General features: G+C 45.8%; 9 protein-coding genes and 1 long non-coding RNA gene across 15 annotated transcripts in view; 5 read left to right on the top strand and 5 right to left on the bottom strand.

Moving 5' to 3' along the window:
* Window positions 1-406, top strand: part of LOC135811696 (von Willebrand factor A domain-containing protein 3A-like) — a 37128-nt gene extending 36722 nt beyond the window's left edge. For both annotated transcript variants that reach the window (XM_065324932.1, XM_065324933.1), the window contains exon 40: window positions 1-406. This exon is cut by the window's left edge and continues 120 nt beyond it. The gene's annotated coding sequence lies outside the window, so the exon portion shown is untranslated.
* A 29608-nt stretch (window positions 407-30014) lies between these two features.
* LOC135812560 (ubiquitin carboxyl-terminal hydrolase 10-like) lies at window positions 30015-32294 on the bottom strand. Its single transcript, XM_065325886.1, has 5 exons — window positions 32224-32294; window positions 31596-31791; window positions 30908-31331; window positions 30672-30722; window positions 30015-30422 (listed from the first exon to the last, which is right to left on the bottom strand). The coding sequence occupies exons 1-5, from the start codon at window positions 32271-32273 to the stop codon at window positions 30244-30246; spliced, it is 900 nt and encodes a 299-aa protein (XP_065181958.1). The 5' UTR covers window positions 32274-32294; the 3' UTR covers window positions 30015-30243.
* A 9390-nt stretch (window positions 32295-41684) lies between these two features.
* Window positions 41685-50871, bottom strand: LOC135811693 (small ribosomal subunit protein uS15). Of its 2 annotated transcripts, none has more exons than XM_065324931.1 (7): window positions 50867-50871; window positions 44901-44950; window positions 44735-44813; window positions 44508-44591; window positions 42991-43076; window positions 42568-42668; window positions 41685-41760 (listed from the first exon to the last, which is right to left on the bottom strand). In XM_065324931.1, exons 3-7 carry the CDS (start codon window positions 44802-44804, stop codon window positions 41727-41729), a joined length of 375 nt encoding a protein of 124 aa, XP_065181003.1. In that variant the 5' UTR covers window positions 44805-44813; window positions 44901-44950; window positions 50867-50871; the 3' UTR covers window positions 41685-41726. The 2 variants fall into 2 exon arrangements, with proteins under 2 accessions (XP_065181003.1, XP_065181002.1); XM_065324930.1 differs by lacking the exon at window positions 50867-50871 and adding an exon at window positions 45051-45190 and having other exon boundaries at window positions 44901-44949.
* On the top strand, window positions 45624-135924 carry LOC135811692 (small ribosomal subunit protein uS15-like). Of its 3 annotated transcripts, none has more exons than XM_065324927.1 (7): window positions 45624-45712; window positions 45814-45862; window positions 45950-46028; window positions 46172-46255; window positions 47680-47764; window positions 48087-48187; window positions 135884-135924. In XM_065324927.1, the coding sequence occupies exons 1-7, from the start codon at window positions 45624-45626 to the stop codon at window positions 135907-135909; spliced, it is 513 nt and encodes a 170-aa protein (XP_065180999.1). In that variant the 3' UTR covers window positions 135910-135924. The 3 variants fall into 3 exon arrangements, with proteins under 3 accessions (XP_065180999.1, XP_065180998.1, XP_065181001.1); XM_065324926.1 differs by lacking the exon at window positions 135884-135924 and adding an exon at window positions 48997-49091; XM_065324929.1 differs by lacking the exon at window positions 135884-135924 and adding an exon at window positions 48997-49091 and having other exon boundaries at window positions 46172-46259.
* LOC135812559 (ubiquitin carboxyl-terminal hydrolase 10-A-like) lies at window positions 54037-56677 on the bottom strand. Its single transcript, XM_065325885.1, has 6 exons — window positions 56480-56677; window positions 56160-56251; window positions 55658-55853; window positions 54963-55386; window positions 54713-54763; window positions 54037-54440 (listed from the first exon to the last, which is right to left on the bottom strand). The coding sequence occupies exons 1-6, from the start codon at window positions 56573-56575 to the stop codon at window positions 54262-54264; spliced, it is 1038 nt and encodes a 345-aa protein (XP_065181957.1). The 5' UTR covers window positions 56576-56677; the 3' UTR covers window positions 54037-54261.
* On the top strand, window positions 80892-84314 carry LOC135811686 (uncharacterized). Its single transcript, XM_065324921.1, has 2 exons — window positions 80892-81387; window positions 82456-84314. The coding sequence occupies exons 1-2, from the start codon at window positions 81252-81254 to the stop codon at window positions 83865-83867; spliced, it is 1548 nt and encodes a 515-aa protein (XP_065180993.1). The 5' UTR covers window positions 80892-81251; the 3' UTR covers window positions 83868-84314.
* Window positions 117860-121213, bottom strand: LOC135811685 (uncharacterized). Its single transcript, XM_065324920.1, has 2 exons — window positions 120768-121213; window positions 117860-119371 (listed from the first exon to the last, which is right to left on the bottom strand). Exons 1-2 carry the CDS (start codon window positions 121069-121071, stop codon window positions 118245-118247), a joined length of 1431 nt encoding a protein of 476 aa, XP_065180992.1. The 5' UTR covers window positions 121072-121213; the 3' UTR covers window positions 117860-118244.
* On the top strand, window positions 126295-129813 carry LOC135811694 (uncharacterized). Of its 2 annotated transcripts, XR_010552683.1 has the most exons (3): window positions 126295-126313; window positions 127043-127125; window positions 129131-129813. It is a non-coding gene; the product is annotated as an uncharacterized LOC135811694 (long non-coding RNA). The 2 variants fall into 2 exon arrangements; XR_010552682.1 differs by lacking the exon at window positions 126295-126313 and having other exon boundaries at window positions 126783-127125.
* On the top strand, window positions 130708-133849 carry LOC135811688 (uncharacterized). Its single transcript, XM_065324923.1, has 2 exons — window positions 130708-131084; window positions 132024-133849. Exons 1-2 carry the CDS (start codon window positions 131075-131077, stop codon window positions 133319-133321), a joined length of 1308 nt encoding a protein of 435 aa, XP_065180995.1. The 5' UTR covers window positions 130708-131074; the 3' UTR covers window positions 133322-133849.
* A 3714-nt stretch (window positions 135925-139638) lies between the features above and the next one.
* LOC135811684 (uncharacterized) lies at window positions 139639-142703 on the bottom strand. The gene is made up of 2 exons (XM_065324919.1): window positions 142398-142703; window positions 139639-141697 (listed from the first exon to the last, which is right to left on the bottom strand). The coding sequence occupies exons 1-2, from the start codon at window positions 142477-142479 to the stop codon at window positions 140523-140525; spliced, it is 1257 nt and encodes a 418-aa protein (XP_065180991.1). The 5' UTR covers window positions 142480-142703; the 3' UTR covers window positions 139639-140522.
* Window positions 142704-143530: the final 827 nt, after the last annotated feature.

Below are 143530 nucleotides of genomic sequence, written 5' to 3'. Positions count from 1 at the left end.
CGTCATGGTTGCTGCCAGGTCCCTGGATGTGCTGTGGGATGACTGGGCACAGGGCAGTCCTGTATTATTATTGCTTTCCGAAGTTGCAGTGATGCAGAGGAAGATCTCTGACCCCCCCCCCCCCCCTCACACACATCTTTTTAACAAACTCTGACACAGTCCAGTTTCTGCTCATAACGTTCATAAGCATTTTTAATGCTTAAAACGTAGCATTGATTAACATCAATGCTACGTTTGTACAATCATAGAGATAATTCTGGCAAGCCGAAGAACTTTGTCAGCTGATTGAGTGCTAAAAGTGGGCTACTGTCTACTGATGGTGTTTCATTCGGCAATTTATACAGCCAGTATTACAGCATGTTTGCAATGAGATAGTGATTCTTGAGCGATGATATCAGTAACTGAACTGGACCATCGCATCATGCTTCCACATTAGCGATATTTTTCTTCAGGTCTCGGCTTCATAGCTGGGACTATGGACGCACCAAAGGGAGATCGGGTAGGGTTGCAATGCTTGATCCGATGCATAGGTCGCACAGTACTTCCTGGCATGTTTGACAGTAATTGGTTATTGGCCTCCAGCAGTGCAGTGGACAAAAATAACTACTCTGATATTCTCTGATACCTGGCGACAGGGATTGAGGCTCTCCCTGGGTCTGCCCAGGCTTCTTGGCTTCTCCATCCACTGGAGCAGGCAACTTCACTGTCAGCTCTCGATGAACACGATCGAACATAGCATCATCGACCAGCAACTGGTCGTGTCCCCAGCCAGGCGGGGTACATGGTGTAACCTTGCAACACATGTGACACTTGATCCTGCCGTCGTCCTCAATTGCCAGCGGCAAACAGTCTCTGCAGATCTTGTGCGAACAGTCAAGTAGCTTACCGGGCCTAGTTTCGCCGTATGGGCAACGTGAGCAGGGCGGACGACTTACGGTTGGCTCATGTTGCAGCAAAGCACATGCAGGCAGGGACGCCATGTAGGCTGCTGCCACACGACCCACAGTCCCAGTAGCCGACGCAGTAGCTGCAACGAGTTTATCGCCTTCCTGGTTTGATGGAGATCGGCTAGTAGCGTCCATGATCAAGGCCTTTAGTTGATGATGAGCTACGATAGCACCCTAACTAACACTTCCCTTCCCTTCTAGTCGTAGCGGTAGAACTCTATTGCAAACACTGCAAGTAGCGCAACAACATTGACAGACAACAACTAACTTACTTTCTCATCTCCAAGAAAGTGATGTTGACTGAAATTTATCTTCCAAAGCAGAGCATTTTATTTGAGTACCGCTTGCTCATAGTCATACTCACGCTCATGACAAAAGTCATAGCTAGCTTCGTTGCCGGCGATGAGCCACTGTACGTAGTCGTTCCATTCTTGGCTATGCGCCGGCTATTACTCTACAATAGAGCACAATCAACCACTGTGTAGGCAAGCCAGATGCCCCGCGCGCGGCCCACCCACTCTCACATAGCCCGAGGTCGTGTCAGTATGTAACTGTTCGTCAGCTGCAGCTGAGGGAGAAGTTCAGGCTGGACCTAAGCCAAAAGACCTCTGCTGTTTTAATAATAATAATAGTACAGCACGCATATAGCTCATATGAAAAATCAAATGAGGGTCATGCATCTGTCGACAACGTCGAGCCAGTGCGTTCTGTCTGAGGCAAGTTGCTCCGCTTCCAAAAGAGACATATTGAGAAGTAAAAGGTCATTCCTAATGTTGTCTACCCATCTGGTCACTGGGCGACCTCTGGGCTTCTTTATATCTGTTATATTCATTGCCATGTGAAGGGCTTTGTAGGACACAGCGTCCTTCCCTTCACGAATGACATGTCCAAACCATAATAAGCGCCGGCGTCTACAGACTGCACTTATTGGGCATTGAGCAGTTTTAGCATAAAGAGCATTATTCGAAATTTTATTGGGAAAGATGATTCCAAGTATGTATCTGAGTTTACGGCGGTGCCATACATCAATTTTGCTTTCTAAGGCTTTTGTTAGAGTCCATAGCGCGCAGTTATATAGGAGAACTGGCAAAATGAGACAGTTGAACATGCTTAAGCGGGACTGCTGGGTATGGCGTTTCCATGATACACTGGAAAATGCCCGGTTCGCTGCTATGATACGTGCATCAATGTCCTCCGCTGACCCCAGACGAGAACCCAACAGTTTGACCGACCTCCAGGAGGAATCTGACTTTGTAGCTGTTACAAATTGTGTTTTGCTGATGTTTAGTTTTAAGTTGTCTTCTGCGAAGATGGGTTCGCATTTCTCTACGGTTGCTTCAACTGCTGTCCGGCTGTGGTCATGCACTGTTGTATCATCTGCATACAGGGTGAACTTAGTAGGTAGATTGACTTGTTCTGGGCAGGCTTCTCTGATCCTCTGCATTGCACCTTCTGCGTAGACAATATACATAAGGGGTGACAGGGGGTCCCCCTGCACCACTCCAACATTAGTTGGAAATGACTGACTGAGCTGCTTTCCCAGCTTCACGCAAGCAGAGGTTTCGGAGACTAGTTGCTGAATAGTGCTAACATGTGCACCTGCCGAAGCCAGACGGTCAACAGCAGTCTGCCTGATTATTGTATCAAATGCGCCACTGAAATCTAAAAGCGCCGCTGAGTAACTCCAGTCTCCTAGCAAGGCCCTCTCGCACATCATTCTTGTGAAGAATACTCCGTCCGCAGTTGACCGCCCAGGGCGGAAGCCAGCCTGGCTTTCAGGCACAAAGGAGTCCACGAATGTAGTGCAGCGCTGTGTGAGAATACGGGTCAGGACCTTTCTGATCACCGACAGAAGCATAACTGGTCGGTAACTTTTGGGGAAGCCGGGAGGCTTATTTGGCTTATATATGGGCACGATCAAACCGCGTCTGAGGTCTTCTGGACAATACTTTGCCAGTTGAACAGCGTTGAAGAATGTTGTTAACCAAGTGGTGATTGCATCTTTACCGGCCTGCAGCAAAACAGCGGAAACTCCATCCTGTCCAACAGCACCACCCGGTTTTTGCCGTGAGATTGCTGCTCGAACTTCTTCCTGAGTAAATGGCTCCTCATCAGGTGTTACCTCTCCATCTGCTGGGTGGTCGACTGCAGCAGGGACGTCATCGCGATGGAATACGGACAAGTAATACTTGCGGAATTCATCGAGATTCCATTGGACGTCCGCCATGATTTCACCATCTTTGTTTGCAAGTCTGACAGGTGGCTGGCTGACTGAGGAACGAAGTTGGCGGATGTTACGAATTGCATTGTAGTATGACCGTGCGTCGGGCCGTAATGCATCTGCTTCTGTTGCTTTCTCCTGCCAAAATTGGTCACCCTCCTTTCGTAATATTGATCGTATTTTATGCAGTATTTGATTGCGTTCTCTTGCTAGCTGTTGCCGTCTTTCAGGATCACGTTCCGCATCCTTCTCGATGTGAAGCTCTTTCTGCCGTTGCGACAGCGTAGACACTTCAGTACTCATGCTGCGGACCGACTTGTGTCCAACCTTTGCCCTCCCAAATGCACCTAGAGCTGCACCATGCACAACCGTCACAAAGCCATCCCACAGGTTATCAATAACTTGAGGCGATACTTGGGAGAGCTGGATCTCCGGAAGATTTTTAAGTAGTGCTGACTGATAGAGTTTCCTGGTTATCTCTGTAGGTTGGTTGTATTTGGAGAAGCATCGCTCCTTAGACTTTGGCGCAGGCTTCGCTGGTCCAAATGAGAGACGAAAGTCGGCAATTACCGGATGATGATCCGATCTGGTGCGGAATCCTCCATATGATCTTGCATTGGTCACTGATGTTAGTCCACCAGTCTTCACTGCGATGAAATCAATCATATTCCGCACCGCACGGCCGTCAGAGTATGTCAATCCATCTGCAAACCATGTGGAGCGATGCTGTAATTTGTGCTTGAACAGAGTGTTGCAAAGCACCAGCCCATGCTCACCACACAGGTCTAAGAGTCTATCACCATTGGCATTGTTAGATGTATGTTTGGAGTAAGAACCTACTGGGCCACTTCTCCCTCCGACCGAGCTTCCTACTTTGGCGTTAAAATCTCCAAGTATCCACAGTTCATCTCTCCGTTTCACTTGGCCTGCAATGGAACTCAGGACGGAGTAGAAGCTGTCAGCTTCAGCAGGATATTTTGTAGAGCGCTGCAGGGTTGGAGCATAGCAGCACACGACGGTAACTGTTCTGCTGTCCCTGCGCGGATTTATAGCGAGTCGGATCGAGATGATTCGTTCCGAGTAGAATTTGTACGAGACAATATTATTTTTTAGCCGTTTGTGGATAAGTATTCCAACACCGGCACGACCAGACGACCCTCCAGAGCGATACATGACATGTCCGTTGTCCATTGTGTCAACTCCATTTCCGTCAATCCAGGTCTCAGTCACTCCGAGCACGTCTAGGTCGTATTGTTCAAAGTCCTGAATAATAAGTTGTTTCTTTATTTTACTTCTCAACGAGCGAGCATTGAACGTTCCCGCTCGGCACCGGGGTTTGCCCGAGCCATGTCTCCTAAAAACAGAACAACATCCCTCATCTCTAGCGTCACCGCCGCTCATCAGGCTCAGCACATTGCTGGAAGAACGAGTACTCTCACAAGAGTGAGAGCTGACGGTAGTTCACTCCGCCATCAAACATTGGTACTATAATATTATTTTAAGTATTGGTTAAGTACTCGATACGATTACTAGTACTCCGGTATGTTGTTGGCTGACAGCATGTAGCATTGTGGAGAACAAAGTTTATTAATAGTAGCCGATATTATTGTAGTGCAGGTTGGGGTGCACAGGTGGGATTTCATGGAGCAGCACGATCTCATGCTATGGCAGTCATGAACTCAATAGACCATGATGTAGACTATGCTACGTAACTCGTTGACTTGTACATTGTGTACTTGTAGTTGTAGTACTGTCGTGGACATGGAAATCCGATCGATTGACCGGGGCCGGCGCCCTCAGCGCGTACAGAACATGTCAACAGCGCTTGATCCGATGCGATCAGCGGGCTGCAGCATGTGTGGACTGCTTACCCACGGCTGCATGGCCAGCGCTCTGGGACCGCTAGACGTGCGACCGGATTTCTATGTCCACGACAGTACATACCAGGGAGTAGTAAAGTACTACTCCCTGGTACATACGTCATACTTGTACGTAGATCTACCGCCTAGGGTACGAGCACCATTGGACTTAGCGTGAACGGTACAATGCTTCGAACCAGGGATAGGAGTCGTTATGCTCATTTCCCGAGCGATCATGGTGTGGCAAACATTACTGTAGCTTACCAGCCAACACAACGAGCATTTCGCTCGCGATCTCGACCGGCCTCTGCTTCGCAAAACTTTACCCGGGCTTACGTTCTCTTGTGCACTCTGCCCCTGGGCGACTCAGATCGTTTTAGCTTCAGGGTAATCTTGTCCGGAGCGGACCATAGTCTAGACTGCTTTAGCGAATCTTTTAACCTAAATTTGGCCGTCACAAGGATTCAGCGTATTCTTGCTGTTTTTTTTCTTTTGTTTCGGCTTGTATGGGACCAATTAAGCATGTATATAAGTTTGAACTGAATATGTCCATGCGTTATGGAAATATTCATATGTTCCCAAAAGGGAACGTTGGCCGGATCGCGTGCCAAAATGACCCTGGTTTTTATGAAGGGAAGATGCAATATGAGTCAATGGATTATGTTGTCTTCTAAGTGTTTGTTGAGCAGTGCAAACATGAACAAGCAGTAATGGAGAAGAAAAAATATGTAATAGTCGTCAATGAGTGTCCAGAAATGTTTTTTTAGCGTTTTCGGCTGCTACCGCTCGCGTCTCGTATACACCCTGGCATTCGATCCTCGATCGAAATGCAGTCGAACTCCACACTTAGAACAGTAACATATCGTGGTTTGTCTGCACCATCTACAACATTGTGTTGTCCACATTCTTGTTGTCAAACGCGCTTGTATTGCACATCAACAGCAAGACACTGGTGCTTCTGGGCGGGGTCCGCTATAATACAATAGGACGGCGATCTCGGGATGAAACTGGATGTAGGACATCGGCTTGGGGCTTACCGCTGCTTGAAAAATTGGCACTCTCAGATCCGTTGTAAGAATGTGGAGGCAGACAAAAAGAATTACAAGGAATCTCTCAAGATTGTCGGTCTCCGAGCTAATGTTGGCCTTGTCTGTATCGCGGGTATCGCGCAGTATTTACTCGTCCAATAGTGTTTAGAGATGTACAGGGTGTGTATATCTCGCGATTGGCAAGTGGGTGATGATGTAGTGATCTCATGGCGATCGCGAAGGGATTTGTCCGGTTCAATTTCAGGACGCCTATCATAAACACCAGTCTATTTCACCCAACGCGTTGCTCCAGCGGGTTAGGGTTTTCCCCGGTCGTACTCACTATCAACAGGAAAGGCACCAACATCATTATCCTCTCCATTCGTCACGTGGTAGTTGTCTAGGTCCATATCTCTTGCAAGTTCGATGAAACTCTTATCATCCGTTGAATCATCTGATTACTACTCTATTTCATCGTCCATGTTCAGATCAACGAGAAGTGGTGAGCACACATGCTCTTTCCCTGGGCACAGCAAATTCACTGCATCAGAATCACGGAATCATTAGCACCATGCAGTTGTGAATTTGCAGTGCTCAGAGAAAGAGCAAGTGTGCTCACCACTTCTTTTTCGAGTTCCTGAGCTGCAGGATGCCTTACCCCTATAGCGGTTACCTTCAGATTGCCAGTAATCGGTGGCGCTAGGACTAAGTCCTGAAGTGTGTTGGAGTTCTCTACAATGTCCTTAGCTTCCATTGGAATCACTTTTAAGTCCCTGTCCAGAAAGGACTCTGCTACTGTAAACCTTTCCCTCTGCCGTACCACATTACAGCCAAAGCGATATTTTCTGACAAAAATGCAACCGCGCGGAGGAAAAGATCATTGAAAGTCCAGGAGAACGCCATAAAGCATCCACACTTTGCTGAATATTGTTCAAGTGAATCTTGTTTCACAAAAGAAAACCTACTTCGAGAAGTATATCCCTTTGGAGACTGTTTAGCAATCTTTACTTTGGCAAATGTCAGCCTCGCACAGCATTGCTGTATTCCGCATGCTACTGAATCACAAATATATTTGGTTACCATGGAGACGGTCCAATCACCATCAAAACATCAAAAAGGCTCCATCAGTTATATATCCACGTTTACGGATGTTTCAAACAAGGAATATGCGCTAGATATACTGGTTCCTGAAATCTGGTGAAAATGAGGTATATCTGGGTCTAGGATCAGGCCAACGTTCCCTTTTGGGAACATCGAAGAAAGACGGCGAGTTTCTATGTGCCATGATCAAATTTCCGGTGAATCTTCAGGCCAGTTGGGTGGCCATAGTAGCAGAGTGCACTTCTTACGTGTGGATTACTCTGAGAAAGACTGTTTTTCACACCAGAATTCTCAATTTCTGAAGTACGGCCGAATACCGAAAATTCACGACATTTCGCGTTATATCCCGATACTTGAAAATTTCAAAAGCCTAGCAAATATTCCAAGATTCATGATAATCAGCCTTCTAGATATGTATATAAACAGAAAATGCGGAGGAAAAATGAATTTCCCTTGACCAAATCGCATGGGGAAAGATATGTTCCCTTTTGGGAACATCGGGGGACAGCATCAAGTACTAGACATTGTTCACCAAACTCAAAACTCCAGCCTCCAAATCCGATCCACAGACAAAGGGAATGATCGCGGATTGAAAGATTACCTTTTGCCTTTCCTTTCCTCAAACTGAGAGTGAGAGCATCAACACTCAATCCGGATTCCACTTCCATATGGCACTAACGTGTACGAAAACACTTGCATGCAGACTCCAGCAAGGACGTGGTTACGACTCGTACACTATCGGTGAACATCTACCATTCTAGCAGCTGTAATGGCAGCTTGTTTGGCTGGAAGATGTAGCGGTCGCGGGTTGCAAGCCCATTGCCCTGGGCAGGAGCTGGTGTCAAAATTGTGTTGTATCTGTGCAGGACTACTTTAGTCCTTAGCTTGTCAGGTAAAAATAACTGGTTACCAGTAACTGCTCTGCTGCCAAAGTCTGCTCCATCTCCAGAAACCCTCATTCTGCTCAAAATTCTGTCCACAGAATTCGCCGATACTTAGTTTTCGGTTTGATTTTTATTTTAATTTATTTTATTTAGGTTAGTTTTACTGACTGCGCAACTTACTTTATACTTAATTCGTTGTGTTAACAACGGAAGCTTTTCACTTCCGAAACAACGAACCAACGAATTAGCCCACGTTGCTCGGCTCCACAAGTCTGGCGATCCCTCTGTTCCCAAAAAAATTCCGACCGGTATCACTGCTACCAATACTGTCCAAGATTCTTGAGATGGTCGTGCAGAAATCGTTGGTGAAACATGTCGCACGGATGAGCATTTTGCCAGTGACCCAATTTGCGTTCCGTCATGAGCACTCTACGGAAGATGCTCTAGCCCTACTATCTGACAGAGTCAACATTGGGCGAGACGACGTTCTAGTTGTGGCAACCTGCCTACTAGATATGTAGAAAGGCTTCTATAAAGTCAACCATAGCATTCTTATCCGGGACCTTTTTGACATTGGCTTTACTGGAGGAGCACTGACTTGGTTCAAACATTACCTGTCAAGTCGCCAACAGCAAGTGCGCACTGGTACCGGACTCGGCAGGGTTGTTACATGCACCTGCGGTGTTCCGCAGGGTTCGGTCCTGGGGCCGCTGCTCTTCAGCATATACACTCGAGACGAACCGACTGTTACCTCCCCGACTATGTCAATCCAGTTTGCAGACAATATAGACTTGACTTCCAGCCGCCGCAGTGCTGACCTCGTTTCGTCTGAGCTCACAACAGCCGTCTGTAGCCTAGTTTGCTGGCTAGCCTCTAGTTGGTTTCATCCTCAACGCCACCAAGAGTCAGCTCCTTGTCTTTGAAGGTTCCCATGGCCAGAGTCCCAACTTTGTGGTAAAGTGCGATTGCACGCACGTGCCAAGCGTCACCAGTGCCCGCTACCTTGGCATCATCTTGGATGTACCCAAGTCATGGCAGCCCCAGGTCGATGCGAGCATCACGAAAGCCAATAAGAAAATTGGAACTCTGTGGCAGACACGGAAGTCACACTTGCTAGCCGTGTGCTGTTCTTCAAGGCAGCTATCATGCCGGATCTACTGTATAGGTCCGTTGCCTTTAGCCCAGGACTCACTCAGGCCCAGACCGATCGGCTCCAAGTAGCACAAAACCGTGGGGCAAGAGCATTTTTATGGCCGTCCAGGGTTCTCCTGGAACGCATGGAGGTGTTCAGGATTGGAGAAGTACATCGGCAGAAGGTCCTGGTCTTTGTCTGGCGGTGCATACACGCCAGTGGGAGTCCATCCTTCCAGGAGCTCTTCGTACGCTGCGCGGATTTTAGGACGCGTCTGGATCTCGCCAGGGGGCTCCGTCTGCCAGCTACACGATCCCGCGCCAGACGATCTCGCCCTGCCTCCCGAGGTAGTGCCCTTTGGAACATCCTACCGGATGCAGTCAGAGTACAGAGTACTGTCGTCTATCAGCAGCTTCAAAGCTACCGTCGTACCATATCCTCCTCATGTTAAAATAGAAACTTGCCCTGAGACAGCTTCCTGTCTGTGATTGCCATTGTTTAACATTATTATCTGCCATGGCGACCCCCGTCAGACCTATTATTATTATTAAAAGTAGAAAGGAAAAGGACATATGGAAACGAGACATATGCCGCTTCGAATTGTAGTTAGACCGCTTTGTCAAATCGCCTACTGGTCTCGTCATCGTCCAGTAACAATCGACATTCTTTGTTCCGTTGGGACTCTAGCTTGTGCTCGTTTTCGTTGCGCTTGCCTTCCCCTCTTTGGTCTTTCTTTAACCTTGAACCTTCCAAGTTGGAAGGCTGTCGGTTAGCGCTACGGAGATGTGTTGAAGCTATGTGTGAGGACGTCGAATGCCTCAGTACTCTGTCAGTTTTGTGCCTAGTTGTTGCACTTTCTGACTGTATAGTATCAAGTTACAGTGGTGAAGAGTTACTCTTTTAAACTCGTTTCCATATGTCCTTTTCCTTTCTACATTTATTATTGGCTCAGTACCCGAGTTTCAAATTATTACTATTATTATATTTTTATTATTTGAAACTCGGATGTTGAGCCATAAATAAATGTGGAAAGGAAAAGGACATATGGATACGAGTTAAGAGTAACTCTCCATCACTGTAACTGGATACTATGTACAGTCAGAAAGTGCAATAACTAGGCACAAAACTGACAAGAGTACTGAGACATTCGACGTCCTGACACCTAGCTACAACACATCGTGTCAGTTTTGTACATATGTCCTTTTCCTTTCCACATTTATTTACTCTTCAGTCACGACTTGCCACTGATGAATGCGACAAGAAAATTGATTCTGGTAAACTTTCATTACTTCGTTGTAGTGTGGCGATGACTGCAGAATTTGTTCTCTTTATCGCTATTATAAAATTGTTGTCTCCACGTCGATTATGTACATTATTATTATTGTACTAATGAAAAACAATCCAGAAAGATACTAAGTTTTTCAAAAACTCTCCGTGAAGTCCAAATTTGAAATCAGAAAGATACAAACGAGAGAGCTTGGAAGCTCAGGGCCCTGCGCTATGCTTTGTTGCCTTGCTCATCGTGCATGTTGTTAGAACTGATGGAAATGCTTTTTCCTTTGATTAGCTACATTATTGTATTGCAAAAACGTTTCAATGAGATACTGAAGTAACGTCTTCTGCATAGCTATGGGACCGGCGCTGCCTCTGCCGATCACGGGCGTTCTGGAGTCGACGGGATGTCTGTCCTGACGTTTCCTGGGACCGGCGCTGACTCTGCCGATCACGGGCGTTCTTCTTCTTCTTATTATTATACCGACGGCAACTAACATCCATTCTGATTGCGTTTACTCGTCTCCCTACTTCGTATTTTTTTAAAGAAAATCTCCCCATACAGCAGGGAGTCGTTACATAATATGACTCCCTGCTATAGATCTACATGACTGTATATACGTTATTATTATTATTATTTATTATTATAGACAACACCTCATGGCATGAGAAGAAAATCAGCCAGTACGGGAGATGTGGGTGTTAACCAACCATGGTGAATAAAAGAAGAAAAGAAGAAAAGTAATGGTCAAGACGGAGAAGCATGGGAGGGACAGGTGATGGTGAATTTAGTGAGCAGATTTAAATGCGTCCAGGGTACTGGCATTGCGCGTAGTAGCGGGCAGCGCAAGCCAAGCAGAGTAAGCAACAAAGAGTGGAGAGCGTACAAGGGAGGACGTTTTAGCCAAGGGGAGGGCAACAGAGCATCTTGTCTGGGAGCCATCTGTGATTGGGAACCAGTTATACACGTGATGAGGAGGATATAGAGCTAGTTTAAATTTGTGAGCAAAAGTGCAAATTATTTTTTGACGGTGGGTCGACAGTGGGCAAGCATTTACAAGGACATACAGGGAAGCAGAAGAGTAGAGAACAGTAGACTAAACAGGACTAAACAGGATACGAAGAAGTTTTCTATGGTGGATTTCGAGATGCTCAGCGAGAACCGAGGACAAGCCACACCAGCTAACAGCAGCGTACATGAAAAGAGGCAGGATGTACAGTTTGGAAAAACAAAATTTTACATTTGAAAGGAAGATGGAAACAATGGGGACGTATAACACCTAGGGCAGAGCTTGAACGGCTGCAAAGAGCATCGATATGGAAAGACCAAGAGAGACGATCATCAAGCATTATTCCCAGGTGTTTATGGTTGGAAACAACCTTAATGGGTTCTGGGAAATCAGGATGGTGTAAAAGTGACATGGATGAGATTGGGGGAGGGAACATTATTTCGGTTTTAGTCAGGTTGGGTCTAAGTCGCCATGTTTGCATCCAGCGTAGGACACTGCATATCTGAGCCAACACTCGAGGTACAAGAGCCGCTGAGGACGAGGATGCTGACAGTAGGGTTGTATCATCAGCAAAAAACGAGACACCTGGGTCTATAGAGGGTAAATCATTTACGTATTCTACGAACCAAAGAGGTCCAAGTATGGAGCCTTGGGGAACTCCAGAAGACACTGGTAGAGGATCAGAGTTGATGGAGAGGGCAAAAACAAACTGTGATCGGCTACTCAGATAGGACTCCAGCCAGGACAGAGCAGGGCAAGACACACCAAAGACAATATGTAGCTTGGCAAGGAGGCCACGATGCCAGACAGTATCAAAGGCCTTTGCCAAGTCAAAGAAACAGAGAGCAATATGGTGTCGAGCATCACGAAGGGTGGCAATGTCTTGTACTAGACGAGCTAGTTCGTCAGAGGTTGAGTCGTTGCGCCGAAAGCCAGATTGGGAAGGGCTAAGGCATGGTGAAATGTGGCAATACAACTGGTCGTAAAATACCTTTTCACATACTTTTGAAAGGGAGCAGAGAAGAGATATTGGACGATAGTTTGAGGCTTGTGATCGGGAGCCTTTACACTTGTAGATGGGCGTGACCTTAGCGATCTTCCAAAGATCAGGAAATACGCCGGAGGAGTAGGAAAGTTTGAATATTAGGCACAGTGGGTACGCCAGTGGTGGAGCCAGAACTTTGAGAACTTCATTTGGTAGGGCATCAAGACCAGGGCTTTTGTTGCTTTTTAGTCTTTTTAGATAGCTGCGAACAGATGATGTGGTGGTATGTATAGAGCGCAGATCAGAAGACACAGTCGCAGAACGTTGCAGAGGTGGTATTGGAGAGGAATGGTCGTCTGGAATACCAGCTGATGTGAATTGCGTATTAAGAGTATTAGCTATAGACTTGGGGTCAGTCACCATCGAACCATTGGAAGCTAGTAACGGTGGTATGTCTTGACGTGTACTAGTTGTCCTTTGAGTGCGAACAAAGGTATACAGGTTAGGCCTGGAAGAGGGGCGAGATAGGGTGGTAGTGAGCGAACGTAAATATGCTCGATACTTAGAACGTGACAATGACTTCACCAAATTGCGCTGTTTTTGTATAAAGAAACATTAGCATAGGTGGAGTACTTCTTACTTAAGCTGTAGTAGTCGTATTTGAGTTTAATTGCACCTTGGAGATCTTTGTCGAGCCAAGGGATCTTGGGGTTACGGCTGGACTGACGAGGGTGGTGGCTGCCATGTTTGGGTGTAGCGGGTCAAGCTCCGTATTGTGGCACATAGAAGGAGAGCACGTCATCAAGAACTGTGGTGAACTTCTCCACAGCTTCATCAACAGTAGTGGAGGTGAATAAAAGATGCCAGTCACAGGCAAAAAGTGCAGAGTTGATGATTGACCAAGTGGAGGGTGTAATCTTGCGGAAGGCATGTCGCGGAGGAGTAGAAGTCTGAGAGCAGTTGTAAGAGGTGTTAGCAGTGGCAATGTAGTAAGCTAGCGTTGTAATGACATGCAAATGATCCGATGCAGCAAGCGGGGCAGCATCGTCAACAGAGCGTACAGAGAGGGGGCGGTTCGTAGCAAGCAAGTCCAGACAGGACAGTCTTCCATTCGGACCGACACGGGTGGGGAAATTGACAAGCTGCTGGAGGCCAAAGCTAGAGCACACTTATGATAGCTCCGTACCAGCACGCGAAGTGGTGTCACCACTCCACCAGTCAGAATTGTGGGCATTGTAGTCACCGGTAAGAAAAACATCAAATAAAGAGAGGTCCAAGGAACAGAGCGTGTCGGTAAGTATGTCGCAAAAGGAGGTGATATCAAGAAGGGATTGTGAAGGGGGCGGTAATGACAGCAAATGAGTAGCGGATTGGCCCGGAGACCCGCCGGTGCACCAAGCTCAAGCCATAAGGCCTCGCTTTGGGGAGAATCAAGGTCATGGCGACGGGTGCAATGTGGAAATGTCCCATCACGTATGAGAATGGCCACGCCACCATAGCCACGTAGGTTTGATCTCAGGTTCTTATGTGTAGATCTGTCTTTACGGAAGCATGTGTAGCCTGGAACACTGAATAAAAGTGACGGGCTTAGCAAGGTTTCTGTTCAACATGATGGTGGGCTTGTTGGCATGACATATTGCGTACAATTCCTGAAGTTTGTTTGTTACAGAGCGACAGTTGATAGTTACAATGTTATTATATTTATTATGCTATCGGCCTACATGCGATTCCCGGGCTGGTCGACAGGCGGCCCAGCCAGCCTGCTAGTTGGATCTCGGCCTCGCACACAAATCTACACAAAATGTTACTGCACTGAATGCATTCCCCCGATACACTTCGCATATATACTCATTCTCTTGATGGTACCGTACTCTTGATGGTACGGGACAGGTACGGGACAGCGCCAGGCATGTCGATGGCACAAACAAACAAAAATATTGTGAACAGCTGTCTTTGCTGGTACGGTACAGTACGGGACAGATACGGGATAGCGCCAGGCGTGACACAAACAAACAAACAAACAAACAAACAAATAAACAAACAAACACCAAACGAGAGAGCTTGGAAGCTCAGGGCTCTGCGCTATGCTTTGTTGCCTAGCTCATCGTGCATGTTGTTAGAACTGGTGAAAATGCTTTTTCCTTTGATCAGCTTCATCATTGTATTGCCAAAACGTTTCAATGAGATACTGAAGTAACGTCTTCTGCATAGCTTCGGGACCGGCGCTGACTCTGCCGATCACGGGCGTTCTGCAGTCGATGACGTTTCCTGGGACCGGCGCTGACTCTGCCGATCACGGGCGTTTATCTTCTTCTTCTTATTATACTGGCGGCAACCAACATCCATTCTGATTGCATTTACTCGTCTCCCTACTTCGTATTTCTTTCCAGAAAATCTACCCATACAGCAGGGAGTCGTTTACATGATATGACTCCCTGCTCTACATCTACATGACTGTATAATTATACGTTATAGTTATTATGCTATCCGCCTACATGCAATTCCCGGGCAGGTCTACAGGCGGCCCAGCCAGCCTGCTAATGGGATCTCGGCCTCGCACACAAATCCACACAAAATGTTACTGCACTGAATGCATTCCCCCGATACACTTCGCATATATACTAATGTCTTATTCTCTTGATGGTACCGTACTCTTGATGGTACGGGACAGGTACGGGATAGCGCCAGGCATGTCGATGGCACAAACACACAAAAATATTGTGGCCAGCTGTCTTTGCTGGTACGGTACAGTACGGGACAGATACGGGATAGCGCCAGGCGTGACACAAACAAACAAACAAACAAACACCAAATTAAAGCTGTGTGGACCCTGGCTAGCGCCAGACGTTACTGAAGTAACGTCTTCTGCATAGCTACGGGAATAAAGAGAAATGGAGTGAGAAGAAACACCTATGAAAATGCTAATCCTAGCACTAAGGTAATAACAGGAAAAAATGCGAAAGCACTTGACGAACTTGTAAGGACTACTAGTATACTGTGACACAAGATATGACACCATGGCCAACCAGGGCCAAACAAACAAACAGAACAAGCTGCTACTAAAACAATTTCAAACGAATAATGCTGTCCTTCTGACACACAGATTAGGCTCATGAATACGTTGACAATCAGCTTCTAACACACTCAACTGCAACTTATAACCATGACAAGCACGGCACAAAACAGAAAAAGAAGAATCAGAATAAACCTTGCAGCAATCAGGACGAGATACAAGATGCTTATACTCTGATGATTTCCTACTAGAAAACACACGCTCGCACCCGCTCTTACTCACACAATCATTCTCGCTCTCCCACTCACCGGACTCACTGGCCGAATCCTCCTCAACGACGTCCTGCCTTTGAGCAATCAGGTCCGGTCTCCTCCCGTCCCTCGTCTCACGTTCCTGTTGTGTATTCCGTTGGCTCCGTACTTCCGTACTGAAATAGGTCATGGTGTAATTAGCAGGTGCTCTTCTGGGTCTCGTTGATACTGAGGTAGGTATTGTTGTCGTCTCTGCTGGTGATGCAGCAAGCGAACACAGGACCTAGCGTCCCACTCGGCCAGTCCACCATCGGCCCCCGTGGCCATGACCAAGTCACTCTCTCCACCAGCGGAGGTGGATGTGGCTGTTGCGACGCCACGTGTGTTGCATACAGACACGTTTGCGTCATCATCGCTTGCTGCATCACCAGCAAAGACGACAACAATACCTACCTCAGTATCAACGAGACCCAGAAGAGCAACTGCTAATTACACCATGACCTATTTCAGTACGGAAGTACCCAGCCAACGGAATACACAACAGGAACGTGAGACGAGGGACGGGAGGAGACGGGACCTGGTTGCTCCACGGCAGGACGTCGTTGAGGAGGATTCGGCCAGTGAGTCCGGTGAGTGTGAGAGCGAGAATGATTGTGTAAGAGTGGTTGGAGCGTGTGTTTTCTAGTAGGAAGTCATCAGTGTATAAGCATCTTGTGTCTCGTCATGATTGCTGCAAGTTTTATTCTGATTCTTTTTTTCTGTTTTGTGCCGTGCTCGTCATGGTTATAAGTTGCAGTTGAGTGTGTTAGAATCTGTTTGTCAACGTATTCATAAGCCTAATCTGTGTGTCCAGAAGGACAGCATTATTCGTTTGAAACTGGTCTAGTAGCAGCTTGTTCTGTTTGTTTGGCCCTGGTTGGCCATGGTGTCATATCTTGTGTCACAGTATACTACTTCGAAGTAGCAGTCCTTAAAAGTTCGTCAAGTGCTTTCACAGTTATTCCTGTTATTACCTTAGTGCTAGGATTAGCATTTTCATAGGTGTTTCTTCTCACTCCATTTCTCTTTATTATTATCTTTGTGGATTATTATTATTTTTATTATTATTATTAACCATACGGCGAAACGTACGTCGTGTGAAACAACTTGTCTTAACTTATCTTTGATATTTTTGATCCACCCAAGTTGGGTGGTGTGCTGCTTTGCTGCTTCGAATTGTAGTTAGACCGCTTTGTCAAATCGCCTACTGGTCTCGTCATCGTCCAGTGACAATCGACACTCTTTGTTCCGTTGGGACTGTAGCTTGTGCTCGTTTTCGTTGCGCTTGCCTTCCCCTCTTTGGTCTTTCCATAACCTTGAACCTTCCAAGTTGGAAGGCTGTGGGTTAGCGCTACGGAGATGTGTTGAAGCTAGGTGTCAGGACGTCGAATGTTTCAGTACTCTGTCAGTTTTGTGCCTTGTTGTTGCACTTTCTGACTGTATATAGTATCTAGTTACAGTGATGGAGAGTTACTCTTAACTCGTTTCCATAATGTCCTTTTCCTTTCTACTTTTATTATTGGCTCAATACCCGAGTTTCAAATTATTATTATTATTATTATTCTTTATTTCCACGATGTCCCATGGCCAATAAGGAAGATAATATTATGATTCAAATCAGTCCAGAGTCATATAAAGTCCGTAACTGGCAGGGCAGGGCCTTTTTCAAAACAAAACAAAAAACAAAAACAAAAATCATCCCGATGTTAGCAGCAAGTTTAGTGGCAAGTACTCTCGTTACCAGTTAGTACTTAGTTGTAAGAGTGTTTTATTAGGCGGGTTACAGAACTGTCATTCGCTGGCTTACTTGTAGTTTTGAAAACGCTTTGCTCTTCATTGAGATATCTACCATTCTCTCTTCTTTCTCATTAATTTCTCCCCAACCCTCCTCCCCTGTAACACAATATCATATTCGCTGCCTTGTCATTGTGCATTTTTGCTCGTTTGGATTAGCGAATTCAAATAAAGCATTCAAACAAACAAACAACAAACAACGAACCAACGCATACGGGGATACAAGGGCAAAGAAAGTTTTTTTAAATGTGATAGTCGCACAACTAACATAACAGGTCCGGCTTGCCCGTGGCGGATAGAAAAGTGTGATTTATAATACAATAGTAGCGTGTACAAGTAATCAGCAGCACAAATTTCAATGCCGGATGTACCGATACCGCTGAACCAGGAAATGTCTCATAACACGACGCCAATAAGCATTCGGCCGTGAGCGCAAGCTACTCCTCATACGTACTTGCCTCCTTAGCAGTCTGCATCTCCTTATTGGTCGGGGTTGTCCAGCAGGTACCGACCTGCACTCGGCTGACAAATCTAAGCGACGTAAAATACGTTCGATTTGATTATATGCGGCAACAATTACTTGCCCTGCCGTGGTATTACGTCGCGATGGGTTTTGCTGAACTTGAGGCAAGGCGAGTTGCAGAGAATGCATCCACCGTAACATGGTACGTCGGTTGTTGGTTATGCCAGGCGTAGGAACTTCCACCTGTCTGACCAGATCAATATGGCCCTCAAACTCATCTAATGAATCTTCCTCTTCATTGTCGGCTTCATTACCATCATCACCATCATCTCCTGATTCTTCAGCGCTGTCATCAACATCGTCCTCTTCTTCGTCATCTACTTCAGTACATTCTACTTCTTCGTAGGCACCTACTTCGAGGTCGAAGGCATCTATTTCGCCACCTACTTCGCCATATCCTACGTCTTCGTAGGCACCTGCATCGAGGTCATCTAAGTCGAGGGCATCTACTTCGAGGTCGTCATCATCATCGTCATCTTCTTCTAAATCATTCTCGGCACAGGCGTCACTACCGTTTCCTTCCTCATCAGATGGATCGCAAGCTGAGGGATTGTTATCTGAACTTTTAGCGCCACCGGTGTTATCACTTTCATTACAGTTGTCCCCATCCATCATCCTGTTGCCGGAATTCGTGGACAAGGGACAGTCGGATTTGTCGTCACCATCTGTCCCCTGGCCTTTCAGCTGTGGATTATTATTATTATTGTTGTCTGCCATTGTTGAACCCAACTACACAAAAATGTACAGCGATCGTGAGCAGTTCAACAGACTGAACGAAATCCCTGTTGCTCGAAGTCCAGCCCAATCTCCGCCCTTCATAACATTGTGTATATGGAGTGTATGTGCATGATCCCGTGTGTATAGGGAGTGTGTACAAACTGGACAAGATCGATGCTACACATAATTTCCAGTGATCACCTGTCTGCTTGGACAATCGATTGTTTGTTTTGATGTGTGTCAGTGCGCTGTGCTAACAGGAAAATAACACATGCGTGTACATTGTATGTAGAATAGCAAACAAAATAACTACTGGTCATCAGAAAGGGAGACAGAGACGTGTGGCAGAATCCAGAAGCTCGTGTACGTTGTGTGGCGGCGTCGCTATAATTACGATATCCATATTTAAAAGTCTAACAGCGTTCACATCAATACTCAACTTATTCTTTTGCTCACTGAGCATACAATCTTTCCATTTTTTTTCTTCTGTTTTCTTTTTCAACCTAATCCTCCCTACCCAATATCTCTTTGGTGCGTCCATGGAGCTATGAAGCCGAGACCTCTGGTCGGCGGAGCTCAATGGGCCCCACCGCCACACTCCATTATTCACCCCAGTGTCTGGAGATATGTGGATTTTGTAGAAAGAAAAAAAAACACATGATTGTGCATGTTCGTCTATGGTTATTTAACTATAATTTGTTGAACAGCAAAATATATCAAATTTGGACTTCACGGGGAATTTCAAAGTTTTAGGAAATTAGAGGCTACATGCCACGTACTGCTCTTTTCTCTCCGAAACTCAACACTTGCGAGCCAGATATGAAAGAAAGAAAAAAATCATCAGTCACACCACCGGGACTCGAACCAGGGACCTTGCTTTTCGCGAGCAATGCTCTAATTGCGTTGGAATTTCTTAACTTTTCTATCTTCTGCTCTCATCACCTTTGGTCTCTTTTGGCCCGGTATTGGGTTTTTCACCTCCCCTCATGGCAACGTGAGTGAAATCGAGCCAATTCAATAATAGTCAGAGCGGACTCTAGAAATCTCAGTAATACTATGTTGCATAATAATCTCGATAACAACACCATTCGGCTAAACCATTTTTCGAGCTTTGACCGATCTCACCGTCCTTATCCCTTCAAGAATGCCTGCTGCTACAATTACTTTATTATTGTTTTGATATTGGAGTTCAGATTGAGGTTCTCTCTCTTAATCTTCCTTCCCTTATTTCTTGTCCTTTTTTATATTTTTATATCGCTCTCTTTGTGCTGTCCCTTCCATGGAATTCTCTTTCCGGTGGGATTGGCGTACCGCCTTCGAAAGGAGTGAATAAAGGATAGAAACTAATCTCAACCCGTCAATAAAAGATAACCCTGACATGAATGTACCAAAAAGTTCTGTCCGCAGATAGAGTTACACTGATGGCAATAATGGCATTGATAACAATAGTGTCAACAGCAGCTTCTTCTTCTTCGTCATCTGCTTCGGTATATTCTACTTCTTCGTAGGCGGCTACGTAGTGGTTATTTATGTCGAGGGCATCTACTTCCAGATCATCATCTTCTTCGTCATCTGCTTCGGTACATTCTACTTCATCGTAGGCGGCTACGTAGTGATGATTTATGTCGAGGGCATCTACTTCCAGATCATCAACATCATCATCGTCGTCGTCATCTTCCTCATGGTCATCATCTATCTCATAGTCATTACCTTTTCCTTCCTCATCAGATGGATCGCAAGCGGATTGATTGCTATCTGAACTTCTAGCGATAAAGGTGTTATCACTTTCATTACAGTTGTCCTCATCCATCTTCCTGTTGCCGGAGTTCGTTTGCAAGGGACAGTCGGATTTATCGTCACGATTTGTCCCCTGGCCGTTAGGCTGAAGATTATTTTTATTCTTGTTGTTGTCGGCCATTAACCCAGCTATACAAAACGTTAACCGGTTGTGAGCAGTTCAACAGACTCCAACAAACCCCTCTTGCTCGAAGTCCAGCGAATCTCCGCGCTACATGCATGTGTATAGGGGTTGTGTACAAACTGGACAATACGCGTGTTACACTTTTAGTCCAGCCACCACCTGTCCACTGGTACCGCTTGGACATTGGTTATTTTTGTTTTGTTTTGATGTATTTCAGCTCGTTGCATCAACAGAACAATGGGACAGGAGTGTCGAAGAGAGAACAAAATAGCGACTGGTCAAAAAAAGGAGACAGACAAAATGGTTGAGAGTATGTCGTCGTAGCCCGCTCACTACAAGAAACCTTACAAGCAAAGAATGACGATTAGCCGAATAGGTGCGAAATTTCATAGTCACTTTGCTGGCTGTAATTAGTAGTAGTAGTGCAAATTTAACTCGGATACTGAGCCAATAAATATAATTAAAAGGGAAGAAATCAAATGGAAATTCATTTATGAACCAACTATCCACGGCTGTAACATGGTAATAAGCAGTCAGAAAGTAACAGGGCACAAAACTGACATGTTACTGAGACACTCAACGACCTGTGACCTAGCTCTCACATACCTGCAGTACGCAAACCAACAGCCTTCCAGCTTGAAAGGTTCAAGGTTATGGTAGAACCAATGAGGGGAAGGCGAGCGCAGCGAAAATGTGCACAAGTCTACGTACATGTCAAAGTTCGGTGAAATGATGCTTCCGGTAGTTCTGGGTGGTAGGATTAGCCCTAGAACTACGCGAATCCAAATACATGTAAAATCAATCAACTACCGGAGCCATCACATGATGCATTTCCAAATTTCAAATTGGGATTGCTGTGCAATGGACGTTTAGAATCTCCCCACATCTTGTGACTTTAAAAAAAATATTTTGTTCATGCCACTGGGCTTCTTTATCGAAATTTGGGTACGTTTCCGAAATGCCAGGGGTGCTACCTAGAACTAGCGCGCAGCATCATAATGGCTCTACACAACACAGGCATCGGTACGAGGTCGAATTTCACTTTCTGTAAGGGTCATAATTATACGCCCTATACACTTATGTTAGACCAAAAAGGTTGCATATTTCATGTATGATAATGGCCATGTATGATTCTCTTCCATTCATCAAGGATGAATTTAGTAGCTGGTCCCTAACTCTGAACGCGGAGAAAACAGATTGGATTCACGTAACCCATGATGATGAAACTTTTCGATTCTCTCGCCAGCTCGGGTCACTTCTTGGTGACAAGTAGGATTGTGAGCGCAGAAGGAGGTTAGCATCAACTGGCTATTGTAAAAATGTCCATAGAAACAAGATCAGCGAGAGCTGGAGACTGCAGCTGTATCGGGCCTATGTCAAGCCAAATCTGCTGTACAACTGCGCGGTATGGGGCCTGATGCAAGCTGCATCCGGGGACTTGGACGTCTTTCATTGGAAGCAATAACTGAACCTGATAGGCGTGACATACTCCCACATAGTGTCTAATGAGCAGCTCTACAAGAGATGCACTGAGGACCTGATATCCACAACCGTGGAGAATGCCGCTTTGCGCATTCTTGGCCATGCTCTAAGTCTGCCGGATGATGCACCTGGGAGGTAAGCGATTCGTGAATACTTCACCATTTGCCGAGCGGAAGGAGAGCTCGAGGGCGACCTCGAACCACAGTGCAGGGTGTTCTTCACTGTGAGGTGTCGCCTAGGAACACGCCAGGCCTTTCCAATCAGCACCACCTGGACGCGCTCTCCGTGATGGCCCAGGATCAGGTTGCTTACAGAGGCTTTACTAACGCGGCATTGGGCGCGTGCGGGTGCGGGCATCATCCTCTGGTCGCTTTGGCAATTCAGCTGGTGTGTTTAATGCCGGAAAGCTTCCATGCTGGAGGAGAAGCGAAACGAACCATACAGCATGGTGCTTAGCTTTTGTTCCGTGCCGGCTCGCGTATGCGCTACTGCGTCCTGCCATCCGTAGTCTACGTGGACATCGGCAGCGGGCATTCAAGCCCTACGCCACTTCAGCTGTGCTGGCCGTGTTCAGCTATCACATTCGTGGAAAATTGACTTGAAAATGTCAGTTAGATTCTTGTTCTTGCTGTAGATATGTATACTATCTGACTTCTCCTCGCTAGTTATGAGTATTTTCTCTCTGTTGGTTTTATGTCTTCAATATTATAGTTTCTTTACTTCGTTGTCGTGTAAACTCAAATTGTTGTCGTGTAAAAAAAAGAAAATTAAAATAGGGTTTTTCAACTGCAAGATCATAACGAGAAGCAACTAAACTTCAAAACTACTTGGAAGAATGGGTATGTATGCGACATTTCAGGAAGGTTTTAGTGAGATGTTATGAACACATTTTGGTACATGTAGTGTAAGTTTCTTTCTTTGAGCCAGTAGTTTTCAGTCCGTGTTTTCGTTCAGCGTCGAGATGTCTTCAGGTTCTCCTTCCGGTTTTGAGGGAGCTGATCCTCTGCTGGTGACTGACAAAGAGGTGAGTATTTCCTAACGCTTGACGTGGATCAGATTCAGCGTACAAACGACACAAATAGTCGACGAAATTGACCAACTCACAACTATGAAAGAAACTTTGTGTTTAATGTTTCTCGCCATTTATCGCGAAATATTTCTGGTTGCAAATATGGCATGTGGTGTGTTCTTTATTGTCGCTTCTTTTCCTGACTTTTCCTGACTTCTTCAGTCAGTTTTGAGTCTCACCAGTGTCCCTGCCCTCCCACCCTTCATTTCTGTGCATATTATCATTGCTTTTTATCACTTTTTGCCGTGATGTGCTTGCCATGCCGGCATGATGCCTAATCGCCATTGGGGATATACACCCGGTTTTTTCCTCATAACTGCGTCCGTCCGCGCGAGGGTTTTTTCCCGGCTGGCTCGGTCCAGGAAAATTAATCTGACGGTCCCAAGTAGTTCTGCATCATGGCCTATTTCTGCAATCCACTGGCACGCCTATTCTATCTGAGGTACTCTGTTCTCAGTCCTTGCTTCTATACCTCACTCGTTATCCGGTTCACAAGTTGTACATTGCACTGTTGAGATACCGAATTCAAATAAATTAGGGGTGAAAGTTGGCATTGAGATCCCGAGTTCGAGTACTCTGATTTTCTCCGATCGAATATTCGAGTATTCGAGTATTCTTCATCTCCTAAAAATTGCACACCGAGGGCCTTAAAATCACATGATACACCCCTGATTGAACCGAATGGCAGCCATTTTTCTCTGGTATATTGGTTGCTGGGTCATTTGGGCTCTCTCTACTCTTGAACAAATGTTCACCACACAGTCTGCACATCAATATCTGCCAATTGGCTGCTCTGAAACTGCAGATTTCTGTGGTAAATGCATGTACCACGTAGGAACGAGTACTCTGATTTATTCCGAGTACGAATATTTCTGAAAAAACCGAGCGAGTATTCGAGTATTCGGTATAATTGTTTCACCCCTAAAATAAATCAATACCATACCATACCATCTGGCTGCGGCCAACTACCCAGTCACATCTGGCTGCGGCCAACTACCCTTCACTTTGTGTGTTGTCGCTATTGCTGTCTATGCCTCTGTGTGTGATTATGTGGAGCGAGAACGTGACATAATACTTTCAATTACCGGTACTGGTTGTCCCTAACTCCAGGTAACCAGCGACGTACATAGACGAGATAACTGACAACTCAGGGCCCTCGCTATGCTTGGTCCATCACTAGTTCCGTACACGCCGTATACGAAATCGTGTACGAAATTTATAGTTGATGGTACGGGACAAGTACGGGATACCCAGAGCACGTTTCTAGTCACTTGCTTGCCTATTCTAGCCACATATTTTCCCATCCATAATCTGACTTATTGAGCACCCCCTTATTTGACCAACATAGGTACATTCGGAGTATAAAGCGAAGTAACACCTAACACCTCTAACACCTCTTCGATTTGCTCACCATGGCTATTGCAAGCTTGAAAGACTTATGCGCTGAAGCCCATCATTGGTGCCTTCTTGAGTTCGCGTCACTTCGTAGCACTTATGGTTCATCAACCACTGTGTCCACACGTTCTGTAGTGTGCTCTTGAGGAGCTTGTCGTTTATGCAGGCATCGCGTACATGCAGCTGGGATACAAACCAACCTGGCCTAATAGGACATCAATGAACGGGTGACAATAATAAATCAAAATAAACTCATGAATATGGAGTACGGGTGCATGAGAAAAGTTTACATTCAAACCGATATGGACTGCTATAAACACCGTGTTCATTTAGCCGCATCTATCGCGGAGGTCAGTTTTACTTTTAGTATTATATCAGGTTGCCCTTGTGGATTGTACTTCAAAGTAGTTCCCGTGCAAAGTCAGGTGACTTTGGCGGCGGCAGTACGGAATTAAGGCTGAGAAGGCCCACTACATGGAGTTGTGAGCTTCCTTATCATCCCCAACAGTCAGCGCTTGCTTGCTAGTCGTTCACATTTCTCAAAACAAGTTTCCCCGGAGACAGAAAAGAAAGAAAATTACTTAGTAGAGATACAAATTCCCGGTTCAGCAACAACACTCCTAAATGGCTTCCACGAGTAGACTTTCCTGCGTTCTCTTCACGTGATGGAGGAGGAGAAAGAGTTTGCACGTAGAGGCTTAGAGTAATCAACGAAAGGATCGCCTGGAAACAAGGCATCAACGATAGAACTTTTAGATGCGTGTAGGCTCAGCACATGCGTATCGAGATCAACGTCTTCACAGCTAGCGCTATTGTACTAGCGATAGCGTGTGGAATTGCGTTCGATGCACATCATACATCTTGTGATGTTTTCTTTTTATGATATTGGAACCAAAATTTTTGTCAGCTTTGACCATAGGCATGTTCACTGGGTGGGAAGTATGTGAAGTGGTGTGTGTTTTTTTATGCGTGCGTTCAGGTACAGAACAGTCCTACCAACACACGCACACACACACACACACACACACACACACACACACACACACACACACACATACACACACACACACACACGTTTCATATGGTTGTTGTGGCCATGCTTGGCCATTATTGCTCTCTGAGTACTGTGTTGCAGCTATCATTATCATGTCGTAGTGGAATAGCACTTTGTTATCAGCACTTGATGTGTATTTCTCACTTTCAATCGCACAAGTCACACTTGTAACCTTCAGCACTGTCACTAGGTGTCACTAGGTGTTACTTCTATTTGAGTGTTTATATAAAGGTTCATTTCTGAAGAATTGTTTATTCGCTCAACGAAGATTCCTGACGAGTGTTGAACAAAAACGTTTTCGAATCTTTCTCTATTGTTATCTTCACTATTGCGTAATCTTTCCTTTTTCTTTCTGCACAAGTCAGGCATCGATTGATTCCGTTTATTTAAGTAGTCGCATGTCCACCCAACTGCTTCTCGTTATTGATCTTCTTTGTTTACGACTCGTCGCCGTTACCACTCGGTGGTGGTATCGAACCGAAGGCCACAACCAGGAACGTCAACACACCGGTCTAATCACCATTTGTTATCAACATAGCGAGTCACGACCACTCAAACGATGTTGTATTAACAATACCTCGCGTAGCTTAATTTTTTTCTCCAGATATAACAGAAATCATTTGATTGAGCATATAAAATAAGAATAACACGGACAGGGACTAATATGCCTCGTCTCTAATCATATTCCGAGTCTTCATCATCCGCGTCATAATCACTATCGCGAGAAACATAATCTTTTTCTTCTGTTGACTCGTTTTCGAAGAGTTCGAACTCATCTTCCGTGTTCTCATTTTCCGCATCAGCGTCGTAGTCTGAATCCCCATCGACTTCAGCGACATAGTAAACATCTGTAACAACGCCATTATGGACTTGACGATCTACCAGTTGGTAACGAAACTCTTGCGTACCATTGGACAAAACTACGATTTCGAGGTTGTCTATACTTCAACTTACACTTTTTTTAAATACTTCAAGGAAATACAAATTAACAAGTCAAATGCCATCAAGACCGTAGCTTTAAATAGGTTGTTCCTTTTTTACAAATTACTGGATGATCATGTATGACCCCTTTAGGACTTACTGGTGATTGCTGTATATCCAAGAATCAGTGACTGTGTGCTTTATGGGCAGACAATCTGACTATACACATGAATGCATAAATGTACAAACCCAGCTGGCGCGCAACAGGACGCATTCACACAGCTCATCAGTATGACTAGACGACACAAAGACTGAGCAATACACCTGCTTTGCGCATCACGATGACAAACGTAACAAAATCCTTCTCGAATAACCAATTGACACAATGGTATTTTTATTAGTTGACATCACTCGTGAATAACAAGACTTCACATTACTCAAGGGAGTCTTCATATTATTACTCCTAAAACTAGATGTAGGGAGTCTACACATTACTCCTAGACTCGACGATAGAACAAGACGTAGTGGGTCTTCCCCGGTGAATATTTGGTGAGCTGACTGTCGTCTATACTAAGCCTTTACCACTGCATCGTGGATGCGAATCCATTTGCCAGTGGTGGGATCCTTGGAATCGTTAGAGTAATGACCACTGTCTCCTGTGGCGCCTTTGTGATAGATGACTGCAGAAACGTAAAATTCAAATACACAACGTAGCACCCATTAATGCGGAGGACACAAGAAGTATTTCTGATAGTTTATTAAATTTACTGACTCTCTCAAACGAGCGCACCACCACAAGCCACTACTGACCAACTAATACTAGTTATAGCAAACTTGCAGTGTGAAACGACCTTCAAGCTCTGCGATCGGCTAACATATTACTTTCTCAAGGATGACAAGTCAATCATGCATCATGAGCATATCGGCATCCAGAAAGTTTTGGTTCAGACGTGTGAATTACTTTAGCGCTTCCATGATGCACTCATGGCAGAAATGATGTCCACACGCAACCACGAGCATGGGGTTGCGCAAGACCATTTGGCAGATCGGGCATTGGTAATTCTTGTCCACTGGCGTCTTGAATACATCCTCATCATCTTGGCTATGGTTCTCCATGGGAGAAAGTACAAAACTTCGCCCTGTAGAAACGAGGACAGAAATTGCATAATAAGGCTTCATCTCGAATCGTTCAATCCTAAAAAACGTTCTGCAAACTCGCCAGTACGCCTGCTACAGGCCACTTCACTCCCAGCTCTCTCAGGTATGCCAAGCGCGCACACAATTCACCTACCCTACCGGTGGCAAAGCGCAGAAGGTCACGACAGCGTTGAAGACTGCCTTTTATGACTTTCTGGTCTGAATCTAGCTTCGTGTATAACTTCTGAAGTCACCTACGGAAGGTAGAAACTGCACTGCTCGTGCCCGTCTTCTCTTCCCTGTGCGTCTCGTGGTTGTTTGATCCGATGTATAGTTCGCACAGCACTTCTTTGCATGTTTTACAGTAATTGGTTATTGGTAACGACTCTGATACTGTTATTGAATACCTGGCGACAGGGATTCAGCCTCTCCCTGGGACTGCCCAGGCTTCTTAGCTTCTCCTTCCACTGGAGCAGGCAACGTCACTGTACGTTCTCGATGAACACGATCGAACCTAGCATCATCGATCAGCAACTGGTCGTGTCACCATTCAGGAGAGTTAAAGGGTGTAAACCTCGAACAAACGTGACACTTGATCCTGCTGTGGTCGTCGATTGCCATTGACAAACAGTCTCTGCAGATCTTGTGCAAACAGTGCAGTAGATTACGAGGCCTGGTTTCCCCATCTGGGCAACGTGAGCAGGGGTGACGACATACGGTTGGTTCGTGTTGCAGCAAAGCACATGCAGGCAGGGACCCCATGTAGACTGCTGCCGCACGACCCACAGTCCCAGTTGCCGACACAGTAGTTGCAACGAGTTTATTGCCTTCCCGGTTTGTTGAAAATTGGCTAGTAGCGTCCATGATCAAGGCCTTTAGTTGATGATGAGCTACGATACAGCGGCCTAACTAAATCTTCCCTTCCTTATGTTTGAACTCTATTGCAAATACTACAAGTAGTGCCACAACATTGACAGATACAAACAGGAGACAAGAAATATACTTGCCAAATCCACTCAAATGATGGTGTATGAACTAGTGTTTACGCATTATTTTACGTACGAAGTAACTTTAATCGTTTCTTTCTTTCCTTTTCACGAATTACTGGCTGAGCATCCATGACCACTTCAGGACCTGCTGCTTGCTGTATGTCCATGAGTCAGTGACTGTGTGCTTTATCGGCAGACAATCTGACTATACACAGGAATGTCTAAAATGTAAAAACACAGTGAACACACAGTTAGCGCCCAATACAACGAATTCGTGCAGTTCATCTGTATGACTGAAAGGCACAAAGACTGAGGAATACACCTGCCTTGTGACATTGCACTGCCCCACAAAAATTCAACACCTAGAGCAACCGTAACCAAACTGTTCTCGAATAACAGATAAGGACAAAATGATTTTTTATTAGGTGACATAACTCGTGAATAAAAAGAGACTTTACATTCATCAAGGAAGTCTACACATTACGTATAAAACTAGATATAGGGAGTCTACACAATACTCCTAGACTCGACCATAGAACAAGACGTAAGGGGTCTTCCCCGCCGGATAATTGGTGACCTGACTAGCGTCTAGGGCCTTCACCAGTGCGTCGTCGAAGCGAATCCATTTGCCAATGGTGGGATCCTTGGAATCGTTGGAGTAATGACCACTGTCTCCTGTGGCGCCGTGGTGATAGATGACTGCAGAACAGAAACATCCAAGTGTGCATTGTGCCCCTTAATGTGGAGAATACATGAAATTATTGTGATACTGTATTCGATGGACTGTGCGTTTTTCGTACTAAGAAAGCTGCCATAAGTACATCAACATTTTACACGAGTATCTCTGCCAAGGGGTCGATGCCTATCAGAAGAAACGTCAATACTCTTCTATTCTTTGTTGACTTCTTATAAAACAATTTTTTCATTACCATACTAAACTAACCGATCACTATCTCGTCCGCCCCAGGCCGATGATACTTGATAAAGGCTGATTCACTCACTAGAACTGTGGTAGCTACCATAGTTATGCTCCTACCTCCGAAAGGATGCCAAAATATGCTCCAAATTTTCAACAACCAAATTATGCCAATAATTATTATGCTGGCATAATCCGCCGGTGCTCACCGGCAACACAGCGTATTCATACAGTTCAACTGCATAAAGACGGGTGATTACACCTGCCTTGTACCGTTAACGTTAGAGCCATCACAGTGTATGGCGATACTTCGACACTTAGCGCAATCGTCACAAGATTGTACACAGTAGCGTATAAAGACAAAAAATGATTTTATTTTATTATGACATCACTGGTGGATTGAACGAGATAAGTGTATGTCTTGTAAATGAAGCGAAACGGAAGGAGTCTTCACATTACTCCTACATGCGTAATTAAAACAAGACGGCATTAAACATTAGTCCTAAAACTAGATGCATGCGTCTAAACAGTCCTAAAACTAGATTCATGGAGTCTAAACAACAATGGAGTTTCCACACTACTCCTAGACTCGACTATAGAACAAGACGTAGGGGGTCTTCCCCGCCGGATAGTTGGTGACCTGACTGGCGTCTAGGGCCTTCACCACTGCATCGTCGAAGCGAATCCATTTTCCAGTGGTGGGATCCTTCGAATCGTTTGAATAATGACCACTGTCTCCTGTGGCGCCGTGGTGATAGATGACTGCAGAACAGGAAAATTTAAGTATACATTGTGCCCTTTAATAAGGAGAATACATGAAATTATTGTTGTATACCGTGTTGAATGGACTGACATAATTGTTGCATTTACAATGCAGTTGCGTGATGGCCACCACTTTCTGAATAATGGTTTTCATCCCTCATATTGATTTTTACTACAATTGTGCTCTTTTAATATTATTGTTTTTACCCCAAAGGCAATATTGATTTTTACTACAATTGTCCCACTTACCCGAAATAAGCTCGTACTCCGGCGACACAAGTGGAGATGGCTCAATCATGGCTGGATAACACAAAATTTATAGGAGACAAGGTTATAAACTTCCGAAATGTGAAACTGGAATTCACGAAACTAATAAGAGCACAGTCCTAACTTAAAAATCTCGTTACTTTTGGTGATCATGGTACAATTTCAATCTACTGATAAAACGAAAACGAGACTTATAATTATACAATGAAGATACTCACATCGTTGCAGGGTCAACTTGAATCCGAACTTCACGCGCTTGTGTATTTTCTCTAAACCGCGTGTTGAATCGAACGTGAATCGTTTCAAGTGAACCATGAGGAGGGTGGGAAGCCGCGTGAACGTGGTCTTCCTAACCGCTCCTTTAGCATATTCTTCCAGTTCCACGGCACTTGCTAAGACGTCGAATGCATCCTGAATAGTCTGGATGCGGATGTCGTCGACCCCTAGCGGAAGCGTGACAAATCTTTCTTCGGTGACGGAGACCACGACGCCCTTCTTGTCGGTGATAGTGTTCTTGAGCTCGCCGAAAACCAGGTGTTGAATCGGCGATGGTGCCGTTGCCACAAATTCACCCCATTTTGCCTCGTCGTGCAATTTATTGAGCAAGGAAGAGAGGAATTCCTCGGCATCTTCCTGCTCCCCCTACAGAACAGAAAGACATCGGAAGTGTCGGAAATGTCATTATTATTGTGTGATATCATACCCGCGAATTCCGTTAAATGCAAGTATTACTATTAGGTTTTAACCAAACGGGACACCTTCTGTCTTTTTATTGCCTATCAATGTAAATGACATTTTGACCTAACTAAAATGCTTTTATGCCGAACAGACAGAAAGCATCCCTATGAGTTCATCATGGAGACCGTAAATCAATCTGGATAAAGATGAAAGAGCACCTTAACTTACGTATACTGATAAATATGGGTTCACGATGGGCATTATCTCGTAGAACTGGCATGGTTCGAACGGAGTACCAATCGGCACTTGAGGGCCCTTGACCTTCTTGGGCTTTGCTCGTTTAACTCTCACGCCCTCCCAAGTGCCAAGATCTTCCTTGTCGGCTACTTTTGGTTCTCCATGCGACCAAGTGAAAAACTCCGCCCTGTAGAAAAGAGGACAGAAATTGCATAATATTGAATCGAGCAATACTACAAAATCCTCTTCCTGCCAAACGTCAACAATGCACTTCTTATTTCTCCTGCTGGAGACATATCGAGGAATAACCAACAAACAATCAGCGCTTTTATAGCTACAATGTCAATAGTCATGAATCTAAACTACAATGATCAAACGGTAAGTGTAACAGCATTAGCTCTTTGAGGACGAAGGAAGAATATATCCGTTTTTTAAGGTATAGCTGGATTCCTAAGGAGTAGTGTATCCGTTTTTGAGAAAATTGCGATATCGATATATATTGTAGGTGCTTGAAGTCGATCATATAAAAGTATGCTGTAGGAAGACCTACATGGAAGCGCTCTCGTTGGCAACTTCATTCTCCCTTGTTCATAAAGGGATTAAAAACTAATTGCCTTACAGTGCGTTGATGACGGGTTTATCCGGGCTGCCCGCTGTTGACTGAAGCATGACAATGCCGCGGATAAGGCACACGTTATAAAGACTACAAGATCTACAAAATCACAAGAAGAGAGGACACACGAGTACATGGACAGTATTGTTGAAGAATACTCGAAGACGTAGGGTCGAGCAAATATTTCGTGCGAAGTTAATTTCTCAGCAGCCCTCTTGCGAGTGTGAATCCATCATATAGCATCGCACAAATACCTACATGCGGAGGCAAACTGGAATATAGATTGCAAATGGTTGGCTTCTTTGCTTACCACATGGATGTAGCACATCTGGCCCCTGTTCTTGAGCCCTCGGAACTGGATTTTCGGTTCCTGAGGGCTTATACCGTTGTTGCTGCAGGTCGCCATTCCGAAATTTTAGACAAAACGAACCTAAAATGACTGTCGAAAGTTTTACAAAGAGTGCGCTGAATGCTTGTCGCTTTCCTGTAAACAGACGAAGAACTAATGACACCGGCAACCAGCGTCTCCACAACCCGACTATTTATACATGTTGGTGACCGCTATTCCCTACTGTGGTGCGTATTGGGTAGCGTCTATGTGTATTCGACGGTAAAATAGCATATTGTAAAATGCATAAAACGCGATATCATGCTGCAGTGGATAGTATGAGTAAATAGGTGGCCCTACTGCAGCGTATTGTCGGTAAACTAATATTTTATCTTATATTTATGGACTGGGATGGAGAGGCAAGGATTAATTTATAGAGGAAGAAGAAAAGAATCAAGGAACTAAAATAATGTTACGCTATTAATGTATACAAATAATCTACGTGGAGATAAAAGTTTAATAATAGCAATGAAAAGTATGAATGCCGCAGACATCACCACGCAACATGACAATTTGTTCAAGGTTTGGTTTTGTGTGTTTCCAAAATCGATTTTCACGTTCCGATCATCAGTGGAAATACGGAACTAAAGAGATCCCTTGATCTCTTTAGTTCCGTATTTCCACTGATGATCGGAACGTGAAAATCGATTTTGGAAACACACAAAACCAAACCTTGAACAAATTGTCATGTTGCGTGGTGATGTCTGCGGCATTCATACTTTTCATTGCTATTATTAATGTATAATGTCCACAAAACACCACCAGTTACTAAACAATCAGCTCATGCGATAACATTGCACGACACTGACCGACAGTACTGACTCTTCTACAACTGATTGGCTTACAGCTCTAGCACATCCTGGATGCGCACCGCAACAGCTTTCCAACTTGGAAGGTTCTGAGTTATAGAAATAACATAATGAGGGGAAGGTGAGCGCAACCAAGCAAAACCTGAAAGTCTCAGCTGGTCAGGACGTTGGCGGATGTTCATGCATGTCAACTTAGAACCTTGCAAGTTGGAAGGCTGTTAGAGCGAACGCAAGCCAGAGCGAAACATAAGAGTGAAACTTGTACTGCCAAGCCGAAAGATGAGATTGAAATCAGGGACAGAAGGCCCGAAATCAATGAGTACGAGGGATGGTCTTTAACGAATCAGGACCCTTCTGTATGTGTGTGTGTATGTTTGCGTGTGTGAGAGTGTATGTGTGTGTATGCGTTTGTGTTTGAGTTTGTGCATGTGCAGTTGTTTCACTTCCAAGTTACACGTTTCGCTCTTATGTTTGCGTTCCCTTGCAACCCCTTAATACTTCTTTCACATTTCTCTCACGCTTCTCACTGACTTTGTTTGATTATCACCATGAGACCAGTTTGTACCTCTTCTTGTCCTCGCCATTCATTCATCTATTATAGGGCTAATGTAAGACGCCTCGTGCTTTCCTCTCCTCACTTCTGTAGTTCCAATGTCTCAATGTCTCAATGCTTCACTATTGTAGTTTGCGACAGAGCCAGTTTCATTTCATTATTACTTTTTACTCCCTGATGAAGCCCCAAGGGCGAAAATTTGGAGATTTCATTTCTCTTCAATAAAATTTGCAGCGTCAACGACCTTTGTGTAGTGGTGATGACGGGTCATAATAATTATCATAAAGGGATTAATGACAAATGTCCTTACAGTACACTGATGACGGGTTTATCCGGGTATTCTTCTTTTGACTCACACATGAAAATGCCGCGGATAAGGCACACGTTCAAAATCACCAGAAAAGAGGACATACAAAGTGCTAAAAAACGCGAAAACAGAAGCTGCAAATTGTAGTCGAAGGCGTTTAAGGCTCACCAAGGCCATATATAATTCAAAAAGCGTCAATAACCATTTTGAAACACTTGCTAAGGCCGCAGAGGCCAGAGGGTTTTCAGTCCTAACAGTAGAAGGTAACAGGAGGGTTTGAGAACAAACTTGACCCGGAAGTGACCTTGTCATGTTTTGACAGGCTGTGGTTTGACCCTGTCAATTTGTGGTTTGACCTTGATTACTTTACCGTGACATCCGTCAAATAGTGTTACCAGATCACATGTAACACCCGTGTACTGCGATGTACCTGTGTTACCATAACTTTTGAAGAAAGTGTGACGGTAACTTTGAAAAGTGTGCCGGTAACTTTGAAAAGTGTTTGTTATGCTGTTACAACAATTTTTTTTTGAAACTGTATCAATGAAATGTCTTTTATTTTTATTACAAACTCTGTTTTATCTATATTTGTTAAACTGTGTGCGTGCAGCAAACTCTGTTTTCCCTCTGGAGTATCACGGTGAGCACCACCACCACCACCACCACCGTCACCAAACCTGATACTCCACGAGCAAAGCAATGCATCACCGTTGTAAGCCTGCTCGACTCTGCATGAAGCAACAGGTTAGCCGGCAATGACAAAATGAAGAGAGGTACCACTGCGAAGAAGACGATCACTTGCGCGCTACTCGAAGAGAGGTACATATGTACTCAGGATGTAGCCCTGTGAAGAAGATGATCACCTGCGATACATCTGAAATGAATGAATGATGCGATGCATTAGGTAGCCGTCTAGCGTCGTGTTTGAGTAAAGGTGAAGTGATGTGCGCTCAAGTGCATGGATCTACGCAAACTATTCACGGTCTGCGAGTACTTGTCATGCACGAACTTGTCGGACAGGTAGAACAATGCCGAAGACAAGGTGTCAAGTCTGTCCGTGTAGTTACTTTAAGTGCTTGACTGTGTTGTGCATGTACATGTAAGTGCTTAGAGGTTTTCGGTGGAAGCATACAGAATTGAAAGAGCGTTGGCACTAGTTTGAGAACAAATGTGCGCGGCAGTATTGTCTCAAGCTGTTTGTGGACAATTGCCTCACCTCGTGATGGAGAAAATGCAAGCGCATGCATACCGAGACGATGCCGACGAGGAGTGCTCACCTCGGAGTTTGCAGCGTTATGAACAAACACGCACGGCGGCATCGTCTCAAGCGGCTTGTGGGACAATTATTTGCCCACCTCGTGATGGAGAAAATGCAAACGCATGCATACCGAGACCACGAGCGCTCACCTCGTGACGAAGAAAATGCAGACGCATGCATACCGAGATGATAAGCGAATCGTCTTTTGCCATAGAGTAGGGTGGGAACGACCGTGCACGACGGCGTTGTCTCAAGCCGTTAAGCAGCTGTTGCATGTAGCGCATGCATACCGAGATGATGGGCGGACCGTCGTTTGCCATTGAGTAGGCTATGAACGAACATGCACGGCGGCATTGTCTCAAGCGGTTTGTGGGTAATGCGTCCACCTCATGACGATGAAAATGCAGACGCATGCATACCGAGATGATGAGCGAATCGTATTTTGCCATAGAGTAGGGTGCGAACGAACGTGCACGAAAGCACAAATTGCCACGGCGCCCGCAGCACCTACTCAGCAAGACAGGCAATGCAGACATCTCACTGAATCTACACCCTTAATCCAGAGATCTCGGAGGGCAACAGCAAATTACTCCACAGAGATTTATGATGGAAATGGCCAAGGACCGCGCGTTGCGGACCGTGAATACCAACAGGAGGAGGGTCGAGCAGTATCATGAGTCAGTCAGTGAAGTGGATCTGGGGGAACAGCTCCGGTCACGGGACGAGCAGCTAGCAAATGGGAGAAGAGGGGGCTGTACGTAAACGGAGGATGAGACGGATGATGAGAAGATGGAAGAGGAATTGGATGAAGAAGCGGTCGCTGAAGAGACAGAGGACGAGGCAGATGAGGGTGGTGATGATGATCGTGTGGATGACGAGCGGAACGAGAAAGAGGACGATGGGATGGACGAGGAGGAGTCGGATTGGAAAGAGCGAGATAAGGCTGATGAATGTGTTGATCGTAAGAAGTCGGCGGTGTTTCTACACTTGTTATCTCGTCCTGACTGTCTTGGTGTGTATGATGACTCTCGTTTTTCTGTACTGTGTCGTGCTCGTTATGTTCAGCAGTTGACAGTCCTTGAGGCAGTTTGTATACGTATTCATAAGCCTGTTTTGTGTGAGCAGAAAGGGCAAATTGTTGCACTGAGGTTGTATTCGTAGGTTGGCACTTCGTTCAGTGCCTTCTTACCTTTGGTTACGCAATCTTGTTACCTTTTCGCGTTTCCTCTAGTGGTTTTATTGCACTTATATCATGATGTTCTTTCTAACACCCTTCTATGTAACACAGTACTTAACCTCAGGTTCTTTGGTTGTATCCTTTAGTTCCGTTTTTTCCACTGATGGTAGGAACGAGAAAATCGATTCTGGGTTTCAATAATATTTTTTTTTTTATTGTTATAAAATACACATACATCTCGAACAAGTAGCGTATTGGCGTGATGTCTGCGCCCTTCATCCTATTGATACGAAGTAGCTATCTTATAATACAATCTCCAGTCCAATTTCCACTTCTACCCAAATCGGAATACTTGATCACGTATTAAGTACTACACGGAAATAAAAGAAAACGCTAGGGAATATGGTGCGACTCGCCAGTCAAGTAGAATTTTTCACAATACGGAGTCTTCCTACCGTAGTACAGCCCGTTAGGCTGTGTTTACACGAGGCGTTTCAGCCCGGGCCAGATTTCAACCCGCCATGTACACAAAATGAATGGCGCGTTTACGCGCTTGACCCGGGTCAGGAAAATTGTACGAACGTACTTCTGTGCGTATCCCGCGCCAGGTTTTTGAACATGACTGCATATGCAAATTTCGCGCGAACGGATTCACGTGATCACACTTGACTCTAGAAGTGGACTTTTGGCGGCATATCAGTATTTGACCCGGGTCAACTGTCTTCATGTAAACGCTCACCTATTTTGTCTATCGTACAGACTTTCAACCCGGGCTGAACTCAACCAGGTTTGAAATTTCTCATGTAAACAGAGTGCAGTTCGCCAGGAGAGTATGCTGTATATGACAGACCCACTTGCGCTATGGCCACGGATTTGTAAATTTGGGATATGTTTCTTAATTGCATCACTTCACATATAAGCCCCACGGATGTTTTTTTGCACGATTTCCGCCCACTAAAAATGGCGTCCTTTTTTGCCGAAATTTGAAAATTTGAATCTCTGGCCGTGGTGGATTACTGAAATACTTATCGATATACTGCTCTAAAGCAGGTCACTACCCAACCCAAACTGGGTTCTGTACGGTGAAATCGTGTTCTTTTTCTTTGACTCCTTCCTAGCTTCACTTTCATACCTCGCACCACGATCGAAATTCAAATTGCCTCGCAGAGAACGAAGTTGTGTTCCACGCTCGACCTGACATTGCGCAGATACTAGCACAAGCTTTCATGGCCATTATCAAGTAGTTATCACTTCGGCATCGACTTAGTTGATTTGATTCGCCATAGGTATGTTCTTGACGAAGCGATCTGCGACATTTTTTTGTCAAGACGCGAATTCGTTTCTAAAGACGTGAACATCAAAATTCTGTTGTTTTCCTTCAGCTACGACAAGATATGGACGCACACGTATCTTATCTTGGCGAGGTATGTCGCGTTGGTGGCAGAAAATTCGCCACATGCACACAGAAGACCCGTTATCCCGTTGCATCTTAAAAATCCCAGCTTGAAGCCGTGCATGGGATAAAAATTGATGAAGATGATGCACAAGTACACCCCCCATACATATGTGTATTGTGCCAGAGGGCCATGAAGAGAGCCAGCGAAAAAGCCATGCACTGCGGCGGTGGCTGTGGCCCTCCTGTGAAATGGACACCACATCAACGCTCAGCCTGTTCATTCTGTACTGATCATACAGCAAAGGCCACGGGAAAACGGCATGCAAAGCAACTCACACACTGGCGCGCGGCCGCTCCGCAAACAACACGCACTCAGGACGAACGCGTGAGCACCGCAACCGCCACCCCAACACAACAACCAACACAACAACCCGCCTCACAAGCATCAGCAACACAACTGGAATGTGGTTTGGATGTGCCAAGAGAGACAGTATATGCAACAGGCAGCAGCCAACATGCTGCAACGATTCCACTGAACAAAGAGCGGTTCATTAACGCACACACAGTACAGCAGTGCAACATATGCAGTAACATCGTGGACAACGTAATAGAAGTACCATGCTGCGAAGAGTACTTTTGTGCAGACTGCATGTGTGAATGGTTAGCAACGCACAAGCAATGTCCTGCATGTGCCAACTGTTTGAAGGCATCTGAGCTAAAGACGCCAGGAAAGGTTCCACGCAGGATGATGGATGGTTGGACACTCCGGTGTGACTTCCACAAGCCATCTCTGCAAGGCTGCCCGGTGGTTACTCCGCTGAGAGATCTGCGAAAGCATGTTGCAGCATGCCAGTTCAATCCAGCCACGACGACAGCTCCAATCCGCACCGTTAGACAAAGCTCGACTGTCGAGGACGTGCTGTCCGCATCACCGTCCAAGTTGTGCGGCAACGTAGCTGACCGTCTAACAGGTCACCTGGTGGCAGCAAGGGTGCATGACGGGCGGTTGGAGGTAAGGAGAGCATCATATGGCAAGCCACAGGTCTATCAACGGGCTGTTGTGAGTAATGTGCCGTCTGACCGAGCTGCTGGCACAACTTTGCGCCGCAGATCCTCAGAATTGACGTGACATGCTGAGACAGTGTGCGGTGGTGGGGCTGGAGCCAGAGCACAAGAGGTGGCTGGCTTGCAGAGATTGTCTGCTGCTGAACAGGAGCAGCTTCTGTTAGATGCTGGCATCAAGGCCAAGAAGCCGTCACCCGGCAGTGCACTGGCTATAAAGGCAGACCTCAGCCTCCCGTGGAGTCAGTTGCGGAGGCTACGTCGCTGGCTACACGAATTTGGCGTTGAAATGGAATCCGAGAAGACAGTCCGCACATTGATAGCTTCGAAGCTGCCTTCATACACCGCCAAAGAGCTCCCTATGACAGACAAGGATGGCGGAGTTACGATGATAGCAACTGTGCTCTTCCCTAAATTGGTGGATATTGTCATATTCTTTCTGGACCAGCTGCAGGACAGTAGCCGACTAACATGGCATGGTGGAGCTATTCCTGAGTCAGAGATTTGGATTAAGATTGGCGGAGATCACGGAGGTGGATCGTTCAAGCTAAGCTTTCAGATCGTCAACACCGAGCATCCGAATTCACTCGCAAACATAATACCGTTCTGCATCTTCAACGGCAAAGACACGCCTGCAAACTTGGAGACGGCATTGGGACAATACCGACCCCAGCTTCAGCAGCTTCAGCAGACTTCCTGGAAAGGCAAGACAATGAAGATTTATTTATCCGGGGACTATGAGTTTCAGACTGTCAACTTTGGATTGTCTGGCTCATCTGGACTCCGGCCATGTCTCCATTGTTTATGCACGAAGAAGAGCATGGAGCTTGAGAGTGATGCGAGAGAGGAGGCCGAGAGAGAACCACGCACACTAGCATCTCTAGCAAGCGACCACAGCCAATATGTAGCATCGCAGGCAAAGAAATATAACAATGTGATTCGACCAATTGTTCTGCCTGTGCCAATCCCGAACGTCATCATTCCAGTCTTACACTTGGATCTCGGGATCTACCCCTGGCTGTTCGAAGCTCTGCGGAGCGAGCTCCGAATACTGGACTTGGCACTGGTGGCAAGAAGCCAGGCACTAGACACGGATGGTGCTGCGTACAAGAAGCTGTGCGATGTACATAGCGAACTGACTGCTGAACAGCAGCTCGTCCAGAATTTCAACCAGCAGCTAACTACGACTCAGGAACAGCTTGAATTTGTTGCACTGCACGTACAGCAGCAAGGCGGCATGGACGAGCTTGGTGTTGTCGCCCACTTGCAAGAAGTGTACCAAACAGCAATACAGCAGCGTGACCATCACCAGCAGCGGTCAGCACAGCTTCAGCAGCAAGTAGACGAACTGAGCGGCTGTAAGCAATTCTGTGGCCCATGCGCACTGGAGCCAGTCCTACAGCTTCATGGCATTGAGCGTCAGGTATACCACGGTGGTGCTTTCGTTGGTAACCACATCCACGAAGCCTTGAAACCCACCGTGGTCACTGCCATCACCTCCGCACATCTTTCGTCAGTCCAAACAAGGTGTCCTGACTTGTGTCCTGAGGCCACTAAAATTGCGGATAGATACGTAGCTCTCATAAACAGCTACGCAACGTGTCGAGCCAAGTTCAGCCACTGCAAACCAGTCGATGACGCTGACTTGGGTCAACTCCAACAAGACATCGAGAAATTCCTGGCCCTCTGCAGGAAGGAAGTAGTGTCCAGGAAATTCGGCCACATCACGCCGAAGTTGCACCTATTAGAAGAACACACAGTTTCCCTGATGACACGAGTCCGCGTAGGATTGGGCCTCCTCGCAGAACAAGGTGCAGAGAGTCTCCACTCTTCACTGAATTCTCTGAACTTCAAGTACAAGTCTATTCCTCGAGAACTGCTGCGCCTCCAAACTGTTGCAGCACAGCACCTCCTGACGACGACGAACGAGGCGATAGCACTGCGTCCTGCGCCACGGAAGAGAAAGTCGCAGGAACAGTAGGTCGGCACGAGCTGGACAGCCAAACTGACAGAAGAAGTCCTCGGTAAGTGAGCAAACTAGTGTATAACTGTCTGTTCGCCAGCAGAGAACCTGTCAACATGATTGTGCTTCTTGTCCAAATAATTCTTGTTCACTCGTAGAATTTGAAAAATAGTTTGTCTCTTTTGCTAAACCGAAATATCGCTGATAAACCTAAGTGAATAAGAAAATCGATTAGGTACACTCTGATAAATTCATAACTCGCGCCGAATCTAACATAATCCTGACAAACCGGGCGAAATGACGCCATATTTTTAAGTGGTGCTGCTGAAACACCCGTGGCCCATGTTGTAATTGGTGGAAATAAATAAGCCTGAGGTGAATACGCCCAGGCTTATTTTTCTCATGTAAACAGCCTCTGAGAAGGGAGGTCCATGCAAGTCATGCAAAAGGACACTAACAAGTTTCAAAATGTCATACCCCAATCTGCACTGTGGTTACAGGAGCTTGCAAACATAGCACGCACATCACACGACTCTCACTAAACAACAGCCATCTTTATTAGCTTTCAGTCTTTCGAATGTTATGCTTAAGGCAATTTATGCAACCAAAGCAGAGGCGGTGGATGATTCACTGCAGGCAAACCAGCAAACAGAAATGAGACAAGAGAGTTATTCACACATCAACCATTTAGCTGTGCCAACATGCTAAATAGCAATGAAATTATTTATTGAGGTAACCTGGAAGAAGCAATGGCTTGCTGCTGGCAATTGATTGGGTCTGATTGTAACTCATCCCCGGCAATCTATATCAATGGGTCACCCGGCATTATCGATAGATTTTACAGAACGAAAACGTCAAGTTACGACCACCCCGGAAAAAATGTATCAACTCAATAGATAGAATGGATTTATGGTATAGGGAGTTTACTTGTGTATAAATCTTACTGTAACCTCAATCCTATAGGTCAAGTAAGTACACGCATGTAGGGCAAAATGGGAGCTTCACTGCTTTTTTAAATCTGCAAACAAAACCATGGCACCCAATTTTTCCAGAGAAACATGTGCAGTACAGTCGTGCACCCAAGAACGATGTTTCCAAGGGGTTAGCCTGGGACGTCCTTATTTTTACTCATGGCTGCAGTCGTATAGCACGTTCTTATACAAAATCCGCACCGGAACATTGTGTCCTACAAGCTGCCGTTCTCAAGTTTAGGCTTTGGCGTTCTTCAGCATGCGACTCTACAATGAAATTGTCCACATGGTCTACCATTCTGTAGATAGGCCGGCCAGAGACATGACGATGGCAATGTGAATCGCCATGACGACACTATTTAAAAAGCTAGTAGTAAGTATATGTGAAGTACATTCACACAACATGTGCCAGTGAAGCGACATCCAGATGTGGTAAGACACCGTAAGAATATTAGCAAGGACTTACTACTTCCAGTTGGAGGGAAGAACACGCCTCGTCTTGTAGTAGCGAGCAAGGCGATGGATACGGCTCTCGATGAGAATGAGCCTGAACTTGGAATCCTTATCCTGAAACATGTAACCACACCAAATAGAATCGAAGCAGGATATTGTTCACCCTGGTACATTTACCAAAAGCCACATCATTGTTTTCCAAAGAGATGCATGGAGTGACCGCACAGACTGGTCACAACAAGACATCACCACATTGGATATTCAAATTACTTTGAAACAAAGTGAACTAAAGTGGAAATGTATTCACTGTTCAGGCACTAGTTAACATCTGTTAATTTGGCAAAGACATATAACTTTAAATTCACAACCGCATCACGCAGTGAACCCAAGACTTCGCTAAACCGTAAATACGGTAACGCTGAAAAGTAAAACACACCTTGCGTTGCTTCTCCATATGCTTGCGGACAGAGACAGCCTTCTTGATAAGGTGGTACAAGTCCTCTGGAATGGCAGGGGCCAAACCTAACACAAGGAAAAAATGAATACAAACACGGACAGCTTGCACAAGGAGAAGAAACTAGTCTCTGAGTAACAGCAAACAAGTTCAAGGAACAGAACTTTTCAGCTAGATAATAAAACAGTGTTCAACTGTTCATACTTTGAAATAGATTTGCATCAGGCAGTCTATATTGTATCAAAGGTTTTAAAAATAGCCGAATACAAAGAACATTACACACGAGTAAGGGAACAAAGAAAATATTTTCTTTCTTTCAAGCCAGTAGTTGGCCAAAGATCCTAGGCTAGTGGTCTGGATTTTCATATTCGGAGGCCTCCATCACATCCGGATTCTATTTAGTGAAGGAAGACGTAGAGCTCTAAACCGTCTACAAAGAAAATATTTCTTTCTTTCAAGCAAGTAGTTGGCCAAGGATCCTAGGCTAGTGGTCTGGATTTTCATATTTGGAGGCCTCCATTACTTCCGGATTCTATTTAGTGAAGGCAGATGTAGAACTCTAAACCGTTCACCTTTCAGAAATATAGGCACAGGAGCGTGTCACTTATCCAGCGGTTGCTGGCCCAAGTTTTCCATGCATAGCCTACACTTCACAAAGTGTGTTCATATTGATGGGCAAAGGTTAATAAACACAAGTGTCAGATACGAAAAGAATGCAAACAAACTGTACATGTACATTTGTTACACCTGTATACTAGTCTTCCAGATGTGTCAACACATTGGCGATAATTTAGCTTCAGCCATTCAGAATATTCACTTGACCAACAGGGCCCGGTGCCGAGGGTGTCAGATAACTGACCGCTGATGAGGCCATTACATATGCTTTGAATGGAATGCATGGACTCAAGTGACAGTTTGTATTGAGATTCGAAGACCAAATTTGTATCAAGTGGCAAGCCATGCAAACAGTGTTAGGTTTGGGTTGCAAACCGGCACTCGCGCTCCACTGCTTTGCCACTCCATACAAGGCACCTCAAATCGTGACGTTATCACATTTACATAATACAGCGCTGACAATTGCTCAAGTGAAGTGCTATCATTGTAGTAGCCAATCCAGCATATATTACAGTTCAAGGGATCCAGGGCAATCACTACAAACAGCAACCACAATTCGTTCTGCGTCATACAATCGGGATGTTGCAGACACCTGCTGTGTCCAACCTATACCCTGAGTCATCATTGGAGGGCGATGATGAGGCTGTTGTTAGTAACCATCACTGTACCGCAGTATAGGGTGCCACCATTGCATAGTAATATTTATTGCCCATTTTCAAAATTCGAATTGCTAAAAATGGGTTTCAATATTGCTAATGTCAGCTGCTACTTCTGCCGAGATGTAACGGACGGTGACTAATACCTTTAAAGGAAGACAAACTAACTATTAAATTGAACATGTATGTAGGTAATTCATGAAAATGTAAAAAATATCAATTACATACCCTTAGCCTTCAGGATTCGGAGGATCTTGTTGCCAGTAACAAGTTTGACCTGGGCAATACCATTGCTATCACGCAGCATCACACCTACAAATGCAATAGGTACAGATTGCACAACAATGATCACGTCAATTAGGCATTCTGCTAAAGAGTTCTGTAAAATTGTGAATTGTGTTGAGTAAAATTATGCGTACAAAATCAAATTTCGACTTGTAGTAAATTGTTCTTACCGATTTGGGATGGAGTGCGCCCCTTCTTGGCGAGCTTGGCAATCATTTCCTTGACCTCGTCAGAGGACATCTTGACCCACTGCAGTTAACAGTAGGGTAAAATAGGTATTGTTTACCTTACAAGTCTTCCATACTTGCAGATTTTACTCAGCAGCTAAAAACTTACTGTTGGCACACTGCGCCTGTATGGCAGTGCCGAGGACGAAATGCCCTTTCTGCAAAGTACCACAATCGAGCACAAACAAGATTGTCGTCAGGCAGGGAAATACGACTGTGTAGAGAGGCTTCCAATGGCCTAAATCAGCTGGGAACATACCCGGGCGCGTGCATACGGACCATGATTGCGTCTTCTTGCCAGGCGATCGAAAGAGAGGCGATCGAGAAAGAAAGAACGAAAGCGCGCATGCGCCTTATTTCTCCATTGGAATATTTTTTGCCTACCTACCGGTACTGTACTTCGTCAGTTCGTGTTTCCCAGTCAGTGCATGGATGCAGTGCACTCGTACACGCGTACTCGCGCCACTGCACGTGCACTCATGCTAGCACTGAAGTGGAGCAATGACGTCATCAAGATTGCTTTTTGCAGAAGCTGATCGTTTTTCGAAAGATTTGAAATGAATTCGTTGCATTGCTTACTTAACTGCTTCTTTTTGGGGCGAGTAGTCAGCCTAGCCATTCCAAATCTTTCGAAAAACTGACGATCCGCTTCTGCAAAAAGCAATCTTGATGACGTCATTGCTCCACTTCAGTGCTAGCATGAGTGCACGTGCAGTGGCGCGAGTACGAGTGTACGAGTGCACTGCATCCATGCACTGACTGGGAAACACGAACTGACGAAGTACAGTACCGGTAGGTAGGCAAAAAATATTCCAATGGAGAAATAAGGCGCATGCGCGCTTTCGTTTATTCTTTCTCGATCGCCTCTCTTTCGATCGCCTGGCAAGAAGACGCAATCATGGTCCGTATGCACGCGCCCGGGTATGTTCCCAGCTGATTTAGGCCATTGGAAGCCTCTCTACATAGTCGTATTTCCCTGCCTGACGACAATCTTGTTTGTGCTCGATTGTGGTACTTTGCAGAAAGGGCATTTCGTCCTCGGAACTGCCATACAGGCGCAGTGTGCCAACAGTAAGTTTTTAGCTGCTGAGTAAAATCTGCAAGTATGGAAGACTTGTAAGGTAAACAATACCTATTTTACCCTACTGTTAACTGCAGTGGGTCAAGATGTCCTCTGACGAGGTCAAGGAAATGATTGCCAAGCTCGCCAAGAAGGGGCGCACTCCATCCCAAATCGGTAAGAACAATTTACTACAAGTCGAAATTTGATTTTGTACGCATAATTTTACTCAACACAATTCACAATTTTACAGAACTCTTTAGCAGAATGCCTAATTGACGTGATCATTGTTGTGCAATCTGTACCTATTGCATTTGTAGGTGTGATGCTGCGTGATAGCAATGGTATTGCCCAGGTCAAACTTGTTACTGGCAACAAGATCCTCCGAATCCTGAAGGTTAAGGGTATGTAATTGATATTTTTTACATTTTCATGAATTACCTACATACATGTTCAATTTAATAGTTAGTTTGTCTTCCTTTAAAGATATTAGTCACCGTCCGTTACATCTCGGCAGAAGTAGCAGCTGACATTAGCAATATTGAAACCCATTTTTAGCAATTCGAATTTTGAAAATGGGCAATAAATATTACTATGCAATGGTGGCACCCTATACTTCGGTACAGTGATGGTTACTAACAACAGCCTCATCATCGCCCTCCAATGATGACTCAGGGTATAGGTTGGACACAGCAGGTGTCTGCAACATCCCGATTGTATGACGCAGAACGAATTGTGGTTGCTGTTTGTAGTGATTGCCCTGGATCCCTTGAACTGTAATATATGCTGGATTGGCTACTACTATGATAGCACTTCACTTGAGCAATTGTCAGCGCTGTATTATGTAAATAATTGTGATAACGTCACGATTTGAGGTGCCTTGTATGGAGTGGCAAAGCAGTGGAGCGCGAGTGCCGGTTTGCAACACAAACCTAACACTGTTTGCATGGCTTGCCACTTGATACAAATTTGGTCTTCGAATCTCAATACAAACTGTCACTTGAGTCCATGCATTCCATTCAAAGCATATGTAATGGCCTCATCAGCGGTCAGTTATCTGACACCCTCGGCACCGGGCCCTGTTGGTCAAGTGAATATTCTGAATGGCTGAAGCTAAATTATCGCCAATGTGTTGACACATCTGGAAGACTAGTATACAGGTGTAACAAATGTACATGTACAGTTTGTTTGCATTCTTTTCGTATCTGACACTTGTGTTTATTAACCTTTGCCCATCAATATGAACGCACTTTGTGAATTGTAGGCTATGCATGGAAAACTTGGGCCAGCAACCGCTGGATTAGTGACACAAACCTGTGCCTATATTTCTGAAAGGTGAACGGTTTAGAGCTCTACATCTTCCTTCACTAAATAGAATCCGGAAGTAATGGAGGCCTCCAAATATGAAAATCCAGACCACTAGCCTAGGATCCTTGGCCAACTACTGGCTTGAAAGAAAGAAATATTTTCTTTGTAGACGGTTTAGAGCTCTACGTCGTCTTTCACTAAATAGAATCCGGATGTGATGGACGCCTCCGAATATGAAAATCCAGACCACTGGCCAACTACTGACTTGAAAGAAAGAAAATATTTTCCTTGTTCCCTTACTCGTGTGTAATGTTCTTTGTATTCGGCTTTTTTTTAAACCTTTGATACAATATAGACTGCCTGATGCAAATCTATTTCAAAGTATGAACAGTTGAACACTGTTTTATTATCTAGCTGAAAAGTTCTGTTCCTTGAACTTGTTTGCTGTTACTCAGAGACTAGTTTCTTCGCCTTGTGCAAGCTGTCCGTGTTTGTATTCATTTTTGTTTCCTTGTGTTAGGTTTGGCCCTGCCATTCCAGAGGACTTGTACCACCTTATCAAGAAGGCTGTCTCTGTCCGCAAGCATATGGAGAAGCAACGCAAGGTGTGTTTTACTTTTCAGCGTTACCGTATTTACGGCTTAGCGAAGTCTTGGGTTCACTGCGTGATGCGGTTGTGAATTTAAAATTAAATGTCTTTGCCAAATTAACAGAGGTTAACTAGTGCCTAAACAGTGAATACATTTCCACTTTAGTTCACTTTGTTTCAAAGTAATTTGAATATCCAATGTGGTGATGTCTTGTTGTGACCAGTCTGTGCGGTCACTCCATGCATCTTTTTGGAAAACAATGATGTGGCTTTTGGTAAATGTACCAGGGTGAACAATATCCTGCTTCGATTCTATTTAGTGTGGGTACATGTTTCAGGATAAGGATTCCAAGTTCAGGCTCATTCTCATCGAGAGCCGTATCCATCGCCTTGCTCGCTACTACAAGACGAGGCGTGGTCTTCCCTCCAACTGGAAGTAGTAAGTCCTTGCTAATATTCTTACGGTGTCTTACCACATCTGGATGTCGCTTCACTGGCACATGTTGTGTGAATGTACTTCACATATACTTACTACTAGCTTTTTAAATAGTGTCGTCATGGCGATTCACATTGCCATCGTCATGTCTCTGGCCGGCCTATCTACAGAATGGTAGACCATGTGGACAATTTCATTGTAGAGTCGCATGCTGAAGAACGCCAAAGCCTAAACTTTAGAACGGCAGCTTGTAGGACACAATGTTCCGGTGCGGATTTTTGTCTAAGAACGTGCTATACGACTGCAGCCAAGAATAAAAATAAGGACGTCCCAGGCTAACCCCTTTGGAAACATCGTTCTTGGGTGCACGACTGTACTGCACATGTTTCTCTTGAAAAATTGGGTGCCATGGTTTTGTTTGCAGATTTAAAAAAGCAGTGAAGCTCCCATTTTGCCCTACATGCGTGTACTTACTTGACCTATAGGCTTGAGGTTACAGTAAGATTTATACACAAGTAAACTCCCTATACCATAAATCCATTCTATCTATTGAGTTGATACATTTTTTCCGGGGTGGTCGTAACTTGACGTTTTCGTTCTGTAAAATTTATCGATAATGCCGGGTGACCCATTGATATAGATTGCTGGGGATGAGTTACAATCAGACCCAATCAATTGCCAGCAACAAGCCATTGCTTCTTCCAGATTACCTCAATAAATAATTTCATTGCTATTTAGCATGTTGGCACAGCTAAATGGTTGTTGTGTGAATAACTCTCTTGTCTCATTTCTGTTTGCTCGTTTGCCTGCAGTGAATCATCCACCGCCTCTGCTTTGGTTGCATAAATTGCCTTTAGCATAACATTCGAAAGACTGAAAGCTAATAATGATGGCTGTTGTTTAGTGAGAGTCGTGTGATGTCCTGTAACCACAGTGCAGATTGGGGTATGACATTTTGAAACTTGTTAGTGTCCTTTTTTGCATGACTTGCATGGACCTCCCTTCTCAGAGGCTGTTTACATGAGAAAAATAAGCCTGGGCGTATTCACCTCAGGCTTATTTATTTCCACCAATTACAACATGGGCTTATATGTGAAGTGATGCAATTAAGAAAAATATCCCAAATTTACAAGTCCGTGGCCATAGCGCAAGTGGGTCTGTCATATACAGCATACTCTCCTGGCGAACTGCACTCTGTTTACATGAGAAATTTCAAACCTGGTTGAGTTCAGCCCGGGTTGAAAGTCTGTACGATAGACAAAATAGGTGAGCGTTTACATGAAGACAGTTGACCCGGGTCAAATACTGATATGCCGCCAAAAGTCCACTTCTAGAGTCATGTGTGATCACGTGAATCCGTTCGCGCGAAATTTGCATATGCAGTCATGTTCAAAAACCTGGCGCGGGATACGCACAGAAGTACGTTCGTACAATCTCCCTGACCCGGGTCAAGCGCGTAAACGCGCCATTCATTTTGTGTACATGGTGGGTTGAAATCTGGCCCGGGCTGAAACGCCTCGTGTAAACACAGCCTAACGGGCTGTACTATGGTAGGAAGACTCCGTATTGTGAAAAATTCTACTTGACTGGCGAGTCGCACCATATTCCCTAGCGTTTTCTTTTATTTCCGTGTAGTACTGAATACGTGATCAAGTATTCCGATTTGGGTAGAAGTGGAAATTGGACTGGAGATTGTATTATAAGATAGCTACTTCGTATGAATAGGATGAAGGGTGCAGACATCACGCCAATACGCTACTTGTTCGAGATGTATGTGTATTTCATAACAATAATAAAAAAAATTATTATTGAAACCCAGAATCGATTTTCTCGTTCCTACCATCAGTGGAAAAAACGGAACTAAAGGATACAACCAAAGAAACTGAAGTTAAGTACTGTGTTAAATAGAAGGGTGTTAGAAAGAACATCATGATATAAGTGCAATAAAACCACTAGAGGAAACGCGAAAAGGTAACAAGATTGCGTAACCAAAGGTAAGAAGGCACTGAACGACGTGCCAACCTACGAATACAACCTCAGTGCAACAACGTGCCCTTTCTGCTCACACAAAACAGGCTTATGAATACGTATACAAACTGCCTCAAGGACTGTCAACTGCTGAACATAACGAGCACGACACAGTACAGAAAAACGAGAGTCATCATACACACCAAGACAGTCAGGACGAGATAACAAGTGTAGATACACCGCCGACTTCTTACGATCAACACATTCATCCGCCTCATCTCGCTCTTTCCAATCCGACTCCTCCTCGTCCATCCCATCGTCCTCTTTCTCGTTCCGCTCGTCATCCACACGATCATCATCACCACCCTCATCTGCCTCGTCCTCTGTCTCTTCAGCGACCGTTTCTTCATCCAATTCCTCTTCCATCTTCTCATCATCCGTCTCATCCTCCGTTTATGTACAGCCCCCTCTTCTCCCATTTGCTAGCTGCTCGTCCCGTGACCGGAGCTGTTCCCCCAGATCCACTTCACTGACTGACTCATGATACTGCTCGACCCTCCTCCTGTTGGTACTCACGGTCCGCAACGCGCGGTCCTTGGCCGTTTCCGGCATAAATCTCTGTGGAGTAGTTTGCTGTTGCCCTCCGAGATCTCTGGATTAAGGGTGTAGATTCAGTGAGATGTCTGCATTGCCTGTCTTGCTGAGTAGGTGCTGCGGGCGCCGTGGCAATTTGTGCTTTCGTGCACGTTCGTTCGCACCCTACTCTATGGCAAAATACGATTCGCTCATCATCTCGGTATGCATGCGTCTGCATTTTCATCGTCACGAGGTGGACGCATTACCCACAAACCGCTTGAGACAATGCCGCCGTGCATGTTCGTTCATAGCCTACTCAATTGCAAACGACGGTCCGCCCATCATCTCGGTATGCATGCGCTACATGCAACAGCTGCTTAACGGCTTGAGACAACACCGTCGTGCACGTTCGTTCCCACCCTACTCTATGGCAAAAGACGATTCGCTCATAATCTCGGTATGCATGCGTCTGCATTTTCTTCGTCACGAGGTGAGCGCTCGTGGTCTCGGTATGCATGCGTTTGCATTTTCTCCATCACGAGGTGGGCAAATAATGGTCCCACAAGCCGCTTGAGACGATGCCGCCGTGCGTGTTTGTTCATAACGGTGCAAACTCCGAGGTGAGCACTCCTCGTCGGCATCGTCTCGGTATGCATGCGCTTGCATTTTCTCCATCACGAGGTGAGGCAATTGTCCACAAACAGCTTGAGACAATACTGCCGGGCACATTTGTTCTCAAACTAGTGCCAACGCTCTTTCAATTCTGTATGCTTCCACCGAAAACCTCTAAGCACTTACATGTACATGCACAACACAGTCAAGCACTTAAAGTAACTACACGGACAGACTTGACACCTTGTCTTCGGCATTGTTCTACCTGTCCGACAAGTTCGTGCATGACAAGTACTCGCAGACCGTGAATAGTTAGCGTAGATCCATGCACTTGAGCGCAAATCACTTCACCTTTACTCAAACACGACGCTAGACGGCTACCTAATGCATCGCATCATTCATTCATTTCAGATGTATCGCAGGTGATCATCTTCTTCACAGGGCTACATCCTGACTACATATGTACCTCTCTTCGAGTAGCGCGCAAGTGATCGTCTTCTTCGCAGTGGTACCTCTCTTCATTTTGTCATTGCCGGCTAACCTGTTGCTTCATGCAGAGTCGAGCAGGCTTACAACGGTGATGCATTGCTTTGCTCGTGGAGTATCAGGTTTGGTGACGGTGGTGGTGGTGGTGGTGCTCACCGTGGTACTCCAGAGGGAAAACAGAGTTTGTTGCACGCACACAGTTTAACAAATATAGATAAAAACAGAGTTTGTAATAAAAATAACAGACATTTCATTGATACGGTTTCAAAAAAAAAAAAATTATTGTAACAGCATAACAAACACTTTTCAAAGTTACCGTCACACTTTTCAAAGTTATCGTCACACTTTCTTCAAAAGTTATGGTAACACAGGTACATCGCAGTACACGGGTGTTACACGTGATCTGGTAACACTATTTGACGGATGTCACGGTAAAGTAATCAAGGTCAAACCACAAATTGACAGGGTCAAACCACAGCCTGTCAAAACATGACAAGGTCACTTCCGGGTCAACTTTGTTCTCAAACCCTCCTGTTACCTTCTACTCCTAACGACTACGCACACGAGTTCATCCTAATTGATGTGTGAGTTTTCCTGCCATAAATGAATTCCTTATTAGTCATGACCATGATGACAAGTGACTGGTATGATCCCTGACTTGCCGCAGTCCTCAGCTTGAGTCAACATGAGGGTAAATTCTACACTTGGAACGCTTGCTGTCTCCTCAGTCCTTTCTTGCTGCACTAGCAGATATGCGCACGGCTGCCAGGTTTTGTTGGTCCGCGCGGGAACGCACGGCAGACCTTGATGTCTTCAAAAAGGTAGAATCGCGGTTCCGCCTGGCCCATTCTCACCGTAGATAGCTCATTTTCTTGGTTTTCGAATTTTCTTAACTTAACCTACCCAGATTTCTATATTTGCCCTTCATCCACTTGTTCGTACGTCTTCGAGTGATTTCATCATCCGTATTCTGTAAACATAGTTTTGCTTCTGGTTCTGGTGGTTCTAGTTCTGGATCTGATGTATGAATATACAGCTCATTTAACGCAGCAAGACTTAGACCTTCCCCGAGTTAGAGTCGAAAAGATATTATCACTAAACAACTTACGAAAACTAGCACTGCTGTTTAGTGACACACCTCGTGAACGTGTGAACAGTTCTTCCAGATGTTGCAGCTTCTGTTTTTGAGTTTTTGAATTAATTTTTAAGTCACGTCTTACCCATGTTAAAGTTCTTAAAGAAGTATTTATACGTTTCCTTGTGGCCAAGCTTGGTCGTTACTATCCCCTGAGTACTGTAGTAATCTGTACTCTGTTGTACCATCCTTCAATGCGACGGACCCCACGATAGGCAGTCAGCCTTTGGGTCATTATAATAAAGTTATTATTATTATTGCAGTTATCATTATCACATCGTAGTGGATTAGCACTTTGTTATTAGCCCGTGTTGTGCTTTTCTCACTTTCACTCTCACATATCACACTTGTACCCTTCAACACTGTATCTAGGTGTCACCAGGTGTTACTTATATTTGGGTGTTTATAAAGGTACATTTTTGATACATTGTTCATTAGTTCAACGATGCTTCCTGATGATTGTTGAACAAAACGTTCTTTCCCTATTGTAATGTTCACTATTTTCCATTTTTGTTACTGCCCATTTCAGGCATCGATTCATGCCATTGATTGAAGTAGTCGCATGTTCATCCAACTGTTTCTCAGTGTTGATCTTTGTTTAGCACTCGGTTGTGGTTTCGAACCGAGGGCCACCACGAACAAAGTAATCACACTGTTTCGATCACTGTTTGCGTATATTCATGAACATAGAGAGTCACGACCACTCACATCATGTTGTTTTCACTAGTGTCTCTTCGTCGACCTTTCGATGATCTATTTCAGTGGTTAACGCCACCTTCCAAATCACTGGCTGATCATCTACCGGCATGGCCACTTTTTTTAAAACTATTAATATTAGGCTTGCTGCATATCCATGGTTCAGTGCCTGTGTGCTTTGTCGGCAGACAATCTAACAATACACGTCAATGCGTAAAATACACAAAGACAGTTGGCGGGCAACGCAGCCTACTCCATACAGTGCAACTGCACAAAGACGGATTATTACACCTGACTTGTACCGTAAGAGCCATAACTGTGTACAACGATACTTTGACACCCAGCGCAATCGTCACAGGATTGTTCAGAGTAGCGGATTAAGACAAAAATGATTTTATTATAGATGAGACATCACTGGTGGAATAAACGAGATAGTGAGTCACATAATTATTAGAACGAAACGGAAGGAGTCTTCACATTACTCCTACATGGGGTGGTAAAACAAGACGTCATTGCATATTTGTCCTAAAATATTGGGTCTAAACCGTCCTAAAACTAGATATATAGAGTCTAAACAATATTCAAGGGAGTTTACACATTACTCCTAGACTCGACTATAGAACAAGACGTAGGGGGTCTTCCCCGCCGGATAATTGGTGACCTGAGTGGCGTCTAGGGCCTTCACCACTGCGTCGTCGAAGCGAATCCATTTTCCAGTGGTGGGATCTTTGGAGTCGTTGGAGTAATGACCACTGTCTCCTGTGGCGCCGTGGTGATAGATGACTGCAGAAGAGAAATATTCAAATATACATTCTACCCTTTAATGTGGAGAATACATGAAATTATTGTGATACCGTGTTTAATGGACTGACATAATTGTTGCATTTACAATGCAGTTGTGTGATGGCCACCACTTTCTGAATAATGGTTTTCATCCCTCACATTATGCATGCCAAAGGATATATTGATTTTTACTTGATTTTTACCACAGTTGTGCACTTTCTTATTATTGTTTTCACCGCTCATACTACGGATGTCAAAGGAAATGCACTTACCCGAAATAAGCTCGTACTCCGGCGACACAAGTGGAGATGGCTCAATCATGGCTGAATAACACAAAATTAGGAGACAAGATTATAAACTTCCGAAATGTAAAACTGGAATTCAAGAAAACAAACGTTTATAGTTATGAGCACAGTCCTAACTTAAACTTAAACATCTCGTTACTTTTGGTGATCCTGGTACAATTTCAGTCTACTGATAAAACGAAAACGAGACTTATAATAATAAAATTATGATACTCACATCGTTGCAGGGTCAACTTGAATCCGAACTTCACGCGCTTGTGTATTTTTTCTAAACCGCGTGTTGAATCGAACGTGAATCGTTTCAAGTGAACCATGAGGAGGGTGGGAAGCCGCGTGACTGTGGTCTTCCTAACCGCTCCTTCAGCATATTCTTCCAGTTCCACGGCACTTGCTAAGACGTCGAATGCATCCTGAATAGTCTGGATGCGGATGTCGTCGACACCTAGCGGAAGCGTGACAAATCTTTCTTCGGTGACGGAGACCACGACGCCCTTCCTGTCGGTGATAGTGTTCTTGAGCTCGCCGAAAACCAGGTGTTGAATCGGCGATGGTGCCGTTGCTACAAATTCACCCCATTTTGCCTCATCGTGTATTTTATTGAGCAAGGAAGAGAGGAATTCCTCGGCATCTTCCTGCTCCCCCTACAGAACAGAAAGACATCGGCGGTGTCGGAAATGTCATTAATATTGTGTGATATCATCCCCGTGAATTCCGTTAAATGCAAGTATTACTATTAGGTTTTAACCAAACGGGACACCTTCTGTCTTTTTATTGCCTATCAATGTAATTGACATTTTGAATGAAGACCTAAGTAAAATGTTTTTATGCCGAACAGACAGAAAGCATTCATATGAGTTCGTCATAGAGACTGTGAATCAATCCGGATAAAGATGAAAGAGCACCTTAACTTACGTGTACTGAAAAATATGGGTTCACGATTGGCAAGATCTCGTAGAACTGGCATGGTTCGAACGGAGTACCAATCGGCACTTGAGGGCCTTTGACCTTCTTGGGCTTTGCTCGTTTAACTCTCACGCCCTCCCAAGTGCCAAGATCCTCCTTTTTGGCTACTGTTGGTTCTCCACTCGACCATGTGAAAAACTCCGCCCTGTAGAAAGGAGGACAGAAATTGCATGATAATGAATCGAGCAATCATACAAAATACCCTTTCTGCCAAACGTCCACAATGCACTTCTTATTTCTCCTGCTGGAGATATGTCGAGGAATGAACCGCAAACAATTAGCGCTTTTATAGCTACAATGTCAATACACATAGTCTAGAATCAACACTACAATGATCGAACGGTTAGGTGAACAGCATTAAGTAAGCTGTAGGAAGACCTACAGGGAGGCGCTCTCGTTGGCAACTTCATTCTCCCTTGTTCATAAAGTGATTAAAAACTAATTGCCTTACAGTGCGTTGATGACTGGTTTATCCGGGCTGTTCTCTGTTGACTGAAGCATGACAATGCCGCGGATAAGGCACACATTCAGAGACTGCAAGATCTACAAAATCACCAGAAGAGAAGCAATACGAGTACATGTACATTATTGGTGAAGAATATTCAAAGACTTAGCGAGCAAATATTTCGTGCTAGGTAAAATTCTCAGTAGCCCTCTTGCAAGTGTGAATCCATCATAGAGCATGGCACAATTACCCGTTAAAATGATGGATAGGGATGCAGCCGCCAACAAATGGGATATAGATGGCAAATGGTTGGCTTCTTTGCTTACCACATGGATGTAGCACATCTGGCCCCTGTTCTTGAGCCCTCGGAACTGGATCTTCGGTTCCTGAGGGCTTACGTCGTTGTTGCTGCAGGTCGCCATTCCGAAATATTATACGAAACGAAACTCAAAAGACTGTCGAACGTTTACAGAGAGTGGGCTGAATGCTTGTCGTTTCCTGTAAACAAACGAAGAACTAATGACACCGGCAACCAGCGTCTCCACAACCCGACTATTTATACATGCAGGTGATCGCTATTCCCTACTGTGGTGTACGCATTGGGTAGCGTCTATGTGTATTCGACGGTAAAATAGCATATTGTAAAATGCATACAACGCGATATCATGCTGCAGTGGATAGTATAAGTGAGAAGGAGTCACTACTGCAGCGTAGTGTTGGTAAATTTTAAAATTTATTTTTTATATTTTATGGAATGGGATGGAGAGCCGATGATTAATTTATAGATCAAAAAAGGGGAAGAGTGCGTTCTGCCTACATGGGAGTTCGAGGTTTTCCTGCCACCTTGAATTCTCACTTGAGTGACTCGCCATCCAGAACACACGAGAAGTCCATCGAATCGTCTACTCGGCAAGTCTGCAAGAAAGCACCACTCCCTGCGCAATACATAGTGTTTCGTGGAATTCACCCCTCATCAGTTGAGCTTGAGTAGGCTGAGGAAAATTGTGCCTGAAGAGCACCACTTATAATTATTATAGTGCTCTCCAGGCATAAACATCACCAGGGATGCAAACTTACAGAGACGCTCCTTTTCCAGCGTGACAAATACCTCGTGAACACCAGATAGAAGCGTGAGTCACTGTCGTTCATGGAGGTTCATGGAGGTGATGAACAAGCGCTGAGGACCGTTGACCATTCGCAACGTTGTTGCCTCCAAACCAACTTATTCTTAAGCCCGCGCCGGGGGACAACACTGTGACGCTTGTTCAGCACCTCCATGAGCGACACTGACTCACGCTGCCATCTGGTGTTCACGAGTAGTTTGTCACGCTGGAAACGGAGCGTCTCTTTAAGCTTGTATCCCTGGTGATGTTTTTGCCTGGAGAGCACTATACGTTACTTCTTAGGTTAATTCTTATGTTATTTCCACGCCGACTCTTTATTTCTATAACTTAGTAACTTGCACTTCCTTGGTCCTTTTTCCTCTTTATAAATACTGCTCATTCCCTTTCATTTTCCTGCAAATTGTCCCAGATTAGCCATCAGGGTCTGACGGCCAAGGAAATACTAGAATGGATGCCGCCTACTACCATGCATGAATCTGATGACCATGAAAGCGAAATTGACCACTTCAGCTTCATCTGATGGGTCTTCAAGTGAAGTGAGCACTGGCAGCGGTGGATCAGTACTCTCATATGAGGGAGAATCTTAGGGTCACAACAACTGAGTACCTGTGGATTCATAATAGGGGTGAAAATTGGCTCTGAGATCCCGAGTTCGAGTACTCTGATTTTCTCCGATCGAATATTCGAGTATTCGAGTATTCTTCATCTCCTAAAAATTGCACACCAAGGGCCTTAAAATCACATGATGACAACCCTGCTTGAACCGAGTGGCAGTCATTTTCTCGGGTATGTTGGTTGGTGGGTCATTTGGGCTCTCTCTACTCGGGAACAAATGTTCGCCACATAGTCTGCACATCAATATCTGCCGACTGCTGCTCTGAAACTGCAGATTTCTGTGGTAAATGCATGTACCATGTATGAACGAGTACTCTGATTTATTCCGAGTACAATTATTTTTGAAAAAACCGAGCGAGTACTCGAGTATTCGGTATAATTGTTTCACCCCTAATTCATAATGTATTGAAGTTTACGAAATCCCAGAGAACGGTCAAGGATTGCGGGACAATTCAGACAAGGAATTGTCAGAAACGGTTGTTGGTGTGGAGAGCGCGAAATCGACAGTGTTGAGGAAAAGGAATCGCAAATCTGCAGCCTAGGGATGGTACACCGCATTATGGGGAGGATGGTATCGTGTAGATAATCTTTTCTAACTACTCGACGCGCTGATAAAGCTCTTGAACCAAACCTCTTCGTCTCCCATTTCAGGCTGAATTTGCAGGCAGCGGATGGGATGCCTTCTCCCTCTTTGTTGGCCCCGGATGCTGCAGAAGGTGGTCAATAAGTAATAACTGATTACTTGATCATAAGTGCATTACTGGTCAAGAAACCGTTGGAGAAGAAAGATTTGCAGTAGGAACCACTCTGGAAAATTGATGTGAGCTACCACCTAACTTCATAGCCAATAATCGTGGATTGGATTTTGTTTTCTAGACTACAGTCATTGTAGCGGATGCGAAGACGGTAGACGTAGAACGTAGAACGTAGCAAGAAGAATCAATGGTCCTCCTAGTGTAGACCACTTGGAGCCATAATATTTTATATGGTGAGAGTAGGAAGTCGCACATCATCCACTTCTAGCAAAAGACGAGATATGTCCTTGACCATGTCGATCGAATGTAGTTTACCTACTCAACAAAGACTATTCCGAAGATGTCCTCTGCAAGCCTGTTAAATTGTAAAAAGATATGACAGGCATCAGCGCCTTCACAATATTCAAGAACTTTACTAGTTGAACATGATAATTTTGAAAGGTAACTTAAACAAAATTTAGCAATGAAAAATCTTTTTACAAAAGAAGTAAACTAGTGTGTAGAATATGAATTGTTTTCCCTTTTCTTTGTTGATCTCTAGCATGCATGGACACCTTGGTATGGGTATACCCCCTGAAACTTTCTTCATAATTATGGTTGTAAACACGCACCTGGCAATATGGCGGTAAATATACGCCGGACATTAATTAAACAACAGGAAGAAAAGAGATAAATGGCTGTCAATACAGTCTAATGTCATAAATGGCTGTAAATACAGTCTAATATCGAGCCAGACGCGCCTCAGCCTGGACAAGGTCGCCAGGCGCGAGGTGGAAGCGACGACGGCGAACAGAGCGTGATCCACGGACGCAAAAGATGGCAGATTTGGCCAGAGAAAATGCCAAGCAGCACCGTAGCTAAGCTACAACCCGACTATACGCAGCGTTGCGTTTGGTGGCCAAGCCATGCGCCAGCCTCTTGATTACTACGGCTGGTTTAGAGCCCATCCCACTACAGGAGGAGAAGCTTAACGGTGTGAAAGAGCCATGCTCGACTTCATTGACACGTTCACCGTAAGCACGCTTCTCCTCTATTTCGAACCTTCGGTAGAGACTTGGACCGATAGCTTGACGCTTGGGGATAATACACTCTTGTATCAAAGAATGCGTTGAGGCTATCGGTCCAGAATCCCTTCACCCGCAGGTCGGCACGGGGATCAGGATCAGTGTTGGCTGACCGATGGTGAAAGTTTTCACCAGTTAGGGGCTGCAAAGGTGGCTCCACCTCCACATTATGATGGAGGTCCTTCATGCACGAGGCGAAGAAGTCGGTGGGATCATTGTGTCGCATGTGGAACCTTACTAGTTCATGCACATCCAGAAAAGTTCTTTCCTGCACTGGTCAATAAGCTCGCAGATGGTCATGGCATCTTGCTGCTAAGTGGAAGCCAAGGAGAAGAGAGGGGTACACATGTTTGAAAGAGGCTAACACACAGTCGTTACAAGCCTCATATTGCACCCATGTCTAGCAACATATGCGTCAGCCTGGCGACAAAAATGATGCGCATACTGTAAATATACAAAATTTCGGCGCTGCAAAATTTAGGCACTTCACGATTTTTGACATTTCGACAGCGATATATTTTCGGCGTGGGGTAGAGGGCATGGTATAGTGCGACAGATACTGTGAAAATTTTTATCGGCGTTTTATTTAGGCGTTTTGGGTCGGTGCCGAATATAGCCGAAATTAAATAGCTGCCGAAAATTTGTATATTTACAGTAGTCAGTCCATGTTTGTACTGTTTACTGTGTGTCATTCATGGTGACGGTTGAGCAATCGGAATAATCCAAAGGACATATTCCCCAAAAATAGTTCCTCATGTGCCGAGTGACGTTTACACATTGCTTGTTATTGTAACTCTGTGATTATAAGAAATTTCTTTGCATGTAATTGAAGTTTTCCCAGTATTTCAGTTCATCTTTCGCAATTGCCGATACGGGTACATTGTACTGTTGTTGCCAAAAATAGTGTTTCGGGTGAATCCTAATGTGTTTTTGACATCGTAAATGCCGCTAGTGATAGCCTGTACTGGAAACAAAACTATAATATTGGTGTAAAACAGGAACAATGATTAGGAGTCTCAACTTGCCATAGCCGATGAATCTCGCGAGCACGAAGTTGATACCTAGCAAATTATTTCTGCTATTTTTATTGTAAAGAAGGTTGGAGGCTGATAACAATTTCCAAACAAATGTCGGTTCACAATTCTTCGCCCAATTTTACACATTCGGTCAACAGAGCACTTCTAATATGGTAACGATCGCTTTCGTTCCCTTTTCTTCAAGGATAGCACAGGGAATGGCAAAAGTGTAACAAAAACTACAACAACAAGGCGGCAATTTATCAAAAAAAATGAAAATAAGAAAATAGAAGAGACAACAACGAAGTGAGCACACTATGTAGCAGTAGGTGGTATTGTTGACATTATGTGTAACACCAAACAGTTGCAAAGACAACACATTTGCCTCATGTACACAGAGCCCACGATCCAACATACGTATAATATACAAATCATCCACAATAGCCAGTTGTAACTACAGCGTACTCTTGGTAAGTTGTAGTCTTTCTACGCCCCTGAAGCATTCCTTGTACCATTCGTGAAGAGAAGGGAAAGACGACGTTCAATACCATAATAGAAGCGACTTGTTCTTAACTCGATGTGTAAAATTGCGTGAATACTTGTGAACCTTTTTTCGTTTGAAAATTTTTAGTATTGCTATAAAACTGTTGATAAGTATATAAATGGAAGAAGACTCGTCTGGAGCCCAACCGACCTCCCGACCGGAATATGCTTTCCTTGACAGGATGTTTCCCGATCACGGGAACATGCCGACCGAAGGAACAGTGCACTCGGCATCTCTGCAGTCAGAAAATACAGATGCTCAGTACCTTCTCCCCCCGACAGTGAATCAACCTGGTCCCTCACTATCGTCCTCGTCCTTGGCTGCACTTCACAATAATTCCGCCTCTTTCGGATTGCCAGAAACCTATTCTTTACCACCCGTTGCCTCATCCGGAGAGAACAAATACTCGCTCAACCCACAGCATCAAGCAATGGACTGTACAGACTTCTCAGCGGCGTCTTTAGGTGGATGTGGATCGCCTCCTATAGGAGCCTCTTTGTCATCACTTGCTTCATTGTCTCGGCCGTCCGCTGCTTCAAGTGCAGCTAGTAGTGCGGATCGTGGATTTGGATCGCCTCCTATAGGAGCCTCTTTGTCATCACTTGCTTCATTGTCTCGGCCGTCCGCTGCTTCAAGTGCAGCTAATAGTCAGTTGAATATGCCTCCAGTGGGTTTGCAGCATCAACCACCATTTCTCTCATCATTTGCTTCATGGTCTCAGCAGCCTGCTGCTTCAAGTGCAGGCCAGAGTCAGTTGAATGCGCTTCCGATGAGTGCGCACCATCAACCAACATCTTTGTCATCACTTGCTTCATTGGCTCAGCCGTCTGCAGCTTCCAGTGCAGCCCACAGTCAGTTGAATGTGCTTTCGATGAGTGCGCACCATCAAGCACCATCTTTGTCATCACTTGCTTCATTGTCTCCGCAGTCTGCTTCTTCCAGTGCAGCTTATAGTGAGTCGAATGTGCTTCCGTCGAGTGTGCGGTATCAACAACCAGCTTTGTCATCACTTGTTTCATCGGCACAGAAGTCTGGTGCTGCTGTTACCGGAATAGCCTGGCCTTGTGCGGACGAACGCTCCGCAGTACCTGCAAGGGTGCGTCATTCTCTGGAGGAATTCCTATCTTCACTTGAGCCGCGCAGCCGCTGCGCAGAAACCCCAGTGTCAGTACAAGGTGCTTTGGATGCACTTGCCAGAAGGTCACGTGGTGGACTCACAGAACCGATCACACCGCTCCTAGCATCGATGTCTCTGACAGATGGTGCTAGTACAGAATCGGAACAACTCGCGCGTCAAGAATCTGATAGTGAGGAAACGATGGACGAGCCCTGGCAGCAGCATGCCGCACCGAATGATGCAGCTTTCCCGTCCAGGAGCCTGAGGCTTCCACTGCCCCCACGACATCCAGCTCCCTCACTATCGTCCTTGGCTGCACTTAGGTCGCAAACCATCCATCATAATGAAACGGAAACCGAGCCGTTCCAAGGTTTCCAAGCTCGCGGCCCACCAATAGAGACGAAATCGACGTCTGTGTTTGGACGCATTGCTGGCCCGCCGATAGAGCAGAATCAGCCCTCTGCGTTCGCAAGTACGTTATGCATGAGTGTGCCTGGCAAGACAGTGAGCAAGCCTCAGCAAAAAGATGATTCTGACGTAGAACTGTTTGATTTCTCCACGCCATCACCCCATGATGAGATTGTACCGGTCAGGCAGGCGCCAAAAAAGCAAACTTTAATGAGTATTTTCAGTGATAAGGAACGAAGGAGAGATAGGAAACGATAATGGAGGGTTCCTGTTACTCCTACTGCTAGGTGTGAGCGGAATGACATGCCTGATGAAGTCTTTTCGTCTACCACATGAGCACACAATACAATAAAGTCCTTCAGTTTTAGAATCTGAAACTCGGATGTTGAGCCAATAATAAAATAATGTAGAAAGGAAAAGGGCCTATGAATACGATTTAAGGTAGCAGCCTGGTCCTAAATTTCATATGGCATTCAATTGTAACCGTAACTTTGGTGTCTCTCAATGGATTTGAGTGAAATTTTCCCTACACACTCCTGCCACTATGCTGGCCCTCTGGACATGATTTAAAAGTTCTTGCGCCTCACTGACAGGCTTTACAAGCCGGGAAAACTCAAAATTCCGGCAGAGTGCCACGGTTGGCGAGCCACCAAGGAGCCAAACAAAATACACTTACAATTTTTTCACATTTTCTAGCCAATTCTGTCCGTGCGCAGGATCCAAACCTAAAAAACGTCCAGAAGTAGCCATGGGTGGTGGGATAGGGCCCTTCAACGTGGCCCTGGAATCTGTCACAACGGCAGGAGCGGGCGTTCTGTCACAGACTCCCACAGACCCAAGTCAATTTTTGAATCTTTTTAGGTTCAGGGCGTGCTACGAGGTCGTACCTTTGATACAACATTCCAGTGCTGGGACCTCCACAGCAAGCCTTTTTCACAGCGCTTCAAACCGAATCCAGGATACCCAAAATTGGCAAAGACTACCACTCACGTTCCGCTACTGCCTAGTACTGAATCTTACCTGACTTCTTGACACGACTCAAACTTGCCAAAGTCACTAAATCAACGTCAACTACAATAATCAAGCCACACATTTGCAACGTCACGAGGGTGTTGGCAAAAGTCCTGAAGCCCGCGGCCGTGCAGCCCAATACGTGTTTTTTAACGTGATTTTTTTGGACTTTTTTGGACTTGGAGCAAAATTCTGCACACTTTCGCGTGTTTCAATGATACGACAAGTAAGTTGCGCACGGTCTGCTCATAATCAAATACAGTCCTGCCAAGAAATGACAGCGTGCAACAAAAAAAACTTTTCTTGCAAGGGCACATTTTCGGCCATAACTCTTGAACGGCTGGTCAGATGGAGACAAAATTTTCAGAGATTTTGCAGCTGTTCATGCTCTTTCAACTGATTAAGCACTCGATATGAATTTACATATTCAATTTTTCAGGGATTTGTAGACCAGGCTGCCACCTTAAGAGTAACTCTCCACTACTGTAACCATAGACTATAGCCAGAAAGTGCAACAACTTCGCTGAAAATTGACAGAGTACTGAGTTATCGCAAAGCTTCCCCCTTCTGGATTTATCTTTGATATTTCTGAACCATCCAAGTTGGGTGGTGTGCTCCTGTGCTGCTTCGAATTGTAGTTAGACCACTTTGTCAAGTATCCTACTGGTCTAGTCATCGTCCAGTAGCAATCGACATTCTTTGTTCTCTTGGGACTGTAGCTTATGCTCGTTTTCGGTGCGGTAACCTTCCGCAACAGGAAACAAACTTGAAAAATCTACGAACTTCCCTCGCAAGATACGTTCTTGTAAAGCAATGGGCACAGCTGGTGCAGGTGGCTGATCGGGTGGGTTACAGGAGCTTGGGCTGGCGTAGTGGCCGCAGTAGCCGAATTGCCTTGGCCTTGGGTGAGGAGGGCCACAATGCTCTCCTTAATGGCGGCCGACAAAGCCGACTACACCTCGTCCCGTACGAAAGCTCAGAGATCCGTTGAGCCCGCGTCACCTGAACTGACGGAGAAGGCATTGGTGCCAGTCCGGCTTTTGGGCCCGCGAGCCTTGTCCGCACTGTCATGTTGCTGGTTCTCCTGGCCGGAGCAGTTCTCACTTCCAAGGGCTAGCTGTGCCAGCAATGGGTCCTGTCAAATACTTTTGCTAAGTATTCAAGCCGCGCAGAGAAAGCTCGTCGCGGAGGGCTTGGCAATGCATTGCCTTGACAGTGTCGACCGTTAGGTCAGACATACTGAAGAAATACAGTGTCGAAATGACACTGGGGCTGGCAGCAAAGCTACGAAAGGAAAAGAAACACCGCTGAAGTACGATCCGTTGTCTGGAAGAGCACAACATAACAGGGCAAGCAAGATATTTGTTTCTTTTCAGCAAAACGGGCTGGTGCCATTTGTGATTACGCAGCAAAACAAAGTGCATGACCTCAGTCTTGAATGCAGTACAAAGCAATGCAGTGTAGTGTGTGCGCTAGTTCGGATTGCTGCTAACAAGTACTAGCACAGCTAGTATCCCATTAAATACGAGCTCTCAGGTGTGAGAATCGAAGACTGTAGAGAGATTAATTAAGATGCACGTTATTTCCGACGTGAGGCGAAAGTTCAGCTCGCTGTATTTGGCTCGCTCGTCGAAAAACAACGCGAGCGACCAGAGTTACCTAGATGAGAATAGCGAGGCATATCCAATCCGCGTTCAGTGTACAGTCATCATCATCATCATAAGCCTAAGGCCATCGGGGCGTCACAGAGCAAGTATGAACAAGCGAGCGCCACAAAAATCGATCGCGTGCAGCAGGGACTGCACGTCAAGTGCAGTCCATGAAATAATATGATCAAGCCACGACATTCCGGGCCTGGCTCGGCCACGACCTCCAGCAACACAACCCTGAAGAACAGTCAATGACAAACAGCCGGAACAAACAATATGACCAAAAAAATTGCGATTTCCTTCTACGAACAAAACCAATAAGTGGGACTTGTTTGTGAATACTATTTACTTCCTCTCTAACAGACACATTCGTCTGGTGATCAGGGAACGGGATCCTGAGAAGACTTCGATAGCTTCTCATTTCGAAAGCCTTGGTCTTTTTCAAAATTTCAGCAGTTAGGGTCCAAGACTGGCAAGCATAAAGGAATATGGATAAAACAATAGCATTGAGTAGACATATTTCGAGCCGATTCTGATGTTTCTATCCCTCCAGATTGTTACTAGTCGTGCAACAGCAGCCGAGGCTGCTGCGATCCGACTCCTCACTTCTTTGATTGAACGCTGATCATCAGTAATCGTGCTACCCAGATATGTAAACTCGTCAACCTGCTTGAGCTCCTTCCCTTCGATGGCTATGCTTGCGGACAGACCTCTGCTTGCTCCCGTTACCAGTAGCTTACTCTTCTCAGTGCTGATTTCCATGCCGAATGATTTTGATGTGCTAGCCAGCCGGCCAGTAACGTCTTGCAGTTCTCCCTCGCTGCCAGCCACCAGATCAATGTCATCTGCAAATCGCAGGCCTGTTAAAATGCGTCCACCAATGCTAATGGAACCCGCGAATCCCTTCAATGACCTAGATACCAGTTCTTCCAAGAAAATGTTGAATAGAGAGGGTGATAGCATGCAACCTTGCCTAATGCCAACGGTGGCATGGAACCAACTGCTAACCGTTGTTCCTACTCTTACAGCATTCTCGGACTGCTGGTACAGGGACTCGATCAGTGTGATGATGGTCGGGCTAAGCCCACACTTGCGCATTATCTTCCACAGGGATGCGTGCCACATTCTATCAAATGCCTTGCAAAAATGGATGACATTGTTATAGATGGGTCTCTGATGGTCTACATAACGCTCTCAATAGGTCTTCGATGCAAGGTGTGAGACGGTTGAGTAGAACACGCAACATTACTTTACCAGGGTGACTTATCAACGAGATGGTGCGATAGTTCGTGCACTTTCGGAGGTTGCCGTTCTTTGGTATTGGAATCATGATTGACCGGCACCATTGCCGTGGCCACGTGCCGGACGACCATATCTTGTTACAGATGGTAGTCAGTACGTCAATGACGAATTCGCCACCCTCTTTCAGTAACTCTCCTGGGATCATGTCATCGACGGGCGACTTGCCTGCCTTCAAGTTATCTACAGCAGCTACGTCCTCCTTGAGTATCGATAGATCTCTGTCATCATCGTTGAGTGGCATTCCTAGCTCCAGATCATCCAGTACCTCCATGGCAGGGTTGATGTTGTAAGTATACAGGTCGGAGCAATACTCCGCCCAGCGATCGGCTACTTTTTTACTTTCCGTAAGTAGCTCTCCATCCTTGTTCTCAATGACATTAGATTTGACAGTGGGCTTCGTTGTCAGCCTCCTGATGGTTTCGTAGGCTTCTTTTGTGTTGTTAAATTTAAGGTCGCACTCTACCTCCTTGCAGGCTCCTTCAATCCAATCTGCTTTGGCTTTCCGGGTCGCTCGCTTCACTGCACGGCATGCCTGGCAATATTCCGCCATGGAGACATCACTTTCGTATCGGGTCGACGTCTTCACTCGCCTTGCGTCACATAGCCGCAGGACAGCGTCGGTCATCCATTCTTTAATTTTCTTCTTGCGTTTCCCTAGATGTGTGCGGGCAGCATCATTTTATCGTCTGTGTACGCAGTGGTAGATGGCCTAATGTTTTTGGAGGCTGTATATATCCACACACAGAAACATAGCCTTTGCAAGCACAGGAAAATTAATTCCCACGTAAGCTGTTGGCTAGGTCATCATTTACTCGTTAGTTTTTTTCCATTGGTTGTCGCACCACATGGCACGCTTGTTGGGGTTTCTCGCGCTTGCACCTTTGTGGCATTATTCCCATGTGTAAAAGTCCCGCTTTTTCGTTGTTTATGTTCGTTTTTTTCTTCTTTGCGCTGTTTTACCAACTCCTCAATGTACATTTAACCTTCATTCCATGATGACGTTTTTCCTACGTTCCCAGTATATTGGGGTCCTTTTGGACCCCAGGAACGTTTTGGGTGGTATTCCTGCCAAGTCTCCATTGTTTGTAATTTTTTGCTGCGTTACCTTCCCATATATAGACCAATGCTTTGATCTACCTGCATTTTGTTGACAGCTCTGAAGTTTGTCGGGAGTATTTGCAAGTTAACAAGACTATGACTTTGTGTCACGCCTGGCGCTATCCGTATCTGACGGCAAAAAAGCATAGGATGTTTTAAATTTTTCAATTCTCCTATTTTTTTTCAGGCATATCCTGGGATTCGAACCCGCACTATCGCCCTACATGCATTCCCCCATACACTTCGCATTCATACCCATTCTTCCAAGTTGCTTCACGTTATTATCTTGCGTTTGAAAGCCCTATTTGAATATTGCGGGCAGCTGTATGTGGCCAGCTGTGTTTGATGGTACTGTACGGTACGGGAGACGGTGTCGTATTACCCTCGATCGTACCTGTCCCGTACCTATCCCCCACCGTACCGTGCCATCAAAGACGGCTGGCCACAATGCATATTCAAATAGGGCTTTCAAATGCAAGATCACAATGTGAAACAACTTGCAAGAATTAGTATGTATGCGAAGTGTATCGGGGGATGCATGCAGGGCGCGCGATAGTGCGGGTTCGAATCCCAGATTATGTCTTAAAAAAAAGGATTTATAACATCCCTTTGCTTTTTTTTGTCTAGGTCATCAAGGCAAAAAAGCATAGCGTAGGGCCCTGAGCTTCCAAGCCCTCTCGTTTGGTATTGGTTTGTTTGTTTGTGTCACGCCTGGCGCTATCCTGTATCTGTCCCGTGGCGTACCGTACCATCAAACACAGCTGGCCACATACAGCTGGCCGCGATATTCAAATAGGGCTTTTAAACGCAAGATCATAACGTGAAGCAACTTGGAAGAATGGGTATGAATGCGAAGTGTATGGGGAATGCATGTAGGGCGATAGTGCAGATTCGAATCCCAGGATATGCCTTAAAAAATAGGAGAATTGAAACATTTATAACATCCCTATCCTTTTTTAGCCGTCATCAAGGCGGTAGACGGTGTCGTATTACCGTCGATCGTACCTGTCCCGTACCTATCCCCTACCGTACCATCAAAGACGGCTGGCCACAATGCATATTTAAATAGGGCTTTCAAATGGAAGATCATAACGTGAAGCAACTTGGAAGAATTAGTATGTATGCGAAGTGTATCGGGGGATGCATGCAGGGCGCGCGATAGTGCGGGTTCGAATCCCAGGTTATGTCTTTAAAAAAAGGAATTTTTTAAAGAATTTATAACATCCCCATGCTTTTTTTGTCAAGGTCATTAAGGCAAAAAAGGCATAGCGGAGGGCCCTGAGCTTCAAAGCTCTCTCGTTTATTATTAATATTATCATTATTCCCGTAGCTATGCAGAAGACGTTACTTCAGTAACGTCTGGCGCTAGCCAGGGTCCACACAGCTTTAATTTGGTGTTTGTTTGTGTGTTTGTTTGTGTCACGCCTGGCGCTATCCGTATCTGACGGCAAAAAAGCATAGGATGTTATAAATTTTTCAATTCTCCTTTTTTTCAGGCATATCCTGGGATTCGAACCCGCACTATCGCCCTACATGCATTCCCCCATACACTTCGCATTCATACCCATTCTTCCAAGTTGCTTTACGTTATTATCTTGCGTTTGAAAGCCCTATTTGAATATTGCGGGCAGCTGTATGTGGCCAGCTGTGTTTGATGGTACGGTACGGGAGACGGTGTCGTATTACCCTCGATCGTACCTGTCCCGTACCTATCCCCTACCGTACCGTGCCATCAAAGACGGCTGGCCACAATGCATATTCAAATAGGGGTTTCAAATGCAAGATCACAATGTGAAACAACTTGGAAGAATTAGTATGTATGCGAAGTGTATCGGGGGATGCATGCAGGGCGCGCGATAGTGCGGGTTCGAATCCCAGGTTATGTCTTTAAAAAAAGGATTTTTTTAAAGAATTTATAACATCCCTATGCTTTTTTTTTGTCTAGGTCATCAAGGCAAAAAAAACATAGCGTAGGGCCCTGAGCTTCCAAGCTCTCTCGTTTGCAATAATAATAACAATTTCAAATTTGGACTTTACGGAGAATTTCAATGTTTTAGGAAATGAGAGGCCACATGCCACGTACTGCTCTTTTCTCTCCGAAACTCAACACTTGCAAGCCAGATATGAAAGAAAGAAAAAAATCATCAGTCACACCGCCGGGACTCGAACCAGCAGCGCACATGATTGTTCAGAAAGAGACTTTTTCCGCAAAAATTTATTGTTTTACGGTAATCAGAGTGCGCAGTTACCTGTTTTTTTACGCCCGTACTTCGCCATGATCTCCAACCGGAAAAAGGGCAGAATGGCAAGCATCGACTTTCGTATCCTAGATTGCCTACGTCTCGAAGCCTTGACACTTGTCATGTGCTGTTCTAAGCCGCCCACGTTGTGGAAGCGATTACACTTGATTCGAATAGCTAGAGACAGTAGAGTGAGACAGCGTCGCGCGCGCCACAGACTAACGATCTTCCTAGCAGTTCGTGAGATGCACTGGTCAACTTACGGTTGCGAGGCCATTCGTTCATCGATCAAGACGCCGAGGTATTTGGGAACAATGTCCAGCATTGACTTTCGTATCTTAAATAGCGAAGGTCTTGAAGCCTTTACACTAATGATGAGTCGGTTTTAGCAGTTCAGCTTGTGGGAGCGGTTATGTATGTATGTATGTATGTATGTATACTTTATTTGAATTCGCAAATCCAAACGAGCACAAATGCTCAATGACAAGGCAGCGAATATGTTATTATGTTACAGGGAAGGAGGGTTGGGGAGAAAATAAGGAGAAAAAAAAGAGAGAATGGTAGATATCTCAATGAAGAGCGAAGCGTTATCAAACTACAAGTAAGCCAGCGAACGATAAGTCGATAGTTCTGTAACCCGCCTAATAAACTAAGTACTTTTTTTCAGGCGTGCAGTGGACTGTCATTAAAACAGAAACAGAAAAATAATAATAAGGCACCCATTTTGTTTGTCCAGGGGATGGCCCACGCCTGGTAAAGAGAATAAAATAGAGAAAATAAAATAAAATAAAAATAAAATAAAAACAAACAAACAAAGTACTAACAGTTACTGCTAACGAGAGTACTTGCTACTAACATCGGGAGGATGAAAGGCCCAACCCTGCCCTGCCAGTTACGGACTTACGGGGGTCGCCATGGCAAATAATAATGGTAAACAGTGAAAATCAATCACAGACAGGAAGCTGTCTCAGGGCAAGGTTCTAATCATAACATCAGGAAGATCGGAGGGTATACGGCACGACGGCAGCTTTGAAGCTGCTGAGAGACGACAGTACTCTGACTGCATCCGGTAGGACGTTCCAAAGGGCACTACCTCGGGAGGCAGGGCGAGATCGTCCGGCGCGGGTTCGTGTAGCTGGTAGACGGAGCCCCAGGGCGAGATCCAGGCGCGTCCTACGATCCGCGCAGCGTACGAAGAGCTCCTGGAGGGATGGACTCGCACTGGCGTGTATGCACCTCCAGACAAAGACCAGGACCTTCTGCCGATGTATTTCTCCAATCCTGAACACCTGCATGCGTTCCAGGAGATCACTGGCACGAGAGAACCCCGGCCGGCCATAAACTGCTCTTGCCCCACGGTTTTGTGCTACTTGGAGCCGGTCGGTCTGGGCCTGAGTGAGACCTGGGCTAAACGCAACGGACCCATACAGTAGATCCGGCATGATAGCTGCCTTGAAGAACAGCACACGGCTAGCAAGTGTTAGCGACTTTCGTGTCCGCCACAGAGTTCCAATTTTCTTATTGGCTTTCGTGATGCTCGCATCGACCTGGGGCTGCCATGACATGCGTACATCCAAGGTGATGCCAAGGTAGCGGGCACTGGTGACGCTTGGCACGGGTATGCCATCGCACTTTACCACAACGTTGGTTAATAGGGTAAACACGAATATGATGTTTCAATGGAGAACTGTTTTACAAACAATTGTTTGGGGTCTTCGGGTTTATCGATCCTTTCTCGAGCACACTGGCGATGTTCTGTTTGGTTTTAAAATTTGTTACTATTTTCCACAGTGAGACAGGTGGAGAGAAGAGCCAATGTGCACGTTCAAGTACGGCCTTTAAAGATAACAGTGCTGTGTTAGCGTGTTTGAATATCTGGTTTCTTGTACATGTACTACCTCCGAGTACGTATCACAAGGTATCTACATGTATGCAGGTTCGATTCCTGGAACGCACATGATTATTTCTTAAGAGACTTTTTTTGCAATAATGTTTGGTTTTTCCGTAATCAGAGTGTGTAGTTACCTTTTTTATTCCCGTAGCTATGCAGAAGACGTTACTTCAGTAACGTCTGGCGCTAGCCAGGGTCCACACAGCTTTAATTCCCGTAGCTATGCAGAAGACGTTACTTCAGTAACGTCTGGCGCTAGCCAGGGTCCACACAGCTTTAATTCCCGTAGCTATGCAGAAGACGTTACTTTAGTAACGTCTGGCGCTAGCCAGGGTCCACACAGCTTTAATTTGGTGTTTGTTTTTTTGTTTGTTTGTTTGTTTGTTTGTGTCACGCCTGGCGCTATCCCGTATCTGTCCCGTACTGTACCGTACCAGCGAAGACAGCTGGCCACAATATTTTTGTTTGTTTGTGCCATCGACATGCCTGGCGCTATCCCTTACCTGTCCCGTACCATCAAGAGTACGGTACCATCAACAGAATGAGTATATATGCGAAGTGTATCGGGGGAATGCATTCAGTGCAGTAACATTTTGTGTGGATTTGTGTGCGAGGCCGAGATCCCACTAGCTGGCTGGCTGGGCCGCCTGGTGACCAGCCCGGGAATCGCATATAGGCCGATAGCATAATAATTATAACGTATATACAGTCATGTAGATGTATAGCAGGGTGTCATATTCTGTAAACGACTCCCTGCTGTATGGGGAGATTTTCTGGAAAGAAATACGAAGTAGGGAGACGAGTAAATGCAATCAGGATGGATGTTAGTTGCCGTCAGTATAATAATAATAAGAAGAAGAACGCCCGTGATCGGCAGAGTCAGCGCCGGTCCCAGGAAACGTCAGGACAGACATCCCGTTGACTCCAGAACGCCCGTGATCGGCAGAGTCAGCGCCGGTCCCATAGCTATGCAGAAGACGTGACTTCAGTATCTCAGTGAAACGTTTTTGCAATACAATGATGTAGCTAATCAAAGGAAAAAGCATTTCCATCAGTTCTAACAACATACACGATGAGCTAGGCAACAAAGCATAGCGCAGGGCCCTGAGCTTCCAAGCTCTCTCGTTTAGGAATGGGTTTGCTCCCACACTGGAGCTCGCGCTATTCTGCCGACGACTTGACACTTGACTGACTCACGACTGCCATCCAGAGAACACGAGAAGTCCATCGAACCTTCGACTCGGCAAACCTGCAAGAAAGCACCACTCCCTGCTCAATACACAGTGTTTCGGGGAATTCACCCCTCATCAGTTGAGCTTGAGTAGGCTGAGGAAGATTGTGCCTGAAGAGCACCACTTATATAGTGCTCTCCAGGCACAAACATCACCAGGGATACAAACCTACAGAGACACTCCGTTTCCAGCGCTACAAACATCTCGTGAACACAAGATAGCAGCGTGAGTCAGTTATCGCTCCTGGACGGTGAGAACAGACGTAGAGGACCCTCGGTCATTCACGACGCTGTCACCTCCAAACCAGCTAGTCGCACGCCCGCGCTGGGCACAACAGTACGAAATAGAGGTTGCGACTTTGGCGATGATTTTGTTTAGGAATGGGTTTGCTCCCACACTGGAGCTCGCGCTATTCTGCCGACGACTTGACACTTGACTGACTCACGACTGCCATCCAGAGAACACGAGAAGTCCATCGAACCTTCGACTCGGCAAACCTGCAAGAAAGCACCACTCCCTGCTCAATACACAGTGTTTCGGGGAATTCACCCCTCATCAGTTGAGCTTGAGTAGGCTGAGGAAGATTGTGCCTGAAGAGCACCACTTATATAGTGCTCTCCAGGCACAAACATCACCAGGGATACAAACTTACAGAGACACTCCGTTTCCAGCGCTACAAACACCTCGTGAACACAAGATAGCAGCGCGAGTCAGTTATTGCTCCTGGACGGTGAGAACAGACGTAGAGGACCCTCGGTCATTCACAACGCTGTCACCTCCAAACCAGCTAGTCGCACGCCCGCGCTGGGCACAACAGTACGAAATAGAGGTTGCGACTTCGGCGATGATTTTGTTTAGGAATGGGTTTGCTCCCACACTGGAGCTCGCGCTATTCTGCCGACGTCTTGACACTTGACTGACTCACGACTGCCATCCAGAGAACACGAGAAGTCCATCGAACCTTCGACTCGGCAAACCTGCAAGAAAGCACCACTCCCTGCTCAATACACAGTGTTTCGGGGAATTCACCCCTCATCAGTTGAGCTTGAGTAGGCTGAGGAAGATTGTGCCTGAAGAGCACCACTTATATAGTGCTCTCCAGGCACAAACATCACCAGGGATACAAACTTACAGAGACACTCCGTTTCCAGCGCTACAAACACCTCGTGAACACAAGATAGCAGCGTGAGTCAGTTATCGCTCCTGGACGGTGAGAACAGACGTAGAGGACCCTCGGTCATTCACAACGCTGTCACCTCCAAACCAGCTAGTGGCACGCCCGCGCTGGGCACAACAGTACGAAATAGAGTCTGTTCTCACCGTCCAGGAGCGATAACTGACTCACGCTGCTATCTTGTGTTCACGAGGTGTTTGTAGCGCTGGAAACGGAGTGTCTCTGTAAGTTTGTATCCCTGGTGATGTTTGTGCCTGGAGAGCACTATATAAGTGGTGCTCTTCAGGCACAATCTTCCTCAGCCTACTCAAGCTCAACTGATGAGGGGTGAATTCCCCGAAACACTGTGTATTGAGCAGGGAGTGGTGCTTTCTTGCAGGTTTGCCGAGTCGAAGGTTCGATGGACTTCTCGTGTTCTCTGGATGGCAGTCGTGAGTCAGTCAAGTGTCAAGTCGTCGGCAGAATAGCGCGAGCTCCAGTGTGGGAGCAAACCCATTCCTAAACAAAATCATCGCCGAAGTCGCAACCTCTATTTCGTATTATCATTATTATTAATTCAACATCTCCTGGCTCGTCAGAAGACTGCCAATATACTTAATTTGCTAAATCCTATAGGATTTTGTATAGGATTGTGGTCATATTTTTCATCTCAAAATGGGTGTGGCATGAGAATAACAAAAGGCATGTGACCAATTCTTCCTTGCTAGGTCTTAGTAGATATCGAGAGTTGAATAAGATAATTTTTTTAAACACTAACATCTCAGGCTCATCTCCTTGCCCAGTATTACTAAGGCCTGTGCCCTATTTTTCGAATCCTATAATTATAATAAAGGATTAGAGATTTTATTGGACCTCGTTTTATCCTTACAATTGGTAGTTTCATGACGGCATGTGCGATATGTCGTCATGAAGCCACCCCGTGCCACACCTGTAATGTTCTTCTGCACATTCACTGCTTCAGTCCTTTCCATGACAGCAGCTGAACACTATTAATTATGCTCAAATTTCCAATAATTGCGGAAAATAGGTATTCATCAGAAATATTATCGCCCTATGAATCTAAAATGTAAACATTCATGCCTCAAACATATTTACAACTTCCATGAAAACCATTATGTCGTTATTATTGGTCGTGATGACCAATAACAACGGCATAAAAGGCACACATTTTCAAATCCTATATATAGGATTTTCGGCCAGCAAATTAAGAGATATGAGAAGTCGGGCGGTGGCCGACCACGTCGAACTGAATAATAAGGAGAGAAACAAAGAGAGTACTGCAAGGGGAGGCATGGTGAGATTATTTAGAACGAAGAAGCTGATGCTTGAACTCCTTAATGTCTGTGCATGCTTTAAGGCTAGGTGTCAGGGAAGACCAGAGAGTGTACGCAGAGAAGATAGGAGATTTCTGAAACAGGGAGGTATTGGCACGGGGTAATGAGAAGGAATGACGTGTTGATCTGGGGGACACAAACCAGTTATACTTAGCAAAAAATAAATAAAAAATCACGGTTCGCGTGAGGCTCAGCCAAAGGCCCAGTTTTCCGCATCCGCAGGAACGCCACCACCCACATGGATGCATTGAATGGGATTTCGGTCTTTGACCACTTTGGAGTGGGTCTGATCTACTCACCTCCCACCGCTCAGGAGCTGCATTTGCGCCTTGATCCAAGAGGGTGGTGTCGTTCCTACTTAGCAAGGCGTTTGGTTAAATATCCTCTTTTCGGTTATCAGTTGTCTGGAACAAGCTCCCTGAGAGCTTAGGCAGGGGGCGATCTTCTGCTAAGTTCCGGTTTCGCCTAGTGGGCCATTACTTAATTTTTTAAGTAGTAATTCTCCACGGCCGGAATCCGTGATATTCGCATCTAGAGCTTTTTATGTAATATCTATTTAACCCTGCAGTGTTTTCCTGTAGTTTTCTTGAGCAGTGTTTCTGCTACGTATTTCTCTTGTCCCTTTTCATTTCCCTTTCATCTCATCCACCCCTTCAGGAAACTCCCTTGATATGTATCTATGTACTATTACAGTGTTATCAAGAGTACATAATCCCCCAGAGTGTGCAACGCTTGATCCAGCTCTGCATAGGGTCTTGGTCGAGCGTAATCGGATCTTTGCGTCATAATACCGTACACATCGGAGGGGAACCCGGGGAGCCGCGGGTGCTCTTGGATCGAAAACAATGGTACCCTGCCTCGAGACCGGCCTTGCGCTGGTGTGGAGTGTACGCATGACATCAGAAGATCCGATTCCGCTCGACCAAGACCCTGTGCAGAGCTGGATCGGCGTTGCACACTCTGGGGGTTATGTACTACTAGTACTTTGGGAGAAACCTTCAAATACAGTCTACAGGAAATAAGGATAAGGCTGTGTTTACATGAGAAATTTCAACCCGGGTCGAGTTCAGCCCGGGATGAAAGTCTGTACGATAGACAAAAGAGGTGAGAGTTTACATGAAAACAGTTGACCCGGGTCAAATACTGATATGCCGCCAAAAGTCCACTTCTACAGTCCTGTAGGGTCACGTGAATCCGTTCGCGCGAAATTTGCATCTGCAGTGCTGTTCAAACCTGGCGCGAGGTACGCACAGAAGTACGTTTGTACGATTTTCTTGACCCGGGTTGATTTCAACGTTCCCCTTGGGGGGGGGGGGGGTTGAAATCAACCCGGGGCGAAATTTCAACCCGGGTCAAGCGCAATGCGTCATGTAAACGAGCCATTCAACGAGCCATTCACTTTGTGTACATGGCGGGTTGAAACGCTTCATGTAAACACAGCCTATTAAAGGGGCCTATTATCTGTGCAACTCCAGCTCGGGCTGGAGCGAGCGGGCCAGCCCGCCAAGGGTGTTTACATGTGCAAGGCCAGGCTGGTCGCCAGCCCACAGTGAGTTTATAATACGCTGAGCACATGCCAGCCCGATGTGAGTATGCAGCAAACACACTACGACTGCAGTGTGCTGCCCCGGGCTGAAACGCAGAGCTGCAAGCCATACTCAGGTTATAAACCTAAAAACTGTTTTTCCCACACAATGTATTCTTCTGCTGATTTCTTTTCGCGCTGTGGCACATGTTTGGTGTGTTGTATCACCTCGTTTATTTTTTCCTGTTTTTCACATTTTTAGCTGTCCATATCAAAGTATTTTGCAAGCAGTTTCCCTTCCATTTTAATTTAAATCATGCATGTCGACAAATAAACAGTGCTCACTGCACGTCCTTCTTGTTGTACAAAAAGCTTTATAGATTTTCGGGAATCCTCAATATCGGGAATCCTCCTTGTAACTTCCCTCAAAAGGTAAAAGTACCTATTTTGTAGTATGAACGCCGTGTCGACACCATAATAATACATCTCTGGACCGGGCTGGTCTGTTTATAATAATATTATTATGAGCTTTTTCTGGCCCGCCTAGCCGGGATCCCAGGTGCCTCGAGGCGGGATCCCGCCTCGCCGGGCCAGCCCGCTTTCCATGTAAACGCACCACAGGTTTTGTGTGGATTTGTGTACAACCCCGAGATCCCGTCGACCAGCCCGGACTGGAGCTTTATAATCACCCCCTTAGGAGTATCATGTCACTGGTTTACCGTACAGTGCCGTATACTAAATCTTGTACGGGGTATTCTTCATAGTATGGGATATGTACGGGATATGTACGGGAAATCCAGAGCATGTTTCCAGTGACATGTGCAGTATTTGCCTCTCGAGAATGTGAGAATCTGTGTTACTGGGAACCTCTTATTTGACCCACCTAGGTACATCCAGAGTATGGCAGCCTGGAGTTGAGAATTTTATTTTCCAGACATTCGAGACTCAGCACTTCTCCGATTTGCTCATTTGCTCTTCTAATTTTTCACATTTCTCAAGAAATGTTTTCCTAAGGTAAAAAGGAAGGAAACAACAATAAGTAGCAACACAAACTTCAGGTTCTTTGGAAATTTTCCGAAAAGTTTTTCACAAGTACTCTACAACAGCGAAATTTAGTATTGCTGTTCGTCGGTATCATTCGCAATCTATGTTTTCTTTGAAAGGTATTCCTGACTTTTGTGTCTAGGCTAACCACATCTATGACAGTTTCAATAGTTTGTGTATATGTCAGTTATAGTAGTCCGCAATGCTGCTTTTCTAATTCTCATTATGATTAGCATGCAATGTACTACCCGAAGTACTGAATTGACTTCTTCTGTACTCTATATTCTAACGTATCTTCTGCCCCTTCTCCCTTACGAACATACTTCTCATTTTCCATACTTACTTACGAGACTCCCTTCGATAGGCATCTATTTGCCTCTGGAGGATCCGTGAAATAAAAATCAATCAATCAAAAAAAAGTAGATTTTCCTTCTCTTCAGGTGATAGACGGGCAGGAGAAAATTCAAGAAAAAAGGAAAAAATTAAAGGAAAATAATGTTGTCAGTTCACGAAGGGAGTTCGCGACGGCCTTAACACTTGGTAAACCCTCATTCAAGAAATTTATTATCTACACGTGTCTGGGAATTAATCACTATCAGCGAAGTTTCAATAACTAAAACACCGCGTGAGATCTTTGTTGGAATCTATGGAACAATGGCAATAAAGACAACAGATATAAAGAACCCCAGAGTTTGTTCAGTGACCAGATGGATAGACAATAATAGGAACAACCTTTTACTTCTCAACATGTCTCTTTTGGAAGCGGAGAAACTTGGCTCAGCCAGAACGCACTGGCATGGCTGGACGTTGTCGACAGATGCATAATCCTCATTTGATTGTCTCTTATGAGCTATAATTATGTGAAGGCTACAATGTATGTCACGTGACAGCCTTTCTACATAGCATGCCCTAGTTTCATAGTTTGACAGCAGCATACCCTGGATCATGCACCTTCTCGTTGTTTGTAATGTCCTTTTCATGTGTTTCCTTCCTCGATGGGGCAGTGTTAGTGAAGTGTAAAACAAATAGGACCTAGACATCATTCAGATTGGATGAAGCAGTCACTCTCCACTTTATTGAAGAGACTGATGAACGGATAAGAATCTAAAGTCTCGAGAGATGAAGCCCAACAATATGGAGGAGACTGAAAGCAACAATATCCCAAAATAGCAGGCTTTTTGTTTTCATGTATGTACCGCCATGCTTGTCCGATATCAAAGTGATGAAGAGTCGTGCACCCGTGATATGCACACCTAGAGTGTTGGATGAATGGATCCGACTCGAATTCCATGCACAACCCAGGCACCCTGGCCCTACAACTGTATGTCGCTCGACAGCAGCGTGCGTAGGGTAGGGAGACAATAATACCCGAATTGACCGGCACTTCTTTTTCTTTCTTTTTTCAATGTGCACGAACTCAACTCGTAAAATAATAACGTAAGATAATGGTATTGAGACTAGGACAAACGTGACAACTACTTCTTCTTCCCCAACTAGTTCGTAATCCTTGGCCAACTCGCGATAATGGCGTTGACCTGCTGACCTCACGCCCGGTTAAGACAAGCGATGTCATATTATTATACAAGCGTGCATGGGCCCTGTCCTACATGTACTCTTTATCCTATAATCCTATAATAAGCATGGCAACCCCAGTGTGTGTTCGAATGATCAGTCCACCACACTTGCAGTGGCGGAGGCGCATATAGAATAGATATTTTGCATGGTTAGGTGCTCATTTTCCGTGTTAGTTGTACAATTGTCTTTGATTTGCTTTCTCTCATTGTTACCCAAATAAATAATTGTTTTCCTTGAAAAAAGTATCCTTTAATCTAAACTGTACCTTGGCTTCATGATACACTCCTACGATCTAGATGTGAATTTGCGCGCCATATACTCGTCTGACCAAACACAACTCCCGTTGCACAGTCACTTCCGAAGACAGATATTGCACACAGACACGCACACACCCACACACACACACACACACACACACACACACACACACACTAAAACACACACACACACACACACACACACACACCCGCAGGCACAGAAACACGCTCACACACACACTCACGATGCACATATATATCCACACACACATGCACGAACTCACCGCATACGGCGATGCGTTTGGACTTCACCACATGGTCACATCTGTCTACTTACATGCTATTTTGTGAGTGGAAAAAGACAATGGACGGAACTTAACAATAAATTCAATACAATTCATTCCATCTGCCGACCACATTTCCAGGCTGCTCTCTGCACCACATTGTCACAGTCGAAAGTCTCAGACGGTCGAAAACTCCAGACGCGCTTGCGCGAGAAACGATGGAGAGCCGCATCTGGGGAAAAGCTACAAAACACCCTCATAAGTTGAGACCTACGGGTCTGATTGTTTGGTGTTTGCCGTGGACACGAGCAGATCAATACTCCTGTTGTTTGCGTATGTGTACAGTACAATCAAGCCATATAGTCCTGTGTTAGTGGAGTGCAGTCACATACTTAGGTACATGTATGAGGCACCAGTGTTGCACTCCCCCCCCCCCCCTGCCCCCTCCCCCCCCCCCACACACACACAAGAAACACAATCAAGCGTCATAGTGCCACGCACATTGCGGATATTACCGGTATCTGATGATTATGCCTGCTGCGTCGAAATCTGGTCAGCCAGACTCTACAGGAGTATCTAGTTGTCTAAGAGCAGTGTGTTGAAATTCATTGATGATCGAAATGGCTGAGATGATCAGAATATCGTGACCTCGAGAAAGTGCTAGATTCATCTATCCGGTAGAGACCCTCCAGTAAGTTTGCCATCATTGCAAGCACAGTTGCATAGAAATGTCTAGTAACGATATAGGGTGATTTGGCTTTCGACAGTCTATTGTTTGAGAGCCAGCAGCCTGAAAATCCTTGAGTCCAGGGAGAAGGGACGACTGAACTGGCCGTGGCATGGAGTCCGTTGCTTGGGTATTAGCCGTGCATTTCCTGCTGCTAACGTTAGGTGCGATCAAGACAGTTCGAGGTGCACGGAATGGAACAAACTCGTATGTAGAATACACTAGTAGGTATTCGGAGAGTGGAAAAGGTAAGTCCATATGCGTGTGATGATGACCATTATGATGATGACCGTTCCATTTCGGTAATCTAAACGGGATTGGCGTCCCAGTATCAAGTGCAATTGCAGTGGTACCATCCACACGGTTTCGCTAGGTGAAATCTAACAGAGCTGGTGGGCTGCAACAGGTCTCATTACAAGGAAAATCATTTGCGTTGCCGAGGGTAGTGTATTGATGGTGCAGGTGTGTATGCTCTGAAGCATTCGCACCACTTCCAGACCGTCAAGAGCTCTGCACGTCTACAGCGCTGATTAGGTGCATAACGTCGGTTGCATACTTTATGCCCAATGGGAATTTGAACAGGCACAAGCCGGTAATATAAAAAATATGTAGTTGGAGTGGTTTTCTTTTGTGGCTCTCCATGCTGCAATCCAGAACTGAATTTCATTCAAAAGCTGGTAGCGTTGTAGAAAAAAAATCAAACCCATATAATTATACAATATCATCATGAGGATGAAGAAGATCACGGAAGAATTTCAAAGTCTCGGTAATCGAGTTCTGCACTATCATAGGCAGTAAGCGTTAGAACGCCAATTTCACAGTGTGCTACCATACGAATCGCAATTCTGCACCTGGAGAACCTTTCCTAGGATGCGTTGTGTTGAAACAGACACTCCATTAGCTGACGAGCGGGCGACTCATAAAGGTAGACACAATAAAAAAAAACACCATAACCTTGCAGAAGTCTAGCACATGTCCAGCGTGTTCTGTTACTACCTTGACTCCTATGAAAAGCGCACCGCCGGCTGGTCATGATGAAACTGGTTCCGTGAAGATTTTGTCTGGCGTGAATGGAATACAGCGACCCTTTACCAGTGAGGATCATGTTCTGATTCCTTTCATATAAAGAAAAAGACCGTCGAAGAATTTAGGGAGCTGCATTTTGCTCAGGTGATGTGGTCAGGACCTGTTGTGCAGTAATCTTCTATTTTTTTCCATGAAAGTGCACATTGCTATGCTTTGTGTAATTCCATCTATATGTGAACAGGTGGCGAGGTGACATTTATTTCTTTGTGGCCTTGTTTCTGTGCAATTAGGAACTGGATCGCTGTGCTCGAGTGGCCTGGTCCTGACTATAGGCTGTGCACTTGTGCTTTCGACCGTTCTCCTATCGATTATGCTCATCTTGTTGGGACGCCAGTACATGCGCGTCAGCAGACAACTCCATGCCCAGAACTTGAACACTAAAATCAACCCTCAAAAGGTCTCCATATCACCGCCGTCACCAGATTCCGCCGCCCCTTGCCTTGCCGATTGTGAAAATGAGCCATACTTGTCCTCTCTATGCGCACCATGCCAGGACCAAGCGTCGTCGTCCGAAGAGCACAGTCACGTGACACGTAAAAGTACGTCTACAAAAAACGCTCCCGGTGCATGTTCTGCAGATGTTCACAGCACTCAGCACTACGACTATGGTAGCCAGCCAGCTCCAGTGCTCACCGATACAGGACAATTCAAGCGCACGAATGGTGGCTTGGAGGGAAACAAGCACGCACGCCCAAGTAGCGTCAGCGAGAAGCATGGTCATATAAGCCAAGGTGAAGAAAACCAAGCACAACTGGTGGATGCGTCGTGTGTAGTATGCCCAGCTAATCAAAAGTCTCATTACGAGGTCGAGGAACAGGAGCATGTCACTGATGCAGTTGGACCTGAATGTGGCGGCTTGGAGGTAAGGCCATGCACGAAGATCAGAGGTCTTGCCAGAGGCGACAATGTATCCAAATCAGGGCCTAAAAGTGCCGCCCACAGCATGTTGCAGAAGGGCACAGCTGCCAATTCACCTCGCCTGTACGAAATAGATGACTTGGAATATCATAGTACGGCAACTGGCACTAACGACTCGCAACAATCCAGTCCAAGGCAAATGGTGCCATACTTCGACCTGCTTCCTAAACGGTTAGACTCAGAGAGTCGTCCACTGTCAAGGGACATAGAGATGTCTGGAACATCTGTTCCTACGAAGAAAACTGGCACAGATGTCTCACGATTGGTCAGACCAACCGCTGCGGCAACAGTGTTGCATAAACCACTGCCACAACGGCATGGCGGACGCGTTGACCCATCCACAAGGCAGAAGAAAAGATGTCGCAGCATGGACAACATTCTATGTAGTGGGACTGATCCGTGTTCATCCGTGCCTGGTGGTCAGCACACAGAAAGGTCGTCCAATATCTCCGACCACTGTTATGAAGGTATGGACGTTTGCAGCACAACCAAGCAGGGATTAACTTCCCTTTCGGCTGGATATCACCTCCCAGCTGTAGGCAACTGCCAATTCCCTCAAGCTGATAGACGTGCACCGACGGATTCGGTACTTCCTATCCCCTACCATCAGGTCCTTTGTCAAGTATCTCCACTGCGTGGTCTGGCGCCGAGTGATCAAGTTATACTCCAGGCTAGCCCTGTGTACGATGAAGTCACACCAACAACTGCAGCCAGTTGGGTGTGAAAACTAGGATAAATATTCCGTATACAATAATGTACACTTGACTTCAGCGTTCTCCTCAAATTCACACAATGTTCCAAGCATGACATCGTTCTTTTAGATCACCAGATGTCCATACATTTGTACATAGCTTTAGCATGAGTGATAACATGATCTACTGAGGGTAAATAACACATGCCTTAGCTAGTGCGAGCGATACCTAAAGAGTGTCTTGTTGATTAAAAAAAATATTTTCATCTCTTTTCAATGCTTTCTACAGTTCTTAAACAAAATTAAAATACTGCCTTTCAACTTCTTGAATCTCACTTACCCAAATACTATCAACTCACATTCATTTAGACCTTCTATCATATTTTTGCTCCGGATTGAATCGAGTTTGCACCCAACCAAATTTTAGAAGTTAGGAAGTAGGTACCGTGTGTAGCGTGTCCTCTGCTACCAGATAATGTCTCACAACGACTGCCTGCTGGAGAATAGACCGAGGTTATGCATAATGTAAGAATGTAGGTATAACCAGGCACATATTGCAAGGTTTCAAGCACACGACCCATATTATTTAAACCTATGTGCTGTGCTGGCTGTTTTGCATGTGCAGTTCTACACAGCTAAAAACAACGCCAATGTACATATTATGCACCCGGGAATCTTATACCCTACAAGAGGTATGAATATTGCGCTCTATTTTGTTTTCATATCCGACTGGACCACTTTGTATGTACTTCTTCTTGAAGTACATTCAAAGGGAAATCGTTTGGGGCGAAATTGTTTGGACATTTTGCATATTCACTCACCACAAAACCAGCTTGGACGAATATTCTTATGGCTTGGAATACAGTGAACCTTCAGATAGTGGAACACCTCCTCTAGCACTAAGGGCACGTGCCCAATACCCGTTCAACATTTTTGCTGACCGATATTGCGAAAGTGACTGAAATCTTGCACGCAGTTTTCGATTTATTTGACGACGAGGGGAACAGTGAAATCAAGTGCTTCACGAAGCCAGATCAAGAAAACCCGGTCGCGCGGATCACAAATTCCCGGTCGACGAGTACAGTTCACCAAGCACTTTGAATCCTGGTCACACACGCAATAGCCCTGACGTATCACCATTCATCTTCACAGTTCACGTTGTAGCCATGCAGACAAAGACTATATTTTACAAGCATGGAGCACGAATACTAGTCAAACGAGGCTCTTGATGAAGTGAGAAACAAGGAGTCGTTGAACAGGTGTATGTAACTCTCTGGTGCGAAACCTGCCTTTGCGTGAAGTGCGGCCAGCCGGTCAACTTCAAGCAACCTTGCTAGCATGCTCGGCACTCCTACGTCACTCCTTGCCATGTAAGCAATGTTCCTGTCTGGCTGTCCCTGGTGGACCATGTTCGCGATGAGCGAGGGAAATGAACGACAAGATTGAACTGTCGTCACTGTACGAGGGAATAGCCCAACATGGCTTAAGTAATACTGCTAGCGAACTGTGGTGCGGAATTTTGCATGAAATGTAGTGTAATATCGTGTCGTGATCCAGAAAGGGTTATGATACGTCATGAAGTACGTAGTTTCATCATTTCTCTCGCCGTTAATTCGAAAACGGCAGACCAGACTTCAGTCAAACTTGAAACAATATGGTCGTGGCAAAGAGAAGCTTTTTGTTTTGAATAAAATGTGATCAGCGCTGCTTATCTTATTATTATTATTATGAACAGTTTCGCGTACTTGAGGACCAGCCTCTTTCCGCCTCTGTGTTCCTGAGCAATAGAAGGAAAGAGACAAAACTATACTATTATGATGATGACATGGGAAGACATGGACTGCAAGGTACGGTTTACAAATCGACAATAAGCAAATAGCACTGAGAAGGATGGGCAACTTCTGTTTCGTCAGTGTTCACTGTGCGTTTTTTACGAAGGCCTTCCACACTTGCCTGTCGGATGCCTTCTGCCGGAGGCTCTGCAGATGCGGGCTCCTCTTGAGTGGCGTTTGTCTGTGGACGCAGTCTTGCTGGATCTGGGTGACTAAAGTAGTCAGAGGTCTTCCTGGTTTGGCTGTGTTCGGTGGATTGAAGTAGAGTGCCATGGCTTGTTGCGGTGGTGTGTCTTCGGGTAGGCGTAGGACATGTCCCAGCATGGTCATTCTTCGTCTGTGGACTTCCTCGGAGATAGGCTGGCTCTGACATCTCCGGTATAACTCGAGTATAACTTATCTTATTGAGAGTCACTAACACACTTTGTTCCGGGGTTTGGAGTAGAGGTTTCAGATCGGACGGAGCTTCGCGCTCTCCCGTGCATGAGAGAGTTTGGCCGTTCTTCAGCACAATGGAGTGGAAAAATGTCAGATATGGGTACCTCAAGAAAACCAAAAATCGGTGACATGTTCTGAGTGATAAAAGAGGTGGTCTACTATCTGCCGGTGTGAAGTTCAGTATCAGTGCGGACGTAGCAGTCCTCACTTATTAATCGCTATTTTCTAATGATTTTCAGTGGCGTCAGGAGTTGCTGCTCCACTTCTTCTGGGATACTGGTATCGCTAAAGCTGTGGTGCTTCAGGAAACTCTACAAGGTGAGGCAATGAGGGCTTCAAATTAAGTTTATTCCCGTAGCTATGCAGAAGACGTTACTTCAGTAACGTCTGGCGCTAGCCAGGGTCCACACAGCTTTAATTCCCGTAGCTATGCAGAAGACGTTACTTCAGTAACGTCTGGCGCTAGCCAGGGTCCACACAGCTTTAATTTGGTGTTTGTTTGTTTGTTTGTTTATTTGTTTGTTTGTTTGTTTGTTTGTGTCACGCCTGGCGCTATCCCGTATCTGTCCCGTACTGTACCGTACTAGCAAAGACAGCTGGCCCCGATATTTTTGTTTGTTTGTGCCATCGAAATGCCTGGCGCTATCCCGTACCTGTCCCGTACCATCAAGGGTACGGTACCAACAAGAGAATGAGTATATATGCGAAGTGTATCGGGGGAATGCATTCAGTGCAGTAACATTTTGTGTGGATTTGTGTGCGAGGCCGAGATCCCACTAGCAGGCTGGCTGGGCCGCCTGTCGACCAGCCCGGGAATCACATGTAGGCCGATAGCATAATAATTATAACGTATATACAGTCATGTAGATGTATAGCAGGGAGTCATAATTATTATGTAAACGACTCCCTGCTGTATGGAAAGAAATACGAAGTAGGGAGACGAGTAAATACAATCAGAATGGATGTTAGTTGCCGTCAGTATAATAATAATAAGAAGAAGAAGAACGCCCGTGATCGGCAGAGTCAGCGCCGGTCCCAGGAAACGTCAGGACAGACATCCCGTCGACTCCAGAACGCCCGTGATCGGCAGAGTCAGCGCCGGTCCCATAGCTATGCAGAAGACGTTACTTCAGTATCTCATTAAACTGTTTTTGCAATACAATGATGTAGCTAATCAAAGGAAAAAGCATTTCCATCAGTTCCACCAACATGCACGATGAGCTAGGCAACAAAGCATAGCGCAGGGCCCTGAGCTTCCAAGCTCTCTCGTTTGGTGTTTTTTTGTGTGTTTGTTTGTTTGTGTCACGCCTGGCGCTATCCTGTATCTATCCCGTACTGTACCGTACCAGCAAAGACAGCTGGCCACAATATTTTTGTTTGTTTGTGCCATCGACATGCCTGGCGCTAACCCGTACCTGTCCCGTACCATCAAGAGTACGGTACCATCAAGAGAATGAGTATATATGCGAAGTGTATGGGGGGAATGCAGTCAGTGCAGTAACATTAAATTTTGTGTGGATTTGTGTGCGAGGCCGAGATCCCACTAGCAGGCTGGCTGGGCCGCCTGTCGACCAGCCCGGAAATCGCATGTAGGCCGATAGCATAATAACAAGAGTACATAACCCCCCAGAGTGTGCAACGCCTGATCCAGCTCTGCATAGGGTCTTGGTCGAGCGGAATCGGATCTTTGCGTCATAATACCGTACACATCCGAGGAGAACCCGGGAAGTCGCGGGTACTCTTGGATCAAAAACAATGGTGCCCTGCCTCGAGACCGGCCTTCCGCGGGTGTGAGGTGTACGCATGACATCAGAAGATCCGATTTCGCTCGACCAAGACCCTACACAGAGCTGGATCGGCGTTGCACACTCTGGGGGGTTATGTACTCTTGATAATAATTATAACGTATATACAGTCACTCAATCTGCGGACAGCATGCTGTTTCGTTCTTTTTGAACTCATCAGCGCAGCACAGAGAAAATGAGGCCGAACCTGATAGCAATGAAAATGAAAATTTCCAATCAGGCCAGAACGTACCTTGCCAGAGTGCTCAAACTGACAAGTCAGTCATGTAGATGTATAGCAGGGAGTCATATTATGTAAACGACTCCTTGCTGTATGGGGAGATTTTCTGGAAAGAAATACGAAGTAGGGAGACGAGTAAATGCATTCAGAATGGATGTTAGTTGCCGTCAGTATAATAATAAGAAGAAGAAGAAGAACGCCCGTGATCGGCAGAGTCAGCGCCGGTCCCAGGAAACGTCAGGACAGACATCCCGTCGACTCCAGAACGCCCGTCATCGGCAGAGTCAGCGCCGGTCCCATAGCTATGCAGAAGACGTTACTTGTACTTCAGTATCTCATTGAAACGTTTTTGGAAAACAATGATGTAGCTAATCAAAGGAAAAAGCATTTCCATCAGTTCTAACAACATGCACGATGAGCTAGGCAACAAAGCATAGCGCAGGGCCCTGAGCTTCCAAGCTCTCTCGTTCCCGTAGCTATGCAGAGGACGTTACTTCAGTAACGTCTGGCGCTAGCCAGGGTCCACACAGCTTTAATTCCCGTAGCTCTGCAGAAGACGTTACTTCAGTAACGTCTGGCGCTAGCCAGGGTCCACACAGCTTTAATTTGGTATTTGTGTGTTTGTGTGTTTGTTTGTTTGTGTCACGCCTGGCGCTATCCCTTATCTGTCCCGTACTGTACTGTACCAGCAAAGACAGCTGGCCACAATATTTTTGTTTGTTTGTGCCATCGACATGCCTGGCGCTATCCCGTACCTGTCCCGTACCATCAAGAGTACGGTACCAACAAGAGAATGAGTATATATGCGAAGTGTATCGGGGGAATGCATTCAGTGCAGTAACATTTTGTGTGGATTTGTGTGCGAGGCCGAGATCCCACTAGCAGGCTGGTCTAGATACATGACTGTATAAACGTTATAACGTTTATAAACGTTATAACGTTTATAAACGTTATAACGTTTATACAGTCATGTAGATGTATAGCAGGGAGTCATATTATGTAAATGACTCCCTGCTGTATGGAGAGATTTTCTGGAAAGAAATACGAAGTAGGGAGACGAGTAAATTCAATCAGAATGGATGTTACTTGCCGTCAGTATAATAATAAGAAGAAGATAAACTCCCGTGATCGGCAGAGTCAGCGCCGGTCCCAGGAAACGTCAGGACAGACATTCCGTCGACTCCAGAACACCCGTGATCGGCAGAGTCAGCGCCGGTCCCATAGCTATGCAGGAGACGTTACTTCAGTATCTCATTGAAGCGTTTTTGCAATACAATGAGGCAGCTTATCAAAGGAAAAAGCATTTCCATCAGTTCTAACAACATGAACGAGGAGCTAGGCAACAAAACTTAGCGCAGGGCCCTGAGCTTCCAAGCTCTCTCGTTTGGTATTTGTTTGTGTGTTTGTTTGTTTGTTTGTTTGTTTGTGTCACGCCTGGCGCTATCCCGTATCTGACGGCAAAAAATCATAGGGATGTTATACATTTTTCAATTCTCTTATATTTCAGGCATATCCTGGGATTCGAACCCGCACTATCGCCTTACATGCATTCCCCCATACACTTCGCATTCATACCCATTCTTCCAAGTGGCTTCACGTTATGATCTTGCGTTTGAAAGCCCTATTTGAATATTGCGGCCAGCTGTATGTGGCCAGCTGTGTTTGATGGTACGGTACGGGAGACGGTGTCGTATTACCCTCGATCGTACATGGTACGCTTTCCAACGGCCAAAGAGAGTTGGAAAGCTTGTGTCTTTGTGGGTAACCTGAACATTTGGGCTCATGCAAAATCGCACCGATTTTGGGATTTCCCCACAACTTTTTGCGTCCGCAAAAATGTTGTGCTCGACCGCATTCCTGTCACTTCGCAGTGGCTTTTCGTTGGTGCAGTTTGTATCCCACCCTCCCACCCCTGACTTCTGGGTGTGTGTTTATCGATATATTATCGTATTGGTTTTTCTTATTGGCCATGTGGCTGTTGCAGTTACGACTGCTTTTCTTTTTTAGTTAAAAAAACGTAGGGGTGGTGTGTGCGTCGTGGGCCATTGTATGGTTACATACAGCTTCAGATTGTATGGCTAGTGACAGGGGGGTTGAGTCTGCAGGGGAAGAATACAGTGATTGAACTGAAGCTGGATGATGACCGTGTGGTGAGTGTGTGGGGGGTTCGAGATGCCGTCCTGGGGCAGGGATGTCGGTCCTTTAGCTTGGACGGGTGTTGTTACATTCATTGTAACATTTTGTCGTTTTCTGTGTGTTTTGCTGTGCGACTATAGTAGCAGCAGTGTCTTGTGCTAATTTTTCTTATGATATCAGGCCCTATGCGTACAATTATTCGAAAAAAAAAAAAAGAAGAAAAAATATCAGGAAGGAGATATAATAATATCAATAATAAAGCCATTGCCGAGCCACCGTGCTCACAGCAGAGACTTCTGTGTGTGTTAGGCTGTCATCACACCATGGTACAAAGCGCTGCGTCTACGTCCACGTAAGGAGGTTTTGGTCGGTTGCCATGATGATCCATATACGGACTGAAAACGGGAGGAGAGGAAACGGGAAACGTAGACGTGGTAGGAGAGGGGGGGGGTATACCTGGTTTTTGTACTAAAACGGATGAACGGGCGTAGCTTTCCCTGTCTTTTTCAAAGCAACCTTGTACGTGCGTTTGCATTTTCAAATTATTTCTCCAACGATTCCGCCATGCCTCTCCGAGTGTTCTCTGATGAACAAGAAGCCCATTTCATCCAAGTGTGGCATGATGTGTTGTCAGCTGCACAAGGGCAGATGCTAACTCTACTGGACAAACATCGCCAGGCAGCAGCCAAGATGACGGCATTTTCTGTGCAGAGAGGGTTGCCGGAAGTCACTGTTGACCAGTGCAAGAACAAGCTGGACAATATGAAGAAAAAGGCCAAGCAAGCCTACGCCAAGGTCCGGATTCTCCAGCAATCTGGAAACGCTGTAGTAGATCCCGGAGATCTTGAGGTAATTTCACGATGTTTCTCTCGCCAATCAATATTGCTTTTTCACCAGCAGGAGGAATGATGTTGATATTGTAATAGAGTTTGCCCCTCCTTGTTATCATTAGTTTTTGTGTCTTGTTCCCACGGGCCACGGCGGGTGTTTCATTGGAAATGCATTATGTAAAAATCCCTTGTTTCAGTTATTTCGGTGTGTGTGATCTTGTGCTTGGTATGTGTTTGCACACTCGACCACAAAGCACTGTAGTTTTCCTTCTAGATAGAGGAGAGGAAGAAAGAGAGAACCCTACTTGTCTCTAATTTCTTGAAGTTTGAGGCTTCACAGGGCCGAAAAAGTCCATGCGTAGCCAAATGTGGACCAGAAGAGTGCACTGGGTTCAACCGTTAGAATACCCAGGCGGGACCGGGAAAGGACAAGGGAAGCCAAAAGGGGGACCGAGTGCATATGTTGCCAAATGTGCACCTGAAATGAGTGCATATGTGGTACAACCAGAACCTGAAATGGGCATGGGTAGCCATTTGGGTGATGCATTCTCTGCAAGGGGTGATAGAATGCTTTCATTTGGGGCACGCATTCTGTGTAAATGTATTATAATGCATTGGGTAACATATTTCTCTTTTCTACTTCTTCTTTTTCATGCTTGTATCCAGGCTGCCGTGGGAAAGTGGGCCAATTTTGCGGTTTGGAACCAGCTATTCCTTACAAACCCCAACCTAGGAGCTGGAGGGATGTCCTTGGACACTGTATCCTCCGATGATGATACCATTGTTCTCGGCACCCAGACGCAGTACACGGCGGCATCAGGTGCATCTATGCCTCCCCGACCCTTGACCGCGTCAAGTCCATCAATGCCTCCGCGAACATTGCCCGCACCAAGTGCATCTATGCCTCCCCAAACCTTGACCGCGTCAAGTACATCTATGCCTCCGCGAACCTTGCCCGGGCCAAGTGCGTCAAGGGTGGCCCGGTCATCAGTGGCAAGCAGCACATCGTCAGCAGGTGTTTCCTCGCCAGTACCAGGCAGTGCACAGTCATCAAGGTCTGCGCGCCTAGGTCGGTCCATGTCGGACCACCTAGACGACTCTGCACCTTTGCTGACAGCACCACACGCGACCACCAGCAGGTCAACCGATACCGCTGAAGTGGACGATGAATATGCCTCATATTTAGATGAAGCATATCCAGAAGTTAGTGAGACGCAAGCCGACTTTGGCCAAGCTGACTTGACTCAACTAGACTTACCTGTACCTGAAGCGTTGCGGCACCCGGCGCCAAACCCGATAACTGATACCAGTCGTGCACCAACTCCTGTTGTGGCTCCACAGGTGGAAGCGCTGGCCCAGAAGGAGGGGGACGTGGGCAGAGGAGCCAGGAGAAGGAGGGCTCAGACGGATTATGTGTCATCTGTAACAGATGTACAAGTTCGACTGACAGAAATCGAGCAGAACACCAGGCTGCGAGAACTGGAGTTTGAAGAGCGGCGGGTTCGTGAGCAGCGCCAGTGGCAACATGATCTTGAACAACGAAGGCAAGACTGGGAAGAGGAGAGGGAGCGACGGCGTGAACGCCATGAGCTAAGAATGGAGCGAGAAAGGAACGAGAGGGAGACCGAGAGGATGGAGAGAGAATCTCGCTTACGACGCCAGGAAATGGAATTTCAATACAATTTGTTTCACAGTGATCAAAACAGCTAGTTTTTGTTTTGTTTGTTTTTTAATTCTAAGGATCCGGCCTGACCTCTAAGTCCATTGTGCTTTGTATTATATTTCATATTTCATTGTTTGTTTCTTTGTTCCGTTTCCCTAAAATGCAGTCTGCTGTTTTGGTATTCTTCAAACGCATATTAATTGTGCAATATTTATTTCCGTGAATGTAGGCAAGATAAGGAAATTTACGTTCTCGACTGTCACAAAGCAAGAAAATCAATACTTCCCACCATCATGAAGTATGAATGTCCGTTCTTATGCCAGAAATGGTGAGGGTGTGTAGATGACAACTAGGAAAAAATACCATTGATATAAAAGATGCAAACTAGGTCAGTGCTAAATTGTATTCAATGGTTGGTCTGTGCAACATAAGATGTAACGGCGAGGACTATTTACTGTGAAAGCTACTAAGTTCTTACTTTTGTTGCAGGATTTTTTTCTGATACGAAACTCGCACAAAGAAGTTTAAAAAACAAGGTAAAAAACAGAAAATAATAAGGCACCCATTTTGATAGTCCAGGGGATGGCCCACGCCTGGTAAAAAGAATAAACAGAAGAAGAAAATAATAAGGCACCCATTTTGATAGTCCAGGGGATGGCCCACGCCTGGTAAAAAGAATAAACAGAAGAAGAAAATAATAAGGCACCCATTTTGATAGTCCAGGGGATGGCCCACGCCTGGTAAAAAGAATAAACAGAAAAAGAAAAAAAGAAAAATAATAAGGCACCCATTTTGATAGTCCAGGGGATGGCCCACGCCTGGTAAAAAGAATAAACAGAAGAAGAAAAATAATAAGGCACCCATTTTGATAGTCCAGGGGATGGCCCACGCCTGGTAAAAAGAATAAACAGAAAAAGAAAAATAATAAGGCACCCATTTTGATAGTCCAGGGGATGGCCCACGCCTGGTAAAAAAGAAGAAGAAAAAAGGGAAAGCAGAAAGCAGAAGAGGTCTTGAATATTTAGAGTTGCCGATCTAACACCTAGCGCAGCATATGGATGTACGTTGTCAGCGCCTTCCGAACAACTTCAGCACTTCCTCCTGCTCCATTGTTGGCGTCCGCTGCCTGTTCACCATCTCCCGTGTACTCAGCACGATCTGGCAACCAAGAATCGAAGAACTCAACATTGCCACGAGTGCACATATTGTGCAAAGCACTGCACAGCAAAGCTACGCGGGCAGCAAACTCTGGGTCCCTCACAAAGCTTCTTGTTAGGACAGCAAAACGACCCTTAAGTCTACCAAATGCTTGCTCGACCACCTTGCGACCTTTGTTGACAGCAGAGTTGAAGGTGGCTTGCTGTCCAGGCTGGGGTGGGTGCTTATACGCCTTGACAACGTGTTCCGAAGCTCCAAATGCAGAGTCTGCCAGTAAATAGGGCTTGATACGGTGGCCAGAAATCAGTTTCGTTGTGGATTGCAACCACGATCGAGTCTGTAACTTCCTTTTCAAACTGCTGTTATTGAAGGTATACGCATCGCCGAGCGAGCCTGCTCGGCCAACATCCACATACGTGAATATGCCATCGGCATCCACGACAGCAAGAATAATAATTGCGGGATACGACTTGTAGCACCAGTATGAGTCCCCCCATACTGATGGCTTTATTATTTTCATAAACGTGCCGTCAATGGCGCCAGCGCACATTGGTAGCTTGCAGATGCGCTTGAAGCCGCTAATGACCCGCTTCAGATCTTCTCCTTTCGGAAAAACAATTGACTTCTTGCCAAGGTGGACAGCCAACGTGTCTACACCGTCGTGCAGAATCCCATGCACAGTCGACTGTCCCACGCCAAAGAGATTCGCAAGCTCGTCCTGCGTGGTAGCGTGAGCCAGCCAATACAATAACATGGCAAGCCTCTTCTCCGAGCTCACGGCGCAACGGAATGCAGTATCCGACTTCTCCCAGAGAGCATGTGTGTCGGTGTAAATTGCATCAAACAGAGGTTTGCTGACACGGAATGTTTTAACATACTGCCTATCCAAGTAGTCCTCTGCGTCATCCTGCTTCCCTGCCTTCTGCAACGCTTGCATGACTTCCAGCCATCGTCCCTTCACCCTTTTCTCAAAGAATCCTGGGCATCCGACATTGGTGGACCAGAATCGTCGGTTGGCAGTTACGTTGTCCACTATTTTGGGATGCAGGAGCTCCCAAAGAAGGTTTCTGGCACGAGAACGGCGACGGCGGCGGCGAACTGAAATTAAATTAGGAATTTCCCAGGCCACAGATTCACTTTCTCTTGGCCAAAAGTCTTCAGCGAGGGAGCTTGCCCTGAATGCAGGGGTACGAATTTTGAATTTCAACTTTGCCAACATCCACTTCCTCCTGTCAACACCCATTCTGAATTCAAAGAAGTGGCATACTGCATCAAAACACAAGGTAATAAATCAGAACACTTGTGCTGGGCGATGCTCAAACTCAAAGAAAAGACCTGGAGGTATTTTCTACAAGAAAAATATCCTTATTTGCACTTGTTTTCTTGCAACAAGGAGACTCCCTATATGGGCTCTTGCTACTACTTTTGCACTAACTCAAAGAAAAGAGCTGGAGGTATTTTCCAAAATATCCTCATTTGCACTTGTTTTGTTGCAACAAGGAGACTCCATACATGGGCTCTTGCTACTACTTTTGCACTCTTCCGCAAAACGTGACCAAGTATACGCGGCGAGAAATGCGCCTGTGTGATGACACGACCACCCGTTTTGGATTTTGAACGTAGACGTAGACGTGAACGGGAGTCGGAAAACGTAGTGTGATGACGGCCTTATTGTTGTGAAGTGGACCACAAAGACGTGCCGTACCTATCCCTACCGTACCGTACCATCAAAGACGGCTGAACACAATGCATATTCAAATAGGGCTTTCAAACGTGAAGCAACTTGGAAGAATGGGTATGAATGCGAAGTGTATGGGGGAATGCATGTATGGCGCGATAGTGCGGGTTCGAATCCCAGGTTATGTCTTAAAAAAAGCATTTTTTTAAAGACCGGGGGATGCATGCAGGGCGCGATAGTGCGGGTTCGAATCCCAGGTTTAATATGTCTTAAAAGAAAGGAATTTTTTAAAGAATTGTTAACATCCCTATGCTTTTATTTTTGTCTAGGTCATCAAGGCAAAAAAGCATAGCGTAGGGCCCTGAGCTTCCAAGCTCTCTCGTTCCCGTAGCTATGCAGAAGACGTTACTTCAGTAACGTCTGGCGATAGCCAGGGTCCACAACACTTCAATTCCCGTAGCTATGCAGAAGACGTAACTTCGGTAACGTCTGGCGCTAGCCAGGGTCCACACAGCTTAGTTCCCGTAGCTATGCAGAAGACGTTACTTCAGTAACGTCTGGCGCTAGCCAGGGTCCTCACAGCTTTAATTTGGTTTTTGTTTGTTTGTTTGTTTGTTTGTTTGTTTGTGTCACGCCTGGCGCTATCCCGTATCTGTCCCGTACTGTACCGTACCAGCAAAGACAGCTGGCCACAATAGTTTTGTTTGTTTGTGCCATCGACATGCCTGGCGCTATCCCGTACCTGTCCCGTACCATAAAGAGTACGGTACCAACGAGAGAATCCGTATATATGCGAAGTGTATCGGGGAAATGCATTCAGTGCAGCAACGTTTTGTGTGGATTTGTGTGCGAGGCCGAGATCCCACTAGCAGGCTGGCTGGGCCGCCTGTCGACCAGCCCGGGAATCGCATGTAGGCCGATAGCATAATAAATTATTATAACGTATATACAGTCATGTAGATGTATAGAAGGGAGTCATAATTATTATGTAAACGACTCCCTGCTGTATGGAGAGATTTTCTGGAAAGAAATACGAAGTAGGGAGACGAGTAAATGCAATCAGAATGGATGTTAGTAGCCGTCAGTATAATAATAATACGAAGAAGAACGCCCGTGATCGGCAGAGTCAGCGCCGGTCCCAGGAAAGGTCAGGACAGACATCCCGTCGACTCCAGAACGCCCGTGATCGGCAGAGTCAGCGCCGGTTCCATAGCTATGCAGAAGACGTTACTTCAGTATCTCATTGAAACGTTTTTGCAATACAATGATGTAGCTAATCAAAGGAAAAAACATTTCCATCAGTTCTACCAACATGCACGATGAGCTAGGCAACCAAGCATAGCGCAGGGCCCTGAACTTCCAAGCTCCCTCGTTTGGTATTTGTGTGTGTGTTTGTTTGTTTGTTTGTTTGTTTGTGTCACGCCTGGCGCTATCCAGTATCTGTCCAGTACTGTACCGTACCAGCAAAGACAGCTGGCCACAATATTTTTGTTTGTGTGTGCCATCGACATGCCTGGCGCTATCCCGTACCTGTCCCGTACCATCAATAGTACGGGAAAAGACCGAGTAGAGTTCCCGAGGGTCGGTTAGGTTTTTTCAAGCTCCGGGGTTTCCCCACTTTTCAGAGTGTTTCAGTGAGTTCAGTGACTACGATGGTGCGCTGATGGCAACGAACAGCAACGCGAAGGGTCCAGGTCCACACGGACGTCGGTGCTGCCCTTGCACTGGGAACGCGACCTGCCGTAAAAGCTGTTCTTGCTACAAAGAGAACCGCCATTGTATCAACTGCACACCTGGAAAAAAGGAGAAGTGCAAGGACACAGCCGATGCCGTACACCCGGAACATCAAACCGTCGGAAATGCCGTACCAGCAGCTGCAGAGTACTAGTGTGGCAGTTTGAACTGCCAGCGTGGAGTGGAACGTGGAGGTGACGCTCACGACCGCACCACAGAGCTACTGCAGCAATGCCTGGAAGCCTCGAGGCATGAGCCGTCCGCCACCAGCGCCGCAGAAACTCGGCCCAATGAAGCTCAAATATCAGCTTCGCAACAGTTGGCTTGGGACGTTTTGGAAGAGCAAGAGAATGCCCTCGCCGATCCACCGCGAACTCCGGAACGTGTCGAGCCGACCACGGACGAGGTCGACCTACTAGCGAACCTGACCTCCGCACAGCCCACTGGCACTGGCGAACACGCGGACGGCCCAGAGCAAGTCACCAGCACCGCAGCTACCGTACTGCCAGATTTCCTACCAACGGAAAGGACACACTTCAGCCTCGGCGAGCTGACTTCAGAGCAGACACTGACCATGGCAGCGGAAGTCTACGACAAAGACGTCCACTACCGGCGGAACGCTTTCCTAGTGCCGCATGGGAGAACGGGGCGGGAGTTTATCGCGCAGCTGAGCAGATATTTGGAATGCTGTGGGCAGCATGGCGCCTACGCGGAATGTGCCCTGAAGATAGCTATGGTCTATCAGCTCCTACTTCCGCAGAAGCCGTTTGGCAACCCCTCCTCTTCTACCGCAACTTGCTTGCAACGCAGGATGGATCTGTGGACAGAGGGGAAGCTGAAGGAGCTTCTGCACGAGTGCCAAACTATCCATGACCGACTCAACAAGCACCAGCAACAAAAGAGCCGAAGGCAGCCGGACCCAGCACAGCAGTTTGCATCTCTAGTAACTAAGGGCAAGCTTCATGCCGCATTGGACCAACTGAGCAGTGGAGATCCAGGAGGAATGCTGCACCTGGACGAAAGAATTGGTGAGAGGACAGTCCTCGATATCCTCAAGGACAAGCATCCGGAGGCTGCGCCGCCACACGCCCAAGTGGTGATGCGTGGTGTCCCGCCTACCCCACCCCATCCCATCCAATTCGAGGTACTAACACGACAAGTGGTGCTACGGGCAGCGCTCAATACACATGGTGCTGCAGGTCCCTCGGGAGTCGCCGCCGACAACTGGCGACGCATGTGTTCAGGTTTCGCCGACATCTCCGATCAGCTGTGCGACGCGATTGCAGCATGTGCACGACGGCTAGCAACGACCTATGTCCATCCATCAAGCCTGGAAGCCTACGTCGCCTGTCGCCTGATTCCCCTTGATAAGAAGCCAGCATAGGTGAGGTCCTTCGCCGGATCATGGGGAAAGCCATCCTCTCCATCACGAATGACGAAATTCAACGTGCAGCCGGAAGTCTCCAACTATGTGCTGGCCAAGACGGAGGTGTGGAAGCAGCCATTCACGCCATGAATGACCTCCATCAGCTGGATGACACGGAAGCAATCCTACTGGCTGATGCAACTAATGCGTTCAATTGTCTGAACAGAGAAGTATGCATGCGGAACATCGAACACACCTGCCCGTCCTTAGCTCCGACAGTCATCAACACATACAGAGAGCCGGCCAATCTGTTCGTGAGCGGTGAGTGTATCAAGTCCAGCGAAGGTATCACCCAAGGCGACCCGGTCGCTATGGCGATGTACGCTCTCGGTGTTCTCCCCCTCATCGAAGAAGCAGCAACAGACGGTGCCAAGCAGTCTTGGTTTGCGGATGATTCTGCCGCAGAAGGCAAGTTGCAAGCAGTACGAATCTGGTGGGATCGCCTCGACGAGAGTGGTCCATCATACGGCTATTTCCTCAACCCGACCAAGTCTGTCCTCCTTGTCAAGCCACAGTTTCTGGATGAGGCCACCAGCATATTTGCTGGAACTGGAATTGACATCCGCACAGATGGATGTCGGCATCTGGGAGCCGCGCTTGGCTCAGCAGAATTCTCCCGCTGCTTTATGGAGCGCAAGGTTCAATCCTGGGTAGAGGAGGTTATGTCGCTCCGCACTATTGCTTCGTCACAGCCCCAAGCTGAATATGCAGCGTTTGTTCACGGCCTGCGAAGCAAATGGTCCTTCCTGTCTCGAGTCATGGCTGACCTACATTTGTACATGCAGCCGTTGGAGGATTGCATCAGAAACAAGTTCATCCCCGCTCACTTAGGTGGCAGAACCGTCAACGATGATGAGCGACAGCTTCTGACTCTGCCTTGTCGACATGGTGGTCAGGGGCTCATCACACCTGCCTCCCTCGGGGCCCAGTACGCCCATAGCAAGACCATCGTTGGCCCCCTGGTGCGGCGCATTCAGCAGCAGACTGCCACGCTTGGCGATGCCCTGCAGGAAGTGCGGAAGAACAAGCAGCTGTTGAGGGCGAAGGCAAAGACATCACTCCAAGCCGAGGCCGTCGCTCTGCATTCTGCCGCACCTCCAGAGGTTCAACGTACCATCGACCTTGCTTCGGAGCGGGGGGCATCCAGCTGGCTCACCTGCCGGCCCCTAAAGGCCCACGGCTTCACCCTCACGAAGGCTGAGTTCCGCGATGCTGTGCACCTCCGGTATGGCTGGCACCCAGTACGACTGCCAACATCATGTTCCTGTGGACAGCAGTTCACCGTCAGCTATGCCCTCTCCTGCCCGTTAGGCGGTTTCCCAACCCTCCGCCACAACGAGGTACGCTATGTGACAGCTCGCCTTGCGAAGCGTGTTGGCCACCAGGTACTAGGTGGCTATTGAGCCACATTTGCAGCCACTCACTGGAGAGCAGCTCCGGTACCGTACTGCTGTGGGCGACGACCAAGCCCGCCTTGACGTGGTGGCTAGTGGTATTTGGGGAGGGCGGTTCGAGCGCACCTACATTGATGTCCGGGTGTTGAACCCTTTTGCGTCCTCGAATTGCCTCAACTCACTTGCTGCTAGCTACACCCGTCACGAAAAAGCCAAGCGCCGTGCCTATGAGCAGAGAATCCGAGAAGTGGAACACTCCAGCTTTGTTCCCGCCGTGTTCTCCACTACGGGAGGCATGGGGAAATCTGCCACCTCTCTGTACAAGAGGATAGCGTCCCTCATCGCCGACAAGACCGGAGAGGCCTACAGTGCCGTGATGGCTTCTATCCGGTGTCAAATCAGCTTTGCCTTGGTCCGATCCAGTGTGATGTGCCTGAGGGGTGCTAGGCGGCTCTATGCACCGGTCTTTGCCGCGGACTCAGCTGCTCTTGTTGTTGCCGAGGCGGCTATCCCCTGTTGAGGTTGATGGCCGTGCTCATTTATACCATGTTCTCATAATTTCTGCTTTTCGTGTCATTCTTGCTTCTTGTGTTTGTTTGTTCTCCTCTAGTTCTCTTATGTTCGCGGAGAAGGCGGAGAGCCGGAACACAGAACCTCTTATTTTTAATTTTTTTTAATAACTTACTTTTTTTACCAGGCGTGGGCCATCCCCTGATCATAGGTGCCAAACATTTTTAGTATAATTACTCAATCAATAAATTTGTACAAGTTGTAAAAAAAAATACCCCGAAAGTACGTAAATAAGTACCTAAAAGTAAAAAAAAAAAAACCCATCAAGAGTACGGTACCATCAAGAGAATGAGTATATATGCGAAGTGTATCGGGGGAATGCATTCAGTGCATTAAAATTTTGTGTGGATTTGTGTGCGAGGCCGAAATCCCACTAGCAGGCTGGCTGGGCCGCCTGTCAACCAGCCTGGGAATCGCATGTACGCCGATAGCATAATAATTATAACGTATATACAGTCATGTAGATGTATAGCAGGGAGTCATATTATGTAAACGACTCCCTGCTGTATGGGGAGATTTTCTGGAAAGAAATACGAAGTAGGCAGACGTTTAAATGCAATCAGAATGGATGTTAGTTGCCGTCAGTATAATAATAAGAAGAAGAAGAACGCGCGTGATCGGCAGAGTCAGCGCCGGTCCCAGGAAACGTCAGGACAGACATCCCGTCGACTCCAGAACGCCCGTGATCGGCAGATTAAGCGCCGGTCCCATAGCTATGCAGAAGACGTTACTTCAGTAACGTCTGGCGCTAGCCTGGGTCCACACAGCTTTAATTCCCGTAGCTATGCAGAAGACGTTACTTCAGTAACGTCTGGCGCTAGCCAGAGTCCACACAGCTTTGATTCCCGTAGCTATGCAGAAGACGTTACTTCAGTAACGTCTGGCGCTAGCCAGGGTCCACACAGCTTTAATTTGGTGTTTGTTTGTTTGTTTGTTTGTTTGTTTGTGTCACGGCTGGAGCTATCCCGTATCTGTCCCGTATCTGTCCCGTACCTGTGAATACAAAGGCTCTACAGGATTGTACATAACAGCTGTCCACAATATTTGCGGGCTCCTGTATCTGTCCCGTACCATACCAATATTCGTCGTATTATGTATACGACTCCCTGATGTAGAGGGAGATTTGGAAAGAAATAGGGAGACGAGGAGGAAATTAAAGAATAGACGCCGAATAGGTGATAGGTTGCGTCAGCATAAACATACTTTGGAAGAGAGATCCCGTCGTCTCCAAAATAAGCGTGAACGAGCTCCAGAACGCCCGTGATCGGCAGAGTCCGCCGGTCCCAGGCAACGTCAGGACAGACATCCCGTTGAGTCCAGAACGCCCGTGATCGGCAGAGTCAGCGCCGGTCCCAGTAAACGTCAGGACAGACATCCCGTCGACGCGCAGAAAAACTAAATCTGCAGCCTCTTTTGCTGTCGGACAGGATACGTATTATAGGAGACTGTAAAGTTATGTAATGTCCAAATTTCGACGTGAGCAGCAAGACACTCGCGTTGATTTTTTGACGTGCGAGCCAAATAACGCGAGCTGAACTTTCGCGTCGCAGACATCCCGTCTACGCGCAGAAAAACTAAGGCTGCGTTTACACGACAACGATTGAAAACGATTTGCGTTTACACGACAACGAAGTAGGACCTAAACGGAACGAAATCGTTGCGTTTACTACTATCGTTTACACGACAACCCCCGAAAACAATACCTAAACGGAACGAAATGGAAACGCACTTCAAAGTGTTTTGAAACGTTTTCAAAACGTTTTAGTTCTCGTGTAAACGGTGAAAACAGTGAAAACGATTGGAAACAGAGCGCGGTCACGGAAACCATTCCGCGCGGACTATATTTCGCGGGAAATACCTGACCTTTGCGACCACCAGCACGTACCAACTCCAACTAACGTGTTACTTCCCGCCCTTGCGCCAAGCCAGCACGTGCTAACTCCAGCCTGATCGCCCGTTTTCCGTTTTAGTGTAAACGGTTCAAAACGATTTGCCGTACTCGTGTAAACGGTTTGAATTCGAGGCCAGCCCGTTTTCGTTCCGTTTCGTTCCGTTTCGTTTCGTTTCGTCTCCGTGTAAACGCAGCCTAAATCTGCAGCCTCTTTTGCCGTCGGGCAGGATACGTATTTTAGGAGACTGTAAAGTTATGTAATGTGCTCCACAGGCAACCATGCATTCGGCGTCGGGGTCAACCGGTCAATGTACATGTATTACTACAAAAAGGCCACAAAATCCGATTACTGTATTAAAATCAACTAATTTTCGCTGGCGATTTAATTTCGCTGATTTCGCCGCTTGGTACCAACCGGCCAAAGTAAATCGCAGGCCAAAGTTTGTCATATTCATGCATGTATGTAGGCAAATGATGCATGATTGAGCAACGGATGCAAGTGAGAGCAAAAATACCGATCGATTTCAAATTTGACGTGAAATTGCGCGTCAAGTCGGAAATAACGTGCATCTTAACCTCTCTTATAGAGAGGTTTCTATTTCTCATCGGCCAAAATTTGTTGATTTACAGTATAAGGAGATAAAAAGAAAAGAAGGAGCAAACCAAGTGTAGATGATTATTATAGAGAAATAACAATCCGCAATAAATTCTGCAAATACTTTTGCCTACTCATAATATTCAAACCGACTGAAACGTTTTTGCAGTACAGTAGACATCCTTAGCAAAAGTACGATAACGCTAACTTTTACGGTACTCACTCCCAGCCGTGACAAAAGACGTTATCGGATAACGGAAAAACGTTACAGAGCTCAAAATAACGGGCGCCGGGCCGACGTTCGTTATGGAAATTCTGCAAAAAATGCAAAAACTCGCATTGTTTTGTAACTGGCGGGAGATAAAAAGCACGTCGACGTGCAGATCGAGATGAGATCGAGAGTCGAGATTGCTTCCTCTTGTGACATTTAGCTTTTTGGCAAGTTTTGCCTTTCAGTTGACAATTTCTGCGTGCTCTGCTTCGTGCCGTTCTCCCTCTATCCCATCTGGGAAACAAAGGACCAGTTCCGCGGCACTCCTGAGGAAGAAATTCATCGGCCTCTCCCAGACGTGCTGGAGCTGGAGAACCCTTACAGTCTTCGGTGCTGCGTTTAGGAAAGGGTTTCCAAGGACCTGGGAACAGCGAAAACTCATGTTCGCCGTGCTTTTGCTATTCCAGAGTAAAAGACCTCGCCAAGGTATTCTTTCGGAACGACAGCAAACTAATCCCTGGTTCAAAATTTTGAATTTCCCGCATCTGTTTCCACGAAAATTCATATCGCCATGGTTGTCACGACTACTTCGTCTCAACTATAACGTACTTTGTGCTTAAGGGAAAAGTCAGCTTGAACGATCCGAGGTACGGAAAGGTTTGCGTTTACGTTAGCGTTTTTTTAGCTAAGGATATCTAGTGATGTGGCCAATCAACGTAAAAAGACATTTCCATCAGTTCTTATAACATGTACGATGAGCTAGGCAAAAAAAGTCATAAAAGCATAGCGTAGGGCCCTGAGCTTCCAAGCTCTCTCTTCCAGCCTGGGAATCGCATGTACGCCGATAGCATAATAATTATAACGTATATACAGTCATGTAGATGTATAGCAGGGAGTCATATTATGTAAAGGACTCCCTGCTGTATGGGGAGATTTTCTGGAAAGAAATACGAAGTAGGCAGACGTTTAAATGCAATCAGAATGGATGTTAGTTGCCGTCAGTATAATAATAAGAAGAAGAAGAACGCGCGTGATCGGCAGAGTCAGCGCCGGTCCCAGGAAACGTCAGGACAGACATCTCGTCGACTCCAGAACGCCCGTGATCGGCAGATTAAGCGCCGGTCCCATAGCTATGCAGAAGACGTTACTCCAGTAACGTCTGGCGCTAGCCTGGGTCCACACAGCTTTAATTCCCGTAGCTATGCAGAAGACGTTACTTCAGTAACGTCTGGCGCTAGCCAGGGTCCACACAGCTTTAATTTGGTGTTTGTTTGTTTGTTTGTTTGTTTGTTTGTTTGTGTCCCACTTGGCGCTATCCCGTATCTGTCCCGTACCGTACCGTATCAGCACAGACAGCTGGCCACAATATTATTTGTTTGTTTTTTTTTTTTTATAGTATTTGTTTGTTTGTGCCATCAGCATGCCCGGCGCTATCCCATACCTGTCCCGTACCATCAAGAGTACGGTACCATCAAGAGAATGAGTATATATGCGAAGTGTATGGGGGAATGCATTCAGGCCGATAGTGCAGTAGCATCTTGTGTGGATTTGTGTGCGAGGCCGAGATCCCACTGGCAGGCTGGCTGGGCCGCCTGTCGACCAGCCCGGGATTCGCATGTAGGCCGATAGCATAATAATTATAACGTATAATTATAGATGTATAGCAGGGATTCGTTTTTTTATTTTTTTTATTTTTTTTACGAAGGCCACAGCTTCCAATCATGACATGCAAAGCAGCGTTGCAGCATCGCAGGCATGAATCGTGGACGTGGTGACGGGGTCTGATGTCTTTTCGAAGTTGGCCTTCACGGCACTGCACTCCAATGGTTACAGAATGGCTCAGACCACGCAGTGGTTGCCAGCTATTCTGGATTATATGAAGAATGTGATGTCGAACATATCAATGTGTTTGGCCTAGTTTCCTAACTCTTGATAGCTTTTTTGTAGTGAAAATTCATGAATTTTGTGATTTTATTTGAATCCTTGGTGTTAACGCATGCGTGGAACACCAGGTTTCGTTGATAAAAGCCCTTGTTCCCTCTATGTTCTTCGGCCTTTTGAATAGCGAGCCTCGGAACAAGCATATTATGTGCATTATAACACAGGGAGGGTCAGGGTTGGGACATTGATATGTTCGACATCACATTCTTCATATAATCCAGAATAGCTGGCAACCACTGCGTGGTCTGAGCCATTCTGTAATTATACTTCAGAATGCTCTGTCTCCATATCAATGTGATTTTGTAGCTCTCTGCCAGTGGTTGACAGCTTCGAGAGAACTGCCTGAGCATATTTCTCATCATGCTGGGGTCTAATAATAGAGCTTCTGAAAGACCGACTGGCTGCTCCAGTCTGCTGCTTTCGAGATATCATTCGTAGTAGTACCAGCATCCGCTGTTGCGGATGCAGAAGCACTCTGCACAGAGTGTGCTTTGAAGATACTAGTATCGATACCCGCACGAGATACCATTGGGTGTTGACCAGTGTCATACCTGTCAGTTTTTTTCCTGGACGGAAGGAATTGCTGATCTGTAATTATTGTCAATATTGATAGAGCGGTATTGATAACCAGCTTTGTACAATGATGCCAGGAAGTTGACAATCGTGGCTATATCACTTGAAAAGGGATCATTGTTCCGTTCACGACACCAGCCCATCCATTTCTTGAATAGGGAGTCGTACGTCTTCGTAGATTTCTGCCTCCATGATCCAAGGAGGAGTTCTGAAGCTTCCTCAGAAACATTCTGACTGGTGTACTTTCTCCTGAGATATTCTACGCGGCTAGACGAGGGACTATCTCCGGTTCGTTTACGCTGTGCGTCGGCTGAATCAGATCTGGAGTGCTGGGAAGCAACAGGGGCTCCTCTACCAACAGGTCCAGGAGGGCTGGATACCACGGTTGACTCAGCCATACCGGTGCAACAAGCACTATCCGAGATTTCTGAGGGCAGACCTGTGCTACTACTCTGCTTATCAGGTTCCACTGAGGTGGGTTGGCATAACCTTGACACTTTGTCCAGTCCAACGAGAAGGCATCCACGTCTATCGCATTTGGATCGGGACGCCAGCTCACATACATCGGCAGGAGATGTGTCAGCCGAGAGGCAAACAGGTCTACATTCATGGGACCCATTCGAGCAAAGATCTCCTGGAATACATCTGGATGCAACATCCAGTCCGGTCGATCTTTCATCACGCGAGACTCGTCGTCTGTAACTGTGTTCAGTGATCCTGCTAAGTGAGTGGCCTGGAGAGTTATCTGTCTTGCCATGCACCATGTCCACACCTCTTTGGTGAGGCGATTGAGGTCGGGAGACACAGTGCCTCCGAACTTGTTGATATACGTCAAGGCTGTGGTGTTCACGGTCCATCTTCAGGTGAACCAGAAGATTTCGACTTGACTTCAGAAATGCTTTTACAGCCAGGAAGGCTGCTAACGGCTCCAAGCAGTTTATATGCATCTCTCGTTCCTGACAACTCCACGGACCGCCTGTTTGGGAGTTCTGGCAAGATGATCCCCAGCCCACTGTCGAGGCATCCGTCTCTATCACCAGGTCTGGTTTCGGCGTGAGAAGACGACGACCGTTCCAGTCTGTCAGGTGATCGATCCACCAGTCCAATTCCTCCAGAGCTTCGCTGCTCAAGAGACAAGGATGATCGTCTAAGATCCCTCCTCTAGGGCTTTCTGCAAACAGCCCTGAAGGTTTCGATAGAACAAAGGACCTGGTGGAATCGCATGTGCAGCATGGCTCAGTTTGCCCAACAGGTGAGTTACAGAAATTGCTGAGTGTGTTTTTTCCTCTCGCAATTTTTTGCATCTGATCGTGTTTTCTCCACGGTAAATTTATCTCCCGGCAATCTGATCGTCAGATTCTCGGAGTTCACCGGTATTAAGCCGAGAAAATCTATCTCCTTGGTGGAGTTCGGTTGTGGTTTCTGGTAATTCACAATGAACTCTAGATTCTCCAGGAGGAAAATCAGACCGGCCGTGTGGTCGTTTGTCTCGTTCTCCGCCATGCTCAGGATATCGTCGATATGAATGATCACCCTCAGTCCTGAGTGTGATTATCACCGCCCTTGAGGTCTTGGTAAAAACCCGCGGGGCTGACGATAGTCCGAACGGCAGACAGTTGAACTGATACATCTTTCCCTGCCATGCAAAACGCAGCAACTTTCGCTGGTCTGCGGCAATATTCCCTGGCAATGGGAATCATGAAGTGCGCATCTTTCAGGTCGACTTTCGTCATGAAATCGCCTGGTCTCAGCAGATCTTTCAACATGTGTATACCCTCCGTTTTGAAATGGGACACTTCCACAAATGGTTCGGAGCTTTCAGATTGATAATCGGTCTTATCGCTCTGTCTTTCTTCGGGACAGCGAAGAGTTGAGACACAAACTGATTGTTCGTTTGATCTGCAGGCATTACTTCGGAAATCGCATGTTTGCTTTGTATTGCGACAATTTCTGAGGAGATCTTTTTCGTTTCCTCCTCTTGAAATACAATCTCCCTTGGGGAAACGGTTTGAAAGGGTTCTTGAACAAAGTGAATTTTGTGACCCTGAACACCCCGCAACCATGCATTGGATCGAGACACTTTGTGTCAGGTCTCTGACACCCATTTCCAAGCTCGGGTATTGAAACTTCTGAAATGGCCTGTTTGTTCGCCATCAAAGTTATTTCGAGGGAGATTTTGATTTCTCCTCCTCCCGAAACACTATCTCTCTTGGAGAGTGAGATTGAAAGGGCTTCTGAAGCCACTGAATTGTGTAACCCCGTATACATTTCAAGACCCACTGGTCTGAGCTGATTGCAATCCAGTTTTGTGCAAGCATTGCTACACTTCCCGCAATCGGGAACTGGTGAAATACGACACTTTCTGTCATGTCTTTTACACCCATCTGCTGGAGAGCACTCACAACAGAAGACATTGAGTAGTTTTGAAAACTCTTTATTTCCTTTAGAGGAAGGGGTAAAGGCGGATGGCTCACTTTGCGGACTCCTGACGACTTCTGTCGTTGGGCTTCCTGTTGAGCTGGGGATTGTACTGGTTTCCGCTGTAAGGTCGGAACCGGTTGCCGTTCTGATTGAAACTGCCCCGATTTGAATGGCCTCCCCGTGGGGCATGGTTGGCTCGGCCTCCTCGAACAAACGATCCGGTGGAAGCCTTGCCACCTCGCGAGGACGCCGCCTGCGACAAACATTTGAGCTCTTCGCTCCGTTCCTTCGCTTTTCTGGAGAAGCCATCTCCAAACAACTGGGGTGCAGACGTTTTGAACGTATCGTCATCTTCTGCCATTTCGGCAAGGTCGCGATTCATACAAAGAATGGCATTTCGCCGCCTTTCTCTATTCAAATGCATATTTGCATTGCCAATAAAAGCCAACGCCTGTTGGCATGCTTCGACCGTGGCTTGTACGGTGAGAGTCTCTTTCCCAGCTTCCTCTAGTACGTAGGTCAAAGGACCTACGGCGTCCAAAAGCAAGGCCTGTTGTTTCGACAGGGCCTTGTCTCGCGACTTGGTCGCAGGGTGTAATCGGGACTTCACCATCTTGTCCATGATGGGCGCAGAGGCCACATCTACTTTGGGGCGCCCAAAACGACTACGCCATTGGCGCCGAACTTCGTTCGAGGTAGTTGTTGTAAATTTCTCCCGAAAGAATTCCAAAGTATCCGAGGACACTTTGAAATCCTGAGACGATTTGTCAAGCAAGCTTGACTCGTCCATTTCCTCTTCTGACTCACAGTCCGAGGGGTTGGGGATCTCACGGGTTTTACCCGGTGTTGAAGAAGCTCTTGGCGCCAGAGCGGAAAACGAAATAGAGGCACTTCGTGCCGGGTCAGGGCGGGATTGAGCCGCTTCCAGAGCAGACACTCGTTCCGCAATACTTGAAACGTCTGAGCCGATTTGCTCCATCACCTGCGAGACCTTTCCAAACTGGCTCATCATGTCCGCCATGATCCTCGATGACTGACCAGCAGCATCGGGAGAGGTAAAGGAGCTTGCAGACGAGTCCATCCTTGAGAGTGGACTTGACAGTTTGATGATTGAAAGGCGGTCTACAGTAAGCACAGAGACACACCAAGTTAGAAATACAACCAAGAGGAAGTACTGTACAAGACAACAGTCGATAACGAGATCGAACAGCTTGCCAAGAAACTTACTTCGAGCGAGCTAGAAAAAAGGCCGAAGAACATAGAGGGAACAAGGGCTTTTATCAACGAAACCTGGTGTTCCACGCATGCGTTAACACCAAGGATTCAAATAAAATCACAAAATTCATGAATTTTCACTACAAAAAAGCTATCAAGAGTTAGGAAACTAGGCCAAACACATTGATATGGAGACAGAGCATTCTGAAGTATAATTTGCAGACTACCTCGAAGGACGCACCCAACAAGTGCAAATCGCTGGATCCATTGGCGTCAGTGGCACATGCTCATGTGGCGTCCCGCAGGGTTCCGTTCTCGGACCCGTGCTTTTCAACATCTACACCAGGCATGTGCCCACCATTGCCAGTCCGTCCATCTCAGTGCAGTTTGCTGACGATATTGCTCTCACGTTCAGCCACCCTGATTGCCAGGAAGTATCGCGAGTTCTAACAACGTCTACAACCGCGATTGCTAACCACCTCCAGGAACGGAATCTAATCCTGTACACTAGCAAAAGCCATGTCCTGCGAATTTCCGGCCAAGACATTACTGTCAAATGCCGTGGAAACCCGCTACCAGCAGTTCACCATGCGAAGTACCTGGGCATCACGATAGACGAGCACGTTCGATTTGACGAACACGCTAACAATGCTGTGAAGAAGGCCTCGCAGAAGGTGGGAGCACTCTGGAGAGCCCGCCGTTGCCTTACAAGAAAGTCCAGAGAGCAGTACGTGAAATCCGTTGTGATGCCAGATTTGCTCTACGGGTCCGTGGCGTTCTCTTGGTGTCTTCGACAAGACCAGCGGTCCCGCCTTCAGGTCCAGCAAAACCGTGCGGCACGCGCCGTATTCGGCCTGCCACCTCGCACAAGCGCCCAACCTCTGCTTGCTCGTCTACAGCTGTATGGCGTCGAAGAGCTCCACAAGCAAAAGACCCTTATTATGATCTGGCGTTGCTCGAATGGTCGGGCAAGCAATGCACTGCAAGCCGAACAACGCGCGCGCAACGCAGCTTGGGCCTTCGAGTGCCCAAATCTGCCTCCAAAGCCGGCCACGACCGTCCAACCGCTCGTGGGTCCATTTTATGGAACACCCTGCCATCCGACGTGCGTGGTATTACCCAGTACCACCAGTTCAAACAAGCCTGCCTCCCGTTCTGTCTTGCTAGCAGTAGCACCCACTACTGAACACTACAGGAATCTTTGAACGTTTGCGGTACTCCACAGTACCACTCCACAGTACCAGTCATGTGCTGTTTACCGCCTCCCCGTTGTTGTATTCTAACGTTAACGTTATTCATTGACTGAGCGTTCTTTGCTTTGTACTACACCCTGCTATCGTGTAAGGCTATTTCCTACAATATTTTACTGTTTCCATTCGCTTCCATGTAATTGGGCGACACCGCCCGTTTGGTTCTGCGAATTCAAAAAAAAATGTACCTACCTACCTATGTTCTCCACCGACCTAGGGTCTCGGCTTCACTGCACAGCAAACGCGTAGACAGAAAACGGGGGCTAATAATTATCGGTAGATGGGGGGGGGGAGAAAAAGAGAAGAGAGAGAGAGAGAGAGAGAGAGAGAGAGAGAGATAGAGATAGAGAGAGAGAGAGAAGAGAGAGAGAGAGCTGGGAGATAGAAGAGCACAGTGCTCTTGGTGATGGGGACTGCGAAGGATAGCAGGTTCTGGGAGATGTGCATGAGAATCAGAATATTGGTGATGATGGCAGCAGGGTTATAAGGTAAGCAGCTGAACACTAATAAGAACAGGGAAAGCGTTGGCGAGCAGATTCAAAGTGCATCAGTAGCAGAGAGCCAGTCCTGAGCAAGAAGGTGACGGTACACCTTTTTCTTAAAGCTTTGCATGTGGGGCTGGGCGGGTGGGTGGTGGAACAGGTCTGGTGGCAGGGCATTCCATGTTGCAACGGTGCAAGCAGGGAATCATTGGAGACAGCTATTCCGGGTGTTGGCAGGCAGGCCAGTTGTCATCTGGTATGGATGGGAATCCTGCAGCTGGAGAGACTGACGGGTAGGTCTTGTCTCGGGGGCACGGTGAGTGGCTGGTTTAGGGCCCGGTCACACATGCACTCGAAAGTAGCGTATACGCTGAAGCGAGGTCGCAGGAGCGAAAAATGGCATGGCAACGGCGAAAAGCGGAACTTCCGCTTCAGCGGAAACTCCAATCCGCTTCCGCCAAAATTTTCGAAGCGAGACTGTCGCTTCTGCGGATTCGCTTCAGCGGAAAACACCACGGTCTGCTGTATATGGACTTGCTACGAGAAATTTGTATGCGTATGATGTCCATGCAACAAAAATGCGTGCAAGATAGTCATTGACCTCGTCCATTCTCCGTACTATATGCACCACAGTCCACAAACTCTCATTTTTCCGCCAAAGTAGGAGTTGTGCCCTGTTTGCATGTGTGACCATGCACACGTGGTTTCGCTGGAGCGACGCCAGGCTCGCTGCCGCCAAACCTCGTCGCCGAAGCGAATCCCAGTTCATGTGTGACCGGGCCCTTAGGCAGCATCTGCTTCAGAGGGCTGGATGCATCTAGATAGCAGAGCTTGCACTTCCTCCGCGTCATCGAAATTGTCGCCGTTTGACTAGTGACTTGTCTTTTGTTACTGACAACTCCATAAAGTAAGCCATTCAAAACTTATTACACAGTATGATAGTCTGAATAATAATCTTTATTAAAGGATCTCCCAGAGGCGATGGCCTGTCGAGGGGATCTCCTGATGCAAATCATGCAATAGAAATAAACAGTGAGGAAAACTACACGTGTTACAGTATATGCTACATAAATTAGCAATAAACACAGGGCTGGGTTGTTAAAAATAAAACAATTAATTTAAATGTCCAGGGATATACCACTACAGTCAAATTTAAAACATTTCACGTGCAAGCGATATTGCTGCTGAAATTTAGAAAGTGAATCTTGGGATGTCAGCCTTGGTGGAAGGCAGTTCCACAGCTTTCCGATCTTATGCAGAAAGAGAGAGGAAGAGATGCGGCCATGAGAATTGAAAATCAGTTTGTTTGGTCGGCGTGCGCTAGAAGAGATATTGATGTCAAAGCGGGATAGATAATCTGGGTGCCAATGGATATACTTGAACAAAACGGTGATGGAAATGTAAGTGCGTCGGAAGTGAAGGGATTCCAAATTACACAGCCTATTTAAATTATTCTTCGATTCATAGCGATCAAAATCAATCTTCGCAGACCGCAGCAGGCATCTGCAGATCTTTGCTTGTAAAATGTCAAGCGATTCTAGCTGGCTAGCAGTAAGTCTGAAGCACCAGACAGGGATAGCGTACTCTACTGTGGGTCGTACATATGACTTGTAGAGTAGGGCAATATGTGCATGCGATAGATGACGGCCCATAAAGCATAACAAATTTACACGTTGGCGAAACTTTTTGAACACAGTAGTGAAATGGTCATGGAATTTAAGATTAGTGCTGATCTCAACGCCTAGATGGATTACGGTACTTTTAACATTGAGTGGTACGTTGTCCATTTGGACAGACGAAGAGGGTGGAGGAGCATAGTTGGAGAACATGGTGGTCTTGGCCGCAGAAAACTCCCCATGAATGCCTCTAGCCCAGCGCTGGCAGCTTGTTAAATCCAAATGGAAATTGGCCAGATTCTCACCAACAGGTAAACCGATGTTATGAGTGTTGAGCAGTGTAACATCATCAGCAAATAGATAAGGGGCGCTGTGGGTCAATGTGTCGGGAAGGGTATTGATGTAGGTTAAAAACAGCAGGGGTGCAAGATGTGAGCCTTGAGGGACACCACAATTCAAAAGATATCGGGGAGAGATCGTCTCCTTAATCTTGACAGCTATCGTTCTCTGATTGAGATAGCATTCAAACCATTTCACTGAGTTTCGAGTCATAAAAGTACTCAGCCTCTCAATCAGGGTTGGATGATGAACCTTATCGAAGGCTTTCCTGAAGTCAAGAAATGCACAATCATATCTGTTGTGTTTGTCCGAGACACGAGCCATCTGGTGAGTAAGCAGGATAAGTTGGTCCGTTGCTGATCGCTGTGGAACATATGCAAATTGGGACGGTGATATTAATTTGTTGCGATGCAGGAAGCTGCTGAGACTCAGTGCTATCCGGTATTCGAAAAGGCGACTTACGGGATGCAGCAGTGAAATAGGACGATAATTTGTTGGTGAAGAGGCACTTCCTTTGCCTTTATATAATGGGGTAACAGAGGCCGATTTCCAGGAATTGGGGAAGCACGAAGTAGATAAGCTTAAGTTAAACAGGAATGAGAGGGATTCACACAGTAAATCTGCCATTGAGCGTAGTATCGGTATCATGTGATTTGCTGAGGTGGATTTTCGGGGGGATAGGTGTGTTAGGTCGTAATGGACTTGACCAGGACTAAATTTAGAAATGCTGTACAAAGTGGTGCAAGCACTTAATGATGGCGCTTGAGAGGGTTGTCCATTCACTGCCGGTGGCACTGAAGCCTAGAGTAACGTTCCAGGACAATTGTACTGAGAGTTTTCATGCAGAGATGAAGTCCTCGTCGTCGCTGATGTCAATGGACGCAAAAATATCGTTCCGAAATATTTCAAGGAAGGTTGAAAGTTGGTCGCGCTTCATCTCGAACGCTTTGACTTTCTCCACAGGACAAGAGCTGCTATGCTTGTTGTCTGCTAGCTCTGGATGATTTCTACTTCACTACCAACGAAGCCTAGTAAGAATACACGATATTGCGAGGTCGGTTGATTACCGTCGGCGGAATCACCTCGGAATCACCTCGATCTTGAAATGAACTTTTTTTAGCCGTCGCATGCCCACAGCTCATGCAGGTAAGTGTAGTATCACGACCAGCGCGCCCTCTTTTTCAGCATCACTGGTATACCATGGTGCGGCACCTGCGCGTGCATCACTAGCACTACGTGTAGAGTCTACACGGCTCTTGCAGGTACAACCATGTACTAGTACTGAGTGTCTCAGCCAGAGCGACAAATTTTATCGCTGTTGCAGGCATTTAGTATGCCGACCCCTCGATGTTTCTCCAAGCGCTGCCACTCGTTCCACAAAGTCATGCTCACCCCAGCTAAGGTAAAACAGTGATGAGGCTTGAGTGAATGGCCATAAGCACGAGAAATGTGCAGGCTGCCACGCCTGACTGATCTCAGCGAGTCGAAATTACCAGCGCAGCGACATCAGCGAAGAAATTGCGTCTAGTTCAAAAATTCAAGCTTCCAATAACAGAAAATAGAACTTTGCCGTCACCCTATACTGATGACTATCGCCTATGTCCGATTCCTTGCCTCTGGTACGAGTGCTGGTGAGTAAATACCGCGTATTACATCAAAAGTCAAACTGCGACAATTTCGATGACGCGGAGGAAGTAGTATTATGTAAACGACTCCCTGCTGTATAGGGAGATTTTCTGGAAAGAAATACGAAGTAGGGAGACGAGGTAATGCTATTAGAATGGACGTTAGTTGCCGAATAAAAGACAGGATGCGTCAGCAAAAACATACTTTGTAAGAGAGATCCCGTCTTCTCGAAAATAATCCTGAACGGGCTAGTCAGCGCCGGTCACAGGAAACGTCGGAAGAGAGATCCCGTCGACTCCAGAACGTCCGTGATCGGCAGAGTCAGCGCCGTCCACTAGGAGTGTGCGGATAATGCTCGAAAAGGTGGCAGATTCTGCTCGAAAAGCAGTTAAATTGGCAGAACCATACAAACCTTATGGCGGGCAATTCCTCGAATTCTGCTCCAATTCTTTATCCACTTACCAAACATGCATGAAACTTACCAGAAAAAGTACCGAATTCTGCCAATTTTTCTGCCGGAATTATCCGCATATGCCTACCGGTCACAGGAAACGTCAGGACAGATATCCCTTCGACTCCAGAACGCTAGCCAGGGCCATCACAGCTTTGACACGTTACATGCATGATGATCAAGCAAAAAAGCATAGCGTAGGGCCCTGAGCTTCCAAGCTCTCTCGTTTGGTATTTGTTTGTTTGTGTGTTTGTTTGTTTGTGTCACGCCTGGCGCTATCCGTATCTGACGGCAAAAAAGCATAGGATGTTATAAATGTTTCAATTCTCCTATTTTTTTTTAAGGCATATCATGGGATTCGAACCTGCACTATCGCCCTACATGCATTCCCCCATACACTTCGCATTCATACCCATTCTTCCAAGTGGCTTCACGTTATTATCTTGCGTTTGAAAGCCCTATTTGAATATTGCGGGCAGCTGTATGTGGCCAGCTGTGTTTGATGGTGCGGTACGGTACGGGAGACGGTGTCGTATTTACCTCGATCGTACCTGTCCCGTACCTATCCCCTACCGTGCCGTGCCATCAAAGACGGCTGGCCACAATGCATATTCAAATAGGGCTTTCAAATGCAAGATCACAATCTGAAACAACTTGGAAGAATTAGTATGTATGCGAAGTGTATCGGGAGATGCATGCAAGGCGCGCGATAGTGCGGGTTCGAATCTCAGGTCATGTCTTTAAAAAAAGGATTTTTTTAAAAGAATTTATAGCATCCCTATGCTTCCTTTTTGTCTAGGTCATCAAGGCAAAAAAGCATAGCGTAGGGCCCTGAGCTTCTAAGCTCTCTCGTTTGGTATTTGTTTGTGTGTTTGTTTGTTTGTTTGTTTGTGTCACGCCTGGCGCTATCCCGTATCTGTCCCGTGCTGTACCGTACCAGCAAAGACAGCTGGCCACAATATTTTTGTTTGTTTGTGCCATCGACATGCCTGGCGCTATCCTGTACCTGTCCCGTACCATCAAGCGTACGGTACCATCAAGAGAATGAGTATATATGCGAAGTGTATCGGGGGAATGCATTCAGTGCAGTAACATTTTGTGTGGATTTGTGTGCGAGGCCGAGATCCCACTAGCAGGCTGGCTGGGCCGCCTGTCAACCAGCCCGGGAATTGCATGTAGGCCGATAGCACAATAATAATAAAGTATATACAGTCATGTAGATGTGTAGCAGGGAGTCATATTATGTAAACGACTCCCTGCTGTATTGAGAGATTTTCTGGAAAGAAATACGAGGTAGGGAGACTAGTAAATGCAATCAGAATGGATATTAGTAGCCATCAGTATAATAATAAGAAGAAGAAGAACGCCCGTGATCGTCAGAGTCAGCGCCGGTCCCAGGAAACGTCAGGACAGACATCCCGTCGACTCAAGAACGCCCGTTATCGGCAGAGTCAGCGCCGGTCCCATAGCTATGCTGAAGACGTTACTTCAGTATCTCATTGAAACGTTTTTGCAATACAATGATGGAGCTAATCAAAGGAAAAAGCATTTCCATCAGTTCTAACAACATGCACGATGAGCTAGGCAACAAAGCATAGCGCAGGGCCCTAAGCTTCCAAGCTCTCTCGTTCGGTATTTGTGTGTTTGTTTGTTTGTTTGTGTCACGCCTGGCGATATCCGTGTCTAACGGCAAAAAAACATAGGATGTTATATATTTTTCAATTCTTCTATTTTTTTTTCAAGGCATATCCTGGGATTCGGACCCGCACTATCGCCCTACATGCATCCCCCCATACACTTCGCATTTATACCCATTCTTCCAAGTGGCTTCACGTTATTATCTTGCGTTTGAAAGCCCTATTTGAATATTGCGGGCAGCTGTATGTGGCCAGCTGTGTTTGATGGTGCGGTACGGTACGGGAGACGGTGTCGTATTTACCTCGATCGTACCTGTCCCGTACCTATCCCCTACCGTGCCGTGCCATCAAAGACGGCTGGCCACAATGCATATTCAAATAGGGCTTTCAAATGCAAGATCACAATGTGAAACAACTTGGAAGAATTAATATGTATGCGAAGTGTATCGGGGGATGCATGCAGGGTGCGCGATAGTGCGGGTTCGAATCCCAGGTTATGTCTTTAAAGAAAAGGAATTCTTTAAAGAATTTATAACATCCCTATGCTTTTTTTTGTCTAGGTCATCAAGGCAAAAAAGCATAGCGTAGGGCCCTGAGCTTGCAAGCTCTCCCGTTTCGTATTGTGTTCATGTTCATTGTCCGAGGGCACCTTTGTAGAGCCAGGAGTTGTGCGATTTTCAGTAATTTTTGAGGGTATGTTAATTTGAAGGATTCCTTCAAAAACAATTTTCTGGGGCTTTCAACAGTCGGTCTGCTTCGAAAATGAAGCTCGCCTGCCAGATTGATTTGCACATTATAATATTGTTGTCGTGAGCATTCATTTTTTGGATCCCATTTGCAGAAGAAGGCCTGTGATACCTGTCATCACAGGTGACAAAGTAGAGCAACGGGCATTATGCTGAGCGTTGCAATTTTTCGAAGTCTACTGGCCAGTTCCAAAGCAATTCGAAACGAGCTCAGTTACTTACAAATATTTACAGAGAGACCAATTGCGCTAATCACGCTAGTCGGCGTGGTACTATCACAAACAAAAAGTGTAAAACGAAAGGGCACGGGGCATTTCATTGACAATACAATGAAAAAGAAGGGTAGCACAAAGACATCACCAATATATCAGACTGGCAAAATTCCAAAAAAGACGTGGGGGACAAAAAAGCTAATACAAAACAGAGAATTGAATGACATCTATCCGCCTTGCCTAAAAAATTATTTTTTAATGGGTGAGCCGAATCCAGGACTTTTAGAGCAGACTTGGACGTTGGACATACATGTACACTTTTACTTTCGCAAAAGTTTGGACTGGCAAAACTGCTTGGTTGCGGTGTCTCTGGAGACCTCTTCGACGATCCTCGCTAGCGAGGCGAAATCCGGTAGGATCAGCAATCTTGATAAGAGATTGTTTTTGTCTTGTATAAGTTTCATAGAATGCAGCTCACGCAGGTTGACGCCCGTGCCAATGCCGATCGGAAAGATATCCACGCCTACATCATCGTGAAGTTTCTCAGCATAAGGTGTCGGTGGACCTCCACGATTTGAGTAGCCGTCTGTTAGCAGGATGAGGCGTTTTTTGCTCTCCGTGCGCATTCCAAACTTATGTTGGAAGATGTGCGACTTACAACGTTCCAAAGCGGGCGCTGTGGCTGTGGAACCTCCCATTACCCACCAGAGTCGCTGGGCGGCCATGAAGCTGTCTCGGATCGCTTCAGCACTGATGTGGATCTCGGTGGAGCGCGTGAAGTTGAAGACTATCTGCACATTAGTGGAGTAGATAATGAGCGCTAGCCGGATATCCGAAGGCTGCCCTGGACCTTTCCATTTGTAGCACATGAGGCCCATCAGTGTGGCGATGTTTTGCACTGCGCGTTCGTAGTTGTTTCGGCGAACGCTTCCGGATGCGTCAATTACGATAGCAATGTCTTTAGGGTCTTCCTGGAGGTCGTCAGGTGAGGGAAGCTCATCTACCTCCGGTGTGATAGAGTCAGACGGTGGTTCAGGATCGGTATCTTCTTCTTCGCTGTGATCGTCAATCCTGCTTCTATAAGGTACAGCGCCGCTACCCAGGCTTGGGTAGAAATGTGGTGGCGACTGGAGTCTTGGTGGAAATTGTGCTGGAGGTGCTGGACGCTGTGGATGTATTATGCGTGCTCGTGGACCTGGAGCATATGGAAGTACTGGAGGCCCTGCGACTAGTCCAGGTGCTGGCCCTGGTGCGCTGAGTGAGTAACCTGGAGCCACTAGAGGTGGGTGTTGACCTTGCGCAATAGGGTTATTTTGCGGTGGTGGAGCTTGTCTTGGTGCCTGCGGTACTTCGTAGCGCGGACGAGTATCTGGAGGGTTTACGCCATCAAACTCGGTGTCGAACGCCTGTTTCAACATCTCGAGTTGCTCTTGTGGCGAAGGCAAACCTGCAAAGTGAAAAAAACCCATCACAAACACATTTTTGTTGACATTGATAAATTATGCCTCATAATCCCCAAAAAAAGATTAAAACCCAGTGCAGTGGGCACATGACTGCACCGGTTTATCCCCCCCCCCCGCCCCACTCCCTCCCTATGGCCAAATAACATTCGGACGATAATGCATGCCATTCATGACCCTTGTACCAGACACAGACTGAAACAGGCATCCACGCCCACCAAGTTCGAGGCACGAAGCCAAAAATACAGAATATATCTGATTGAATTTTCTCACTCTGCCAGTATTGTCACACTGAAGTCGAAGCCTACGATGGAACCGTCTCCCACATGGTGTGACCTGTGACGGCTCTTCGGAGTATTATTTTTGCACGTATCACCAAACCGTTTAAATTAAATTGCTATCGGATTAACCATTTTATTAATATACAGTTTTTTACAATGTCTTCGCCACCATTCTCATGTTTCTTTTGCTGTTTATTCTCACTTCATCTAGGTGTTGGTGTGCACCTTCTTTTTTTTCATTTTATCTCCTTATGGTCGATTTTGGGCTTCTTTGTAGTAGCACTTCGAGGTGCATTTTATTATTGAGCTACTGAAGTTAAATAAATCGAATATAATACCAAGTACCATTATCACGATTACCTGGAACACTTCACTAAGACCCAAACTACGGAAGTAAAGTGGTATATTGTCATGAATGTCCCCCTTAAACTTATTCTTGGGGAACAGCACACGTCTGCATTTACCCACATGCTTCCCACTCATCGCCTTCCTTGAATCAACTTCAAAAGGTCTCAGCGTTCCTCTCTCTCTTCCTCTAGGTGTCTTTCCTAGACACTTTCATTGCATTTTACTTCACCCCCAGAGAAGTCAGGATCATAATCAAAGATGGTGCCCCTGCGTTTTCTGATACGATCACTCTGCTGCCTGTTTGTATTTACATTGCAAGAAAGCATCACTCCCTGCTCAATACATAATGTTTCGGGGAATTCACCCCCCCCCCCATCAGTTGAGCTTGGGTGGGCGTTTTTGCAGGTTTGCCGAGTTGAAGGTTCGATGGATCTCTAGTGTGTTCTGGATGGCAGACTTGAGTCGGTGAAGTGAGAATTCAAGTCGGCAGGAAAAGCTGGAGCTCCCACGCAGGGAGAAAAACACAAGTCCACAAGTATCGCCGAAGTCGCACCAACCTCTTTTTCAAACTACAGAATGCCAATAATAAAGACATGCAGTGGTTTCCCAAAACAAAATTTCACACTAACAAATGGCTATATCAAACTACAGTTGCGGCCACATTGTGAGTATGGATAGGGCGCAACAGACTGAGGCATTCGCTAACAGAATTACTGGAATCTACAAGAACAAAAAAACATTCAGATCCACCTACATGTTCTATTCGTTTCAACCTTCCGGCTAACTCCATTGCAGTATCCCTCGTCCGGGAGACGCTCTGTAGTCCTTTCATACTCAATGTACTTCGGACATCCGATTCCGCTCGACTGCGTTCCGAAGGACACGGGTATCCATTCCGACCAATTACCGTACTCACACTCTGCCTGGGGTAGGGACGGCTGGCGCGGTAAAAAACTTTCTTCGCCGGAGCCAGAGCCTAAAGGCATAGGCAGGCTTAATCCGTCAATGCTACACGCCAGAAAGCAGAGAAGGAGCAATGCTAGAGGGACGTGTCCCATGGTGCAGCGGGAACGCAAGCGGCTTCTGGATATGAAGCTGCTAACTCAGAACCTGAACTTTCACCTAATAACTCGGCAGCAGTGGAGCTCATCAAGAAAGAAACACTGCAGCAGCTGGAGTGGTCCTCTCTCTCGCTCTTTCCTTTGTGAAACTGAGTCATGAACACACGGACATTATTCTTATAAAGCAATAAAATAGAATTCACGTCGCTGAATAGAGCTTCGCAGCAGCAGTTCTTCACTTTGGCGAGTGGGCAAGTTCATGACCCGATCCGCCTGTCAGGTTTGAAGGTTGATTAGGCTGCTGCTGACAAGTGTAGTTAGTTCATTTGACGGGAAATCAAATGTGTATAAGACTAGTATAGTCTCCAAGGAATAGGTGACGCTCTGCAGGCCTAATGTAAACTTGGCGTGTATATGGCCAAATACTCCATAATTGTGAGTCTTGTGTTATCATACGCTATTCCCATTGCGTGCTAAAGTGATACCAAACAAGCACTGACAACACTCCGGCTGTACTCCTCGTGTAAAACTGTTGTAAGCGCTCAGCTCGTTGAGAGTTGAGACAGTCCGTCCCCGGAGACTGGTTAGCCCATGTCTCCAACGCAGAGAATAGTAGAATGAGCTATCAATGAACATCAGATTGACTGCCGTCAGTCAATCGACGCACGGGTGAATAATGTCGATATAACTGACATGTGCATTCAGGTATACACAGAAAGCAGAATCATCCTTAGATCATGGCAACAATGTCGTCACTTGTCATCTAAGTGATTGACAGCAAGGAGAGTCAGGAATATAACCTGAGCATTTTGTGACAGTCAATATCGGGCAGGGTGCTCGATTTGTGCACCAACGTGACATAATAGCGTCCTGAAATGGCGCCAGCATGAAGCACCGCTTTATGTACATAACTTTGGATATACAAGTGCAGTTCCAGACCCAGCAGCATTGTCTACTCAAATACTGTCAACTTCGCCAATAACGACATTCGGCGGGGCATCAGAAAAGTGTCCTTATAACCGAAGTCCCATTTGAATGTATGTGAACCCATATTTTGTGTAATATGACATGCATATCAAAATCAAGCTCTTTTCTAGCTCTATGTCAATGTGTACTTTATTTTCATATTGCAGTTGAAAGGAACTAAAAATTCAATATGCAAGGGAAATCAATTGAAAAATATGCCTTTTTGAGCCATCTACAGGGCCAGAGACATGTACATGTATGATGATTACTGTACAATCATGTACAACTACATATACATTGTATACATACATATATAGGTGTGCTGGTAAATCCAACAATTTTGAAGCCAACATAAAAAAGGAAGAAAAAGTCCCCCCCTCGGCTGCATTTTCTTGCATGCGTGCCTTTATAATAATATCCATCACAATACATGTAGGTTCTGGTGCATGACAGGTACATGTACATGTACATGTACTTGACTGACAGGTACTTGAAATAGCTGTCAAAAGCCCAGAAAGTCGTTATTCAAGCAGTGAATATGACCTCGGGGCGCTAAAAGCATGTCGCTATACGCGAATTGTCGTTATTCAGATAGTCGTTATATCCGAAGTTAAATGTATACAGTTAGATGGGACTTTGCTCTGGGCATCGAAATTCGGTCGTTATTCGCGAATTGTCGTTATATCCGCAGTCGTTATTAGCGAAGTTGACTGTATATATTGGCAGTCTTCTGACGAGCCAGGAGATGTTGAATTAATAATAATAATAATTCGCGAATAACGACAGAATTTCCATGCCCAGAGCAAAGTTTCATACCACTGTAATACATTTTTATTATAATGAGAGCTATAAAGAGAACAAATTCTGCTGTCATCGCCACACTACAACAAAGTCATGAAGGTTTACCAAAATCGATTTTTTTGTCACAATCATCAGTGGAAAGCCGTGACTGAAGAATAACCATGCTAAATCAATGATTTATTTACATTCAATAATGTGTTACGAGAACAAAACAAAGTGCTAAATAGAATGAGGGATGGTGAGACAATAGAAGTGAATCCTCTATTTAAGCACTTTGTTTTGTTCTCGTAACACATTATTGAATGTATATAAATTGTTGATTTAGCATGGTTATTCTTCAGTCACGGCTTTCCACTGATGATTGTGACAAGAAGATCGATTTTGGTAAACCTTCATGACTTTGTTGTAGTGTGGCGATGACAGCAGAATTTGTTCTCTTTATAGCTATTATAAAATTGTTGTCTCCGCGTCGATTATTATAATGAGACTTCGGATATATCGGCACTTCGCGAATAATGACACATTTTTGATGCCCCGCCGAGTGTCGTTATAAGCGAAGTTGACTGTATATCCGCAGTCGTTATTAGCGAAGTTGACTGTGTACGTGTATACACGGTTTATGCTAGCTGAATGGGATAAGCAATGTGCGGTTAGGAGTGTACGCGGGAGAGCATGTTGTTGACAAAAAATGCTAACGGTGCCATGTGAAAATGCACACCCTACCGTGTAAAGGATCAACGTCAGTGTGTATTTCATACTTGGCCTAACACATGTCACGTGGGTGATTTGAAATCGTGCTCACTGACTCCATGAGGCTTTGAACGCACAATTGACACCATCACATTGTGTTTGTTCTGTGAGACTATGACAAATTTGACAGGGTCTCGCACAACAGACACAACAAATGTGATTGTAGCTTTCAAATGCTTTTGGCACAGTGGGGGCTAATCAAGCTCTCTTGGCAAAAGGTACCGGTACGTAACGCAGCACGTTTAGGTCTCGCACTAGAGAGCCAGAGATGAATTGAAGTGACCGGCTGGTGCCAAGGCAGCTGGTCGTGGTGTGTGGACGACATGCTGACGATATGCTAGCAGCGTGTGGTAGTCACGTTTGTCCCCTTGGGATTTCTCAGGTAAGCGTGAGCCACATGCTCACTCACATGCATTGACGCAATCACACGGACACACATGAAAGCATTAACGCACTCCCACACTCAGACTCAGACTCAGACATGCCCATCGCGGAAGGGATGATAGCGAACAGCTACATTGTATGTTATACATTGCAACTTGTGCTGGGATTACGCCATTGAACAGCTTGCAGGGCTGATGAATTTACAGCCACTAATTTTAGCCTGGTATCCACGGCACAGCTGATTGAAGTGGCTTTTCCTGGCCAGTAAGTCCCTATTTTTCATTTTCATTTTTCCATACGCACTACGCGCGCACACGCACGCCACGCACACACACGCACGTCACACACACACGCACCCCACACATATACACGTTCAAACACACGCGCAATCACGCACATACACCCACCCGGACACAAACCGGTAGGCCTTGACGGATTATGCTAGCATCATATTTCGCATAATTCCTACCAAAATTGAATACTCGCATAATTCGACGCAAATAGCATAAGAATCGCATAAATTGGAATAATGCGCCTTTTCGCATCAAATTCCATACAGTTGTACTGGTTCTACAAGTACAAGAACAAGTAGATCCACCAAGAAGCCGGAGGTTTACGACTCCCTTGATAACATGTCCAGTCCACTACAAATTATAGCAATAAAAACTGCTTTATGGCAGTTTCCTAAAAAATGTTACTGTCGTAGCTAGGTCGGGCGGTGCGTTGACCCCGTTGAACTTTTGCTACTACAGTACAATGCCATCTACAAAAAAAAACTCTTGCGCGCGCTAGTCGTCATGCATGTTTTTTTGCGAAACCAAGTTGGCTAGTGCTGTGGTGTTTCGTCGCAAATGTGCAGCATAATGCGGCATAACATGATAACTTTTAGCATAAAAATAGCATAATTCTGCAATTTTTCAGCACTGCGAAAAGCATAATTTCAGGAAAATATTAACATAATCCATCAAGGCCTACAAACCGGGAGCACACATTATATGCACACACTAACATTGATAATAGCAATGAAAAGTATGAATGCCGCAGACATCACCACGCAACATGACAATTTGTTCAAGGTTTGGTTTTGTGTGTTTCCAAAATCGATTTTCACGGTCCGATCATCAGTGGAAATACGGAACTAAAGAGATCAAAGGAAAAACAAAGGTTAAAAATCCAAAGAAGTGTGACACATGACGGGTAACTTGTGGTAAGTATTACAAAAAGTGAGAACTAAAATAAAGAGTAAGTGTGACAAACGGCTAACATAACACGACTAACATTGATCCTGTGGTTTTAGGTAACATTAACAAAACAGTGCACCACTGACGAAATATGACTGTACTACCAGGATAAATAAAATAAAAATGTTTACACCGGACACACTTCTGGCCTGTCGGGACCACAAACCAGGCGGTGAGTGCCTCCTCCGTGATAATAACTACATGAACACGAAATTAAACCAGAGACGACCTTCACCATTTTCGGTATCATTATGAACGACAACCCGTAGTAAATCATTGAAATCATTGCGCTTTTCCCATAATAATTATTTTACTTCTAAGGCGCACTGAAGATAATGATAGGATTGAGCAGTGGCTAGCCTAAAGAGGAAAGGCCACAATATCTAGTCACAAACGCGAGTTGCGATTATGAACAACGGAAGTACTCAGTAGGTCTGGTAGATCAAGAAGATGCAATGTGCGTAGAGCGAAGAATGAGTGGCATCAGAAGGAAGAAACCAACATCTCCCTGTAGGAAATATTTAGTACTACATCTGATTTACTATTAGCCCAAAAACATAAGCTTTGAACTTGGAAAGCAATACTTGAGAATTTCCTAACTGTGCACCTCGTTATAGGATTCTAGGGGAACCATGTTGGGAAGGCTAGCCATTATTCAAATGCGAGTGTGGATCCGCAAAGTCGCTTGGTTTGCCACCTTCCATGTCTACTGAATTCATGCAGATATTGCTCGTGCCGATCAAAGACCACTGTGACACGACCTTGCCGCTTTACGCTGGACCACTGAAGTAGCAGTTAGTTGCAGGGAGAAAGGTGCAGCAAATACATCATCGCACTTTGCGTGGTGTAAACTCTTCACTTTATTTACTTTCACTCGGCATCAAGTCGGGACATTGACATTGAGCAAATCTGGCTTGGATTGCACGTAGGCGTGTAATTCTCTTGGCCTGCCAACCTAACAACCACATGATATGAACAGTGGCCAATGCAAGCATGACGAGTAGACATGACAACCCGGTGATTGCTGTAGTTTGCAAGCCACAACCTGCAGAGGGTGACATGGAAGCAGCCAGCGTTGTTCAAACACTCTATCAACAGTAAGGCATCGTCACTCAGCTCATTTTCTCTTGTGTCTATCACAGAACGAAAGAGCATGTAGAGTACAACTTCTCATTCACTGTTGTTATTGTTGTATACTTTATTTATAGTGGAAATCAAAACACACTGACCTGATGTGCTATTGAGTCCCGGATTGTCTTGCGAAGCATCTTGTCTCCAGAATTGGCCCAATGTCAATGCACGGCCAGGTAACAACCCTAAGACAACTGAATGAACCAATCCAAAGTATTGGGCATACCGTATAATCGGCATGCTAATCACAGCGGTGCTAATCAGTGGACTCAGGCTGCCCAGATTACTTCCCTCATGGAACATGTCTCTCTAAAAATGTAAGATGAGAAGCAAATGATTTTTTGTAGGCGATGATGATACCTCTTTGAGCGTCTTGAAGCTAGCCTCTGAGGGCAGTCACCGCACTTAGCAAATCACATGACCGATTCAGGCCCACAGGAACCGGCTTGAGCAGATTGGTGCAGCTGGTTTAAATCCGTAGATGTACCTTGGTTCCTTCCTTGAAAAACATCCTAAAGTCACTAGAATCCATGAAAACGACATGATCGCCACACAGACTGTTCGATTATTCCCGTGGCAGTCCAGTATCGAGGCACGCGCAACATTGCGCCGTTTCGTACAGTCTAAGGTCCATTTTTAGTGAAACAGGCTATAGATATAATATTATCCAGCGCGTTTCGGTGCCTACTTTTCAGATCTCGTTGCTAGTTCACTATGGAGCACCCCACTATTCTGGTCTTTCTACTGCTACTGGGAGCGGCCAACACGAGAGCCGAAAGTAAGTGCAATCATCAAGCTTGCATCTCCTGCTTGTAAGTCAGACCAGTGTGTCGAACCGTGTGTGCCGATTAGCATGACATCACTACTATTACACACACAGTCATAACCCTAGATGGTAGTCCCCCACTTTAACCCTTTGTGACCCCATCGATCGATATCGATCGATTGGTAAACAGTAAACGCCCATTATCGTCTTTCATAAGAGTACATGCAAGAAGGCAGCAATGCTCATTCTGGCGACGTAAAATATTATAATTTACTGCAATGACACTCGATGCGTGAAAACCGTTAGTTCATTGAATATAATTCTTATAATAAGAAAAGGGCCAAGGAACTACGAGATGCAAGTAGCCATTGGCGGACTATGCTCGGCCAATCGTCAAATTATGCTTTTGATTATGCAACAATTATGCCAACAATTATGCCACAATTATGCCAATATGCTGAATTATGCTGAATTATGCTCGGTTCCACTATGTATTCACGCTGTACATAGAGGATTGAGAAACCACGCATACACACACGGCCATGCCCTAAGCATAATTTTTGTCTAAACCGAAAGATTATGCCGACCTTACACGTTGGAATCCGTATATTATACCGGAGCATGATATTTTGACGAAATCCCAGGATTATGCCAAATATTATGCCGGCATAATCCGCCAAGGGCTATAAAAAGGAGTAGTAACTGGGGTATTTAAAAAGTATATCTGCAGGCTTTCTGACAAAGCTGTATTATGCCCCTAAGCATAATTTTTGTCTAAACCGAAAGATTATGCCGACCTTACACGTTGGAATCCGTATATTATGCCGGAGCATAATGTTTTGACGAAATCCTAAGATTATGCCCAATATTATGCTGGCATAATCCGCCAAGGGCTAGATACAAGCGCTCCAATCGAGTCTAATGCTGGTTGGCTAACACTCTCTCTCTTTGTATTGGCCGGTGTTCTCACTGTGCTATGAGATGCTGTAATAAATAAATTAATTAATAAATTAATTAATAATGAATAATATTTGGAGTGTTTTAGCTTTAGAAAAGACTTTAGTTGTCCAAATTTTTCTTATCTGCTGCGTGGATTGTCTACACAGCACTGTACTAACATTATAAATATGGTGGTGTGGTAGGTAGACTACCAAACAACATAGAACATCAGAAACATTGGCACAAGATAAGGCGTTTTTCGCAGAAACCCTACAAAACATATATTTATGCACGGATGGAGAGGTTGTAACTTTATAACGGAAGTATTATTATTATGGTGAGTTAAGAAGTCTAAGGAAGATGTTGAACGGCCTCTGCCGGGATGGCGACTACAACATAGCTCAGTGGTTAGAGCATCGCTGGCCTCACGCGAGGGCCCCTGGCTTGAATTCTCGTGTTGACAGTCAATTTTTCTTCAGACTCTTCCCGTTCCCGTCTTTCCTCCAAACCAGCGAATAATTATATCAATGACCCATAGCATGTTCTTGAGACTGCTAAAATGTAGAGATATGGGTGTTTTCCAACCATGGTCTATAGTCCGAAAAAAGATAAGTGTAGTTCCTTGGTCCTTTTTCTTCTCATATTAATAAACATTCTGTGTACTAACAATTTTCATGCATTGAGTTTCATTACAGTAAATTCCCCTTCGCAACTTTATCATTATTACTGAAATAGAGTACTATGTCAGAGAGCTGATTTTCGCAGACTTTGGATCTGTCCTGCAGATTGTATCGACGAACTGTAACTGTTCACGAGAAAAAGTGCCAGGACTTTTGATCTTTTACAGCATGGTTTTGGAGTGGAAATATCCATCTGAGGAGAGATTGGATGTTCGGAATCAGAATCAAAGGTTGAACCTCATGATCATGTTTGTCCCCTCCGTGAGCCCTCACAGTTTACAGCTCTCCATCCTAGTCCATTCCTTTACAGTTGGGTTAGGATTTTTTATGTTTCTTTACCTTTTCTCCTCTTTTGTTCTCTCTGCTTTTTTCCTTTATTTCAATGACGTACTGTACAGCTTGTTTGGAAACCAGCGTTCCATTGAAGGCAATGTGCGGAGTAGCATTGGCGTCTGCACTGTTCTCGCTCTGGTCAGTAGCCACCCTTATTCGTATGTTTCGAATTGAAAAGGTGCTGGAGGCGTACATCAACCATTGCAGCCTAGATAATAAGAGTCCATTGGCCTAAGCTGACATTGGAGAGAAGCTTGCTAAGGAATTTTTCTTTTGACGTTTGCGAAAGTTTTAGAGCAGATGTTTTCCGCTCTGAGCGAGGTGATGTTTGGAGTAGCACGAAGACAATTTCTTCGAAGTTTTTACTGCAAAAAACGTTTCTGCACTCCATAGAATAGGCACCTTAGGTTGTTATGATTACCTTACATTATGTGAACGTCCCTAATATGCCCTTTCTCTTGATTCTTTTTTCCAATTGCAGTAGAATACACGCCGTGAGTAGCATGCCTCATCATTGGTTCCTCTATTACAACGACGCTATACACATCGCAAATGATAGTAAATATCTTATTTCTTGTTAAAAATTTGTATTGTTTACAATTTTGTCGTTAAGCCATTTTCTAAATAGCGCGAAAACCACAGCACACTGTAGCATCTCTTTTCGGATCCTGACAATATTGAAGGTGTTTCATTAATCATTGTATCCCTCTAACGGAGACAAGCTGTGAAAAATGGTTTTGTTGGGATTGTTTCTCAGTTCTCTCTTACTTGTGGCGAGCCGCAAGTAATGTGCATGATTGGCATGGTAACATTTGTAAGTGCATCTGTATGCTCAACATGACACCTTATGCATTACAATAGACAAGTATAATATGAAGAAGAGGTTGGTGCCACTTCGGTGATAGTAGGGGAAGAGTGTGTTGCTCCCTACATGGGAGCTCGTGGTTTTCCTGCCAACTTGAATTCTCACTTGAATGACTCACGACTGCCATCCAGAGCACACGAGAACTCCATGGAACCGTCCAATCGGCAAACCTGCAGGAAAACACAACTCCCTGCTCAATACACAGTGTTTCGGGGAATTCACCCCTCATCAGTTGAGCTTGAGTAGGCTTAGGAAGATTGTGCCTGGAGAGCACCATCTGGAGAGCTCAACTGATGAGGCATGAATTCACCGAAACACTGTGTATTGAACAGGGAGTAGTAGAATATGGTAGATTTAAGTCAGAGTGGTGTCCTCTTGCTTGTGGAGATCAAGCAGATTTAGATCACGTCCAGCGTATTCTCGTGCGTGTATTGCTGACATGCAGTAGTGAATCATTGCACTAATCTCTTCCACAGTGACATGGAACGCAGTATGTCTCTGGACACCAGGATCTAGGGCAATCTGGCATAAATCTGTATGCTGGGGTACTGACTTCGCCACACCATCCATCCTGTTATGCCATCTACATACCTGTAGTTACTTCCGTTTGCAGCATATCTTTATGCATAGCTCTGTGGAATATCCCGCCCACTGTGTCAACTGCATGTACAACGTTCTACGCAGCAAAACACTCGATGTTGCAGCGGCAACTACATGTAGGTGCCATGGGCATTGTGCGCTTCGGCCAGCCGTCCAACTAATTACTCAGCACATACACTGCGTTTGTATGGTCGGCCTTGGCAAACTATGCCAGACAGTAGGACCGACTTCGCTGTTCGTGGCGAGCTGCGCGGCGCATCACCGTGCCTGGTCTCCAGCAGCCTTTTCTCGTTACCATTCCCCTTCCACGGATTTGCTTCTCCCAACCTGAAAACAGCGTCCGAAGTGAGCATGCAATGCGCTTTCCGTTGACTTCTAAAGCTAAGAGCATCCTTAGTCTGTCGTGCAAAGATAACTTCGATCATTGAAGGGATATCTTGTTCACCGGCATTGGTATATTTGCTAGTGTTCTAGGCTGGCTGTCTGCATACGAGGTCCTGAAGTGTGGAGTCACCGAACCCCAAATCGTGCGATATCCATCAGTATGGAAGCAGGTGAGCTATAGAAAATCTAACGTTACGACTACTTTTTGAAGCCTACCGAAGCAGCACGGAACTTATAAAGCCTCCATCCCAGTGTAGAGAAGGCCCAAACAAGTTAAGTGCGGGCCTTAGCACTGGGAAATGTGGTTTGAAGATTTATCAAACTATTTAAGCTCCGGAGCGCATTGGCCAAGGTTAGGCAACTGGATCAAGATACGCAGGGCGCAGAGATTTTTACAAATCGGCAGAGAGAGGATCAAAAAAGAAGAAGAAACATGTTGTGCCTCATGCCTGAATTTTGAGTCCGAGCGTTTTTCAAACTTTTCAAACTTGAATTCTCTCTCTCTCCTATGTACACTTACGGGCCGCGAGTTTAGATTTTTGTGGAACTGTGGGGACCATGCGTATCACATGGAATCATCTGTTGGAGATGATGAGCGAGAGAGATAGAGAGAGAGAAAGAGAGCGAAAGACAGAGCGAAAGAGAGAGAGAGAGAGAGAGAGGGTGAGAGTGAGAGAGAGAGAGAGAGAGATAGGTAGAGAGAGAGAGAGAGAGAGAGAGAGAGAGAGAGAGAGAGAGAGAGAGAGAGAGAGAGAGAGAGAGAGAGAGAGAGAGAGAGAGAGAGAGGGAGATAGAGAGAGACGGAGAGAGACGGAGAGAGCCGGAGCGAGAGAGAGATGTAAAGAAAGTGATGGAGCGAAAGAGAGACAAGAGAGTGAAATAGAGGGAGTGCCCTAGAACAATGATAGATTCTGAGCCGACCACTACCATCGTCTTGCATTGCTTTTGTAAGAAGAAAGCTAGATCCGAATGTCATGGTTGTGCATGGTTGGGGGGGGGGGGAGGGAGCATGCCGTGATCTGGACATGATATCAAACAAACTTGTTATTTGAAAGCGGAAATACATTTTTTGGCAATTTCATCTATTTTTTTCTTCTTCTTGCTTTCAGATTGCGATGGCCGCCTGTACATCACGGTAATGACTGGTGTCTCTACAGTCGTATCGGTAGGACTGGTGGTCGGATGCCTGTTCAATTTGCGTCGTTTGTACATTCAGATACGCACTCTCCGGGGGAAACACGAGCATATGTTCGTCGGAACGGAGTTCTCCCTCCAATGGATATTCTCGATCAATGTGTCAAACCCTGGTGGACAAGGCCACAAGAAAATGACTAAGCGAGAGAGTAAGAGCGAAGGCAAAAGTGACTCGTTTGAAAATGTCCACGCCACCGCCGACAGTTCTGGCAGCTTTGTAAAACACAATCCTCATCTTCGTTCTTCGTCGGTGAGGATGCGCACAGAGATCAGTTCAACAACCTGCCCAAACCTGACAGCTGGCGATGATGATATGCACGTGCAGGAACCGTCGTCGGTCAAAGGCCCCCTACCAGAGTACTTGACGATGGATGAACCCTCTTCGACTGGAGAGGATAGAACACAAATAGATCAGGGAAAAACAACTGCATGCGAAACTATTGCTGAGAGCGTAGAGGATGAAAGTCCTGGATCCTCCGTGACTGACCAGGGAACTGCCAAGTCATTCCTCAAGCGAAATGAAAGGAAATCTAACAAGACTGCGAATGTCGGTGCAGACCAGAGTCGTTACACGTGGGTAGAATCCCCCAGGCAGAGTGAATACATGCATCCGGAAAGAGGACCAGAGGAAAGCAGCAACGAAACGAGCCGAAGCGTTTACACGCGGCCAGAACCACAAATCCGGTGTGAATACACACAGCCAGGAACAGATCACGGGAAAAGCAACAAATCAACCTCTGTCTACGAGGACATTGAGTGCAGTGGTGATGAACCCCAGCAAGCCGTCAGCGATCCAGACCCGCGCGCCAAAATGGCAACATTCAAAACGAAGTCAAGCAGTTCCGTTCAGAGCACATACGAGAGCATAGGGCCTCACAGTTCAAGTGAATACGAACATCCTACCAACCGCACAGGAAGAACCAACACTGGAACCAGCACATACGAGATTATCAAACCTAACAACCAGGAGTCACCCTATGCTGTTGGAAATCCCGCTCAGGATGTCATCACCCAGGCCCGCTCAGCAAACAGAAGATCTGGTGGAGACAGTACGCACCTGTACGGCACAAGCCTCATAGGGAGTGAGGTGAACACAAGTGAGTACATGCTGCTGGAGGGAGTAAGTCGTGCACCGAACAACACTAGCGCAGGCGAGTATGAAACTGCGACGCCGGGGAAAAGTGTTTCGGTTTACGAGAGCTCAGCGTGTTAGATTATTGTGTAAGGTGAATGGCATTATGTAACCAAACTCGCCATTTCGTGCTGCCAATTAATTCCGGTGTTATTATCTCCTTATTAATCACATCAAATATAATTATTTTTTTCACAATATTCTTTCTTGAGCGATAAAGTCGTGATTTCAAAAGTCTCGAGGATCAATTTTTCATTTTGTCTTTGCTTTTCAACCAAAATGGATGAGCATTTGTGTGATGGCATTATCGATGAAATGACAGAAACGTATCCTATTCCTTCTCCGTTCTCAATATCTTTCAAGTACTGAATTTCCATGTGACATCAATCTCGGGGAGCCACTACATGTAGTAGAGGGAAAGCTAAAAAAACACCCCTCATTCACACTACTGGGACACGAATTCACACTTAATTCTCTTATGAACTAAACACTCTTCATGACTTTTTATTTGTTTTTCTCCAAAGTTTAGGGTGGCTCGAGGCTATCGGTTCTTACTCTTCACATCGAATTACTACAACATAACTATAATAAACTACTAAAACCACGTCATTCTCGCTCTATTCAGTGCGAACAAGAAAATAATTACGTAACCGATTGGATGGCAAAGTAAATTGTCCTCAGTATTCCGTTTGCCCGTTAGCTTAAAGACACTTCATCATACCGAATAGATGTATATTGTCGCACTTGCACCCGTCAAGACCATTAGTCTCAATGCCACTCTGTATAAAATCGCTTATTGCGACTTTCAATGGCCGGTTGACCTTGAGAACGCAATACAGTGATGTCCTTTTCTTGGTGTTCGTTACAGCTGGAGAACAGTAAAAATCCGTGCATATGGGGGCACAGTGGTATGTTGTAATTCACTGTCATTGACACAGGGCACCAACCACTGATATTAATAGACAGGTTTTGCAGAACGAACGCTTGCGCGAATTTCGTTTGTCACGAAAAGCGAAATTTCGTGCGAACGTTCGCAGTTTTAAACGCGAAAGGTGCTGGAAACGCGAAACAAACTTTCGGAGTATTTTTCGCTCTTTGTGGACCGTTGGTGCACGGTGAGCTACCCTCAATCCTTATGTTTGTGCTTGATCTCTACTCTTGGCTTGGTCCGCGAGTGCTAGCTTTCCTTGTGGCAGCCCGTGTTGCTTCATCTCTGGAAACATCTCCGATATCCTGCCTGCTCGTCTTCGCACTGCTCACAGTCGGTTACATCAATGATGCCTTTTTGAATTTCAGGTGTTGATGGGCCAGATTACGGCATAAGCCAACCCATTTGTCTGTGTATCTCCGGCCATGGACACCGTAGTCAACGAGCTCTCGCCTCAGGCCGTGACTCAGGGTGCAGCCACTCACAACAAACAAATAATCGGATGAAGACCACTTCCCAAACAAGCGCGAGTGCACGCGAAATTTTCTTGGAGCGAAAAACATGCAAAACACAATTTTCGCGCGAACGTTCCCAACAGCTTTTGCAACCCGGAACGCGAAAATCATTGCGAACGTTCGCTCTGCAAAACCTCTCTACTGACTGATCTCAGGGGCGCGTGGTCATGAGGGTCATGCAACCTAGCTTTGTATGAACATGGATCCTTTCCTGACGCATGTGGTGCATCCAATCCACAAATCCTAAAGCTATTGATCTAGTTTCCAGATATTGCGCAAAATGAACAATGGGTATAATGCTGTAAGGCCCAATAATTTACCCTACTCTGTGCTGCCCTTTCAAGCAAATGAAAACATCTGTCACGCGCCTTCATTATTCATGCAGAACACCTGAGTGAAGAACGACCCCGCCGCTACAAACATCAACTGAACTCAAACATGCAAACACAGATACACATACACACGCACACAAATACACACACACACACACATACACGAAAGGGCGCTGGTTTATCCTTGTTGACGTGTCATGGTTTTTCAAGCATGATTTCGTGTGTTTCTCCCCTGCTCCGTTGCAGCTCCCCACACTCATGCGAAACTTTACCCAGCTTTCCAAAGCAAATATTCGACATTATCTACTTGATTAAATTCGAAATCCACTCCTCAGCTCCAATCATATTTTATCGAAGTACTATGATCTGAGAAGAACCGCTTTTGTTTTTTACGTTACGCTATGCTGTGGACATTTGAAGCGGCAAGTGACTGTCCGAGGCATGATGCTATACTCAATGCCCTGCTCGTAATAGCAGTCACTTTTATTGTTGTGTACATGTCAGCTATCATCTTTGCTGTCAGACGGCATCGCTACATCAAACAAGAACTCGAACGGCTAGCGCTCCTCATCGCATCTGACGTGACAGCAGATATTCTTCACGATGGCAGCGGGGCGTTGGCGTTGGAGACGGAGACATCAGAATCGGTCCCAGGGAAGAACTGGAGATGCTCCGCAGAGCAAACTGGCGATATCTTTCCGTCTGCAAACGCAGTAGTCGGTAAGCGGAAAGCATCCAGTGGGACATGTAGTCTTGCAACCATTCCTGAATACGCTGAGATAAATCGGTTTGGCCAACTGGATGGAGACCACTGGTACGAGGAATTCGAGGTTGACTGTGTAAGCCAGGCGTACGAAGGAATTGACAGTGAATCACTCATGTACACCGATTTGATATTTACGCCGTTATATCAAGATATTAAGTCTGAGCATCGCGGGAAAATTCGGAATGCAGAGTCATTAGGATCTAGTTCGGCAAGTAAACGTACATCACAGCACTCCTCCCACACTTCAGCGTCCGTTCCAGACTATCTGGAGCTTCTTCAGGAAGGGAAAGCGGGTGAGAAGCCGAGTGAGGATTATGATTATGTCGTGTTCCAGAAACAATGTTTCAAGCAGAAAGGGAGCCAAGTTTCATGTGGAGACGTGGTTCATGACAATGGCTCCACATCGGTAAGCAATGGCAGTATCAGGGATACAGCTTCTGGAATCACACCTGATGACGAGATATATTCTCACGTAGTGTGTAATATGACGGATAGAGCAGGACCTGTTCCTACGGAAATGCCGTTAACAGCGCTAACTGATGAACATGGATACCTGTTGCTGACTTCCTCTGACACTAGTGAATATGGACAGAGAGTGCACAGTGACGGTCGTGCATCTCCTCATTGTAGAGAGAAAGTACACCTCCCGGAATCCCATTGCGATAACGACGATACGACATCAGACGTCTGTACGAAAACAGTGTATCTAGCACTGGATTCGCAAGGAGCTGAAATGTCCTTTTACACAGTGCCGTCTAAAGGAGATAATCTCCTTAGACCAGTTCTGGAGCGCCTACCCCTGGAAGAGGAGGAGGAGGAAGAATACACATATGTATTTTGTGGGAACGGCCAGTCTGCAGGTCGGCCTCAAATATACCGTAGAGTTGCTGACAAAGATGGAGGCTCTGATCTATCTAGTTATACCAAGGTAGATAGGAGCTCAATGAGCCCCTCTCTGTACACATCATTGAGTGCAGGGAACGGCAAAGGTTCCATGGACAGCAGCGTAGGACCTACATTACTTGCACCAGACAAATCCAGTGTGTCACAGACCACCGAGAACTAGAACATTAACTTCTTCCTGGACATACAAAGTGACTAACTGTTTAGGTAATCTCCATAGCAGTGAGAGAAACTCTAGTGTGCCAGGAATACATGCAAACGATTACACAATTTTATTGGTGGATAGACGTCTATACTTTCATCACTAAAGCACTAGAGGTGAAGATCTGTTGAGAGTAACTTTTGCTTCACGCTTTGCAGCGGTCGTCAGACAGCAGCATATATTGCCTCAACAATCCGTATTATTCTTGTAACAATTATCATAACCTGGCCTATATTGTATATTAAATTGAATAGATAGAATCGCTTCTTTCCGCTGATTCCTATGGATTGTTAATGACAAGCATAGTTTCCATTTACTTGACATGCGTGTTGTGTTGTATGCATGTCATTCCGCGGGAGGGCTAAATCAGGGGAGTGTTCTTATGGAAGCGATTGTGTGCCGCATAATGGCAACAAGTGCGACACACTGCGGTAGTTGAACGCACTGGCACAGAGCGTTGAGCAACCGTGCCATACAGTAAATCTATTTTCACTTGTAAAACTCTTGAAAGGTGCAAGCATGTCAGGGTGTACACTTATTTATACTGGCATGGAAACGAATCCAGTTGCTATGCACCTGCACTGAAAGTAACAAGCAAAGGGAGCTCAGACAGAGCCTTCGTGGCGTGGGAATATCTCACACCTCCCGCACTGAAGCCCAGCATTGGCGGGATCATTGTGTGTCTAGATGAGTTGGGTCCGTGATCCTTTTGTGTGTGTGCGTGTGCATGATGTGCCTACAGGAAACCAGGTCGAGTTGTTCGGTGCGCATGCTTTTGTGCCTGTGCGTGGATTATTAGTACATGTACATGTACATGGATTGGCGCTGCTCGGAATAATTATTTGAGTCCTGTATTCTTTGGAACTATTCACAGCAATGTTGTTTGCTGCAAAGGACAAAGCGGTATAGTGAAGCCCAGATGTTTCTGTGAATTGATAGGCCGCATGAAGTGCTGCATGAGTGCAGTTGGTTCCGCTTGCGCATCTCACGGTCCAGTAGATGTTGTTATGAATGTCCAGCGGAAGTAATTAGTTAGAGTGGAGTTGCACGCCCACGCAATGTGCATGAGGACGATTCTGGGATGAATGCAGACATCCGCGTGCAGCTACGCGTTTACGTGTGTCATGGTAAGCCAAACTGTGTAATTATAGAAGAGTTCCATTCCAAATTTATCCAATTCTATGCCAATCTACTCTGCTTACCAGCTTCTAAACGTGTATTTACTAACCACCACCTCGTTACACCAGTAAAACGTCGTAAACACAGCGCAGTTAGTGCAACTGGTTTGTGGCATTTGAGGACAGGTGCTTTCAACTTTTGTTCTTTTGACAAATGCCACAATCTCTACGATAAGGCAGAGAGGAATAAAGTACAAAGTAGGAGAACTCAGATGGTAAGCCAAGGAATATTTTGTAAAATGGAGATTGCCATGTTACAAAAAAAGGGGGAGAAGAAAGAACAATGACGTATGGCTATCTATAGGAGCTGTTGAACTAGCCGCAGTGCAAATGGCGCGAGGTCCCCCCCCCTCCTCCCGGACCAGTAGGCAACTAGATAGCCGTACTACACACACCGAAGATGAGGCTTGCAAATCTTGTTCATCAGTTGTGGTGTAATAATAATGGTATCAAATTCCAATCTTACCTCTAAAAATGGTATCAAATTCCAATCTTACCTCTAAAAATCAACTGTACAGTACTCGGCATTTCAACGGGAGAACCGAACCTTAAAAAATTGGACAACAAATGGAAAATCATGCATGAACCTGAATAATGCAACCACCCAAGTCACGTGATCTGGCTGTGCTAGCTGGTGAAAGGCTAAAGGGTATCACCATTTTGGTGAACAAACCCTGCATGTGTATGTGATCTGCACCGCGGTTGTCCTTCTTTGGCAGTGCAGTCTGAACTATTTATTATTATAGCTATTTCCGCGTGGAAGTGTAGCAAGCCTTTGCTGCGTTCACAGCTTCGCAAATGCATGAATGGCTCGGGTGAATGGAGAGGGGAGGGAACCCAGAGAGGCAACCAAACTTATTATGTCTCTTTAACATTATTTTTTACTGTACTTACAAATTGATGAAGTAAGCTCGTCCTCTTAAAAGAAAACAAACTTACATTATGCATAGCTGCAAATCGATCAGTATACTCTACAGTATAGTCTCCTATCGCCAGTGTGAATTAACGTTACATTGTTATGAGGGTGAGCTACAAGAACAAATTGCAAACTCTTCACATCGATCCTCAATACCCAAGTATCAAAGAAATTGCACAATAAGAGAGAAAAGGAGGAAGTAATAACGCAATTGCGTTAATCTGTACGTTTCATTGGTTTTGTTGTTTGTAAACAACGTGAAGGATTTCGTATAAAAAGCCTCGTGGAAATGACCTTGAGTATTGAAACTATCGATGATCGTGGTGATTCTTTTTCTTGCAGCGATCATTTTGTTGCCTCATAGGAAGTTGTCCAATTCTAGGGAATGCTGTTAAATTTGGCATCAGATGTACTTTCGACGGTTTTCAAAATGTATTTTTTGGTAAGGTCTCCTTCATGTCCATGATGTCTGAAGATTTTACTATATTTACGGTCTGTTTGTGACTAGAACGTACTCATTGTGCATATTCCATCAGCGTGCCTTAGCTCTATGTTGGGCATACTTTGAAACACGAGTGAAGTAGGTGCGATCAAGGCGTCTACTATACTAGATATTTGTTCCTAATGTCACCCATCTTTATTTGTACGACATAGTAGATATGAATGTACATGTACATGTGCTATTAATCCAATATTGAACCGTAATTATTATAGCAACGACGACATTTGATTGGAGAATAGATAGAGTGGCGAATGGAACTGTATATATACAAGAGATTTTTTCGACCGGACACCTCCATGGCATTGGCTCCTGTTGCAGTCCAAAGAACAGGTGCAGCAACAATAGTTGCAAAAGCATCGAAAGAACCATTGGGATGGAAGAATGGAGCAACGAATGCAGCGAACAAGCACAAAACCTTACACAATGATTGCAATTGAATACACGTATGAGCGACAGAAGAAGGAAAGAACACGACACTGCCAGCCTTCAGTCAGTGGCGGGTTATATCAGAGACTGTCTGGTCCAGTATTGAAGTCAAATGTCGCTGTTTGTTTATTTATTCGTTACCAGTATTTGTGTTTGCGGACTTTAGTGTTTCACCATCAAGGAATTTTCTATGAAAGCTTTAGGTTGTTCTAACGAAAGTGGTGTGGCACCTGGAAACTCAAGAGTGTTTTTGGGGGGGGGCAGAATCTCGCTTGTACAGAACTATTGAGCAAAAAGGGATTGCCAGTGAACGAACAACTGGATAAAATTCAAGGCCAAGCATGCAAGAGAGGAGACAGGATTATAGCGTAGAGGACTAACGTTACAGGACTAAAATGCATGTTTAGAATCTCAAACAGACTGGATTCACCATCAGATGGGCTAGTAAAGGCATGTTATCTCATAATCTAGCGACCCCGAGTTATAAAAAATAATTTGATTTCAGCTCCTTCTTCGAATTTTATGCCAGGCGCGTCATACTTGTCCAGAGCATGTCATAACACGCATTATTCCCCATGCTCCCATTACGAGTACTCGTTAAAGACTTGGTTGGTTCATCCGTTGTGTTTTTGTCGGGGTACCTTAGTCGCTGGCCTAGGGACTGCATATGAGTTATCATCTGAATCGTCGCTTGAGTGTTGCGATTCAGTATGCTGTTCATCAGCCAGCGGGTCGGGTAGACATCTGAAAGAGGCCTGCGCGTGATTTGCCATAGACGAGGGCTCCATGAAGTTTTGCTGTGAATAGGAATGCATGGACACATAGGACGCTAGAGAGTCGCTTCGAATGTAAATGCGCGGATTTGAATCCATGTCCACGTAGTCCTCTTGGTCCGTAGACATTGCCGCACCTCTGCCAGAAAAATTCTTTGCAGCAACTTTAGCTTTAGTTGTACCATGAGCTTTCCGCGGTGATCGACCTCGCGATTGGTTTAAGCTGTTGATGTCTGGAGGTGGCATTGATGGTGGTGAGTGTGGGGGTTCAGGTGATTTGTAAAAGGCACGGCTTCGTGGGGTTCCTTTACCATCCTGCACCTTGTGCGCAAAGGCGAATCGTCGTTCGTCTTTGAATTGTGAATTTCCTTCGGAGGCTTTAGGTAGGCGCGATGACGACGAAGAAATAACAGGGGACAATTCGCCGTTCAGATTGGGCGTTGAGATGGAAAAAGACATGCGTGGTCTTGGCTTGAGTGCAGGCTTTTTACCGGGAGACATTCTTGGCTGACTTGCATGCTTCTTGAGATCCGCAAGTGCTCTGGCGCTTCGAGGCGTGTCGTACCTAGGCGGTGAATAGCAACTCCCCTTTCTTGCAGGTGTTGGCGATGCATGCGGCGGTGCGGAATACTCTGCCACGTCAAATTTGAACTCGACCGCACTTTGCTCAGGCTGAAGCACTGAGTCTGCGGGCATTTCTGCTGACTGGCTTATGAATTCATCAAGATCCGTGCTTGTCTCGCCACTGTTCCGACTGGACTGCTGCTGTTGCTGCGGTTTCATAGACTGTTCCTCGCTGTTCTCCATGCCTTGAAGCTGTGAGAGGCAGACCCCTGAATAGCCATCTGCCGTGCCCAGTGCATTACCTTCCTGGGAAGCTAAGCTTGGCTTCCGCTTGGCTCGCTTCCACTTGATGCACAGGATGAGCAGAAAGATCGCATTGACGATGGCTGATACACCAAGGAGGGCTCCCAGCACAGGAAGAAGCAGACCGTCAGCGGAATCGTCTTGGTCATCTGTTGTGCAGAGTAACATCGAATAGCAAAAGACGTACAGTGGTCATTCAAGAACGGTTTGCGCACAAATGCAGGGGCGTATAAGTTCATGAACTCAGAATTTCCCCCTTACTGCATCGCCAGACATTAAGTTAAGATTTCGGAGCCTGGAAGCAATGGTGTATTGTGCTTAATAAGCAGGGTTTCCGATTACTTATGCATGGTCTGAAATCAAAGGATGTAGCAAATTCATGTACAACCGAGATAGCCACATTATGTGATTGCTTTTAGAGATATTTCATAATAATTATACACGATCACTAGAGTAACAGGGTTTCTAGATCTACGCTTGCTGCCACTGATACTGTAATATTTCCATGACAGCAACTGTATCGCATATGAAAAACAAAACTAATATTTGAACCGTCCGGGCCAAAGTGGAGCATTAGCATACATGCCCACGTCCTGTGTGCTCGCTACTACAACTGCCAATACCACGTAGTGTGGAACGGTGTCCGATTTTGTAGGCGTGTAACAAAAACAGCATAATTTTGACTTGATCATAGTTTCAACATTGTTCTCGATGCCCATTTCGAAGGACGCTTTCAGCCCTGTGTTTTACACAAGACATGATATTTGTATTTCGTAATGCTGTGTTTGCCGGAAAACACATTATCAACGGATATTTCATGCTAGGGCCTACGCGACCATGCAAGCTCACCTTTCTTAGTCTCGTTATGGCCAGCGCATAGTCTGAACACTGCAGTGACCGTCACAGCTCTGAGCATCGACCTGAGCAGCATTCTGGCGTCCCCTACGTGTAATATTATATATCTTGCAATTTCGAAACACAAGGAGTCACAAAAAACTGCCACGCAGTTACAATCGTTAGCAACAAAGCAGCCTAAAAGCGTCGACTTGGAGATTAATATACAGTCGTATCGTTCATTAGATATGAAAAATGAAGATGATTACTAACTCAAAGGCTACATTTCACGACAACGTAGAGCAATGATCCAAACAGTTCGGAGAAGAACTAGTGCAGAGCTGCTAGGTAGTGGTAGTAACGCTAGGCATGTCCAAACTGCTGCTCAGACACGAGCAGAAGGTCATCCGTGGCTTCCGCGACAACTGGCTGGATTACGTTGATTATTTCCGGACCCAATGTCAATTGACACGTTCTAGCAGTGACAACTCGCAACTGGCGCGTGACGTGAATCTGCGTAATATTAGTAGTGGTGGTATTTGTCTGTCTATACGCGGTGGGCGCATCAGTTGTAACCACGCGTGTTCGTATTGTGTAGACCTGGCTCATGTGCCTCTCCTGGAAACGATCGGATTCGGTATAGTCTACATAGAGAAAAATGAGCATATAGCAATAAACAGCAGTCGATTTCGCACGCTTACGTTGCCACCTGTATTACAACGGTGCTCATAAGCACAACCGGCTAAGAACTTTTCGCGTGTGGTGATTTCTAATAGAATTTGCATGAATCGTGTACGTACAGTGGGTTTTGTGTATTCTCTTGCCATCAGTACCGCAGGCCTACATTTTTATTTCTTTTTTTATTTATTGAAAACCACAAGCCTTCAGACCTGTGAATGTTCACATATACAGTGTACATTGCGTAGGCAGCACAGAAACGGCATTGGTGGTGATGCCTGGGCAGCTCGTCCGACTTTTCAGTGTCTACACTGTACACGGGACGGTGTTTAGAATGGAGTGATGCTCATCAAAGCCCAAGTGCAAATGCACAGACTCTACAACTTGACCTTGACCTTGACCCTGGGCATAAGGCACTCACCCTGATTCCCAAACTCAGCACTTAGTAATTGCTTGTGGACTCTACATGT

This window comes from Sycon ciliatum, chromosome 3, assembly GCF_964019385.1.
Source record: "Sycon ciliatum chromosome 3, ocSycCili1.1, whole genome shotgun sequence".
NCBI lineage: Eukaryota > Metazoa > Porifera > Calcarea > Leucosolenida > Sycettidae > Sycon > Sycon ciliatum.
Note: the sequence above shows the minus strand (reverse complement) of the source record. Positions and strands in the feature narration are given on the sequence as shown.

Bases quoted from the DNA above. Each gene is read 5' to 3' on its own strand.
- LOC135812560 (XM_065325886.1), bottom strand. From the start codon at position 32,273: ATGCTTCAGTCAACAGCGGGCAGCCCGGATAAACCCGTCATCAACGCA. The intron at 31,332-31,595 runs GTAAGTTAAGGT...TCTGTTCTGTAG, and splicing joins ACCCATATTTATCAGTATAC to GGGGAGCAGGAAGATGCCGA. The intron at 30,723-30,907 runs GTGAGTATCTTC...TGTGTTATCCAG, and splicing joins CAAGTTGACCCTGCAACGAT to CCATGATTGAGCCATCTCCA.
- LOC135811693 (XM_065324930.1), bottom strand. From the start codon at position 45,139: ATGCGCGCTTTCGTTCTTTCTTTCTCGATCGCCTCTCTTTCGATCGCC. The intron at 43,077-44,507 runs GTATGTAATTGA...TCCTTGTGTTAG, and splicing joins CCGAATCCTGAAGGCTAAGG to GTTTGGCCCCTGCCATTCCA. The intron at 42,669-42,990 runs GTGTGTTTTACT...TACATGTTTCAG, and splicing joins ATATGGAGAAGCAACGCAAG to GATAAGGATTCCAAGTTCAG.
- LOC135811692 (XM_065324926.1), top strand. From the start codon at position 45,624: ATGCGCGCTTTCGTTTATTCTTTCTCGATCGCCTCTCTTTCGATCGCC. The intron at 46,029-46,171 runs GTAAGAACAATT...TTGCATTTGTAG, and splicing joins GCGCACTCCATCCCAAATCG to GTGTGATGCTGCGTGATAGC. The intron at 48,188-48,996 runs GTAAGTCCTTGC...GTTTGCCTGCAG, and splicing joins CTTCCCTCCAACTGGAAGTA to TGAATCATCCACCGCCTCTG.
- LOC135812559 (XM_065325885.1), bottom strand. From the start codon at position 56,575: ATGGCGACCTGCAGCAACAACGACGTAAGCCCTCAGGAACCGAAGATC. The intron at 55,387-55,657 runs GTAAGTTAAGGT...TCTGTTCTGTAG, and splicing joins ACCCATATTTTTCAGTACAC to GGGGAGCAGGAAGATGCCGA. The intron at 54,441-54,712 runs GTAAGTGCATTT...TCTCTTCTGCAG, and splicing joins GGAGTACGAGCTTATTTCGG to TCATCTATCACCACGGCGCC.
- LOC135811686 (XM_065324921.1), top strand. From the start codon at position 81,252: ATGGAGTCCGTTGCTTGGGTATTAGCCGTGCATTTCCTGCTGCTAACG. The intron at 81,388-82,455 runs GTAAGTCCATAT...CTGTGCAATTAG, and splicing joins GTATTCGGAGAGTGGAAAAG to GAACTGGATCGCTGTGCTCG.
- LOC135811685 (XM_065324920.1), bottom strand. From the start codon at position 121,071: ATGGGACACGTCCCTCTAGCATTGCTCCTTCTCTGCTTTCTGGCGTGT. The intron at 119,372-120,767 runs GTAGGTGGATCT...TTCACTTTGCAG, and splicing joins GGTTGAAACGAATAGAACAT to GTTTGCCTTCGCCACAAGAG.
- LOC135811684 (XM_065324919.1), bottom strand. From the start codon at position 142,479: ATGCTGCTCAGGTCGATGCTCAGAGCTGTGACGGTCACTGCAGTGTTC. The intron at 141,698-142,397 runs GTGAGCTTGCAT...TCTGCACAACAG, and splicing joins CCATAACGAGACTAAGAAAG to ATGACCAAGACGATTCCGCT.